At 45.0% G+C, this 144,179-nt stretch overlaps 3 protein-coding genes and 2 pseudogenes across 6 annotated transcripts; all 5 read right to left on the bottom strand.

Annotated features, from left to right (window-relative positions):
- Positions 1–3,750: 3,750 nt before the first annotated feature.
- Positions 3,751–19,797, bottom strand: CALML3 (calmodulin like 3). Its single transcript, XM_061640326.1, has 4 exons — positions 19,289–19,797; positions 15,073–15,229; positions 8,714–8,742; positions 3,751–4,748 (listed from the first exon to the last, which is right to left on the bottom strand). Exons 1-4 carry the CDS (start codon positions 19,734–19,736, stop codon positions 4,150–4,152), a joined length of 1,233 nt encoding a protein of 410 aa, XP_061496310.1. The 5' UTR covers positions 19,737–19,797; the 3' UTR covers positions 3,751–4,149.
- On the bottom strand, positions 10,562–15,773 carry LOC133390119 (calmodulin-like). Of its 2 annotated transcripts, none has more exons than XM_061638045.1 (2): positions 15,044–15,773; positions 10,562–10,874 (listed from the first exon to the last, which is right to left on the bottom strand). In XM_061638045.1, exon 1 carries the CDS (start codon positions 15,318–15,320, stop codon positions 15,069–15,071), a length of 252 nt encoding a protein of 83 aa, XP_061494029.1. In that variant the 5' UTR covers positions 15,321–15,773; the 3' UTR covers positions 10,562–10,874; positions 15,044–15,068. The 2 variants fall into 2 exon arrangements, with proteins under 2 accessions (XP_061494029.1, XP_061494028.1); XM_061638044.1 differs by having other exon boundaries at positions 10,562–10,877; positions 15,044–15,760.
- A 1,805-nt stretch (positions 19,798–21,602) lies between the features above and the next one.
- On the bottom strand, positions 21,603–21,721 carry LOC133363571 (5S ribosomal RNA; annotated as a pseudogene).
- Positions 21,722–42,790: 21,069 nt separating this feature from the next.
- NET1 (neuroepithelial cell transforming 1) lies at positions 42,791–135,793 on the bottom strand. Of its 3 annotated transcripts, XM_061638042.1 has the most exons (12): positions 135,488–135,793; positions 90,143–90,209; positions 87,161–87,220; positions 55,272–55,379; positions 53,735–53,902; positions 52,444–52,506; positions 51,608–51,704; positions 51,021–51,097; positions 50,014–50,271; positions 48,807–48,977; positions 46,830–47,016; positions 42,791–44,867 (listed from the first exon to the last, which is right to left on the bottom strand). In XM_061638042.1, exons 1-12 carry the CDS (start codon positions 135,700–135,702, stop codon positions 44,458–44,460), a joined length of 1,881 nt encoding a protein of 626 aa, XP_061494026.1. In that variant the 5' UTR covers positions 135,703–135,793; the 3' UTR covers positions 42,791–44,457. The 3 variants fall into 3 exon arrangements, with proteins under 3 accessions (XP_061494026.1, XP_061494027.1, XP_061494025.1); XM_061638043.1 differs by lacking the exons at positions 87,161–87,220; positions 90,143–90,209; positions 135,488–135,793 and adding an exon at positions 71,518–71,623; XM_061638041.1 differs by lacking the exons at positions 87,161–87,220; positions 90,143–90,209; positions 135,488–135,793 and adding an exon at positions 61,889–62,536.
- On the bottom strand, positions 102,689–105,847 carry LOC133390798 (ubiquitin-fold modifier 1-like; annotated as a pseudogene).
- Positions 135,794–144,179: the final 8,386 nt, after the last annotated feature.

Raw genomic sequence — 144,179 nt, 5'->3', positions numbered from 1 at the left:
GAAGACTTTGTGCCTCCAAGAGGTCTTCTGTATCTTTAAAAGTTGTGCAAGAGGAAGGGAGAATTCCACCTTGTTGTTTTTCCCATTACAGGGTTGCAAGAACACCTGCACTTGGCTGACTTTCTCTTCTCCTAAAGATACAGGATCAGTCTTAGGCCCTGAACCTGGCAACCCTCTGTGGCCCTGGGCAAACTGCTCTTGGTTTCTCTCTCTGCCTAACCTGCCTTGCAGGATTGTTGCAAGGATAAATGAAATGACCTTGGAGCTCCTTGAAAGGCAAGGGTGAAGAAATCCATTATGTGAAACAAACAGGATTGGTTGTTGCAGATTCTACTCTTACTGTACTAAATAATTGAGAGGGTCTTAATAGAAAACAACATCCCCAGCGCTGTTGACTGCAGTTTTTTTCAGGGGGGGAGTCAGTGAACAAGATGCATTCAAGGGGCTCCTCTCTCTGATTTGCCCCGCCGCTTCCTTGTCCCTATTGCTGCTGTCCTTGCAGTTGTTCTGCATTTCTGGTTCCAATCTGCCCTAGAAGGAGATGGTGGTGCAAGGGGAAGCTCCAGCCCTTCTTTTTATGTCCATGACCCACTTGGAGAGGGCAATGAACAGGTGGCTACAGTAAGGAGGCGAGAAGCAGCGGAGTCGGGGCCTTTGAGGGAAGTGACAGTGGGTCCCTTGCCAGGGCACAGGGCCCTGGCCTGTGCCCAACAATGCCAACCCTTAATGCTGGCTTTGAGTGTCACTAGTGTTCTCCTGTGGTCGAGCATTTCAAGAGACGTCAGCCAGGTCAGATGGTCTTCTAACTGATGATCCCCTGTTAAGCTTCCAAGGAACTTCAGGGATCCTAGAAGCAGAGTTTGGAAAGCCACCGTTTTAAAGGGATTTTAATTCTTCTGGTTTAGTCATTTCCCACCAATCATTGGTGGGTCAGGAGCCAGAATTGGCAATCTTTATTCTCATCAGCATTTTCAATGTATCCAAAAAACCGCTGTGTGACGCATTCAGTCTTTTATTCCCTTTCTTCCTTTAGCAAGCAAAATGAATGTTTCTATCTGATGCTGTCAGAGAGTTCAGGACAGACCACAAAAGACAAACCCCGACTGGCGAGGATGCGTCTATAAATAGCGCAGCTGTTCCATTGTATTTCATCTGAATCTATGACACCGCTCTTGTTATAGCCACACTGGAACAGATGTTTTGGTTGGCCCGTTCAAACGCTACAGGGCAGAAGTCAGCGGGACTATAGCCATCAAGACGGCTCCTCCACAGTTGACTTTCTTTTGGAGTAGTCCCGTTAATGTCAGAGGGGGACAACTGCAACGTTACAGTCCAACTCCCATTGGGATCAGAGTTTAAGAAAACACTGCACTGTTAATTTCAGGCCACGAGCCAGAACAACCCCAAGGCAGTTGTTCTACTGACTTTACTAGGGCTAACCTGATGCAAATGGGATTGTTGCTGAATGCCTTCTTTATACTAGAAATGAGGAATGGGGAATCGTTTTCAGCCCAGGGGCCACATTCCCTTCTGGGCAACCTTTCAGGGGCCACATGACAGCGGTGGGCGGGGCCAGAGTGGGCAGTGCAGCCAATGTAAACATTACCTTCGTATAGTAGGCTTCTAACACACTTTCTCCGGCCAGGCAAGCGAGAGGCAATGTCAGTGCCCTAAGACAGGGGTTCCCAAACTGTGGCCCGTGGATCACCTGTGGTCCACAAGCTTCATTCAGGTGGTCCGTGGCACGTCTGCTTTAAATAGATTGATTTTCATTGCATTTGGTTGCTTTCGTTTCTTTATTATATTTTGTTGTATTACAACTGAATTCTACAGAATGCAAATTGTAATGTTATAAAATGCAATTTGAGAAATGAGAGGAGCAATCAAAATGCAATGAAAACACCATACAGCACCTAGCACAGTGCACTGCAATTGCAACAGGCAGAGCAATCGTTAAGCGGTCTGCGAAGACACTTGACAATCTCCTAGTGGTCCGTAGGGGGGGGAGTTTGGGAACCACTGGTCTCGGACACATTCCAAGCAGGCAAAACCACTCAAGGAAGCCAGGCTGAGGGAGGGGTTTGCCCTGTGGAGGAGGGGGTGTGACTTGGGGAGAGGTTTGAGGACTAGATGGAGAGGCCTGGGGGGCCGCACTTGGCCCCCAGGCTGAGGCACCCCATCCCTGCGATATATGATGCACGGTAAGGTTTGCCAATGGGTATTGGATTGGACGGCAGAGAGATCCAGGCATTTCCCCCCACTGTTCCCCCCGTTATTGTGACTGTGACCTTAGGCCAGAGAGAGGCAGTAGTCTTTGTAAACCTGAGGGCTGCCTCTGTTCTCTTTATGGCTAACCTACCAGGGGGCTGCATGCCTCCAGTGGGTCAGGCCCAATCAAAAAGTGAGTGGGAGCTGCCCACCGGCACTCTGGCACTCTCATATGACCGCACATCCACACGCATGCACGCACATACACATACACACAGTCATACACACCAGGGGTGGGGGAGAGTATCCGCTAGGTCAGACTTAGTACCGGAGTTTGACTGAATCTGACAGTCCGCTGTCTTTTCTGACCAGCACTGATTTCTTGTGACAGGCTGCAGCTGTAATCGGCATGGCTTCCCCCCCCCCGAATCCCCCTCCAATTTTACGTAATTGTCTTCGTAATTACAATCACTATTATCCATTAACTTCCATGGATTTATATAAGCATTTATGTTAAAAAAAATAAGTAATTTATTTTGCCACCAAAAAAACAGTGGATTGAATTGGCAAGTGCAAAAGCAAGCAGGAGCCCCCCCAAAAAAGGCAGATCAGGATTGAATGACGGGCTATTGGAATACAAGCGGATCGGAACTAGGCAGCGAGCCCCACCCCTAACACACACGCGCCTGCATTGTTACATGTCCACTCCACAGGCAAACACAGAAATGCGTGCATGCTACACATAGCACACGTATCCATTCTTGCCCATAACACACTCATAACATGCACTCATTCATTCATTCTCTCTCTCTCTCTCATACACACGCACACATGCACATGCACGCACATAGAGGCACTCACACACGCACCCTGTGTGGCAGTTAGGCTTGACAATAGATTCCCAGTGAAGCCAATGGGAGGCTGCCCCTCCCAAGCCTGGTTGCTGCATGGAAGGTGCAAAGGGTTACCCCTTCCCTCCCCAACTGTGCTCCCCGCTCCAAAAATGTCCTCATTTGGCAATTAGGCTTGAAAGCACCCTCCCATTGCAGCCTAAGCAGAGGAAGGAGCACCTCTAAGCCTGCTTTTTTCAAACCTGCCCCCTCGTTTCCCCCAAATCAAGAAACTTGGGGGGATACACAGTGGGGTTGGCTAACCTTTGGCCCTTCAGATCTTGCTGGACTGTGACACCCACCGTCCCTGGCCGTTGGCTGGGGCTGATGAGAGCCACAAGTTCCTCATCCCTGATGTAAGGGTTATAAGGGGAGCCCTGCTTAAAGGTCAGGTGCAAAATGACGGTGATTCAGGAGGTAGAGCCAGTGCCCACCTGCAGATTGTCAGCCATCCACAGGGGCAACCTCCATTACAGAAGAACAAATCTGCATCTGAGTTACTACAGACTGGTGATTCTAACACAGAACTCTAAAACTGGTCAGTGGAGCTGCAAGAAAGAAAAACCCACACAAAAAAACCAACAGTTCAAAAGCAACCAAATAATAATATTGATCTTTTACAGGGTAGGAACAATGAGGCCGAGAGAAGCAATTAGTTCAAAGCCACCTATGGCAAAATTTATTTTGTACTTGCTAATGTTAAACTATCAGGTGCCAGGAACCCTCGTTGACCTTCTGCAATTCCCCCAGTAGATCTCAATCTACCTTCTCTCCACCGCCCCTAGACAGGGCTTGCCAACTTCCTCCAGATCATCTTGTAGCGTTTATAGGAATTAAGAATACGGTACGATGCCACAAATCCCTCTGGGGGAGAAAAACAAAGTAATAGCTGGATTTGAACTCCAGAGTCTTTCATCTGACTAATGAATGGTTTTCTCTACCACTTATTATATTTGATCAGCTGCTTAGCCAGCCCACCTCACCCAGGCCATGCAGAGGAGAAGGCACACCCACTAAAAAGCTGGAGACCAGGTATGCAGAAGTGTGACCTTCACTTGTGGGACATGATCCGCAGGAATTCTTCATAGTTCACTTGCCCGTCTCCATCCACGTCAGCCTCCTTGATCATGTCCTCCACCTCTTCGTCCGTCAACTTCTCACCAAGCTTGGTCATGATGTGCCGTAGTTCTGCCGCGCTGACATAACCGTTCCCGTCCTTGTCAAACACCCGGAAGGCTCTCCGGATTTCTTCCTCGCCATCACAGTTCTGGATTTTCCTTGCCATCAAGGATAGAAATTCTGGGAAGTCAACCGTTCCGCTGCCATCAGCATCCAGCTTCGCAATCATTTCCTGTAGCTCAGCTTCCGTTGGGTTCTGTCCAAGAGACCTCATGACGGTCCCTAGTTCTTTGGTGGTGATGGCGCCATCACCATCTTTGTCAAAGAGCAGGAAGGCTTCCTTGTATTCAGCAATCTGCTCTTCTGAGAGATGATCAGCCATGGCTTCCTCTTTGCGTTGAGACCTCTCCGATTCCACTGCGGCTGCCTTGGTGTTCTCTGGTGCAATGAAGAAATGCATCTCTTTCCTTTTTGGAAGTTGCCAAGAAGTACGGGTGTCTCCTCTGGCATTTTGCCCAGGGATGATCCACTCTTTTTAGAAAGGTAACACCCAAGTTGGGCTTCTGTTGGAGCAAACTGAATCATAGGGAGAGAGAACATCCACACCCTTGTCGTTATATAACCCGCCCGGCTCGTTTGGGCAACACTTGAAAGAGGCATGAGTGAAGTGAATGTTTTTCTGGATTTCACATCATGTATTGAAGGAGGGAAAAAATCATGAAATTAAAAGTGAAATTTTATAGGAAGGCTAAGTGTCTGAATGGGACTGTACCCTGTCTCCATTTGGGGACGAAAACATTTTGCAAAATCTTGGAATATATCTTCTGTTTGATAGCAGTTTAACTCTTCCAGCTCCTACCAGAAGAGGCTGGAACTTAGTGAGGCTCCTGCAAATTCTTTGTTAGAAGGTCCTTTCAGAGCAGGCATCCCTTTTATTTTGTATTCATGTTTATTTGTGTTCATGATGGTATCAAGGCTGTTATAAGCAATCCCACTTTCAATACTGTTGGTGCCTGCAAAAGTTTTGGGGTGGATATACTGCTTTGTTTCCAACTGGTGCATGTCCCATAGCTTTCTGCTGAAATCATGCAACTCTTCCTACCAGAAATTTTCATTTTGTCCCACTTTTGTTGTGCTATAGTGTAAGAGTGCCCCTCCGGACGGCAATAATGAAATAACATTGTGGAAGCATCACAATAAAGTGGAATGATTTGTGGACGGTTCACAAATTCACCACTAATGCACTATAATTGCATCAGTGACATGTTGCAGAACATACCTGCAAAAAATCACACACAGCAGTCTGATGGGCTCCAGAGTTCCCTTCGCAGAAGGCCACTTCACCAGATTCCCTGTTGAGCAACAATTGCTATCAAAGCAGTTTAAATCTGCAGATAAACCATCAGCATGCCAAGAAGAGCTCTTGTTCAGCCTTCTCCAACCTGGAGCCCTCCAGAAGTTGGGTTGTCGCTCCAACCATCCTGGACCATTGGCCATGCTGGTTCGGTCTGATGGGGGTTTAGCCCAAAACTTCTGGAGGGCACCACATTGAGGAAGGCTGATCTAGATAACAGGAGAAAGCTTTTCCTTTCCACAGTGGCCAACTGGATGTCTCTGGGAAGCCCACAAGCAGGGCATGAAGACAATAGCTCTCTTGAATTGTGGAGGTACACAGCCTCTGAACCTGGAGGCTCCATTTAGCTGTCTTGAGAAACAGCCAGTGATAAACTTCTCCTCCTTGAATGCTCCTTTAAAGTAATCTAAGCCAAAATTGTAAATAAGGCCACAAACGTTACTGGCCTGCAAAAAGAAAAGAAATTACTACCCTGCTTAAAGGCTAGCAGCTGGTGTTTCCATACTGGTGAGAGGGGAGGAAAACTCACTTCTCTGCAGCCAGCACAGAAATGCAGGCTACTAACTCATAGTAAAAAACAAAAACCTTCTATCAAGCGGACTCGTGGAGAAGGCACAGGGCAATCCGTCCCCCCCTCCACTAGCCCATTGTTTGTGTGCATGTGTGTGCATGCAGGAGTGTAGTCATCCAGGGTCTTGATGGGTTTTAGACCCCTTACCTTTTTTGGAGCAGGGTCCCAACAGGGTCCTTACGTCTCCAGCATCCTACGAGCCAATCAGCATGAAAGGAGAGTGTGTTAGCCACTGAGAAGAGTCCTCTAACATGTTTCCTTGTCCTTTTCTGCTGACTGGAGTGAAATGAGGTGAGTCAGCCACTGAGAAGACTCTTATCAGTAGCTAACACTTTCCCAATTCATGCTGATCGACTCCTACGGACGTCTCCAAGGATCTCATTCTCAACCCAGCAGCAAAAAAGGGGGGAAGGGGTGTGGTTATGACTACAATGAAGGGACCCTGCACTTTTGAATTTGTGACTATGCTGCGTGTGTACAGTGTGCACATGCGGAGAGAGAGAGAGAGAGAGAGAGAGATTCTTGTAATTATAAGTATGTGCGGTGCAGTGGATAGAGTGTTGGACTAGGGCCTAGGAGACAAATTCAAACCCCCACTCAGCCAGGAAGCTTACTATTTGACCTTGGGCCAGTCATTGTTTCTCAGCCTAACCTACCTCACAGGGTTGTGGTGAAGATAAAATGGGGGAGGAGAACCATATATGCCAACCCTGAGCCCCTTGAAGGAAAGATAAGATATAACAGCAACAAATGTTTGTAGCGACAGACTGTGGTATGTAAAGCAAAGGCTTATTTTTAAACAGATGTAGGGCCTTAATAAATTATATTTGGTGATGTATTGCATTTCAATGCAGCAAAAACAAAAATTATCAATACTTGTTTTATACAGTGTTATCTACCTTGAGTCCTTGTGGGCGAGCTAGATTTTAAATCTTCAGCAAGAGACAGTATGGTGTAGCGCTTAGAGGGTTGGTCAGGACCCGGGGGACCAGGATTCAAATCCCTGCTCAGCCATGAAGCGCACTGGGTGGGCTTGGGCCAGTCACTGTCTCTCACCCTAACCTACCTCACAGGATTATTGGGAGGGAGGCAACCATGTCTGTCCACCACCTTGAGCTTCTTAGAGGAAAGGTGGGATATAAATGAAATAAATAAGTATAAGGGAACATCAGGTCTGGGGGCCAAATGTGGCCCTCCTATCCTCACTATCTGGCCCTCAGGACTCTTCTCAGGCCATACCCCTCCCCAACCCTGCTTTTCACCTTCCATGAATGTTTTTGCCTGGCCTGAATGTGTCCCTGAACTCTGATTCAGCCTCTTGCTTGCCAGGGCAGAGAGGGGTGTGTGTGTGTAGAAACTACCCTGCTGAATAAAGGTAAAATTCACATTCGTTGCTCCACCCACTTTTACCTCTGGCCCCGCCCACCTCTGGCATGTGGCCCCCAGAAGGCTGAAAAGGTTCTTCATCCCTGATCAATATGAATGAAATAAATAAAGTGATCCTGCTTGTTCTCTGAATGTAATGCCCGCCTGCCGTTGGACATTTTCTTTGGAAAAGCCAGGCAAAGCTCCCGCAGCTCTCATTTATTTATTTATTAATTAAATTTATTAGTCGCCACTCTGGGCGATGTACAACATAAAAACATACAATTTACATTAGAGCATTAAAAAATCTCAACCAATGATAATAAAACCTAACCTACCCCAAAGGCCCGCCTGAAGAGCCAGGTCTTCAAGGCCCGGCAGGAGCTCATCACAGCGGGGGCGTGACGGAGATAGTTTGGGAGGGAATTCCACAAAGTGGGGGCCACAATGGAAAAAGACCTCTCCCTAGTCCTCACCAGTCTAGCTGTTTTAACTGGTGGGATGGAGAGAAGGTCTTTTGAGGCTGATCTTGTTGATCGTGGCTCTGCCGGCTTTCCTGGTTTGATCATCATTTCTTCTCCTTGCTTCTCTTCTGGGCTCCTGATGTGATCTGCTCTCTTCATTTGTTTTTCACAGGAACCCAAACCCCCAAACCCTTAGCCAAGAATTGTGAGTCATTTTCTTTTCCTTCTTCTGTCTCAGGGGACTTGTCATACTCAGAATTGCTTTGAGATTATTATTTTTTTCACATGCGTCAAGAAGGAATCAGATGGTCTGGTCTTCTGAAAGTGTGGGCCCATCCACACCTAACCTCAAAATCCATGCTTTCCATATTGGCAGCCTCGAGATCCATACATGTTCTGTTTGTGTTCGGATGTATTTTTTAAATCCCGAATTTTCACATCCATATGTGCAGGTGTTAATTTGGGGGGTCTAATTCGCTTCTGCATTAGTCACACCCCTAAGTCCATCCCTTTTTGGTGATTAGTCCAGAACGGTACTTTGCTTTTCCCGCAAGAAGAGTGCAGGTTTGTCGCGTTTTCAATGAAGTCTATTGACTTGTTTTGCATAATATCACAAAATAGCTTTTAAGGGGAAACATTAAAATGATTCATTAAATATTTGATTTTATGTTTGATTGCAAAAGAGAAGTTTTTTTAACAAAAGCAACATGATACAACTATAGAAGCCAGAAGGAAGAAGTACCCCAGTTCACTACTGGAAGTAGGAATGACCTGTAAGAAAGAAGTAGGGTACGTGGACAGAGGCTGAGACTTACCCCTGTGATCTGCCCATAATGCAAAAAAACAACAACAAAAAACCAGGGCAAGACGTCCTCACTCCAGAGATGAGAGCGGTTAATAATTGGGACAGAAAAAATAATCAGGTTGTAGCAGGGTAAAGGAAGTGCTGATTTAACTAGGAGAAAATCCGAAATGGCAGGGAACATCATATGGATGCTGGTGAATTAATGGGCACACAAGGAGGTTGGATTGCAGATTAAAGGGAGATATGGATGGGCCCCAAGATCTTGAAACTCAGGGGTGGATCCTGGGAGCAGCTAAAGTGTGGAAGTGCCCCAGGAGACAGAGCTTGGTGGTGGCAGATCAGGGGTGGCAGCAGGGGAACACCTTGCTGGTGGGCAGCTCAGTTGTAGTGTCCGAACTGGGCTGGAGGCAGTGGTCTGGCATGAGCCATGGGGCAGTTGTCAGGACCAAGGAGTTAGTCAGAATCAAAGTACAACAGACTGTTGTGGCTGGTGCCCTTTGGGACTGGTGGGGCAGAAGGCAGGGAGCCCAAGAGTAGGTGGAGCCAAAGTCACTGACACGCAGAGCCAACTCATTCTGGTTTTGTCCCCATTTTCCTCTCTGCTGAGTTCTACAAGGGGCCACACTGAGACTAAGGAGGAAATTGACAGTCAGGGCCATATCCTGGATGGGTTGCAAGTAGGAAGTCAGGCAGATGGGGGCTAGCTGAGGGCAGACTGAGATCAGTGGGGCAGCACCCCACTTGCCCTAATGGACCAACCTCCCCTGCCTAAGTGCATTCTTAAGGGGGACAGGGCACTGGAGCCCGTCTTAAGGAAGCAACATAAAAAGGCCAGCAGAATGGAGGAGAGCAGCCAGATGTTCCTTTTCAGCCTACAGGAAATAAAATGAACGAAGGGAGGAGGAGGAAGCAGGCAAGGAGAGGGAACAATTGGCACACCCACCTAAAAGCATCAGAGCAAAGCATCTGCAAGCGCTCCAGATAGGGAGTGAAGATGGTTTTTCCTTCCCTTCTCGTATTATCAGAGGATTGGGTTAGTATGGATTTGCAGTGGGAAAACTGTGCGATAGCTTCTGTTTGCTGCTAATATCATGTGAATTAAAAGGACGTATGAGTAGCATCAAACACACAGTAAACCACCGTGTAGATGAGCCCCAAACCCGATAGATTCACCAATCCCTGCTTAGAGTAGGGGTTGGGAATCTTTTTCGGCCAGAGGGTTGCTTTCCCCCATGGGTAAGGATGGGAGAGAAATTCAGTTCAGTTTACATTTAAAGCTGAATCTATCAAATCCACACTTTCTGCAACGACATGAGAATCGAAACAACGGCATCCTTCAACGTCTGCTCTTACCCGAACGTTGTGATGTGGTTCTCCAACCAATAATGTTTGCAAAAATGCATATGTTAGGGGAATGGTGCGTAAAAATGAATATATTCGTGAAAATAATAAAGAATGCCTTATATTAGGAGAAATTGCTTGCAAAAATGCGTACACCAGGAGAAATTCACACTAAAATGCTGAAGAGCTTTCACGAGGATTTAAAAAAATAATCACAAATTGTTGCAGCTATGTAGAGAACTGAATTTATACTGGGAAAAAATGAGAAACAGAGAGAACTAAATTGACAGATCTTTCCATCCCTAGGTGTGACCCAGTGAGAAATTCTACTGCACAAACTCCATTGGAATGAATGGGTGACTTTCCCAGGTGGATTGCACCCAACGATGGGACTGTAAAATGCCCTCCTGCCCATTCCCCTTAAATAAAAGGCACAACCGCAGAAAAGTTCTCATTAATTTATTTTCCCCTAAGGCCCGAGACAGCATCGTCAAAACTCCACGTCAGTGGCGGCTGCTGCAGGTATCATGGGTGTGCCTCCTGCAAAGTTGCTGGGAAGAACCACAGGGAGAATGTTCCTGTACAAGCTCTTCCAGTTCTCAGGTTGCAAGTCAGGCTCTTCGGTGTCCAGAGGGGGAATCCATGTGTGTTATTATGGAAGGGCGGGGGGAGAGCTGGCCTTTGCTTGTGGCAAACCGCAGGGTGCTTCTATGACGTGCTGCAAATTCCAGTCAGCTGGTAAAGCAAATTCTCAACTCTGCTGTGGGGAGGAGGGGGAGAGAAAAGAAATGATAGCATAGGTATGGTGAGAACCATTCATTGACCACCTTTGCGTAAAACAACATAAGAACATATCGTGCTGGATCAGACCAGTGGCCCACCTAGTCCAGCATCTTGTTCTCACAGTGGCCAGTCAGATGCCCACAAGCAGGACCTGAGTGCATGAGCACTCTCCCCTCATTTTCATTCTCTGACTTCGCCTGTGATGATCTGTCACAAGCTTCATTATCATCGCATTCATTTGCTAGAGCAAGGAGGGTCCAGCAACTACCCCGGGGCTCCAGCAGATGATGTCACTCCTGCTCTCAAAAAGTCTCACAGCTGTTTCCCCACTACCCCAGTTGACCACAACCCACTTGGATAAGCAATATCAGTTGAAACTGGTGGCTCCGATGTCAGTGAGACAGTAGAATCCACTCCGGGGTTTAATCTGAGCTTTCAAGGAGCTGTCCAAGGTGCTTTCAACTCCTTGAAAATTCAGACTAAAAGCTGGAGCGGATTCACTGACTTCGGGGCCACCAGTCTTCACTGAGCAATACACTTCAGGGATACTTATGAATCATAGGACGGTATATTACTCTTTTCCCTGATCAACCTTCAGGCCGGTTTTATTCTGGAGCAATGGATTAACTGCAACGACACTTTAAGGACAACCAACCCCCAGATTCCCACCACGTCTTTTCCTTGCCAGGCCTGTACGAAAAGCCCTGTTAACAAAACCAATAAAGTTCCCAACACCCGTGTGGATCCTGAATTACAATGACAAAGGTTCAACAGGCAACACAGCAGGATGGTTTTAAGGATGGCTGAGAGAATGCAAGCCAGTGGTTCCCAACTTCCCCCCACCCTCACGGACTGTTTGAAAATTGCCTAGAAAATTGTTGGACCACTTAATGATTTTTCTGCCTGCTGTAGCAATCATAATTCCACACAATTAAAACTGTAATGCCGTAAGTTACAATATGAGAAATAAAAGCAGCAGTAAAAATATACTTAAAAATCAATAGGAACATCTAGCGCGATGGACGTGCCATCTCCCGTCTTTAGCCACAGGACCACAGACACGCTGCAGAGCACCTGAATGAAGCTGGAAGACTGTGGGTGGTCCACATAACACAGTTTGGGAACCCCTTTCTGAACACTCAGGAGAAGCTCTGCATGAATGCTAAGCATGACGATCGGTGGCGATGGTCGTGATCAGAGCTTGGAAAAGTTACTTTTTTGAACTACAACTCCAATCAGCCCCAGCCAGCATGGCCACTGGATTGGGGAGATGGGAGTTGTAGTTCAAAAAAGGTAACTTTTCCAAGCTCTGGTCGTGATGCTCTGCCCTGCAGAAAGGGCTGCTGCCTCCAACATCCTTTCAGCAGCTGCTGACGGCTCCGATTTTGATTGGAACAGGTGTTGAAGGGAGTGGCTTAACCCTCTCCCTTGGGCCGGTTTCCTGATCTAAATTGCACGAATACAAACCAGCTCCTGTTAAAGGGAGGGATAGTAAAACAGAGATTAACACTGTCAACCGAAATAGTGCAAACTGGACTCGAAAAGGCATGGCAAAATGAAAAGGGCTGATGGCAGTTGTAGTCCAAAGCATCCGGAGGGTGCTGGGTTGGCGAACGCTGCAGTAGAGCCTCCAAAATAGATGTTTGCTCTTTTGGGTTCGGGTTGCCTTCACCTCCTGCTTGTGAGCTTCCTGGAGTAACCTGGTTGACCGCAGCTGGAAACAGGATATAGCCTGAGGGAGGAACTCTGGCTTTATTCCACAGACCTTATGAAGTCCTTTAATTGGACAACACTAGCTGGGAGGTTAAATGTGTCTTGTCATAGTCACTAATGGCAGGAGGTTTTCCCCCCTTCCAATGCAAACAGCAGCTTCAGAGGAGCACGTTTCCATCAGGACTACTGCCCAAAGGGGAAAGGGTTTAACTCCCCACCTGCTATGATCCAAATAATTACAAGCCTGCCTATGGTTATTTTTAAAGTGCATGTTAAACGGAAAGGCACATTTCATATAATGTTTGTTTTGGCCCTTAGTATGTCACCTCATAGCATGGGAACAACAGAACAGGTCAAAGATAACAACACACAGCCCAAACCACCACGTGTGCTGGGGCTTCCTATTCTCTTGCGTGAAAGGAAATGTTCCAGTCAGACTCAGGGATTTAGCACCAGGGGTATAGCTGAGGGATAGCTGAGGGAGGTAACTTGGAGGTGTGTGGCCACCTCTGGGATATCCCCAGCCAAATGGCTGTTGGTGGCTCCATGTCAGTGGGGCAATGGAATCTGCTCCAGGTTTTATGATGAACTTCACACCTTGACCTCCAGCTGGCACTTGCAGACAAGGAAGGGGCTGGCTTGTGCAGCTGTGGCAAGCTGAGCAGGCCCTAGCCAGCTGGGGAGGACTAGCCTCAGAGGGAGGCAATGGGAAACCCCCTCTGAAGACCGCTGACCATGAAAACCCTATTCATAGGGTCGCCATAAGTCGGGATCGATTTAAGGCAGTCTATTTCCATTCACACCTTGAACAGCTCCTTGAAAATTTGGACTAACCCCTTGAGCAGATTCTACTGCCCCACTGACATGGAGCCCCCGGCAACAGCTGCCCCAGCCCTTTTCCTGAATGTTCAGCTTTTGTTAAAATATTAAAGGGAAAATGTGTAAGTAAGCAGGAATCTAACCAACTGCTCAACAATAAGAGGTAAACCAGTTCTCGCCTTCCAGCATTTTTAGCAAATGAGTGCAACGTCACAGGATGACTGACACGCCTATGGCGCATTTTTAAAATGCATTAACGACTTGCTTTGTTGAAATGATTCGGCTACTGGCATTTGGATATTTGTTGTTTTGGATGCCCCCTCCCCATGTATCTGTAGGGCTGCCATGCCCACATACACAATGTCTATCTATGGGCCTACAGAGCACTCCTCTTCTCATAGAAGAAATAAGTTCACATTTATGAACATAAACTCTCAAGACCACAAAGAGCTCTGCACATTTCAGGGCTTCTGGGTTGTTGTCTTAATTTTATCTTTTAGTTGGCCAGTCTAACCTGATATTCTCCCTCCCCCCTCCAAGCTCGTGATGTGTCATCTGAACTGAAATGCAAATGAATAACAGACATTTGTGTTCCTACATGTCTAGCCTTCAGTTTTGCTATTATAATGAAGGTTCCTGAGCAGATGATATCCATTGGATAAAGCTGCAGATAATTCAGAAGGTTAGGGTTGTCTCCCACTAAAGTCTGCTTATAGTAGACCCGCTGAGATTAATGGACCAAAGTTAGTCATATCCATTCATTCAGCAGGTCTACTCTGAGCATGATAAACTTTGGATACATGCATTAGTTTCTGTTGCTTTTGCGACCTGTTCTGTGCCTCCTACGTATCTAGGAATGAAAGGTTGTTTTGACAGCTAAGAAGAAAAGAAAAAGAACAAGAAGGAAGAAGGAGGAAGGAAAATGGAAACACATTTCTGATTATGCCTTTTTGAAACTTCACCAGGCTTTATCCCAGAATTGAAGATGTGGTAGGCATGGGTGAATCTGCCGATTTTTCTCAGTTTCCCATGTTTCTAATCTTAAGTGCAGTCTCCAGGTTTCCACATCAGTTTGTGAATTCTTTTCCCCCCCCAAAAAAGCCCTCATGAAAATTCATCAGCATTTTAGGGTGAACTTCTCTGAATGTACACATTTTTGTATGCGATTTTGCCTAGTATGTATGTGATTTTGCCTTGGATGTTATTTTCACTCATTTTTTAGAGGTTTTCTACGATCAAGCGGTATATAAATTTTGTTAAATAAATACATAAATAAAATAGAACATGCATTTTTATGCACTCTTCTCCTTGTATATGCATATATATATATATATATTACTTGGTTAGAGAACCGAATTGCAAAATTCAGAGAAGTGCGAATTTTAAAGGATGGCTGCGTTTCAGGAAATGCAAATTCAGTAGGTTCACGTTGAAATGTGAACCGAATCAAATTTATCCCCCATCACTAAGATATGGCTACCTGCCCTTGAACACGTTCCCTTTGCCTCCCCCATTTCCCATTCTCCTTTATTCTCTCCCCACTGCCAAACTGAGCTCCTTGTGGCAGGGACCTCTCCTGTGGCTAATTAATGGCATGATATTAATTTGTACCTAGGGTAAAAGGCCTTGGGCGTCTCTACTTCTCCACCATCAGCTTCTCAAACTCCTCGTAGCTGATTTTCCCGTCTCCATCCTCATCGGCGTGCTTGATCATCTGTTCCATCCTCTCGTCCGTGAACTTCTCCCTGAGGTTGATCATCACGTGCTCGAGGGAGCGCAGGACGGTCCCCAGCTCTGCTGTGGTGATAACCCCATCGCCGTCCACATCAAAATGCGAGAAGGTCTCTTTGACCACATTGAGTTCTGCTTCTGTGAATCTGTGAGCCATGTTGCCTCTCTGATGCCTGATGCAACCTCTCTCTCTCTCTCTCTCTCTCTCTCCCTCCTCAAGAATATTACTCTCTCATTATCTCTGCTGAAACAGGAAAATCTAGCATCTGGAAAGGAAGAGATGAAGGAGCAAGCAGCTTCACTCCACACCCTCCATGCAGCTTAAGGCCTGGAGTTGGATCCTACTTGTTTGTGAAGAAACTGGTCGGAGGAAGAACAGCCTTGCCACCATGTAGGACAGGCTCTTGTAGGGTTGCTGCCAGAATCAGAAGCTGCTCCACAATCGACTTTCAGCATCTCTACAACCTCCAGAGCAGACGCCTGGCGGAGCCCTCACCATCGCTGTAACTTTCATTGCATTATCCATCTGGTTTTGTGACATCAGGGCCCCACTCTGAGATGTGCACAGTTGATGTTGTTATTATGTGCAATAAACATACAGTTTATCAAGTCAGGCCAATTGGACCAGTGTTGTCAACACTGGCTGGCAGCAGCTTTTCAGGATTTCCTACACAATCGGCAATATGAAAATATCCACAAATATGGAAATATTCTTGTATATTTTCATATTACGTATCCACAAATATGAATATATACATGTAATGTTCTCCAAAAAAACCAAGCATATAAAAAAGGGCCATGAACAAAAATACTAGAGAACAACCAGTTATAGATCTGGTTTGACCGTTAAGTCTTCTTCAAAGATGTCCCAGTTCATCCTCAGTCCTTGGATAGGTTTTCTAAACAATCCTCTTTGGGCAATGTGTCCAAACAATTCCTCTTGTGCAGCAATGGCTGATAAGAAATCTTTTAGCTGAGCAGTTCTGTTTTTGTTGAGAGGCTGTTCTGCAAGATGAAGACTGGATTTTTGGAGGGGGGGCAAAAATGAGTCATTCACCCTGTCTTCCCAGGGCAAGACAAGAATCCGGGGTTTCATGACAGGACTCTCCTTTCTCCACTGGGAGATGCCAGGGTTTGAACCTGCAACCTTCTGCAGGCAAAACATGTGCTCTACCAACGAACTATGGCCTGTCCCCAAAAGGGCCAAATATTCACCCTCAGTACAGTGATTCTGTTGCAGGTGTATTACGTTATCTCAGCTCCCCAAAGGCACAGTTTTTTTTATTGCTGGGGAAAATTCAGCTCTTTCTCCAATTAGTGCAAGGGTGGGGAACTTTTGACTTTCCAGATTTTGTTGGACTATAACTCCTGTCAGCTCCAGCCAGCACAACCAATAATCCAGGATACTGGAAGCTGCAGCCGAAAAGCATGTGGATGGCCACAAGGTCCCCATTCCTTAACTAGTGTGAACATTGCCGTTGCTGCTCCTTTATACATGGTGTGGTGATGAGATCAGATGGCTCTTTAAAAGGACTGGAAAAATCCATGGATAGACTGGTCTGTCAATAGACCAATGGCCATGTGGAACCTCCGTGCCCTGTTACAGGGTAGAAGGGCGGGATAGAAATAATTTAAATAAATAAATATTCAGAATAGGGATGGATGAGAATTTCTATTCAGTTTGCATTTCAAGCAGAATTTATCAAATTCGCAATTTCTGAAACAATATGAGAACCGAAACACAGCCATCCTTTGAAATTCGCATTTATTAGAATTTTGGGATGCAGTTCGCCAACTAAGCAACATTTAGAAAAATGCATATATTGGGGGAAAGTGCATAAACATGAATATATGAGTGAAAATAACATGCAAGAAGGCATGAAATGATGAGAAACGGCTTGTGGAAATGTGTGCCTTTATCAAAACTGCCTACAAAAATGTGTTTATCTGGAGAAATTCACACTAAAGTGGTGGAGAATTTTCATGAGGATTTTTTTAAAATCTCAGATCTCTGTAGAAATGTAGAGAACTGAGTTTAATATTGGAAAAATGAGAAACTGAGACACAGTCGGATCTTTCCATCCCCAGTGCAGAGGCAGTGTGCCCCTTCGTACCAGATGCTGAAGGAAAACTTTGAGGAAGGGTTGATCCCTTCACATCGTGAGATTCTGGGAGGCAGCTGAGACTTAAGAAGCTGGGCTGCATGGGCCTTTATAAGGATGTCCTTCTTCTGACTGCTGAGTGAAAGGATGATCTCAGCAACTGTTGTGGGCCTGTACCGAACAGCGTCATCGCTAGGCCTGACAAACAACACCGTTTTTCCACCTCTCCGCACCAGTCTGCGACCTTTTACAAGTTCTGATTGTAACGCTAAATTGTGCTATATGCCACTTCACACGTCTGCCCTGCCTTAAGAACATGAGAAGAGGCTGCTGGATCAGGCCAGTGGACCATCTAGCCCAGCATCCTGTTCTTATGGTGCCCCCTACAGATGCCTGTGGGAAGCCCACAAGCAGGACCTGAGTGCAATAGCGCTCTTTAAATAAGTAAGTAAGTAAGTTGGTGAGGACATGGGAAGATAGGGAAGTGCCTTCTACTGAGTCAGGCCATTACTCCATCTTGTTCAGTATTGTCTACACTGACTGGCAGAGGCTCTCCAGGGTTTCATGCAGGAGACACTCCCAGCCCTACCTGGAGATGCCTTTGTGGGTTGAACCTGGGGCCTTCTGCATGCAAAGCAGATGCTCTCCCACTGAGCTAGGGCCCTTCCCCAAAGGAGCAGTACAGGTCTCTCTGTAAAAGCTCTGTGGAAGGCTTGTGTCCCACAGGAGAAGCCTCTCAAATTCACATGTTTGCAGAGAAAGTGGGGTGGTGGTGGTAAACTGCACCTTGTCCCGTTTAATTTATTTAATTTATTTTTATTTATTTATTTTATTTATTAAACTTGTATACCGCCCCATAGCCGAAGCTCTCTGGGCGGTTTACAACAACTAAAAACAAATACAATTTAAAATACATCTTTTAAAAACTATTTAAAACACAATTTAAAACAATATAGAACACATGCTAAAATGCCTGGGAGAAGAGGAAAGTCTTGTCCTGGCGCCGAGAAGATAACAGTGTTGGCGCCAGGCGCACCTCGTCAAATGAATCATTCCATAATTTGGGGCCACCACTGAGAAGGCCCTCTCCCTTGTTGCCATTCTCCGAGCTTCCCTCAGAGTAGGCACCCGGAGGAGGGCCTTTGATCTTGAACGTAGTGTACGGATGGGTTCGTATCGGGAGAGGCATTCCATCAGGTATTGTGGTCCCAAACCGTGTAAGGCTCCATAGGTCAAAACCAGCACCTTGAATCGAGCTTGGAAACATAAAGGCAGCCAGTGCAAGTGGGCCAGAATTGGTTTTATATGTTCGGACCGTCTGGTCCGTTACCAATATGGCCACTGCATTTTGCACAAGCCGCAGCTTTCGAACTGTCCCCAAAGGCAGCCCCACGTAGAGTGCACCGCAGCAATCCAATTTAGAGGTTACCAGAGCATGGACAACTGAAGCCAGGTTATCCCTGTCCAGATAGGGACGTAGTTGGGCCACCAACCAAAGTTGGTAGAAGGCACTCCGTGACACTGAGGCTACCTGAGCCTCAAGTGACAGAGATGATTCTAGGAGAACCCCCAAGCTACGAACCTGCTCCTTCAGGGGGAGTGCAACCCCATCCAGGACAGGTTGGACATCCACCATCCCGTCAGAAGAAGCACCCACTAGCAGCATTGACATATTCCTCGTCTCATCACCACCCCAAGGAGAAAGGTTGTGAGCAAGAACAAGGAAGAGCAAAGGAAAGAAGTAAACAAATACTAAAGGGTGTGAAGCTCCATGTTTCACCCTGCCGGTTAAATATGGAGCTTCACCAATCAGTATAATCGCTGACCGCAACAAATTCTACAGACATAAAATTATATCTGCTCATGTCTCACCTCTTTATTACCCTGGCCTCTCCTCTTCCTCTCTTCCCATTGCTCTCTCCCGGCAAATTTTTGGGATGTAAATGCCTTGAGGTTGGTATCGCAGTTTTTTTTTTCTACTGTAGCATAAAAATTAAAAAATTCTGTTACCTAGAGGGCTGTTACATCTCCATCATCACCCGCACAAACTCTTCATAGTTCACCCTCCCATCTCTGTCCACGTCGGCCTCCTTGATCATCTCGTCCACCTCTTCATCCGTTAGCTTCTCGCCAAGGTTGGTCATGACGTGCCGCAGCTCCGCCGCACTGATGTAACCGTTCCCTTCTTTGTCAAACACCCGGAAGGCTTCTCGGATCTCCTCCTCGCTCTCCGAATCCTTGCTCTGCTTTGCCATCAAGGACAGAAATTCGGCAAAGTCAACCATGCCACTGGCGTTGGTGTCCACCTCGTTGATCATACTCTGCAACTCGGCCTCCGTCGGGTTGTGCCCGAGGGAGCGCATGACAGTGCCCAGCTCTTTGGTGGTGATAGTCCCGTCGCCATCTTTGTCAAAGAGCGAGAAGGCCTCTTTATACTCTGTAAGTTGTTCCTCCGTGAGCCGCTGAGCCATGTTGCCGACTCTGATCCAGCAGCACACGCAGCCTCTCTCTTTGCAAGGTTAAGCACACAGTTGTTATTATCCCTGCCGAAACAGGAAAATCTGGCATGGTTGAGAAGATGAAGGGGCGAGCACCTCCAGTCCACACCCTCTTTCATAGCCTAGGGCATGCCTTTGGATCCTGCTCCTTTGGAAAGAAACCTTTCGGGAGAATTGACTTACCAGGTGTGGCCTGAGCTCTTTGACGGTTGCCAAAGGCAGAAGGCTCTCCCTGATAACATTTCAACATCCCTGATGGTGATGATGATGATGGACTGCCTTCAAGTTGATTCCGACTTATGGCGACCCTATGAATAGGGTTTTCATGGTAAACAGTATTCAGAGGTGTTTTACCATTGCCTCCCTCTGAGGCTGAGAGGCAGTGACTAGCCCAAGGTCACCCAGTGAGTTTCATGGCTGTGTGGGGATTTGAACCCTGGTCTCCCAGGTCGTAGTCCAACACTTTAACCACTACACCACACTGGCTGTGTATTCATCACACTGAATAATAAACAGTCCAAATTCTGTATTTCAGTTGATGAACACTCCAAAATTTATTTTTGTTTCAGTACTTCTTCAGAAATTAGGACAGCAGCCAAGCTTGACTCTCCCAAGAGGCCAGAGCGAAGAAGGTTGAAGTGACCCTGGCAAGATAGGACTGGAGCATGAACCAGGTTTAGCTGAGGGGACAGAGAGGAATGGCAGATTTCTGCCATGTTTTACAGGGAGAAGTGACATGACTTGGCAGCACTGAGTTGGTCAGGAGCAAAGGAGGGAGAAGCATCAAAGGTAAAGCCAAGGCTGCATCCTTAGTTAACAGGTGAAGTTGTTGGCAGACATAGAGAGAGATCCTTTGGGAGGAAAGGTAAATGAATCAGTCTTATGACATCCCTACCGCCCCAGAAACAGGAGGCAGGTGAAGCTGTCACATTTGTAATTTCAATGCATGACATCACTCATGGCTGCTTTTTCTCTTTGTACGTGTAATGTAAGCACATCAACGCATCCAGTGCATTGCTCCCCTGAAATAAATGCACCTTTGATGCTTGTTGGTTGTACATGGTCCTGACATTGTTCTTCAGCATTGCGTTTCTGTTGGCAGTGTGCCACATTTTCTCAGCATTCAAAACAACTGAGAATACAAGGCCCAGGCCCAAATCTATTGAAGGCACACCATAAGAAAATAAGCCCTGTAGCTGTGTCAGGCCAGCGGCCCATCTAGGCCAGCATCCTGTTCTCACAGTGGCCAACCAGACGCCTGAATGGGAAGCCCACAAACAGGACCTGAGCACAAGAGCACTCACCCCTCCTGCAGTTTCCAGCAACTGGTATTCAGAAGCAGTCTGCCTCCAGCTATTTGCCAGAGGCAAAGCATAGCCATCCTGGCTAGTAGCCACTGATAAGAGCTTGGAAAAGTTACTTTTTTGAACTACAACTCCCATCAGCCCAATCCAGTGGCCATGCTGGCTGGGGCTGATTGGAGTTGTAGTTCAAAAAAGTAACTTTTCCAACCCCTGCGGCACTGATAGCCTTAGTTTGTCTAATCTTCTTTTAAAGCCATCCAAGTTGGTGGACATCAGCTGCCCCTTGCAGGAGCAAATAGCCTTGTTGAAGTTAAGTGGGTCTGCGACTGGTCAGTGCCTAGATGGGAGACCGCCTGGGAATCACACGTATGCTGCGTTGGGTTCTATGATGAAAGAAAGGCGAGGTATTTGTTGTTGTTATACACCTTCAAGACGATTATGACTTATGGCGACCCTATGAGTCTTTTTTTGGATATATTCTTAGGGTTTTCATGGTAAGAGGTATTCAGAGGTGGTTTACCATTGCCTTCCTCTAAGCCTACGGCACCCGGTATTCCCAGGCGGTCTCCCATCCAAGTAGTAACCAGGCCTGACTCTGTTTAGCTTCCAAGATCAGACGAGATCGGGGGTGTTCAGGGTAGTATGGCTGTAGAAGGTGAGGTAGAAATGTAAGAAAATATAAATAAATAAATAATATGAGAAGTTTTCCCTCCCATGATGTAGACACAAGTGGGATAAGGACAGTTGTGTACGTCAACAGTATTGCAAGGTGTCAGGCACACAGGCCGGGGCCAAGCCATTCTCATTTTGCTGCCTGAGGAGATGGCGCCCAATTCCTGTTCCACCTACAGAGGAAGACAGGACGGTGGCCATTGACTCTTACTTTGATGCTGGCGATGGGACAACATTCTTCACAGCATCTGAGGCAGCTATTTTGGAGGCGCCTGACGCTGGCGACTGGTGCCCAACAGTAGGTGGAGGAGGAGAGGAGGGTTGGCCTGGAGAGCAAGGCCAACAGTAGGTGGAGCCAACTAAATTCTAGCTTTGTCCGCATCTACAAGGCCAACACTGAAACTGCGGAAGAGGAAGTTGGCCGGCACTGGGAGTGACACTCCCTGGACTGGTTTGCAAACAAGAAGGCAGGTGGGTGGGGGCTGCCTGAGGGCAGGGCAAGGTTGGTGGGACAGTGTCCTATTTGCCCTCATAGACCAACCTCCACTGGGACCAGACACACACAGCCGTGTCCTCCAAAAGGAGGGAATGGAGAGGGGACCTTAAGAGGAACAGCCAGGGCTGCTGCTGCTGCCACCCCCCCATCTGCTACCTGAGGCCATCACCTCACCATGCCTAATGGTAGGGCTAGCACTTCTTTCAGCACCAAAAGGTGTGCTATCCTTAAGCCAGGACTAACTTTGCAACAATAAAAATATTTTTATTTGTAGACCACCGTGAGAGATCCAAAATACGTTGGATATTCAACTTGTTCTCCTGCCTCTTTGCTTCCTGCTTTTTCACATGTGCACACACATACCCTCGACTGTGGTTTCCCCTATTTGCTGCACTTTTTGCTCTAATAACAAACAAAATAGATCCTGCAAACCTGAAGTCTTCCCAGCCCTGCCCTAAGCAACAGCAAGTACATCACTTCCTGTCTCGCACCCTACAGGAAGTGGGAAAAGTGCAAGGCTGCAGCCTCTGTGCTGATTTTTGCCTGGGTGTGCTTGAAACAGACCTCAGTGTGCTGAACTTGGGCTACTTACTGGAAGAAAAACGAAAGGAACAGCTGAACTCGAAAGCGAATGCAAAGTGGAATTGGCAAGGGCAGCATCCTGTTTAGAAGTGAGTCATGTTTGCTCTCGCACAACAGCGAGGAAAGAAGTGAAACTAAACAACCCAAGTCCTGCGTGCATCTTGCTGTGAAATTACACCTGCATTTCTTCCAAGAAGCACCAGTTGCACAGGGAAAGAAAGGCAAATTCTGTCTGTGTTGTTGCTGGAGCAGACAGAGCCTCTGTCTTGCTTTAAAAGAAAACCCTCTGGAGGATTGCAAGCACGGGCTCAGGATCAAAATATACTACTCAGATATTGTGGAACGCTAGAAAATAATAGCATAGAGGAGAGGGAACCCTGCTTGTACCTAAAGGCTTATCTCGAGCTCTTTAGCTATGGAATCTGGTGCAGTGCCCGTCCTGGACTCATTCCAGGAACATGTGAGGTCATGATAAAGCAGAGAGTTCGAAGGCCAGCTCTACCATTGGGCAGAATGAGCACATTGTGGCACGTAGCTACAGGAAGGGTGTGGGAGACAGACACGTATATCACTTGTGTTAAAACCAGGCGGGGAACTTCATTCGCCCTGGGGGCCACATCTCCTTCTGGGCCAGGTCCTGAGGGCCGCATGCCAGTGGAGGGCGGGGTGAGAGGCATAAATGGGTGGAGCAACAAATATACAAAGACACATTTTATTTTTTGTGCATTTTTCTTGTTTCTACACCATTCCCTCTCTTCCATCCAGATAAGCAAGAGGCGTGATCAGAGTTCAATGACACGCTCTAGCCAGGCACAAAAAATCAGAGTAGAAAGCAGGGCTGGTGAGAGGTGTGGTGTGGGGAGAGTTCCAAGGGCCAGGCAGATAGGTCTGGAGGGCCACATTCAGGGCCCAGGCCTCAGGGGCCCAGCCGTGGCCTAGACGGTGACTAGGGTTGCCAGGAGGTCCATGGCCTGAGTCTGATCCTGTATGTTTAGGAGAAGAGAAAGTCAGCCAACTGCAGGTGTTCTTGCAACACCGTAATGAGAAAAACCACAAGGTGGAATTCTCCCTTCCCTCTGCACAACTTTTAAAGATACAGAAGACCTCTTGGAGGCCGGGCCTGGCAACCAAAGGCCTTCTGTATCTTTAAAAGTTGTGCAGGGGGGAGGGAGAATTCCACCTTGTGGTTTTTCTCATTACAGTGTTGCAAGAACACCTGCACTTGGCTGACTTTCTCTTCTCCTAAAGATACAGGATCAGTCTCCGGCGAAGAACGTGGCAACCCTAATGGTGACACTTGGTGCTTGTCTGTTGCCAGGCACAATCCAAAGTGCCGGTTGTTACCCCTCAAAATCTGATGGAAAGGGCCAGCTACCCAATCTCCCAGTCTGCATCTCTCTTGGAACTGCTTTTAAAGATGTTTTTAGGGTTTTTTTAGAGATGTTTTTAATATGATTTTAAAGATGCTTCATTTTAATATACTGTTAAGTATGTTTTTAAAGATGTTTTAGAGTATTTTTAGTGTTTTTGTTTGCCACCCTGGGCTCCTACTAGGAGGGGCGGATATAAATTTAATAAACAAATGATAATAAATATCACATGAGCCTGGCTGAACCCTTTGTTCTTCATCAGAGCCTCCCTGCCAGGTCCCCTTGTAGGGACAGAGCTTTCTCGGTTGTGGTACCCTGCAATATGGGATGCCTTCTCCAGAGAAGCTCTCCTGGAACCATCCCTTGCTAGCCCTTCAAATCCTAGGCATCCCTGATTGTTATATAGCTGGACTTCGGGATGTTTTGATGGCATCTTCTGCAAGAATTTACTGACGATACCCATTTTGTGCTGGCTGTTTTGTAATGTTCTTTCATTGGGTTACATTCAACTAAGTCATACTCAAGAGTAGACCCATTGAAATTAATGTACCTAAGTTATTCGTGCATATTTATTTCAGCGGGTCTCCTCTGAGTAGGACTAGTATTGAATAACTCCCATGGAGTTTGTATTTTTTTCAATCTTTTGTACGTTGTACACTATCCTGGGAGTCTTATACTGAAAGGTATTTTATAAATCTAGCCAATCATTAGCCAAGCACGTCGTGCTATGCATGCAAAATAAATAAATCCTATATTCATTCACTGGCATCACCAGTGAAACCGACAGGAAGGTTGGGGAAAGAGCTTTTCCCTGGGAACCGATGCCCATCAGAGCAGGGAGTGCTAGGATATATGAGCTAGTACAGTGGTTCCCAGCCTTTATGAGCACGGGACCCCATTTATAAGCTGACAATTTTTTGTGACCCCCTTCCCCCAGGGAGGCAGGCTGGCTGCCAGGAAGGAAGGGGGAAAGCAGCCTTTCTTTGCAGGCTTGCTTCTTTTTGCTTCACAAGAAGCCCTCTCCTCATTCTAAGTAAGGGCGTTGTCAGTAGCGGCAGTGCAAGGAGATGGGAATCAGTGATAGTAATCCCCTCTTCTTCCTGGTAGCTCCACCCTCAGCCTCCTTTGGCATCTGCCATGTATTTTATAGGCAGATGCCTGCCCTTAGTGCGCCTGAAAGATGCTCTGGCACTTCAGCAAAAGGCCTCCTCTCTTGTTTGGAGCAAGGGGGAGGTGTCATCTGCAACAGCAGTGGGGAGCAGACAGTGTTGAGGGAGTGAAGACTTTAAAAAAATAATAATAAATAATTCATTTCTTTACTGTTCACGGCCCCCTCTGGATGACTTTGTGGGCCCCCTGGGGGTCTTGGCCCCCAGGTTGGGAACCACTGAGCTAGTGGTTTAGCTCAGAGAAAGTGGCTCCGGTCTCCCTGGGATGGATAGAACTCAGTTTCCTCTAGGATCAGAGCCACGGTGGGTGGTGCCCATTGGGAGTGGTAGGGCAGAAGGCAGGGAGCCCAGCCAAAGGTGTAGCCAGGGCCAATAACAGGTGGAGACGGCTAATTCTAGTTTTCTCTCCATCTTCCTCCCTGCTAAGTTGTACAAGAGGCAACACTGAGGCCACATCCACACCAGACATTTATTCCACTTTAAATTGTCATGGCTTTCCCTGAAGAATCCTGGGAAGTGTAGTTTGTGAAGGGTGCTGAGAGATGCTAGCAGACACCCTATTTCTCTCACAGAGCTACAATCCCCAGAAGAGGGGCTGACTGTTCAACTACAGTGGAGCTCTGTCAGGGGAATTGGAGTCTCGAAGTGTCTCTCAGCACCGGTAACAAACTACACTTCCCAGGATTCTTTCGGGGAAGCCAGGGCTGTTTAATGTGGAATAAATGTCTGGTGTGGATGTGGCCTGATGAAACTAACGAGGAAGAAGCTAATAGGCAGGCCCACCCCCTGGACTGGTTGTAAGAAGACTGGGCAGGTGGGCGGAGGCGGAGGTTGGTGATCACGTGGCCCAATGGACCAGGCTCCACAGCATCACTGTATTAGGCTGTTTTTAACTGGTTTTTAATGTTGTCTTTTTAAATTAATGCGCCCTAGCACCTTTGGATGAAGGGTGGATGATGATGATGATGCCACCTCTTCAGTATCCTTAATAGTATACAAAACAGTGGCAAAAGGGCCCAGAAACATGGGAGGAGATAACAGCAGGAACTACCTCTGAGCATGGGAAAAGCATTTCCCTCACCACAGAGGCCCAGTCTTCACTGAGGACTAGTGTCAGGGCTGAATGTCTTCAAACGTACAGGTAGGGCCTCAAATGTTTGAATTGTCCTCTATCCAAAACTAGTCCCCACACACAGGAAAGATTAGGGAAAGGGCCAGGCTTTTCCTTGACATGCTAGCTTTCTGTGTCCTTGCAGTTTGATGTGGTATTGTCCAGACACATGTTGACCACCTTAGCAAGGATTATGTCTTGAGTAATTGCTACCAACCTCGAGAATTGGACATAAAGGCTATTGAGAGTTCTGGATCCAAGGTAGGCTGGCTTTTGGGATCTACAGGATCTTCTGAGGCCATATTTCCACAGTGACCAGCATGCACCACTCTGAACAGGGTTGCCAACTTTTCAACTAGCCTTTGCACCTCTACTCATAGCAGTGGCTTGGTGTGTGCAGCAACTGGCAAAAGATAACATCTACCTCACACAAATACCACGCCGTAAAATCCTGTGCTGAGCAAACCTCTATGAAAGGCACCCCTACAGAAGCTGGCTTAAAAGATGGCAACTGTCCATCTGAACCTGGGCGATTCTCAGGAAGAACTAACCTGAAACCCTTTACAGCTGTGTACCAGCCTGCTCCAGAGATTTGCTCTGTGTCCACCAGCAGCCCTAGGTAGAAGTTTCAGAAATGCTGTAGCACACAGGGCCCTTGGCACAAACTTGCTGGAACTTTCCATGTGGTCCAGAGTGTTTCCTCATGATTGTGTAATGAAGAGGTGGAGGGCTAGGAAGCAAATGTTATGAGGTTGTTTTGGTTTCCATTGGATATTCCTGGCTACCTCTTCCCCCCTTGTAATAGAACAGCTTGCTTGTTTTTTGAAAACAGAAGGCTGAAGCCATCTGATAGCAAAGAAGTGGGGGAACAGTCGCAAACTGACTGCCAAGGCCCCCTGGGGCCCAGCATGTCTAATTTGAGAGAGGAACGTCACAGCAATCTAGAATCATGTTTTCACTCTAATTTAAGAGTCTTCTGATGGATGGATGGATGGATGGGATGGATGGATGGATTGTTTCAAGAACAACACAGTTAATGAGAAATAATATGTCTCCTTTAGAGAAATTACAGCTCGAGTTGAGAGCCAGGATAGACATGACAAGGGAGCTTTGACATCTCCTCCCCACTCCCCCCCAAAAGCAGCTGTACTGGAACCCCGATTTGGATTGGTGCTTAAGGGTTGATCTAAATGCCCCCCAATGCGTTAGAATCATACAATAGTAGAGTTGGAAGGGGGCTATAAGGCCATCAAGTCCAACCCCCTGCTCAGTGCAGGAATCCAACTTCAAGCATCCCCGACAGGTGGCTGTCCAGTTGCCACTTGAATGCCTCCAGTGTTGGACAGCCCACCACCTCCCTAGGTCATTGGTTCCATTGTCTTACTGCTCCAACAGTTAAGAAGTTTTTCCTGATGTTCAGTCGAAATCTGGCTTCCTGCAACTTGAGCCCATTTTTCTGTGTCCTGCACTATGGGACGATTGAGAAGAGATCCTGGCTCTCCTCTGTGTGGCAACTTCTTAAGTGCTTGAAGAGTGCTATCATATCTCTCCTCAGTCTTCTCTTCTCAAGGCTAAATGTGCCCAGTTCTTTCAGTCTGTCCTCACAGGGCTTTGTTTCCAGTCCCCTCATCATCCTCATTGCCCTCCTCTGAACCCATTCCAGTTTGTATGCATCCTTCTTAAAGTGCGGTGACCAGAACTGGATGCAGTACTCGAGATGAGGCCTGACCATTACTGAATAGAGGGGAAATTAATACTTCATGCGATTTGGAAACTATACTTCTGTTAATACAACCTAAAATAGCATTTGCTTTTTTTGCAGTCACATTGCACTGTTGCCTCTTATTCAGCTTGTGATCAACAACAATCCCAAGATCCTTCTCATAGTAGTATTGCTGAGCCAAGTATCCACCATCTTATGACTATGCATTTGGTTTCTTTTTCCAAGGTGTAAAGGTTTGCACGTATCCCTGTTAAATTTCATTCTGTTGTTTTCAGCCCAGTGATCCAGCCTATCAAGATTACTGTGACTCCAGCTCCCATCAGCCTCAGCCAGTGTGGCCAATGGTTGCGGATAAGAGTAGAAGGATTTGTCAATTTTGATCTCCTCCATTTCTCATTTTTCCAATCTTAAATTTTAGTGTTTTTTTAAAAAAATCTCATGACAATTCTTCATTATTTTAGTGCAAATTCCTCCTAATACATTTTTTATTTACCAACCCTGAGGAATTCCCTCCCCTTAAATATTAGATAGGTGCCATCTCTGTTATCTTTTCGGCGCCTATTGAAGACCTTCCTCTTTCAATAAGCCTTTTAAGTAGAGACCTTTTCCCAGTCTGCGCCTGTGTTGGAATTGCTTTTTAATATGTTTTTAAACCTTAAAAAAACCCCGATATGTTTTTAAGCTTTTTTAAAGATGTCTTGAAAGCTTTTTTAAAGAATGTTTTTAAATATGTTTTGTTTTAAAGTATTTTAAAGTCTGTTTTTGTGATGTTTTAAAGTGTTTTTAGTGCTTGCTTGCCGCCCTGGGCTCCTGCTGGGAGGAAAGGTGGGATATAAATCAAATAATTAATAAATAATAAATAAAATAAATAAAAAATTTTCAAGCAATTTCCCCAAATATAACGCATTTTTGTATGTTATTTTCACTAATAAATTCATTTTTATGCTTGGTTTCCACTAATATATACATCTTTTGTAATCTTCCTTTGGTTGGAGAAATGCAAAATTCGGAGAAGTGCAAATTTTGAAGGATGTCTGTCTTTTGGTTCTCATATTATTTTGGAAAGTGCAAATTTAATAGATTCAGCTTTAAAAGTGAACAATAGAATTTGCCCTCCATCCCTAGGCTAGACTATTAATTAATTATTTAATTTATGCATCCATCTAACCTAGGATTGCCTGTAGGGCCTCAACCAGATAAAAATCTTTCTCCATCACCTGACGGGGACAGAATCTGGGACCTTCTTCAGGCAAAGCCAGTCTCCTGTCTCATTTTAAGCTAGGGATGGGAAAGAAATTCAATTCACTTTACATTTCAAGACAAATCTATTAAATTCGCACTTTACGAAACAATATGAGCACTGAAACGCAGTCATCTCTTGAAATTCGCAACTGTTCGAATTTTGCAATGCAGTTCACTAACCAAAAAATGTTTGCAAAAATGTGCATGCTAAGGGAAAATGAGCATAAAAGTGAATATAGGAGTGAAAATAACATATAAAATATATTATTTGATCAGAAATTGCTTGCAAAAATGTCAAGTTAGTCAAAACTACCTACAAAAATGTGTTTATTAGGAGAATTTTCATGATGAAACTGAGGTGATCATACTTTGGAAACATCATGAGAAGACAGGATTCACTAGAAAAGACAATAATGCTGGGAAAAACAGAAGGGAGTAGAAAAAGAGGAAGGCCAAACAAGAGATGGGTTGATTCCAGAAAGGAAGCCACAGACTTGAACTTACAAGATCCGAACTGGGTGGTTTGTGACAGATGCTGTTGGAGGTCGCTGATTCATAGGGTCGCCATTAGTCGTAATCGACTTGAAGGCACAACAACAACAACAACAACAACATCACAATTTGCTGCAGAAATGTGGAGAGTAGAATCTAAGATTGGAAAAATTAGAAATTAAGAGGGCCAAAGCTGACAGATCTTTCCATCCCTAGTTTAAGCTGACTTCAGTGCCCTTGAAAAGCAGAAGGGTAGAGCGTAAGCTTGAAATCATCCTAATATCCTGAGCCAAGGCAACCCCAGTGTTGCATCCAGAAAAAACCAACCTTCTTTTGGTGGGGGGGGGGGTGAATTGTACAAATAATACATATGCTGTTGGAATTGTTACATATTTATTTTGCTGTCCTATCTACGGTGAGAGTCAGTGTGCTGAAGCATTGTCTGTGGCTACTGAAGTTTCTAATGGTGTCCCACCCCTTGACATCACACTTTACCGCCCATACTTTTCACACTTCTCTCCGTAGAAGCTAGACACTTGGATCCTTTCAAGTTCAGTTTATTAAAAACATAAAAGTAAACCTTCCTTTTTTAGAATACGCTGTTTGGGGCCTTCATTTTCTTCCTGCCTTGTGTCCTGGACTTAGAATAAAGACCAGCTTTGCCATGCAAGAGCTTTTCATTTCCTCCACTTCATACAGGCCGCACATTCCAAATGTGGTAGTTCATCTGCAAAAGGCTCAAGATGGAGGAAGCTCTGATCTGTATCAGGGAACGACAAAAGCACCTGGCGCCCTCCTGGCTGGTGCTGAATGTCAGACACCCGGAAAGAATGTGTTACACTATCCCTCCGTATGTGGGGATCCTCTTGATGGGATCTCTGCCAAAGCTGCTCAATTAACATAAAGGGGGGGGGAGAAATAGAACTAATTCGAATGGTTGTTTGTTGTCACAGGATCTCGTCGGCTTTACGAGAACCAAATGGGCTCCTTCTAACCGCAAATGGCTTTTGGCGAGACTTTCCTGGCTGTCTTCCCCTTGATGTAATGCAATGCAAGCTGTCCGTTTCCAACCAAATTAGGGTAGACAACATGGTGCCCTCCAGATGGTGTTGGACTCCAGCTGCCATTAGCGCCAGCCAGCTTGGCCAATGGTCATGGGACAATAGGAGGGTACCACATTGGCTACCCTGATCCAGATTAACAAGGAGGCTTCTTGGCTTGTCTTTAACACATGGCCTCCTAGCAGGGCTGCTGCATTGCTTATCAGACACGCACCCCAGCGTCAGCGGTTGGCCTTGTCAGGCACCAGTCCAGGCCCCTGTATTTATTTATTTATTTATTTAATCTGTATCCTGCCCTTCCTCCTAAAGAAGCCCAAGGTAGCAAAGACCAAAATGTTATAACAATACAACTTAAAATAAAACAAAACATATTTAAAAACCATTTAAAAACATTTAAATGCAATTTTTTAAAAATCTAAAAACGTGAACCAGCCCATGGCTAGCCAGCAACAAGAGACACTGGGTGGTATTGAAACAGGTAAACAAACAGGTCCATGCATACACAGCCTATATCCTACTCTGAGTAAACCCATAAATAGACACACCAGTTTAGGATTAATTCCAGTGGGCCTACTCTGAGTAGGACATAGGCTGTGTATACACTGACCTGTTTGTAGTAAAAAAATGTAGTTTTTCTCAATCCGGAATGCAGGCGTGTCTCTAACAGAGGGCCAGGTGGGGCACTGGCTGGGGCCCCAGGAGCTCAGAGGGGCCCTTCACTGGCCCCAACCCAAGGGGGAAAGACGGGAAAGAAGGCAAGCGAGTGTGCAGTAAAAGGGAGGCCTGGAGGACCGCATTCAGTGTGGACAAATGTGTTCACATCCTGTGCATAGAGTGGACATGTGTCCTAGAGGGGACAGTCGTCTAATTCAGGAGTTCCCATACTGCGGTCTGCGAGATTCGTTCAGGTGGTTTGAGGCATATCTGCATTAAATAAGAAATGAAAGAAGCAATAAAAACACAATTAAAACCATGCAGTGTGTAGCACAGCACATTACAATTGCTAAAACAGGCAGAAAAATCATTTAGTGCATCTCTCTCTACCTATAAATTAGCATATGCAAATATATATGCAAATCTGGATATTTTTTTTATGCAGTTCCTCTTTTGGGGCAGTATATAAAGTGGCCATACCCCCCCACTGTGCATAATCGGTTTATGGAATCAACCGTCCCAAGATACATGTGACGATGATCCCTAGCCTAGATGGCTTAGTAACAACAACAATAATAATCAAATTTTGGAGGACATATCTATTAATGGCTATTAGCAGCTGTGTTATGTCTTCCATAGGCAAACAAAGAAACAAATCCTCGCACATTAAAAAATTAGCATGTCAAGGAGGAGGCTAGGCCTGATCTCTTCTCCCTGACACACTAGTTTTCTACATGGAGGGACTGTTTTTGTGAGAAACCATCACTTGCTGTAGTACAGCCTACAGGAACATTTGACAACATGATGCCTCCCAGATGTTGCTAGACTCGAGCTCCCATCACCTCTGGCCATTGACCATGCTGGCTGAGGCTGATGGGAGTGGAGTTCTGCAACATCCGCAGGGCACCACATTCCTTGCCTATCCCTGGCCTAGAGAGAAAGACACCCTGAGAATGAACCACACAGCAGCAACAATATTCCTAAAAAAAACCCCACACCTGCCCATCCACCTCTATAGAAAAAATAAGCAAGTCACCAACTATTGCAGCAATCTGAGATTGTGCAAGATGGCTTTGTAGAGTGCATGTCTAATCAGGAGCGTGTGGGGCTCTGTTCCCCCCTTGATCCTCCTCCTGCTTTGTATTGCCTATCGCTTGTTTGAAATGGTTACGAAACAGCTCCTTGGCCGCAGCCCAGGGAAGCAGAGAAGGAGGGCGAGGTAGAGAGAGAGCAGCAAATGCCATCAAAGAACCATACATCCTCTGCAACGTCTGATAGCAAAGTGGGGTGAGGGTGTTGCATGTGCCAACTTCATGCAAGAAACAGAGAACAGCAAACAAACTGTGAAGAAAGCCAAAGCAGCCTGGCTGGAACAGGGACGGAAACTTCTCATCTATAAGGTTCACTTGGTAAAGATAGAGGGGTGGGGTTTCAGTCGCTGGGCAGTCGGGTGCCCAGTGCAAAAAGCGCAAATTTCATTGAAGCGTGTGTGTTGGGGGCAGACATTCCGTGCTACACTGGTAGCTTCCTGGGAGAGCATTTGCTTTGTGTCCTGAAGAGCCCAAGTTCAATCCCCAGCATCTCCAGGACCCCTGTCTGAAATCTCTGGAGAGTCACTGCCAAGCAGTGTAAAAAATATTGAGCTGGATGAAGCCCCTGCACTGGGGATTAGCCTGCCACTCCTGCTCTATGTAAAGCAACATCCACAAAAGCCCCACTGAAAAGAATGGGAGCTTTACCAGAAATTGCAAGTTTGCGCCCCTGGCAGTCAGATCTCCCTGTCTTCTGCTCTGCCTCCCTCAATCAATGGCGCCCAAAATCTCTTACCTCACATTGCCTCATGCTAGGGCCTGCCTCTGCCTGTTGTGTCCCTCCAAGGTTCCTCAAGCATACAGGCCTTCCTTCTGTACAGACCCTTCCCCTGTCAAAGTGACATTTTGTGGTCACTTGTGCTCATTTATATCATTTGCCTATATTATATCAATAATCCTCGCCAGGGCCGGCCCCAGGCATGCCAGAGCCCTTGGGCACCAGCCTGACCCTGGCCCCGGCACCTGCTGGCACACTCCACCTACCTTACCCTTGAAGTGAAGGCTCAGCTGTGCGTGCATGCCTGCCATCAACATAGATGGCAGCAGGGGCATCAGCCCCTTAGGGAAGCCTCGGCCGCCATCTTGGTTCATGGCAGGCATGTGCCCGTAGTGAGGCCAGCATTTACTTCAAGGGAAAGGTAGGTGGGGCATGCAGGCAGGCGTCACGGGCCTGTGCAGTAGTAGGGAGGTGTCTGGGAGCTCCCTCTCTACGTTCCGTGGCAGGGTCAGGAGCTGATGCTGCTGCAGATTGCAGAAGAGAATGCTACCCACTCACCCTAAGGAGAGGCCCTTCAGGGGCCCCTCCGGCCCAGGGACCCTCAGCCAGAGCCCGACTTGGCCACCCTTTGGCGCCGGCCCTGACCTTTGCAACAGTAATCAGAACATGAGAAGTGCCCATCTAGTCCAGCATCTGCTCTCACAGTGGCCAACTAGATAACCATGAGGAGCCAGCAAGAAGGGCCTGAGCGCAAGAGCACTCTCCCCTCCTGTGGTTTCCAGCAACTGGTGTTCAGAGGCTTACTGTCTCCCTCTAACAATGGAGGCAGAACATAGCCATCAACGCTAGTAGCCACTGACAGCCTTATCAATGAATTTGATTAATTCCCTTTTAAAGCCATCCAAGTTGGTGGCCATCACTGCCTCTTGTGGGAGTGAGTTCCATAGTTTAACTATGCGCTGTGTGAAGAAGTACTTTCTTTTGTCTGTCCAGAATCTTCCAACATTCAGCTTCATTGGATATCCCAGACTTCTAGTATTATGAGACTGAGGAAAAAACGGTTTGCTGTGTACATTCTCCACACCTTGCATAATCTTGTACCACTGAAGGGCTGGCTTCCCTGATGCCCCAGATGGCGGCTGAGAGATGGCAGTTTAGCTAATGAGTTGTCTCAGGTTAGCTAGTGAGTTTCTGGGTGTGGCAATATTTGACTAAGCATTCCTTAGTCGATGCTCTTAAGCAGCAACGACCAAAGTGCAGGCAAGGAAAACAGGCTGGTTCAGTAATTAATTGTGGGCTAGTCAACTAATTAGTTGCAGCTACAGATCAGGTGCTTAAATTAGCCACATGATTAATTACCATACAAATAAATTATGTCTAGAACATCGCACAACTGGTATGTAACTGGCACATGATGTAATTGCAGTGATGGTAGACAAACAATGCCAGGGCCAGATATTTGGGGTCCTGGGATGGAAGACCCTGGGCTGGCATTTCAGTGCAGTTTTTGTATTCGTGATAGGCTGGAAGGGGGAAGCGCTTATTTACCAACAAGGGTTAACTCTTAGCAGTGCTTCAGGACTGAGTATGGGACTGCAGTTGAGCTCAGATGCACTTTAAAATTAAATGAAAACACTTTAAATGTAATTATTAATATACAGCACTTGAGTACTGCACATTCAACAAAGTTCTCTGGGTGGTTTACAAAATGATGAAAAAAAGACAGTCACGTCACACCAAAGCACTTCTTAAAACCATGTAAAACCGCTTAGAGGTGTGGGTTTTTTTACAGTCAAGTGGTAGATAAATGCTGTTAAATTTAACTAAAATTAATAAACTGAAATAAGAACACAGGATTGCATCCAACATTAGGCAATGTACACATCAGAGTGTTCATGTGCATGTGGGTTGGACAGATCCAGTTTTTCCCTGTATGCTTTCTGCATGTTTGCCCACACATGGGCACTTTCAGTTGAATTCTGGCCCCATCTGGACTATACAGTTGAAGCAGTATCATGCCACTTTAAACAGCCATGACTTCCACCCTGTAGCCAGGGTGGGGCAAATGGGTGCACTAGCACCCCAAGCTGTGCTTTACCTCCCCCTCTCTGGATTTTTTTTTTAAAAATGTCTTTTAATTTGTGACATGACAGACAATGACAGCCTGTTTTAAGAACAGGAGCAATGTAAGGATAGCTCTGAAAAAAATCAGTTAATAAGGCAGAGTGAGTGTATGACCAAAGCCTCGTCTGAAAGAGCCCCCCAAACTCTGCTCGCTCAACACTTTCCCTGCTTGAGGGTGGATTCTTCATGATCACAATCACCCTATAATTACTTACTTAAGTGATTCTGAAAAAAACAACCTGCATAATAATATGACCTTTGAAGAGTTAAATATTAGAACTTTCCTTTGCTCTGCTTTTCAGTTTCAGTTTCAGTTGGGTTCTCTACCCAGCCAGCAATAAAGAAGTATGTTTGTTTGCCTGCAGTAAGAAGTTTGTTTATTCTCCAGTTATTACGATGAGTAGAGCAGGATTGGGTGCTTATTGCTAAAGGGCTAAATAAAGAGATAAATTGAAGTGATCTGGAAAAAATGGCCACCCTAAGTTACTCTTTACTCTTTTAAAGCACTCACACTCACACTCACTATACTTAAAATCATAGTGGCTATTTTCTTCTTCTTTTGAATCCTTGATGGCAAAGGATGAAAACAGCCTTAGAGGAATAAAAACCCTGCTGTGCTCACTACAGCACTGTGTAGTAATTCAGGCCTATTTTCTGATTTTCCAAATATGTGCAATTCAGCATGAGACCTTTTCAGGGTTTCTGGGCAGAAAAAATTTGTTTTCCACAATTAGTTTCCGATTGCTTAGTTAGTTATATAGTTTTCCCTTGATTCTCCAACAAGAAGGAAAATCTAAAGGTCTGAACAAGACTAGAAGCGGGGACCCTCAAGGAGGAGTTAAGATCTTTTGGTATCCCCTTGTTCACTGTATCCTTAACACCCTTTTTTAATGAAAAAATATGCCAGTCATTTAATTCCTGATGTTGATACTAAAATTTCTGTTAACTTGACCTTCACATAGCCCATTATGTAAGAACACACTCTCTGCATGGAGGAGGAGTGAAGGGGAAGGTCACTGCTTTTCCTTTCCCCAGGCCTGGCCCTCACAATCTCTCTGCCAGTGGGGGGGGGTAGATTGGCTGGTGCTACATGTCTCCTCCCCCAAAACACCCTACGTAGAAATGTAGCTGCCCCATCTTACAAGGAAGGCTAGCTACAGGGCTGCATGGCTTCCCCCAAATAATCCTGGGAACTGTAGTTTGTGAAGGGTGCTGTGTGTTGTTACAAGACTCCCTATACTCCTCACAGAACTACAGCTCCCAGAGTTCCTTGGGAAGAGGGATTGACTGCTATTCCAGTCTGGGAACTGTAGCTCTGTGAAAGGAACAGGGGCTGAAGCACCTTGGACAGCTCCTTGAAAGAGCAGACTAAAACCTGGAGCGGATTCCACTGCCCCACTGACTGTGGGCATGTGCTGGCAGCCAATTGATGACAATGATATATGTTCTCATATATACTTGACTTGCACAAACCAGTGGGTTAATTTTTTTAAAACCATGGGGTGTATCCTGACTGGCCTCACCAGTAGCCCTCTGGGGAGAGCCTCCTCAATGAAAGTAGAGGGTGTGATGATAGATTGCACCCAGCAAAACATCATTGCACATGTAAAAAAATAAATCATCTGCTCAAGACACTTCGGTATGTCCACAGTTGGGTAACATGCAATTTAATGTTGGATTTCCTCCCCCCTCATTATCCACAGTTCAGAAAAATCCTAATTAAGGGGGGGAGTGCAGGTTACCACTTGGACGAGGACAGAGTGGTGTGGATGATGCGAAAAACATGCACACTTAGGGTGCAGCAAATCCCATTATTGTTATTATTATTATTATTAGTAGTAGTAGTAGTAGTAGTAGTAGTAGTAGTAATAATAATAATAATATTTCAATTTATTAGTCGTTTGCTACCTGAAGGTCTTCAAGTGACTTACAAGATAACTAAAAGCCAAAATAATATATCATGCATAAGACAAAAGAAAAATATAATTAAATAATAACCACCCCCCATACAGCCACTGGAAGCTTGGGCAGCACACTAATACAACTGCTTCAAACTGCTGTGTGTACAGAGCCTCCTACTTTGAGGAGACCCTATGAAATGAATAGGCATGGGGAATGTAAGTCCCCTGATCCGCTTGCAGCTATGAAGGCAAGCAAATGCTTCCCCACCTCCACCCCCGCGGTCAAAGGAAAGTTGGCCTGGCCATAGCATGCCTCACTCACGCCTTCCACACTCCCCTGCCCCTTCGCTGCATACAAAGCAGATTGAGCCACAGCCCTTCCCATATGGGGACATAGAAAGCTGCCATGTACTGAGTCAGACATTGGTCCATCCAGCTCAGGGCTGTCTACACTGACTGGCAGCGACTCTCCAAGGCACCAAGGAGGGTCTCTCGCAGTCCTAGCTGGAGATGCCAGGGACTGAATCTTACCCTCTGCATGCAAAGTAGGTACTCTATATACTTAGCTGTAGCCCAGGTGAGGGGTTGCTCTTATTGTTAAATATACTTTTCAGAAAACAACACCAAAAACAGTTGATGGCATGTGCACGTTTTAGTAGGGAGCTTTTAGAGGAGCGGAGAGAACATCCAGCCCTGAATCCAGAATTCAGCTCCGCTTAATAAATGGGAGGAGAGACAGTGTGGTGTAGTGGTTAAGGTGCTGGGCTATGACCTGGGAGGCCAGGGTTTGATTCCCCACACAGCCATGAACCTCGCTGGGTGACCTTGGGCCAGTCACTGCCTCTCAGCCTCAGAGGGAGGCAATGGTAAACCCCTCTGAATACCGCTTACCATGAAATCCCTATTCAAAGGGTCGCCATAAGTCGGGATCGACATGAAGGCAGCCCATTTCCATTTCAATAATTGGGAGAGGCGAATGCTTGCTGGGCTTTTAACATCCAGCCTGGGATTTTCCCCAGAGCCGAGTTTGGTTATGGAGAACGGCTGCATAGCTTGAAGAACTCACGAGGCGCTAGTGGACTCCGTGGCCACTTTGCACAGTGTCTGAACGTCTGATGTGTAGCTCAACAGCTGAAAACAATTAGGCTTCAATTGTTACCCCCCCTTGTTTTATTTTAATTTTTTTTACAACATGTTTCTGCGCCAGATGTTTTCCAAAAGCACATCACGCACAGCGAGACAAGGAACCCAGACATTGCTTTGAACAGAGCATGCCAATGACAATTTGGGCAGAAGGAATTATTGCATGAGTTCTTGCTCAAAGGGCGCTTTCAAACAGAAACGAAAGCCTCTTGAAGTTCAGCCTAACATAAGAGGCTGGGAAGCATGGCTGGGGCTGGAGGGACAATTCCAGTTTTCTCCCATGTTTCTCCAATGTTAAATTTGGTTATTATTATTATTATTATTTTATTATTTATTACATTTGTATACTGCCCCATAGCCGAAGCTCTCTGGGCAGTTTACAACAATAAAAAACATTAAAAACAAATCTACAAATTTAAAACACTTAAATTTTTTTTTTTAAAAAACATGGCTATTTTATGGCTATGGGTGCACATCATGCAGGCTATACCTGGATGTGTGTGTGGCTGCGCACTCTTGACAACCCTGAAGAACAGGGGCTGAAGCCCTCCCTCCATCATTTGTCATCATTTAAGATGTCGAGTGTTCATTTGCTGGCACTGGAAGGCAGGCACACACCAGTCTCACAGCCACCAAAGGAAAACCTTGCAGACCAGAGTGAAGAGGGCCGGTGATCATCGGTAGTTGCTTCCTCCCCCCCCCCCCCATGTTATGTAGCCAGTTCTTTGTTTTATCTATTCACTGGACTAGCTGAAGGTGGATCAGGTTGCTACTGTGGTGCCTTGGGTGAAATGGACTATGTGAAGGACAGCTATAGAGCAGTATTTCCCAGAGGAGAAAAGGAAGTGGCATCTAGGAGGCTGCTTCTTTGAATACTGAATAAGAGAGGAGAGCGACAAAGGGGTATTGTGGTTCTCCACATTTCTGCTGCAATTTGCAAATTTTCTTTTAAAACAATCCTCATGAAAATTCTTCAATATTTTTGTGCTGAATAAACACATTTTTGAATACACTTTTGACTAATGTACGCATCTTTGTAAACAATTTCTCCCAATATAATACATTTTTGTATGTTATTTTCATGAGTATATTCATCTGCATGCACACATAGATGCACAATCTATGGATTTTTGTAAACATTGTTTGGAGAGCTGAATAGCAAAATGTGAATTTTGACGGATGGCTGTGTTCCGCTCTCATGTCGTTTTGGGAAGTGCAAATTTAATAAATTTAGTTTTGAATGTGAACTGAATCTAATTTCTTGCCATCCCTACTGGGAAGTGAGGAAGTCTTGAGGTGTGCATGTGTGTGCATGCATGCATGCATGCACGCATGCACACACACAGAGAGAGAGAGAGAGAGAGAGAGAGAGAGAGAGAGAGAGAGAGAGAGAATTTCACAGCACAGGAGTCCTGCTGTTGCATTTGGTGTATGGCATCTGAACTAGCAAAGGCATCTTAGTCTGGGGGGTTGAATAGGGTGGCTCTGTTATCCATTGAAGACCCTTTTTTGCCAAGTGGGGATTCTTACCCCATTCTGCATCTGCGTTGGATTTGAAATTGTTTTTATTGTTAATCACTTTAAGATGTTTCATGAGAAGTGCTTCATGAATGAAATCAATCAATCAATCACACTACAAATGGTACCCAAAATCAGCTGCCTCACCCTACCAAACAGTAGGTCAGCCAAAATCATTGCGGTACAGCTTGTGAACTTGCTTGCGGATGACCAGGCATGCACAAATACCCCCACATTGCCATCAGATTTTGCCTGGGCCCCTGCTAGGAGGAAAGGTGGGATATCAAACAAGCAAGCAAGCAAGCAATGTGGAGCTTCCTCTCTGGGGAAAAATCTGAAGAAAACAAACAAAAAACAGTTCTCATAAAACCTGGTTCTGTGCTGAATTCTGTCCCAAGAACAGTTTAAGAGTAGTATATATAGATTTCTGATTTGGTGTGGATGCATGGAAAAAATCCTCACCCATGTGAGCAGATACTGAAGAGGATTGGCTGCTCATACAAATTGTATGGCCCTCGTGGACAGTTACCACACACCAAGTGATGGTTGTATCCACCTGTAGAACTGCTTCTCAGAGATGAAACAAATAATTTGTCTATGGTAGCCTCAGGCAAGAAGTAAAAACAGACCTTACATTTAAAGCCAGCGGTAGGAAACCTCTTTCAGCCCAAGAGCCACATTCCATCAAGGGCATTCTCACTGGCAAGAACTTATCACAACTTTTGTCACACACATTTTGGCATACATGGAACAGAAGCCTAAATCTGGGCTGTGGTTCACCAAGACCAGGCATGGGAAACCTGTAGTCTTCCAGATGTTGCTAGACTATAAACTCTCATCATGCCTAACCGCTGCCATGCTGGCTAAGGTGGCCTGATGAGATGGGAGTCTAACATCTGGAAGGCCAGACTCCATTCCTTACCTAGTCCTAACATTTGTAATTCACCTGTGCAGCTTACCAACCCTTTAACAATTCCCACAGCTGAGTAAATGGCAACTACTTGCACAGCTAACAAGTGAAGTAGGGTCACAGCTAGTCAGGTGTGAGGTGGGCTTCTATTTAGAGGTAGAACACCTCAAGGTTCTAGTTCTGGTGTACAAAGCCCTATACAGCTCAGGACCAGGATACCTGAAAGGCCATCTTCCCCCTTATATACTCAGTCTATCACTGCGCTCTGCAGGTGAGAGCCTCCTGCAGATACCATCTTATCAGAAGGTTCATTCTGTACAATATAGGAAATGGACCTTTAGTGTGGCGGCACCGACCCTGTGGAATTCCCTCCCTTTGAATATTAGGCAGAAACCATCTCTGCTATCTTTTCGGCACCTTTTGAAGACTTTCCTTTCAACAAGCCTTTTAGGATGAGACCTATCCCAGTCTGCGTCTGTGTTAGAATTGCTCAATATGCTTTTTAATAATGTTTTTAACCTTTTTAAAGTTGTTTTTTAATTTTTTTTAGCGGTTTTGTTTTAATGTATTTTAAGATGTTTTTATGATGTTTTAAAGTGTTTTTAGCGCTTTGTTTGCCGCCCTGGGCTCCTGCTGGGAGGAAGGGCGGGATACAAATTAAATAATAAACAAATATTGGGTCAGTGAGCTGAGAGGAAGAGAACTGCGTATAGGCTTGTAAATCTAGAGAGGTTTTCCTGGCTGCCACTATAAATCCCACCTCTCCCATTCCAAGGACTGCAGAAGTATGCCAAAGGCAGGATTCCCCGTTGCCCTCTTCACGCCCACTGGCTCCCTGTCAAGTACTTCCCTATGTTATGAGGCAGACTTCATGTCACAAGTTTCAAGTGAAAGGCATAAAAACCTTTTAGGAAAATATGAAAAATAACAGTGTTGGCCAGAGTGTATGTGCAATTCCAGGTTTTTAAAAAAATTATTACGGTAGTACTAATAAGATAGTGCCATAGTTCAACAATAGAGCACATGGTTTGCATGCAGAATTTACTCCCCAACATCTCCAGGTAGGACTGGAATGGCCCGGCTGCAAGCCTGAAAAGCTGCTGCCAATAAGTGTCAGTTTGACTCTGTGCAAGGCAGCCTGCTACGTTCCTATGAATGTACATCTACCTTGACTACCGGTAGCAAAGCATCACTGCCACATTATATGGGCTTTGCTGAGGGGATATTAATTTGCAACAAGCTTATCTAGACTTTTTAACTATACTTGGAGATTCTTTGCGCCAAAACTACTTAGTTGAACCTTACAGATATGGGTCCACAAAAGGGCAAGAGGCTCAGTCAAACTAGAGACCAATAACCCAACCTGTTGTAATGAAATACGCTTTACAAGGTTGGTTCTCAGTTGATGTGTTCTCAAAGCCCTGTGCTGGAACTCACAGGTCAAGTGCGCTGTTGCTTTACTTGTTTATTGTAAAAATACAGGGTGAAAACCCAGAAGGAAAAAGGACAGTCCATGGAGAGCAAAATCATGCCCCAGAGTCATTGAAATGAATGACAAGTGTACAGTACTCCAACAGGTCTTGGGTAGGAGATGCTCGCAACACATAGCAACCCAGGGATCTGAACCACAGCTGTATTCAAAGTTAAAAGATGCCGGAGATATTTCTTGGGTTGACTTTGAGAGCTGGGACCGAAGTGCCGGGTAAACTTATCCACCCATGCCTCACAGGAAAGAAGGAACACAAGAAAAGATGCAGGAAGAGTTTTAATTGTACATCACGCTCAACACTGTACAATTTTTTTTTTACAGAGAACCACTGTGCTTTGGTTGTTTATTATTTACATTTGCTTCCAGAATTTCATCCCCATTATTGACTCTGGCCAGATGGTTCTTCTGCACCAGAGACTCCCCACCAGCTCTGCAAAAAAAAAAAAAAAAAAAAACCTTGCAGAATTCCCCTTTCTCTTCGGCTAATTTTTGGTAGTGCTTCAGGTGTGTTATTAGAACATAATAGTTGCTTCCTGCTAATTTGCATTACATTAAGGTAAACTGCCCTCCTTCCTTGAAATTAAGCCCTTAAAAATCATAATCGCAAGACTTCAGGTTTCCTTTTTTCTCATTAACACACTCCAGCACCACCTCCTACCATCTTACAACATACACTGTGCCTTCCTTTCCTTCTAACTGCAAGCATCCTTGATGCCTCCCAAAAAGCCCTCATTCCCTTGCGCTCATATTGTAGTATAACGTCCTCTTTGCCTAAACCTTCTGCGACATCCCCTAAACCTTCCAAGTTCACTGCAATTCTCTTTCAGTAGTTTCAGACCACACAAGCCACTCTACAGGCTTGCTGTAAGGCTACATCAAAACAGACTTCAGATCTTCCCTCCCCTTAAGATTGCCTAACTCACTGGCCATTTGGGTTCTCCTGTACCTTTTAAAGGGAGGACAGAAGTCTGATTATTCAGCACCTTTTCTCTGGAGTAGAGCTATTTTAAAGGCACAGGCATCACAAATGAGTGGGGCAGGGAGTTGGAACCCTGTCTCCCATTTTCCCAATGACTCCAGAAGGCATGGCTTTGTTTCACCTTAAGATCTGAATTGACTTTTAAATATGCATAACATACAGACATGCTCAAACACACACCTCATCAAGTACTTAAAAAAAAAGAAAAGATTCAGATGTTGAGAAACACTGAAATCAAAGTACAAAAGTTCTCTACAAATGTATTCAAATAATAATAGTCATAATAAAAAAGATTAAATACCTGGCAGGTCATGTCAACTCACACAAGGAATGTACAACGAACAAAAGTTAAGCACAGAATTCCAGTCAGTAAAAATGGAAACCTGTTGTACTTGGGAGTCTGTCTTCTCAAGACATGTGAGTTGCAGGCCTCAGACCACTTCCCTCTAGAGTAAGTGCTAGGATACTCCAGGTTTGACGATCTAAGGGGTGCTGTGTAAATCAGAATCACATCACAAGCTAAAGAATGCTCAAATTTTAAATAGTGAGCATTTGCAATGTTGAACTGCTGAGGGGAAAAAAAGGCCTTTCTGATAGGCCTGCTCTATATTCTTTGGGAATCGAGCCTCAAAATTTGCAGTTTCTTGGTGACAAATCATGCGATAGTTGAAGCCTGCTCCAAAATGCTCCTCACAGATATAATACTTCCAAAGCATTTGGAGCCTGTTGTGTTGCAACCCAAAAATTCAGAGTCTTTAATTTTCAGAATCAGACTCCAGTACAACAGTGTTTGCTGAAAACCAGTAGCTGCCATCAAGGGGAACAAACAAACAACCGACAAGACGACCACAGGCGTTTATATTCAAAGCCATTCTCACATTCCAGGAAAGAAAATGTACACTTTCTATTTATAAATAAACAGTTGAGAAAGGGCTGCCGGCTCCTTCAGACAAGTGTCTCCTTCCGCTTGCCACTGAGCTGGGCTTTCTCCCTCGTTCGCCTGAGTCCAGAGTGCATCCTGCAGGGCTTGGCGTTCTTGGCCGCCTCTTCCACCACGTCCACCACAGAGCCGCACGCCAAGGTGTTCTCGTCCAGCTCCAGGTGGAGACTGCCAGCCACAGAGGACTGCCTCCTCTGAAGTTTGGTGCTGGACACAGAGGGATTGTTCTCCTCCACCTCCTCGCTGAGCTCTGGCAGCTCTTTGAGCTCGGAAGGCGTGACGCTCGGCTGGTAGGGCCCAACAGCTGCCCGGATGCAGTTGAACCACTGCTGCTTGTGGAAGATGTCGTTGGCCTGCAGCGTGTGGGACTGTCCTGGGGCGGGGTCTCGGAAACGGACTCGGAAGATGTTCTTAGCTAGGAAGGGGGAAAGCAAGAGGAAGACCCTCGTCAGAATGCTGGCACGAAACATGACAGATGGATTTGTACCCGTTAGCAGTCTCCTAAAGAACAACATCCAGGGAAATGTCCAGACTCAACCCTAACTATTTTCCTATAGTGTGATCAAGCTGTTCCAGGCAGGCGGCCTCTTACACCAGTAACTTCTGAACATAAGAACATAAGAAGAGCCTGCTGGATCAGGCCAGTGGCCCATCTAGTCCAGCATCCTGTTCTCACAGTGGCCAACCAGGTGCCTGGGGGAAGCCCGCAAGCAGGACCCGAGTGCAAGAACACTCTCCCCTCCTGAGGCTTCCGGCAACTGGTTTTCAGAAGCATGCTGCCTCTGACTAGGGTGGCAGAGCACAGCCATCATGGCTAGTAGCCATTGATAGCCCTGTCCTCCATGAATTTGTCTAATCTTCTTTTAAAGCCGTCCAAGCTGGTGGCCATTACTGCATCTTGTGGGAGCAAATTCCATAGTTTAACTCTGCGCTGAGTAAAGAAGTACTTCCTTTTGTCTGTCCTGAATCTTCCAACATTCAGCTTCTTTGAATGTCCACGAGTTCTAGTATTATGAGAGAGGGAGAAGAACTTTTCTCTATCCACTTTCTCAATGCCATGCATAATTTTATACACTTCTATCATGTCTCCTCTGACCCGCCTTTTCTCTAAACTAAAAAGCCCCAAATGCTGCAACCTTTCCTCGTAAGGGAGTCGCTCCATCCCCTTGATCATTCTGGTTGCCCTCTTCTGAACCTTTTCCAACTCTATCATATCCTTTTTGAGATGAGGCGACCAGAACTGTACACAGTATTCCAAATGCGGCCGCACCATAGATTTATACAATGGCATTATGATATCGGCTGTTTTATTTTCAATACCTTTCCTAATTATCCCTAGCATGGAATTTGCCTTTTTCACAGCTGCCGCACACTGGGTCGACATCTTCATCGTGCTGTCCACTACAACCCCGAGGTCTCTCTCCTGGTCGGTCACCGCCAGTTCAGACCCCATGAGCGTATATGTGAAATTAAGATTTTTTGCTCCAATATGCATAATTTTACCCAGGAACCTGCCTCTGTCTGTATGTGTACTGTTATATATAAAAAACACGCATGTGATGTCCTACCTCGGTCCTCTTCCCCTTTAATGAAAAAAGACTAGTGACTATTGGCCAGATAGAATGACTCTGCGTCTTCCCAAAGGTTAGCTTGCAGCAGGGGTGGGGATCCTGGGGGCCAAATGTGGCCCTCCAGGCCTCTGTAGCTGACCCTCAGGACCCTCCCTGAACACACCCCTCGCCTGCCTGAAATGCTTTTGCTGGGCTGTGATAATGCGTCTTTGTGGCCTGGATGGAGGATAGAGGCGTGTGCAGAAGCCTCTTGCATTTTTGCATGGCTGGAATGTAGCCTACTGGACAGAGGTGAAGAGTCACATCTGTTGCTCCGCCCAGTTTTGCCTCTAGCCCTGCCCACCACTGGTTTCCAGAAGGTTGCCCATACGGGAATGCAGTCTTTGGGCTGCAAAACGGCCCTCCGCCCCTGGAATACAGACAGAAGAAGCTGCCTGGCATCTGGTCAGGCGATTCCTCCCTTTAGCCCACCCCTGGCTTACGTGCCAGCTGCAGGACAGACAGCGCACCACTTAAAACAAAAACAACCCCCCCACACACACATGGATGGGTTTGGACATGCAGAAACCCACGCCAAGATCTGAAATCTCTTCTCGTCAACTCAGCCACATTCACTGTCAGGAGCTTCCCCAAGGAGCTTCAAGCCTGACAGGAAAGAAGTCTTCTGAAGAACTGACCAATGGTCATGGAGCTCGTACAGCTATGCTTATTCCTGGTCCAACCTAAGACCCACCGATTTCCATTGAAGCAAGAACAGTTGCATACAAGCCAGCCTGCTGAAGAGCGAGGGTCTATTTGCTTCATACCTTTGTCAGAATTGCCAAACGCCCCTCGAAAGGATCCTCCCATTTTCACATCGCCATCTTGCAAGTCCTCCAGCACCAGGTCCTGGACAGGGATCGGCTGCCGGTACACTTGGAAAGAGTGACGCTCATTTCGTGTCACAGGCCGCGTCAGAACCAAAATATCTTGGAAAAGGAAGACGTAGAGTTTCTAAGGGAAGAATAAAACGCTTTGGGTGAACACCTCAGTCTAAATCTTTGATCCAAACCAAGTATATATGCTACAGGCGGAATGGTTACATGCCACTTAGGACGGAACGCAACAGCTCCTTGCCACCCACAATCACTGGCCCAGTTCCAAGAAAGAACTCAGAACCCAAGACCCTAACAGCACCAGAGCGGGAACTAGTGGCAGAGCACTGGCTTTGCATACTTAAGGTCCCGTGCTCAATCCCCAATAGCATCTCCAGTTAAAAGGATCCACATGGCTGGAAAGAGCTGCCCAAGACTCTGCAGAGCAGAGTCAGAGGAAATGCTGGCCTAAAGCGGATCAGCACCATGGCTCAGAATAAGGCAGCTTTACTTAAGGCTGCTGTCGGGAACCTTTGGCCCTTCAGATATTGCTGAAGTACAACTCCCATCATACCTGCCCGTTGGCCGTGCTTGCTGGGGCTAGTGGAAACGTAGTTCAGCAACATCTGGAGGGCCAAATTTTCCCCACTCCTGATATGAGGCAACCTCTGCTCTCTGCAAAGAGTTCCATATTCCTAACAAAGCCAGCTTCAGTGCACACTGGAACAACGCACAAATTGCACCATCTAAAATAATTTGTGTATTTGTTTTAATGTTTTTAGTTACTGTAAACCGCCCAGAGAGCTTCGGCTAAAGGGCACTATACAAGTACAATCAATCAATCAAATAGGACCATTTCCCCCCACCCCTCAAGGCACAACTGCCACAACGGGATTCCTGCATCCAGATACCAATCGGGGGGGGGGGGGTATGAGAAATGAATAGCAGCTACAAATTTATTTTCCTGCAGCATACTCCAAAAGCCTGGAGAATGTAATTTACAGGGAAGCCAACATATGCTCCATGTGCATTTCTACTGGCCTTCCAACATGTCAATCATTTACTGGAGGAAAATCAGGAGAGCGTGCTATCCAAGTCATTCCTCAGATGCTACAAAAGCAAAGCTGAAAATAAATATTACCTCTCAATTTTTTTCATAGGTAGACAACCTGCAGGCCTGATAATGCTAGAGGAGCAGTATTGCTAGAGCGCTAATGATGCAAGTCTGCAAGCTTTTCTGTCTAGCTTCAATAGCCAGAGAGACACGAGATAGTTTTGACTACAAAATCTATGACAAGATGTTTTGCTTATAGCTGGGAGGAAGGCCAAGAAAGCCCTTCAGGTTCCAGCTTCTATTTTTGAGAAGCTGCACTGGCCAAGCTTTAACAGAGCCATGTCAGACGTCCAACTGTCATCAGTTTTCTTCATGCACGGAAGATTACATGTCTGGAAGGATTTGAGGGATGCATTAGATCACTGGGACCGTTGCTTGGGAAACACTTTTTGACCTCACAGCAAAATGCACACTGTGCTTCCTATGGTAATTTTATGCTAATTATTTCACAAAGATCTGGGACCTGGCCAGACGCCAGACCTGCTTTCTATCTTGAAGTGCAGTCTGGTGCCTCTTAATGGGTTCCTTAGCACCTCAACCAATACCTGGTACCAAGGGCTGGAAAGGGGTGGAAATGGAACTCTACTTCTGACACCGCAAGATATGCCTCTCTTAAAGAAAAGAACAAAGTGAGAAACAAGAGTAGCCAGCCCTTGACCCTCACTTCTAGTGACACACTTCCACCATAGCTGGAATGCTCTTGTCCTATTAATTTAAAGTTGTTCTGTTTTGCTTTGCTATTCCTTGACAGCACTTGGTTCCAGGATGGAAGCCCTTGCATCACCGTGCCTGCCTCTATCGAGATGGATACTTACATGGCCATTCTTATTCTTCAGCTCCCCGTGGCAAAGCAAGACTCTGCTAGCTTCAATTCGCGGGTCTCTCTGCTTCTCATCGAGGTACTCCAGCTTATCGATATAGTACTGACATTCAGATTCCCCTTTCTTCAAGTTGATGTCGGACAGGACTCCTTGGATTATGGAGATCTATAAGCAAAGGGTCCACCAATTAATGCTGCTCAACAACTGAAGTCAGGCTGTAGGCACAGAACTCAACACAGGTGATAGCTTGAACAGATGCAAGGAAGAGGCCACTACTTGACTAAATGCCACAGTAAAAGATTGAAATTTAGCATTGCAGTGATCAAATTAAGCAGGACTGACCGAGACACTTTGATGTCAGGAGCTGAAGCTCCATCTGGCATGCCACTCCCTTCCACTCACACACAAGGCCGTTTTCTTACAAGACATCACTGAAAGGAGCAGAAGCCCTGCAAGACCATGTGCTTGCACAGACAGCGCTAACTCCTTTCAATGGGATTTCTGCAGGAGAACGACCTACCAGCTGGACCCCCATGGATCAGACCTGCCTGCTTCTTCCTTTGCTTGAAAATGGAAATGGACTGCCTTCAAGTCGATCTCGACTTATGGCTATCCTATGAATGAGGTTTTCATGGTAAGCGGTCTTCAGAGGGGTTTTCCCATTGCCTCCCTCTGAGGCTAGTCCTCCCCAGCTGGCTAGGGCCTGCTCAGCTTGCCACAGCTGCACAAGCCAGCCCCTTCCTTGTCCGTAACTGCCAGCTGGGAGGCAACTGGTCTCCTTGGGACTATGCAGCTTGCCCACGGCTGCACAGGTGGCAGGGCACGTAACCCCTGAGCCACCCACTGTGGGGGTGATCTTTAGCTGGCCCTTGACGCCCAGGAGACACGAGCAGGGATTTGAACTCACAGACTCTGGACTCCCAGCCAGGCTCTCCTCCCCACTGTGCTATACCAGCTGTCTGGTTCCTTTGCTTACATGCCTGGTATAAGCTGGTCAAATTTAACACCATTAAAAAAAACCAACATGGCAATTCTGTGTAGTACTTCCAATTAATCTGATCCATCACTCAACAAATTGTATCTACATTTGTGATTGATTTTCACAGGGAAAAATATAATTCATAGGGTTGGACTGCTGGTTTTAAAAAGGAATTTTGCTGATCTCTTAGAAGCTCAGTGCAAAGAATATACAGTCACTTACGGCTTCTTCCAGAATCTGAACATCAGGATGATCGATGGGTGTATGCCTCAGGATTTCTTTCAGAAGCAGAGGGTACTTGACCAGACGACTCCGAGGAATATCCAGAAAGCTCCAGAGGTCCAACTTGCGGCTGAAAGGAGATTCAAGGCAACGCTGGAGGAAGTCCTGGACTCTACGGTCTTGTTTTTTCTGGTCCAGAAGGGCTTTAGCTGCCAACTGGTTACTGCAATAGGCCTTGTATGCATTTAGTCCCGGTAGCTAGAAAGACGATGACACTGCGTATGTTAAACTGCTGCTTCAGAACTGCTGCCCCCTCCCCTTGAACGAGTCAGGCAATTTGCTCTTTCCTTAACAGTGTGCTTTACAGTATTACGTATGAATTTGAGGAATTGCAATTATGCAACTCTCACTTCGTGAAAACAGCAGGGGAAGAAGAAGGCAAGCAAGGTGCACATTCTGTGTCTAATTCCTCTTGAGTTTATGGCTGCCTTTTCATGAAGAGAAGCCAGTCTAGCCTCATGTTCAAAGATTTCTAAAGTGCATGGTATGTACAGATGTAAAGAGAGGACTTGTGAACTCCATCATCTCACTGAAAAAAAACAGCTTTTCAGTTTGGTGTGTGAATATAGTTTTCCCATCTCTTTCCACACATTTGCATTCACACATCCATCTCTGTTGCTTAGTGTTTATATTGCTTATCTCATGTCTCCAGTTCTCATATTGTAGATGAATGACTGAGACTGAGAGGAGGCCACTAGTGCGAGATGCAACCCTCAGATGTTAATTTGAGATCAGCAGCAGGGGGAGAGTGATGGAAAGTCACAATTTAACTAAACAAGTAACTTAACAGTTTTAGGCCAGAAAAGTTCACCATGCAAATGAAACTCAGAGCAACGCACATCAGCTCAACTTTCAGAGCTCATGGCTTTCTAGCTAAAGTTCCCTTGAATCCTTGATAGCTGATCTCCCGTAAGAAACAGGCAGAGAGGCAGCCAGGGGTTACTCACCCATTTCACAAGAATGGGTCCAATTTGCTCCACTGTCCCATCTGGCCTTGTTGCTTCTCCCAACCTTGCCAGAAAGTCTGTAAAAGACAAAAAAGGGTATTGGCACCAGGACACTCGTCTCAAACAAATTAACAAACAAATTAATCTACATTTCACACAGTAACTAATGCTGCTTTGGAGTGCTGGAGGACGGCCTTCAGTCTGTGTAGCTCGGAGAATGCCTCCTCCCATATGTCTTTACAACTGTCTGCAGGGGCAGCTCTCTCCACATCAAAGATGAGGACTGCGCTATGGGTGCTCAGGTTAAGGAATGCTATTTTATTGCCAGGTAAAAACCTGGCTCTCTCACAAAACGTTTAACAGGCAGCTCTGCGCTGTTTTCACTGGTTGGATAGCTTTCTGCATGGAATTTTATATGAGTATTTTACTGTAGAAGTGTTATGGCTTTAACGTTTTATAAGTCAATTTTGACTTGTTTTGTAAGCCACTTTGTTCCGTCTCAGTGGCAGAGAATGTGGCTTATTACTGTTTAAATGAACAACAGACCTGAACATCAGTCTTTTTTGGGGGGCTGGGGAGAAGCTTACCTTCATGCAAAGGGATATAGGAATCCAAGTCCCCGAAGATGTGAGTGAGCTCTTCCTCAGACATAATAGACAGCTTCAACATAGGGTCATGGTAAGCCTGCCAAAAAAGGATGGGAAAGTTGGCAAAAAATAGTGTAATGTGGCACGGGGGGGGGGGGGCAAAGAGAGATGGCAATAGGGCCATAGTTCACTGGTAAAGCATATGCTTTGCATGCAAATGGCCCAAAGTTTCATCTCCAGCACTGATCCTCCAAGGAAGCCTGCGAAAGATGCAAATCCTGGAGAGCCGTGGCCAGACAGCGGAGAAAGGGTGAGCTAGAGGGATCAAAGGTCTCACTCAGTATAAAGGCAGCTTCTTATGTGATTTTGCCCCCAGCAGGACTGCAGTCTCAAGGTCCTCAAAGCAACTGCTGTGGCAAGAGTTCCCAAAGCATCTGGAGTTTGTGCTGCAGGATCACTGCCCGTGAAAAAAGGCAGGCACACTGGCTGGCTGTCAGGAAGGGAAAGGAGGACGGGCCTACTGCTCAGTTCTTTTCTCTTACACTTTCTCCCCTCCCAAATGATAAAGACTGCAGGACCATGTTAATAATCTCACTGAAAAACAGTGATCAAAGGAGCTCCCAGCACAGCTATTCATTCAGGGAATGCATTTAACCAGCAACCGTTCAGGGAGCAGGCCACGTTTGCTCCTCTCCAGAACGCCTGTGGTCCAATCCAGTATAACCACTACAGAATGGTTTTAGAAGGGCATTTAACTGTTGCGAAGTAGGGGCCCCTAACACAATATATTGACTTGCAATGTGACTGATACAAAGAAAGTAGGCAAAGACACCAACCTTTCTGGCAAGCTTCAGGTCCTCAATCAAATCCTGTTCACCCCGCAACATTTCATATATCGCCTGCAAAACAAAACATGGGGGAAATATCAGAACTGCCTCCATATCATTGCCCTAGAAATCTCAACTGAAGTTAAAGGTGTCCACACTGTACCATTTCGAACTTCTTGACATTTTGGCTACTTTTTAACAGGCTATTCCACTGACCAGTTACGCTGAAGCAGCAGCAAAGCAGCAGCCAATCCAAGCCCCACCAGTATCAGTCCACACCTTTCAGATCAAGAAGCCAGTTGCACTGCAGCCCAAGAGGAGGGAGGCTCAACCGCTTGAGTTATATCCTCCCAACTTTGGGCTTGCAGGCCAAAACGGAAGGGAACGGCTTGAATCGTTGCTGAGAAAAGTAAACTCCCTTGTCACGAAAGGAGGTTTTGAAGCTGGGACATCAAGCCAAATTAAACACTGAGGCCTTTCTATTGGGACTTACGTTCTACTTCAGTGTGAAGTGTTGAACTCACTCAGAGGGCTGAACTTTGGCCCTTTTTATCGCATTCGCCGCTTAAGTCACTGGTATTAACACATAACTTTTGTTAAGATCACAAGCTACACACGTCATAAACTGGTGTTTGTGCATTTAGAATTTTTGTTTGAATTTGAAGTATATTATCTCCCATACTGAGCCTTTGGCCCAGGAAGACAACAATAAACCAGATCTGTCAACATTTAGAGGGGCATTTTTTAAATTTTTTTTAAGGAATATAGCAGGACAGAAGCACTGCCTTATGAAGACCAGAGCAGTTCTTCATAACATCGCTATCTTCTACAGACCGAACAATTAAGACCACCTCTTCCTCCCACCCTCTCTCACAAAGTTGTATCATGGAAATCCAAAATCAGAGTATAGACCACATATGCAATTTTCTTGTTGTGCATGAAGTTGCCCAACTTGCTTGCTTTATTCTAGGCACCAAACTAGTGCCTTCTGCAAAACTGGGGATACACTGACTGAGAAATTGGGGGGGGGGAGAGAGAGGGAGAGAGAAAGAAGGAGAAACGGTATAATTGTGGGATTGGAAACATTACTGCTGCTTCTTGAACACTGGGTGCTCCTCCTTACATTGCCCACATGTCTTCAAACTGAGCCTCCAAAACCATGAGGTCTCTCTCTCTCTATTGCTTTTTTTCTCTCAAACAAAAGCCAAGATGCTCCAGGAATCCAAATCCAAACAGTCCCGTCTGTCTGCCAAGCAACCATTTCGGGCTTGCCATTGGCATTGCCCAAGTGGCAGCCTACCTCTTGGCGCTTGATCTCTTTGGTGCTCAGCATCTCTTTCATGTTGACATCCAACGTCTCAGACCAAAGCACGCTGTTCCGTCTTTTGGGTGGTGTTGGGGCAGCAGAACGGCTGCAAGGCTTCTGGGCGCTACCTGGAGATCTGCTGTCACCGCGAAGAGAGAATGACTGCCGGGGGGGGGGGAATAGTTTGCATTCAGTCATGAACATTAGCAACTTTAATGTATTTTAACAAACACTGTACAGAAAAACAGCTGCTATGCATTTTATGCTAACCAGGGAGGCTGCATGGCAGAGTTATCTTGTGTGTGGGCATAAAACAACTTCCTGAATTCCTGGTCAATGCATCAGCTGCACTGGCCTCTCAAAGAATGCCTGTCATAATAATATTCTTAAAAATCAGGCCTATATAATCTGTGTAAACCCACTCGTCCAAGCCAAATGCAGGCCACTGGAATGCAAGAAGCCTCCTCATTTTGCTGTTTGCTGGGGACTTGACAAAGAGGCGAGTTGTCAAGTACCTGACAGGCCACAATACATCAGAAGTGAATTACAAATTGTGCAGGCCTGCGTTAAGACATCTCACTCTTAGTACTTTCAGTGGAGCCTTGAGAGATCTAATTTGCAGATGTCTTCTTTTTGTTAAACTCTCCCCCTCCCGGCACTAGAGTTTGAACTGCTGAAGAGAGTTAGGGTTAATTTTAAAACTGGCTGCAGAGTCTGGTTGCAAGTACATAAATAGTGTAATTCTACCTCTCCCAGCTCTGGTGACATTAACAGGCCTTGTGAGCTGTGTTCTTTTCTGGCTTGAAACAGCACTAGCATCCAGAGTGAGCCCTGGCAGTATTTACACAGTTGGGGTGGATGGTATATCTTGTTTGACAGGCTTTTCTGATGTCACGTTTCTATTATGAACAGCCGGGCAAACTCAAGACTTCAGCACATGCTACAGTATGTCACACACAGACATCAAGTGTTGGCACAGGAGGCAACCAGAAGTCCCCCCCCCACGCCTCGGTTTAGGGGTTGCTCCTTACAAAATTTCACAAAATATTCACAAAACCACCCAAGGGGGAAAGAAAATTCTGCATCCAAGATCATGCAAATTCCATTTGTTCCAATGACTTTTTTTTTAGGTTTGTGCAGAAATGTGGACTAAGGCCGTTGGAACACAGAATCCCAAGTACTGCTCAGCAGCTTCATGGAGAAAAAGCAATGCGAAATCCAAGTTCTGCAGCTGTAAGAACTGAGCAAGTGTTCTTATCCTTTTTGTGTGTGTGGTGGCTTCCAGACTGTAACTAGAGGATGCAGATTAAGAAGCCATCCATACTCTTACCATCCCTTTCAGTTTTTCCTTCTACATCCATGAGGATGAGAAACTTTTTTTTAAAAAGGAGGGAAAGTTAAGACTCGCAGTTTTGCAGAAGCCATCAGATTCTGGCTTAGAAGTAATCTCCACAGGAGGATCATGGATAATTCTAACTCCATAGCCTCTCCCATTGGCAACATCAGACCATAGGCTTATCTCCCCTCTTACCTGTATTGTCTGTCCGAATCGTCGCACTGCACCATTTCGTACAGGAGAAATCAGGTTTGCCAAGGAGGTGACCCGAGCCAGAGGTCGGATGCGCTTATTACTAGGCTCCTGCAAATAGATTTGAGAAGAAGTTGTACTGATGGTTTACTCAAGACTTAGCACATTCGACAGTGTCCAGACTGCTTTGGGGGAGGGAGAAGAACAGCACAGAGTAGTGCAACATCAAGGCACCTGGCTCCAAAGCACACAAGCCTTTCAAAAGGCAAATATTTTGTTTAAGCAGTAAGGTTATAATCAAGTTACAAACAAATTGCTCAAGTTTACAAGACGCAGGGATAACAAAGTCCACTGTAGTTAGGGCAAACAATGATGCTTTTAGGGCCTGTTCGCTGTGCCCGTCTCCCTAGAAAAATGAGGAATGGGCTTTTCTCCGATTCTGCCCTTAAGATTACACTGGATGTTTAAATAAAATCCACCATAACTGTTTTAAGTATCTTAACAAATGGCAAAAGACATACCGTTACAGCAAAGTACACAAAGAAAAGAAGAGACCAGCTAACTAGTGAGAGGTGCGGGAGAAGGAAGAGAGCCTCTGCCCTGGAAGAAGATTCCATTTTGTTAGGAGCTTGTTCACACAGACACAGAGGGAGAGAAATTCATGCAATTATGTAGTCACTGGCTGCCTGTGTATCACTATGGAAGTGTTGCTACTACTGTCCAGGAGGCAAAGAGCAGAATGGGGGTCATATCCTTGTCTTCCTCTGCCTCTGAAGAAGGCAATAAAATGAAATGGAAACAGACTGCCTTCAAGTCGATTCCGACTTATGGCGACCCTACAAATAGGCTTTTCATGGTAAGCGGTATTCAGAGGGGGTTTACCATTGCCTTCCTCTGAGGCTCAGAGGCAGTGACTGGCCCAAGGTCACCCAGTGAGCTTCATGGCTGTGTGGGAATTCGAACCCTGGTCTCCCAGGTCATAGTCCAACACTCTAACCACTACACCACACTGGCTCTCTGCAGAAGACAATAATGGCTGCAGTATTCCCATGACGCAATTGTGTGTGTGTGCGAGTGAGTGCGTGCGTGCGAGAGAGAGATGTTCAGAGCCCTTTATTAAAGAGATGTGGACTGGTCAAAAGCCTCAACAATACATAGCTGAAGGCTGTGTCATTGCTAAGGCTGACTTACAAGAGATAATGTCTTAAACTACCATACCATTAACTGCACTTTACAGTTGCAATGCAGGGATTTCCCATCTCTTGAGAATATCATCTTGTTCTCTCTTTCATCTAAACTTCCCTCCAATACTTTTGATTTCGTTGTCAGCTCCACTGAGCCCAGTTTCCCTTCCCCCTTTAGATTACAAACCCTGTTGGGCTGAGCCCTGTTGCTCTGCTAGCTTCTGGTGAACACAGAGCCCACTAAAAGGTGTACATTGCCAGTAATGTTTGTGGCCGCCAGCTACACTTTTATTTTCAGTGGAGAACTGACAGCATGCTGATTCTTGTGTTGGTCTGTCAGATTTCACAAGAAATCAGAACAGCCTGTTCTACTTCACACTAGCACAGAATCAAGCACATTTGATGCTTTCACTCAAGAAGATTTCCCCCTAGAGAACCCAAAAAGGTGGAAAAGGAAAAGTACTGCAAGAGGTGGGACTAACTTCGTTCACAGCTCCTGGGTGCACAGATAGCCAAGACTGCTGGGGTTGGGTGGGGGGATTGCTTCTGTGTAGTAAAGAGGAAATAGGAAGACCAAAAAAGGAGAAAGACCAAGTCAGTCAGATTTTATTGTCATGCCCAGGAGTGCAATTCAGAAATAGCTCTGCTGGAGTCAGGCAGGCAAGCACAGCCCCAAAGAGCAACAATGCTTTGCTGTCCCATTAAGATGCCAATGAACCCTAAGGAATGATGTCATGAATTCCAGAAACGCGGGGGTGGCAGTGGAGTATCTACTTCCAAGGTGAAGGAAGGAACACTCACATGTCAAGAAGCAATTTTGCAAGAGGAAAACGCCTATTAGTACTTTCTTAGTTTTATACAGAACCTTTTTTGTGGGTGTGGAGGACACTACCAAAGGTTTTTATATGTGAAATTGTTCTATATATGTTGTATTGTTGATAGTTTTAATGTTAAATTGCTTTGAGATGTTTCAGAGGAAGCAACTCAAGAAATCAAATAAAGGTTTGCCATGTAATGCCCATGGATGCATGCAATACTCATTTTATATTGATCAATAATTTGCTGTATTACCAAAACTTGAGACAGATAACCATGTTACCCATTTCCTTTGTTCTTATAATTAAAGCTGCAAAGATCACTTTTGCTTCCATTTCAGATATTGGAGGCTAGTGAATTCAATTCACTCAAGATGCAGGATTTCAACTAGAGCCTAAAGATCAGTTCCTCTTGCAATGACAGCAACGCTGGCCCAGAGAACAGCAGGCTAGATTTAGGTCTGGGAGTACTCAATTTGAGTCTCACCCCTGCCATTCTATAGCCTTGGACAGGTCACTCTCCCTCAGTCCTCAGCATGTAAAATGGGTGCAAGAGAGTCCCAACTGAAAGGGATACCACAAAGGTAATAAGAACTACTGTATTAATGATTGGAGAGCCAGTGTGGTGTAGTGGTTACGGTGCTGGACTACAAGCTGAGAGACCAGGGTTCGAATCCCCACACAGCCTTGAAGCTCACTGGGTGACCTTGGGCCAGCCACTGCCTCTCAGCCTCAGAGGAAGGTAATGGTAAACCCCTCTGAATGTCACTAACCATGAAAATCCTATTCATAGAGTCGCCATGTCGGAATCGACTTGAAGGCAGTTCACTTCCATTAATGATTGAGATTGATTATACATGGACTTAAGCTTGCAAAAAAAGAAGGTGCACATATGTACCCGTTAGCTCAATGTGGCAGGTATTATGGTAGTAGTTTTTATTTTGTGAATCATGTTGTGGCACTGATAAGGCAGACTATACATCAATTAAAAAAATAAGCAAGACGTGATAAAACACAACAACCATGAGAATGAATTTTTAAAGGTGGCTTCTATGCTCTCAGGAAAACCTCTGTAGGCATTACAATGCATTCCATAGCTGAAAATGTCAACACAGCTATGTGTGTTGAACTCAGTAGCCTTGGACAGGTCACTCTCCCTCAGTCCTCAGCATGTAAAATGGGTGCAAGACAGTCCTAACTGTGTGTTGCAGTATTGTTAAATAGGATGGAAGAGGAGGGCACTGAGAAACTGGATCCCTGCAGAGGCAAGGCTAAAAAATGATCTGGCAGTTCCTTTCCTTAAGGGCCTATATTAGAATACCATGCTATGTACACACCAGTAAGCATTCATAAATGCCTGGGCAACACAGATGTGCACTGTCAACGTGACATACACAACCCCCCCCCACACACACACATGTGCCAAGGCTGGCAAAACATTCCTTTTTAACCAAGCATATTCCTTCTACACACACACACCCCAAACGGTTTATAAGTTGCCACTTAACAACTTGGCAAATTCATTCCAAAATAGGCAGACGTTACACAGAAACAACACTGGCTTTTTTCATATTGGGAGGGGGGAGAGGAAACCCCCCCCCCAGCTCCCCTAATTTTCCTCTAGACTAAGAAAAGGAACAAAACACGTTTTAGACAATTATTGCTCATCTTTTCTCCCACATGGATCCATTCGCAGCAGCCTTGGTGTGAACAGACACCTCGCAGACTGCACACATTTTGGAGTCCACTGTTCTTACACCAAAACAGTTCTGCGAGTATTTCTAAATTGTGTTTTGAGCAACATATTCGTTGTTTCTGCTGGGAGATGGGAATGTGAGCTTTGAGTTTCAGAGTTGCAGCAATAGTGATCAGCGTGACTGAACTAGTTTTTCAAGTTGTGTATTTCAGAGAGAGAACCTTGCCAGCTGTCAGTTGGAAAAGAACTTTCACACCTCAGTAAGAAGCCAGCCAAGAAGAAAAGAGTATAAATCATTTTTCCAGAGGCTTCTGTTGCTCCAGAGAATAAATCAGACATGTCCAAATGAGACCTCTGAAGTGAACCTAAAGTTGTTTCCTAAGCAAGCAAGTACAAAGGCTAAGGACACCTGGGTAATGGAGATTCTCAGCTGAGGAGAGGAACAGCCCAGAGAAACAGGTTTCATACCAGTTTGTTGGCAGAAAAAGTTGCTACTTGACAACCCCATTTAGTTCTAAGTGGACCAAACCCTGATCCCACAATATGCTTCTGTTTGTGGTTAGATATCCCTTGGAATATACACTTCTCCAAAAGTGCTCACGTTACTTAAGGCAGTAGTTTCTTACCACCATTTTGTTGTATCCACAAGTCAAACCCTAAAGGGTTGCCAAGATTTGGGCAACAAAGCTGCCCATCATCTGAATCCAACAGAAAAACCAGAAGATTTCTTGGGAAGCCAAAACTTTTCTCTGTCACAAACCTAACACATGAATTAGCCATTAAATACTATAAAAATACTGGTGAATGGGTAAAGAGTCTCTACTCCTCAAAACAGCTACTCTAGTTTATGAAGTCCCTTTCACCATGTCACGATGTTAATTGTAAGAGTTGATATATACATTTCTAATAGCGTGTCTGTTTAGCAAGAAAAGCAAGAACCCTGGATTTCCACTAATACTCACTTTAGGAAAGTTATGGCAGGACCCCAAATTGACAACAATGAATTAAGACAACAAATGGCTAAGAGACACACACCCTTATATCCCTAGTCCAGCCATCTCAGGTAGCACATCGGAGTTAGGTACAAGACTTATGACCTGTTAGGACTGGCGGTACTGAACTTTTGGGCTGACTGATAGCATAAACAGGTCTCTTCCTATGTCCTCCTAACTTAAGGATAAAGCCTCTTGTACAAAGAACATCCAAACAGAAATATAAAGGAGAGCTTACTGGGAAATATATTGAAGTTTGCTTTCAGCTGGCTTATGTCACCTCCTCAGCGTCTAAAAATCTTTGTGTGTATCGTGCCAAACTCTAAACTTTAAGAGTTCTACCTTATTAAAGCAGAACTACTGAATCATAAAAGAAACCAAAAATGCTTCCGGAGAGGATGTCTTATGACACAAGTAGTCGCTCATGGGAGTTTTGACTTTTGAGTTCCCATGACTCCCACCAACCTACCAGAAGACACCCCAAGGCATGCATTTCAGCAGGATTAATGTGCTTTCATTATGTCTCATATCATTACACACAATAATCCTGCAGGAATGCCACGAAGACCAATTTACTCAACAATAAGGGAAATGCCATGAATACGTACCCATAGAGCATACACTTTGAGTATGCATTTTCATGGGATCAAGCTCCAGATAATTAGCCCTACTACCAGACAATGAAACAACTCAGTTGTGTCTGCTTACCCCACTGCATCATCATACCCCACTGCATTTATTGCACAGGGGTATTTATGACTATCGGCTTGCTGGGTAAGCAGTATTGAGCCAAATACACACACAAGATGGGGAAAGTGGGCGAACTTAACGTTGAAGAGGAATAAGCCATACTAAACTCAGCTGTGTGTGGAGGGGGATGAAATACTACTAACAGCTCAATTGCTTCAGGTTCCTTAAATTGTAAACGGATGGGGGGGGGAGGATTGATTGATTGAATTTATTACGGTCATAGGCCAGCCAAAGGGGGGGGGAGGAAGAAAGGGAAAAAAAAACCCTTTTCCAGCTACAATGTAACTATTGGAGGTCTCCGATTCATAGGATCGCCATAAGTCGTGATTGACTTAAAGGCACATAACAAAAAAACTTTTTCCCACAATGGCAAGCAGAAGCTAATTCTACAGAATATTTAAAATGAAACTGCTTAGAAGAGCATGCAACTTTCCACTCCCAATCCTACCGCTCTCTTCACCAGTATATAATATTAGATAACAAGAACCATATATTAGGACTATAAATTCCTGGCTCCTCAATATCACTGCTCTAAGTGGTTCCCTCTTTCTAAGAACAAAAAAGGAGGCGAAGTCCAGACTGAGACAAGCACCCAGAGGGTTTCAACACTCCTGAACATCTTCCTTTCACAGGAAGGGCATGAGACGCACACTTGGCACAGTATTAGAGCCTTCCAACCTGCCTGCTGCAATTACACGTTTCCTTAGTACAGCCCAGCTGTAAGAGAAGCTTTTCCTGGTAAGTCATGCCAAACTAGCAGCTTCAAATGATGTTTACAAGACACCAAAAAAGAGTAATACGACTGAATTGCCTGTCTCTACTCATTACCTCTACCCTTGCACCTTAGCCAACAGGCCACAATCCAGGAACTTGGTGGGTTTTCACTTTCTTGCCCTTCTCTATCAATACGTTAATCATATTTACCTAGAAGGCGACCCCCCGCCGGACTTGCACGCTTGCTTCCCAGGGCAAACAGACTTCATTTTAGTCAAACAAAACCAAGTGCCACTCGGATCACTTCTTCAGCCTCCTACACGTGCAGCGCAATCCTCTGTAAGGCTTACTCAGAAATAAGCCTCACTATGCTAAAATGGGCTTGCTGCTTAGTTGGCGCTCTGAGCACCTAAGTAGAGCCACGCCACTTCTTCTCCTTCTCAATGAATGCTTCTTGCACACCTCTTACCTCTTGTTCCCTGAACGACTGGTTCTGTGCATCTATCACCCGAATAGTCCTCTTAATGGGGAGCAGCCCCCCAGCGTCATCGTGAGCCACCATATCCCCTCCTCTTTCCCAAGGCTTCTTCGTGGCTTGTGCTGTCTTTAATCCGCTCGCTGCGATACCGCTAGAGAACCGGCTACTTAGCCGCGACCTGCCCTTTGTCGCGATCGGAGCCCTGCCGGGGCCGCAGGAATGCCATGCCGCTTCCAGGTGACTCACGCCGACTCGCTCTGAGCAAACCACGCCGGGACCGGGGCTCCAAGAGGCAGGGGGTGGGGCTCCCGGGCAGACTGGTGGGCGTGACTTCCTTGGCACCCGGGAGCCATTGGCTAGCCCGTGGCCACCTGACACGCCCACCCGCTTCAGGTTCCACATGGCAGGCGAGAGTGCCCGTGTGGCCCAAGCCCGCGTTAGGTGTTATGCTTGCAGTCGTGACACGAAGTAGCCCATCCATTCGGTGGACGCGCACTCATGGCAAACGACTAAGAGGAGCGAGAGAGATGGAGCCTTCGCATGCACACACATCCCCCCCGTTCAGACGTTTGCACGATACAGGCGGACGCCCAGAGGAGGGGCAGCTCAGCGCGGCCCCGCTTCCCCTCAACTGTAACGCCTGAAGAGGATTCTACGCACCCACACATGGGGGGGGGCGCGGAGAAACTCAGCAAGAATCCTGAGATCAGTCTTTGCAAAACCACCTCCATCCCGCCCTTGCTAAAATTGGTGCCTCTTAAGAGGCAAACGGAGGCTGCAACCCTTACCGCGTATACTCAAAACTAAATCCTATTGAATTCAGTGAGCCTTACTCGAAAGAAAGTGGGGTTGTGTGCAACCTAACAGGCCAAACAAATGCACGGGATTGTGGCCGTGCGTGCTTTCTCAGAAGTTCCACCGACTTTAGAGGTGCTTTACTCCCAAACTAGGATTCATAGCAATCCTACGAACTGTGCACATACTTAGGAGAAGCTAAGCCCCGCAGACACCGCTGGAATTTCCGCGTAAACACGCATACAATCGGGTCGCACGGCGGCAATCTTACGCACATTTACTTTGGAGTAAGTCACAAAGAACCCCAACAGAACTTAGTTCCGTGTAAGGAAGCACAGGATCGGTTTACACGCCAGCAAAAAAAGTATGCACGTATTTGGAAGTGAGCCCTACCGATGGCTGTGGGATTTACTTCCGAACAAGGCTCAGGTCAAAGATTTATTGCTGACCGGATTAGACGTCTCAAGTAAGTAAACAAGCGTTGTGGCACTTTAAGGGAGGGGGAGGCGGAACAAGCTCCTTTAATTGCACTTTGCAAGAGAAATTTTTGCAGGCGTCAGGTTTCTCGGCACGGCGTGATAAGCGACACCTGCTAACATAACTGCTTTACACAACGGTTTGCATCCCTTGCACCGGGTAGTCTTTTGCCGCGTAGCTGGTATAGAACAGCTGTTATCAGAAGAATCGTTTGGTTCAGGCGGCGGGGTGGGGGTACTGGACCTCTGCAGCATCCCTATAAAAATGGGCTTTAATTTACTAAATATGTAGGTATTTATAAGAATGCAACAAGGAGCCCCACAAATAGTGCTAATTCCAAAGCTACTGCAGTTGAAGCCCAACCCTCAAACAGTTTAAAGGAAATTTAAAGCGCAATAACAACTCTATGTCCAGAGGGGATCCTGGAAATTACAGGCCAGTTAGCTTAACTTCTGTCCCTGGAAAACTGGTAGAAAGTATTATTAAAGCTAGATTAACTAAGCACATAGAAGAACAAGCCTTGCTGAAGCAGAGCCAGCATGGCTTCTGCAAGGGAAAGTCCTGTCTCAGTAACCTATTAGAATTCTTTGAGAGTGTCAACAAGCATATAGATAGAGGTGATCCAGTGGACATAGTGTACTTAGACTTTCAAAAAGCGTTTGACAAGGTACCTCACCAAAGACTTCTGAGGAAGCTTAGCAGTCATGGAATAAGAGGGGAGGTCCTCTTGTGGATAAGGAATTGGTTAAGAAGCAGAAAGCAGAGAGTAGGAATAAACGGACAGTTCTCCCAATGGAGGGCTGTAGAAAGTGGAGTCCCTCAAGGATCGGTATTGGGACCTGTACTTTTCAACTTGTTCATTAATGACCTAGAATTAGGAGTGAGCAGTGAAGTGGCCAAGTTTGCTGATGACACTAAATTGTTCAGGGTTGTTAAAACAAAAAGGGATTGTGAAGAGCTCCAAAAAGATCTCTCCAAACTGAGTGAATGGGCGGAAAAATGGCAAATGCAATTCAATATGAACAAGTGTAAAATTATGCATATTGGAGCAAAAAATCTGAATTTCACATATACGCTCATGGGGTCTGAACTGGCGGTGACCGACCAGGAGACCTCGGGGTTGTAGTGGACAGCACGATAAAAATGTCGACCCAGTGTGCGGCAGCTGTGAAAAAGGCAAATTCCATGCTAGCGATAATTAGGAAAGGTATTGAAAATAAAACAGCCGATATCATAATGCCATTGTATAAATCTATGGTGCGGCCGCATTTGGAATACTGTGTGCAGTTCTGGTCGCCTCATCTCAAAAAGGATATTATAGAGTTGGAAAAGGTTCAGAAGAGGGCAACCAGAATGATCAAGGGGATGGAGCGACTCCCTTATGAGGAAAGGTTGCATTTGGGGCTTTTAGTTTAGAGAAAAGGCGGGTCAGAGGAGACATGATAGAAGTGTATAAAATTATGCATGGCATTGAGAAAATGGATAGAGAAAAGTTCTTCTCCCTCTCTCATAATACTAGAACTCGTGGACATTCAAAGAAGCTGAATGTTGGAAGATTCAGGACAGACAAAAGGAAGTACTTCTTTACTCAGCGCATAGTTAAACTATGGAATTTGCTCCCACAAGATGCAGTAATGGCCACCAGCTTGGATGGCTTTAAAAGAAGATTAGACAAATTCATGGAGGACAGGGCTATCAATGGCTACTAGCCATGATGGCTGTGCTCTGCCACCCTAGTCAGAGGCAGCATGCTTCTGAAAACCAGTTGCCGGAAGCCTCAGGAGGGGAGAGTGTTCTTGCACTCGGGTCCTGCTTGCGGGCTTCCCCCAGGCACCTGGTTGGCCACTGTGAGAACAGGATGCTGGACTAGATGGGCCCTGGCCTGATCCAGCAGGCTCTTCTTATGTTCTTCCCTCTGAGTTAGGGTTGCCAGGTTCAGGGCCTGAGGCTGATCCTGTATCTTTAGGAGAAGAGAAAGTCAGCCAAGTGCAGGTGTTCTTGCAACACTGTAATGGGAAAAAACACAAGGTGGAATTCTCTCTTCCCCCTGCACAACTTTTAAAGATATAGAAGACCTCTTGGTTGCCACGCCCAGCCTCCACAGGGTCTCCTGTATCTTTAAAAATTGTGCAGGAGGAAAGGAGAATTTCACCTTGTGGTTGTTCTCATTACAGAGTTGCAAGAACACCTGCACTTGGCTGACTTTCTCTTCTCCTAAAGATACAGGATCAGTCTCAGGCCCTGAACCTGGGAACCCTACTCTGAGCAGGTATGCACAACAAGGGTAACACTTTCATTCCCTTCTGGACAGTCTTCCGAGGGCCACATGCCTGTGTTGGCCCAGAAGCAAGAGCAGGCATGGCAACTATTGCAGGATTACCTTTGTCCGGCAGACTAGTTTACACACACACACACACCCCTTCCTCCTCCAGGCAAGACACAGAATCAGAGTTCAAGGACACAGGCAAACCTCAAGATGTAAAGCAAGGCCAGTGAGGATGGGGAGAGTCTAAGGGCCAGACAAAGAGGCCTGGAGGGCCGGATTTAGCCCCTGGGCCAGAGGTCCTCCACCGCTGATGTATAGGACTGGGCTGAAAGATCATCTAAAGACAACAAGGCTTCTTCCTGTACCTTTCATTGTCAAATCCAAGTGGGAATTTCAGCAGGGGAATCTTTTTTCACTCCTGCAGGGGCAGCTGCAAAAAACCCCACCATTACACATTAGGCCAATTACCTAACTTTCCGAACCGGGCTGCTATGGGGAGGGAATGCTATGGGTGCTTCTGCTTCAACCGCCATGGAGGAAGGGTGAGGTACAAATGTGATGGACAGAACAAAGTTAATATTGTTTGCTGCTGCTAACAGTGCAGTCCTGTTCAGAAACACTGAGCTAAATGTAGCCTGCTCCCTGGTAAGTAAGTGGTTATTTCAGCTTGCGAGGGTGCAGAGCAGGACTGGGGGATCTTTTTGGTTCCTTATGCTATCTTAGCCTTGTGGAGCCACCCATCTGACAAAACAACAACATCAGGTGATAGGGTGCTCTGAAGACCCCATGGTGGGACTTCAGAAGCACCACACTGGATTTGCAAAGAGCCCTGTGTGGTGCTTCAGAGCACCTGAGTTTTTGGCTTTATTGCCTATCATGTGATGGGCAGTAGAATTGGGGCCTGCTTTCCCTTGCACAATGCATTATGGTACAAGGGTTCCCAAACTGTGGTCTGCAAGCTGCATTTATTAAATATTTTATTTATTAAATTAAATATTCATATTGGTTTTAAATTGTATTTTTATCGCTGTTTTAACCGGTAGGACTAGGTCTAATGGTTTTAAGTTGCGGAGCGTAGATTCAGATTGGACATTAGAAGGGGCTTCTTGACAGTAAGGGCAGTTCGGCAATGGAACCGACTGCCTAGGGAGGTGGTGGGATCCCCTTCGCTGGATGTCTTCAAGCAGAGGCTGGACAGCTATCTGCGGGAGATGCTCTAGCTGTGGGTTTCCTGCTGTGAGCAGGGGGTTGGACTCGATGGCCTACAAGGCCCCTTCCAACTCTAGGATTCTGTTTCTTACATTTTAGTTTATGATGTTACAATCTTGAGTTCTATGGAATGCAAAATTGTGATAAAATATAACAAACGCAACAATACAAATGCAATTTGAAATCACACAGCAACTAGTACAGCGCATCACAATTGCTACGATAGGCAGAGAAATCATTAAGTGGTCCACCAAGACCCTCAGTAATTTTCACGTGTTTGGGGGGGGGCAGAGTTTGGGAACCACTGCTATAGAGAATTATACTCCAATCCTCAGTTTGTTTGATTCAATAGATCTTGGCCCATCTCCAAGGTACCAGAGGAATTGCACCCCTCCAGGTCTTTTAAAAATGACGTGAAACCCCCTCCATATCTCAACAGGACTTCTAATCTAATAAAGATCCTCGGGGCTCACAATATTCAGTAGCCCGCACCTGTACATGGTGACGCAGAAGGAAATCCCACAAAGTTCTAAGGGATTTATTCCCACATGTATGCATTAGATTGCAATCTTAAAATATGCTTATTTGTGTATTATGGACCTTGTCCTTTGCTGATAGAAACTTTGGCTGTTTTCTCAAAACTAGATAACATTAATTTGTTTCAGATTAAATCAGCCTCCTTAGGTGTTCAAATATTCAAGTGTGCCAAGATTTGCAAAACCCACATGGAACGAGAGAGGGCAAAGGCAAATTAAAGTGTTAAACAAGATCTCTTGCAGTACAGCAGTTACATGCTACATTGTCTCTGAAGAGCTTAATGAAACTGGAGCACCTAATTAATAAATCCTGCATTCAGCCTTCTTTGTTCTCAAAGCAGCATAGCTATCAGGCCATCAGACTGAAGAGTTAACATTCTCTATTTTATTTTCTGCTGTAAGGGTTGAAAACGCTTGCAAGAGTCTAAACCTCAAGCTAGTCCAACACAAGAAATAGATTCAGCTCTAGTGGAGACGGTGCTAAATATCACAGCCATTCTGTGCAGATTCCCACATTCCAGGCCCTTTAGCACACGTTGCTCCCTCGACAATATGATCCAACTCAAAACATTTTGCTGATTTAAGACCTGTGATTCTTGAAATGCAGCCCAGGATCCCTTGAAGATATGTGGAGGGTGGTGATGCACGTATCTCAAGATCACACAGGGCTGTGTGTGATCCAGGGCTGGACCCCAACACCCTCGGTAACATTAAAAGGGAACCTGAAGAGGGGCAAATTTCAAATGGCTGTGCAGCTGGGCTGGTCTTGGGCTGAAGGAAGCGAACTCAAACCATCTACATGACAGTATGCATCCGAAAACCAGTTGCCGGAAGCCTCAGGAGGGGAGAGTGTTCTTGCACTCGGGTCCTGCTTGCGGGCTTCCCCCAGGAACCTGGTTGGCCACTGTGAGAACAGGATGCTGGACTAGATGGGCCACTGGCCTGATCCAGCAGGCTCTTCTTATGTTCTTATGACTGGCTTCCTCTGGCAAACATTTATTATGATATTACTAAACATGTCCCAAGGCGGGTTATAATTTAAATTTCAGTATTAAAAACAGTTAAAACAAATTACAAGTCACAGGAGTAGGATTGGTGCTGAAAACACATGTCTCAAGTGTCAAAGGCCAGGGTAAAGAGGTGTGTCTTCACCATTTGCAAAAAACTGTAGTGTAGGTGCCAAATGCACCTGTGTGGGGAGGGAGTTCCACATCTTAGGGGCTGCCAGAGATAATGCCCTCTCCCGAGCCCCATCCCCTAAACTTGAGGGCAGCAGAATCACCAAGAGCACCTGCTCATCTTCACCAGACAAGGTCTGTAGTGAAGGAGGTGGCCTCTCAAATACTGAGGCCTAAGTCGTTCAGGTCTTTAATTACTAGTGTAAGGACCTTGAATTGGGTCTGCAACTGAACTGGCAATCAATGCAGGTGTTTTAGAATGAAGGTTATATGAGTTCTGAAGGTAACCCCATCCAGTAATCTGTCTGCAGTGTGTTTTGGACCAGTTGACATTTTCAAGTTACCCTAAAGGACAGACCCATGTAGAGCACATTGCAATAATTCAGTCTGGAAGTTACTAGAGCATCCGAGGCGGAAATGTTGTTTCTATACATATAGGACACCTCCTGAATTTTCAGGTGGGCACCAGAGAGTTCACATAAGAAACTGCTTATGTGAAAGAGCCCTCTGTGACTCTTGTTCAGGGAAGTCAACATGACTGCATGAGCGCTGTTTTAGCTTTTGAGTTAAGCAGAATGAGGAGTTCTGCTTAATGAGGCATGCTGGCTTCTTCCTCCTACCTACACCCAAAGAAGTTGGTGCTCTAGAACAGCCTTCCCCAACCTGCTGCCTCCGGATGTTTTGGACTGCAGCTCCCATTCCAGCCAGCGTGGCCAAAACAGCCAGAGGGCACCAGGCTGGAGAAGGCGGCTCTAGAATGCATTACTCTACCCATTTTGCATCTCATGATCACACAAGCATTGCTATAACAACAACTAATCTGCTTTCTGGTATTGGACGTCCCCTCCTGTGCATTCAGCTCCTAATAAAATCCATGTCAAACAGGGATGAATAACCTGCCCTATGTTTAGATATTTTAAAAAGATGATGGGAGGAAAAGGTTCTAGCGAAACTGAGAAGGGTGGGGCAGGGGAAACACCCTGGGCATTGACCTAGGCTCTTTTAATTAAGGAAGGTGCTCAAATTTTGGCCATTCCCAAAGTAATGAGACGAAATAAGTTGAGCCCTCCAGAGCTGTAAATAAAGCCACATTAAAGCTTACTTAAAAGGGACAGGGGAGGGGAATAGCAAAGAGTTGGGGTTGTAGACAAAACAAGAAACCCCTGATGCAAGCACAGAAATACAGACTTCCCTTGCTTCTCAGGGATTTTTTTTTACACAGAAGCTTGATTAGACTTGGCAGCCCACCCCTATGCATAACTTGCTCAGAACTAAATTTCACTGAATTTGGGTGGGAAGGAACTGTGTCTTGGTGGCAGGGCGCACAGGAAGCCGCCTTATACCACATTGGTCCCTCTAGCCCAGCGTTGGCATCAGCTCTCCAGGACTTCAGAAGGGGAATCTCTCTCCCAACTCTCTCTGGAGACGCTGGGGATTGGACTTGGGGCCTTCTGTGTGCAAGGCAGATGTTCTCTCGCTGAGCTGTGGCCCTTTCCCAATGTAACAAAGGAAAGTGGCTAGCATCTGAAACCGGAAATGTGAGGGGGAGAAACCAAGATGCTAGAAAAATACGTTTTATTTGTGACCCAAACCCGACGCGTTTCAGCCTTGTATATTTAGGCTTTCATCAGGGGCTGTAAGTGAAAAGGCAGGGACAAATTTCACTCAATGAACATATAAAATCACATCTATCTATAAAACATCTTTTCACTTACAGTAAAGGCTGATGTACAATATCTTCCAATGAGCACAACTGCTTTCACCAGTTGTATTGGTGAATTTCACATTTGTATTGGTGAAAGCAGTTGTGCTCAGTGGAAGATATTGTACATCAGCCTTTACTGTAAGTGAAAAGATGTTTTATAGATAGATGTGATTTTATATGTTCATTGAGTGAAATTTGTCCCTGCCTTTTCACTTACAGCCCCTGATGAAAGCCTAAATATACAAGGCTGAAACGCGTCGGGTTTGGGTCACGAATAAAACGTATTTTTCTAGCATCTTGGTTTCTCCCCCTCACATTTCCTTTCCCAATGCAGTCAAAAGGATTTCAGTGAACACGGATGAGGAGGAGCTCTGCTTGAGCCCTTGGGGAACCAATGCCAGTTGGAGTAGATGGGACCCTACAGCTGGGTCTTCTCAGGCTGCTCCTGCTTCACCACAGCAGAAGAGGTGAGGCGGTACGTTTGAGACAAAGGACAGTGGGAGATGCCTCTACCAGCATCACACACTAAGTATGCAAAAAAAAAAAAAACCAACACCAGCAGAGTGCGTGGTCTGCAGTACAGATCCCGTTATTTAGTTTTGTAGGGGCATGCAGTCAGTACACAGTTTTGCACCTAGAGAGATATATAATCCGTTCAGTTCTTTTTTCATTTTCCGCTTTGCCAACCCCTCTGAGCCTGCTGCACACACTCAGTCTAATTGCTTTGAAAAAGAGAGCTACTTGAGATTGTTTGTATAGCTGCAAAGTGTTAGGGGCCATAAAACCATCTCAGTCTTCTTCTCAATTCTTACAAGGAGAACAAGGGGCAGATGAGTGGCAGAGCTTTCATAAATGGCACAGGGTCTCACAGGAGCTGCCTCTCTCTCTCTCTCTCTCAGGGGGTTCCACTGGATTTAAGGTCATGTGACTTTTCTTGACCTTGGGAAGCTAGATTAAAGGTAGTGAAAACTCCAGTTTCTATTATAAAAGTTTGCCAGCACATCCATTTTCTTGAGTTTATTTCATTTTATTTTAACTTTTAATCTCTGCCATTCTGGCTTAGAGCAGGTATCCTTCAGAAAAGACATTACCTAAAGAATAAGGTTCTCTTTTCCCCTTCAGGCTCAGACTTGCCACATGGCGACAAAACAATAAGCTATGGTTGAAGCCTGACATCCTCCCATCACATCAGAAAGAAGGGGAGGAGGGAGTGTATGAGACTGAGATTCTCAGCTGTTCATTCTTTTAACAATTTACTGTGGCTTGTCACTGTGCCTAAACTGAACCTATCCTCTAGTTAATGGATTCTCTGCCCACCCCCCACCAGTTGCAGGAATCCAAAAGGATATGTCACATTTGAGCCTTTTTCTAGGGTATAAAAAAGAGGAATTTTTCTTTCCCTGTCTCAAAATATTTGTCATTTTTTAAAAGAGCACATTACTTTAAAAACTCACTTCAAAGGACCAGGTAGACATCTCCAAGGAGCTGTTCTAATGGCATTGGTTCTTCAGATGCTGAAGAAATTATAAAGTTTTCCCTTCAGCCAAATCATCTTCGGGTAGGCAAGAGATTTAATACATCCAGATGTGTACAGAAGCTGCTCTCAACACAGCTAACCTCCCAGGAGAGTCCCAAAGAACTTAATAATACAAATGTGGTTAACAAGAGGACACAGCTACTAGCAGAAGAGCAGTTCCATTGAGTCACATGGGAACTTGTCATTAAGTAATTAGTGTTAATTACTTAACATGAGGATCTGAGATTCTGCATCTAAAGCATACTTGACAATGAATTACATAAGCTTGCGCGCATTTTGTGGATGTGTTCTTGTTATAAATAGCCTTTGCAGGGAAGTCGACCTGCTGCAGCTATCCTTCCTGGTCTGGGAATCGCATGTGGTTGCCAGCTTTCACCTACCCAAATACTTCAAGCTTGTACATAAGAAGAAACTGGCGCCCGATCAATGATAGTTGAACATGCAAAGGAGCCTTAATCTATTATGATGCAATCTTTTATCCCAGGAAGTTTTCAAGGCCCTGAAGAGTCATCTGTACCCTGTAAAGTGCCTTGGGAGTGAACAGCAGGTGATGCCTTTATGCTGCAAGGTACACACACACAGGCAAGTGTAAATAAGTGGATGTGATGATTCTCTACAAAGGCATTTATTAAACTAACTGCATATGGACAATCTTCCGCTCTGAGCAGAAAGAGGCCCATATAAGCATGCCAGGAAGAAAACAGGTCTGTTGGTCTTATTTGGCTGAGGCTCCAAAGTGCAGTTATTACATTTATATCTACCGCTTCTCCGGGGAGTTCATAGAGTGGCATGCATGTTCTCCCCACCTCCAGTTCTCCTCAGCCCAACCTACTCCGTAAGCTTATTGTGAGTACCTCAAGGTCACTTAGTAAGTTCCACAGACAAGTAGGGTTTGCACCCTGCATCTCCCCAGACCTAATCACTAGTTAAACCACTGGATCACTTCGGCTCTCGTTTACCTGGATCAGAGGATTAATAACTACGTGGAAGATAACCAAGTCAACAAATGCTCATGTTAGGACATTACAGCCCTTCAGCATGTTCTAAACATCTCTTTGCCTCTCACCACTTCCTGCCCCAAATATCTGGAAATACAAAAACACAGCTAACTCTTAAAGGTGGATTCAAAAATCCACATTATAAAAGACCCATGCATAGCTGGGTCCAGAATGCATGGAGAGCACAAGCCAGCAAGGCCACATTTTGGTAGCTTGCCGAACTAGCACATCTACATGGTGGCCAAGTTCTATGAGGTCCTCTACAAATATTAACTTTTATTCCTAATTCTTATTTCTGTAACTTGCCTTGTGGCTTGATCCTAAAAGGTGGAAAAAATATTGTTTAATTAAAATAGTGAGTGTCTTTAAAGTGGGGTGGGGGGAGAGGTAATGTGAACACACCTTACAATGGAAGTCAGAGGTTTAGCTTACACATGCAGCAGAATGAGTGGGAATGAAATGGAAGAATGGGCTATACCACTTCAAGCTGCAACTAGAGGAACCATGCTTTTTACTGCATCCCTGTATTTTTTTTAAAAAAAACAACCTGAAAGTGGAGAGCCAGAAACTTCCTCTCCAAGATGCAACTTTTTTCTTGCAAGTAAAATTGTGGGTTTAAAAAAAATTAAAAATGAGGCAGCTCCTGCAATCAGAACTGATACATTATACTACCTCAGAATTCTATCACTTTATTCTGTTTTTTAGCCTATAAAATATGCCAAAGTTTTATTTTATTGTTTTATTATTTATTTATTTATTATTTGATTTATATCCCGCCCTTCCTCCCAGCATGAGCCCAGGGTGGCAAACAAAAGCACTAAAAACTTTAAAACACATTAAAACGAAACATCTTTAAAAACATTTCTTAAAAAAAGCTTTCAAAATATCATCTAAAATTAAAAACATTTTAAAAAAGAAGGTTTAAGAACATATTAAGCTGAGAGCGATGAAACAATATAGGAGACTGCTTGAGAGCAGATGGAGATTTATTTATTTATTTATTTATTTATTTGATTTAATTTATATACCGCCCTAAGCCCGAAGGCTCTCTGGGCGGTGTACATAAAAGGTAAAAGCAGGCACAATATATAAATACAATAAATATAATAACTCAAAAAAACAAAAACACACAAACAATACGAGAACCAAACAACATCCAGAATAGAACATAGTAATAAAATACTGTAAAAATACACTTTAAAATGCCTGGGAGTATAAAAACGTTTTCACCTGGCGCCGAAAAGATAGCAGCGTCGGCGCCAGGCGCACCTCATCGGGGACACTATTCCACAGTTCGGGAGCCACAACCGAAAAGGCCCTATTTCTAGTCACCATCCTCCGAGCTTCTTGATGGGATGGTACTCGGAGGAGGGCCTTAGATGTTGAGCGCAGTGTCCGGGTAGTTTCATATTGGGAGAGGCGCTCCACCAGGTATTGTGGAGATGAACTCCTGGTGGATGCAATCATACACTGGTGAGTGGTAAGCTGTATTTAGGGGCAGTGAGGGCAGCAAAAAACCCCAATACTATCAAATCATCACTCTCCTGCCCAGCGGAGCTCTTCAGAATTGTCCAGGGGCTATTACATGCTGGCCCCAAGGACATGGTAGAACCATCTGAGGCCCACTGTAATGAATTTGCTAGGCACTGCCAGGATAAAATCTTTAGCATCCGCCAGGACAGACTCCAGTGTTATAGCAGGTGAATCAAGCGAGGTATCCAGAGCACAGCCTTGTCCTGATTTCTTGGATGAGTTTCAGTTGGTGCAGCTTCAGGACATTGACAAGGTGCTTGGACAGGTTTGTGCAACCACTTTTGTACTGGATCCTTGCCCTCCTTGGCTAATAAAAGCTAGCAGAGATGGAACAGCCAGCTGGGCCAGGGAAGTGATTATGCTTCTCTGCGAGAGGGAGTGGTCCCTGACCGCCTGAAAGAGGCAGTAGTGAGACCACTCCTGAAGAGACCCTCCCTGGACCCAGAAAATCTTAATAACTATAGGCTGGTGGCAAATGTTCCATTCCTGGGCAAGGTCCTTGAACAAGTGGTTGCAGGCCAGCTCCAGATACTCTTGGATGAGACCGAATTATCTGGATCCATTTCAGTCGGGTTTCAGACCTGGTTTTGGCACGGAAATAGCCTTGGCTGCCCTATATGATGACCTCTGTCGGGAGACAGACGGGGAGTGTGACTCTGTTGATTCTCTTTGATCTCTAGGTGGCTTTTGATACCATCAACCATGGTATCCTTCTGGGACAACTGGCTGAGTTGGGGGTGGGAGGGACTGCATGGCAGTGGTTGTGCTCCTACTTGACGGGTTGGCTCTGGACGGTGGTGCTTGGGGAACATAGCTCGGTCCCGTGGATTCTCCAGTATGGGGTTCCACAGGGGTCAGTTCTGTCCCCCATGCTGTTCAACATCGACATGAAAATGTTGGGTGCGGTCATCCAGAGTTTTGGAGTGCGTTGCCATCAATACGCTGATGACACTCAGTGCTATTTCTCCTTCTCATCCTCTTCAGGTGAGGCTGTCAATTTGCTGAACCGGTGCCTGGCTGCGACAATGGACTGGATGAGGGCTAATAAACTGAGGTTCAATCCAGACAAGACTGAAATGCTGTTAGTGGGTGGTTCATCTGACTGGATGGTGGATGTCCAACCTGTCCTGGATAGACGTGCACTCCATCTCTGTTACTTGAGGCTCAGGTAGCCTTGGTGGCACGGAGTGCCTTCTACCAACTCCAGTTGGTGGCCCAGCTACGCCCCTTCAGTTGTCCATGCTATGGTAACCTCCAAGTTAGATTAATGCAATGCGCTCTACGTGGGGCTGCCTTTGAAGACGCTTCGGAAACTGCAGCTTGTGCAAAATGCAACAGTCAGATTGGTAACAGGGACCAGACAGTTCGAACAATACAAAACTGATTCTGGCCCGCTTGCATTGGCTGCTTGTATGTTTCCAACCCCGATTCAAGGTGCTGGTTTTAACCTAGGAGGCCTTACACGGCTTGGGACCACAATACCTGATGGAACGCCTCTCCCGACATGAACCCACCCGTACACTACAATCAACATCAAAGGTCCTCCTCTGGGTGCCTACGAGGGAAGCTTGGAGGATGGCCACAAGGGAGAGGGCCTTCTCAGTGGTGGCCTCCAAAGTATGGAATGATCTTTTTGATAAGGTGTGCCTGGCGCCAACACAGTTATCTTTTCGGCGCCAGGTCAAGACTTTCCTCTTCTCCCAGACATTTTTTTAACAGTATTTGAATAGTACGTTTTTAACTTGCCTATCAGTTTTTATGGGTTTTAATTTGGTATGGTTTTAAACTTATATACTTGTTTTTAACGTTTTAATTGTAAACCACCCAAGAGCTTCGGCTATGAGGCCATATATAAATGCAATAAACAAACAAACGGCTCTAGCCGTCGTCCAGCCTGTTTCATTGCCCTTACTTAGCTCACTGGTGTACTAAGGTGCAAACAGGGCTCCACAATGCCGGAGAGGGAGCTTGGGAGCAACCGTGTCAACAGCCCAACGTGCCTTGCTGTTCCACATCGTGACAAGGGCTTCACAGGGTCACCTGCTCTATCTACTGGGGACTCCCCCAGGGCATTCAGGAATCCTGTGGTGGGTTCCATTAGTCTATCTTCTATTTTAAATAGAAGTTTTAAGAATTTACATTTCCTTTTAGTAGGATTTGGGAAACCATAGCTAGTTTAATTGACTGACTTGTGCAAAGGTGTCACCTACCAAATGCTATGACCAGAATACACATAAAACGAGAAAATTACCGCTCGCTTTAGCTCCCGGGGAAAATGCACAGCTTGGTTTGCATATGTTCTAATAGAGGAAGTCAGCCCATATAGCCTGCTTGGTCACATTGCTTCTTGGCTACAGCCTGCTTTTAACATTCCTGCAAGAGATATTTATGTCACTGTCAAAAATGTAAAGCCATGTTCTTGTAAGTGGGCAAAGGTGTTTGCTTGGCTTTTCTAGTATATACATGCAGTCTGGAGTACAGCATTTTATTAGGCTGATGGGATGTCTCTGCAGGTAAGATGGACTAAATAAACAGAAAGCTCAACCACAGTGGTGCAGCACAGACGTGTCATTTCTATCATTCATTCCCCCACTGAAAATTCAGCATTTGAGACCTTCACTGGTACCATTCAAATATCAACATGCAAGACGGATGAAAGTACAGAAAACTGAATAAAGCCTTTTTTTTTTTACATTCTGCCTATGTTAATAGAAGAGCTTTGTAATAAGCTCCTGATGTAAAAACAAGCCAAGATTTACAGCAGAGGGAGAAAAAAAAAGCCATCACTACATTCTTTATTTAAGCTTCTATGCTAACCACAAGTTCATGATTACTTGGGTGGTCCAGTTCGCAGCTTATCCTAAATGCCAATTTTTAATCATTTATCTTTCATGGCTGGCCAAGACAAATGAATGCGTTTGGGCTGCCGTACCTAACAAGGGCTACTCCAATTGTGGACTATGAAAGTGGCATCCAACACAGGAAAGGATGCTACCTTTCACAGGACCAGCAGAGTCTATTTGGAATAAGAATTACATTCATGCTTTTCAAAAGTTCATATAGGCTCACCTCATGAAAGGTTTGTTTACTCCCTAAGGATTAATCTGGTATATGTTACTAAAGTTTTATAAAGCAGCAATCTTGAGTCCTCTTCATAAAGAGCTCAGCTTGATCGAACAGAACATCCATCTAGTCCCACATCCCATAATGGACAACCTGAAATCTGCAGAAAACTTAAGCTCAGGGCTTGAAGGAAATGGCCCTCTGCTGTAAGTTGTCTCCAGTATGATGTTTGGATGCACTGCCTCTTGAACATGGAGGTCCCATTTAGCCATAATGACTAAAGCCACTGATAGCCCTATTGTCCATAAATTTGTTTAAACCCCTTTTAAAGCCATCAAAGTCTTGGACCAGCAAATCCTGTAAGTTGATGTGCTGTACTAGCTATTCTGTCAGCCCTAAATCTACATCCCCTCAATTTATCTGAATGGCCCCAAGTTCTAATACTATGGACAGTTTTGGGGGGGGGGCATAACCCACTTTCTCCACAGCATGCACACTTTTAATACAGTTCATGTCTCCCCTTATGTCGCCTTTTTTCTCAAGCAGCAGCATGGTCCCAATTTGGCGTATGAGAAGTTTTGCCAAAACCCACAACCACCTGCCATCATATGTAATGTTAGGTGTGGGGCAGGTAAATACATGACCACAAAAGAACAATCGGAAGCTTAAAGCAAGCTGCTGATTCTTCCTTTGCAAGTGGGTTTCCCTAACAGCGCCAGCCAGCTGACAGGCGCTGAAAGGAAATCGCACTAGGGTCCGCTGCTCTAGTGAGTTCCCTGATGTTGCCAAAGGGGCTCATTTTGAAGCAGTTTACATTCAAACAGCTTCTCCCGTGGAGGAAAAAAGCTGTTTTAGAAAGTGGTTTGAAACAGAACTAACCCCTCTGAAGGAGTTCTTCCAGCACCAACCAGCTGGCCAGATCCACACCCCTGTTCTAGAGTAAAAAGTCAAACCCTTTAGCCTTTTTGCAATAATGGTGCTCCAGCCCTTCCAGGGCAGAGTGAAGCTTCTACTCTGTTGCTTGTGTAACTTGCGAGAGCATTTTCTGGGTATATATTCTTGGTCTCCAGTGCAACTCCCTTCCCCCTTTACAGTAAAACGATTCTATTTTTTGTACTTTTTTAGTTGTTAGGAATACTTTCACATGTTCACTGAATGCACAGGGACAGGGGAGGAAACTGAGACTGTTCCTTGTTCCTGGTCCCAACCTATGTGCATTCATTCAAAAAGTCTGAACACAGCCTAATATTCAAACTTGTGATGAATGGTCCGAAGCATGGACAGCAAGTGCAGTCTCAATTTCCCCCAACTTCACTAAATAGGTGAAAAAGACTATTCATTTGTACTATATGGGTGCCAAAGCTTCAGCTCAGTTATACAGCCCAAGAGAGAACAGCTTCTCTAAGGACACTTAGAGCGTTTGTGCCAGAGACAAGATTCAAACTAAGGACTTCCTAATTTAGCCTTCCCCAACTTAGGAGTACCAAAAATATCTGGAGGCCATTAACTCCCATCATCCCCAGCCAGCCTGGCTAACGATGATGGGACTTGTAGTCCACAACATCTGGAGGGTATCAGGTTGCAGAAGACTGTCCTAATTCATAGACTCTGGGCAATGTCTTGTGAGCTTTTGGAATACTGTGCACAGTTCTAGTCATACCATCTCCAGAAAGGTACAGCTGGAAAAGATGCAGAAGAAGTGCAGTCAAAATTTTCAAGGGGATGGAGCACCTTCCCTGTGAGGAAAGGGTAAGACTTAGGGTTTCACTTTAGTTTAGCAAAGACGCAACTAGGAAGTGCAAGACAGAGGTTTATAAAACTATGCATGGTATGGAAAAAGTGGTTAGAGAAGATTTTCTCCTTCTCAGAATGCTAGAACTTGGGCCATCCAATAAAACTGATTGGCAGAAGATCCAGGACGGCCAGAAGAAAACACTTCTTCACTCAATGTATAATTAGTTTATGGCAATGGCTACTGGCACAGCTAATTCTAATAGAAGATTAGAGGATTCATAAGGGAGATCTATCAGTTATTAGCCATGCTAGCTAAATGAACTTCCATGTTCAGAGGCAATATCTTCACATAACAGCAAACACAACTCTGAGCGCAGTTGTTTACGTAGTTTGCTATGTTTAGTGTACATGTGGGCTTTTAAAAAGACTTATTTTCTTGGCACAGAATCCCTATTTCTTTCTCAAAACAAAGTTCTCCCAGTACTCTTGCCAGGTCTTCAAGGAACTAGACCACAGACAAGTCTGGAGATTACTAATGATAACTTCATCATGCCCTCTGCAAGCTAAAATGTTCCCTCTCCACTCACCATTGGATACTGAGCCAATCATAACCTTGTTGCTAACAAACACTGGATCCACACCTTATGAACAAACATACACCCCTTAGGGTTCACCTGTCATGAATCACTAGTTTGCAATTTGTATAACAGCAGAGTTTAGTATTGTAGTACAGCATTCACAATGAAGACTTTGTCTAAGGACAAGCCATAGGGTTGCTAACAAGTGCTGTTCCGCTTAACTCTTGACATCCATCAAAGAACTGGAGGAAGTATAGTTTGTTTTATGACAGTGCTCAGTTTTGTCAAGATAGGCTGCAGGACCTCAGAGGTAGTTTTACTGTGGCATAAGAGCAGCAGGCCTCCTGCTTCAGCAGGTATACGGAGTCGACTGAAAATGCAGTGGGAAGATACACAGTACATGCATTGATGTACAACATTTTTAAAGATCCTTGCCAGCTTCACATAACTACATTTTCTAAGAGAAAGCTAAGCATCCAAATTGTTTTTATGTTTAGAGTGCAGCTGTATCACAGCTACGATTAGAAAATGTGGCAGGCAACTGAAGTATTTCAAATGGCATGGACTTGGATCCCCACAAATTGGGGAAGGGTTCGCCAAGCACTTATCTAATAATAATAATAATAATAATAATAATTTAATTTGTGGGTCGCCTATCTGGCCAATGGCCACTCTAGGCGACGTACAATTTAACAACAATACATTACATCATAATAAAATACATCACAAAATACAATATAACAATAAAACAATAAAACAGTTCCAGTACAGAGTAGTAGGCTATTGGTCGTAAAAATTTAACCCTCCCCGTAAGTCCCAAAGGCCTGTCTGAAGAGCCAGGTCTTCAAAGCTTGGCGGAATACATTCAGGGAAGGGGCATGTCGAAGGTCATACGGGAGGGAGTTCCAGAGAGTGGGGGCCGCCACTGAAAATGCCCTCTCTCTTGTCCCCGCCAACCTAGCTGTTTTAGTTGGCGGGATTGAGAGAAGGTCCTGTGTGGCTGATCTTGTTGGGCGGCATGGTTGGTGGCGCTGGAGGTGCTCCATCAGATAAACTGGGCCGAGACCGTATAGGGATTTAAAGGTTAATACCAACACCTTGAATTGGGCCCGGAAAATAACTGGGAGCCAGTGTAGGTCGAACAACACTGGGGTGATGTGTTCCCGGCGGCGACAGTTTGTAAGTAGTCGAGCCGCAGCATTTTGTATAAGTTGTAATTTCCGGACCGTTTTCAAGGGTAACCCCACGTAGAGCGCATTACAGTAATCCAACCGAGAGGTGACCACGGCATGTACCACCAGTGGGAGCTGATGAGCAGGAAGGTAGGGCTGCAGTCTACGAATGAGGTGTAATTGATACCAAGCTGCCCGGCTCACTGCCGAAATCTGAGCCTCCATGGACAGCTTGGAATCAAGAACAACCCCAAGGCTGCGGACCTGGTCCTTCAGGGGCAATTTCACCCCGTCGAACACCAGGTCAACATCTTCCAGCCTTCCCTTGTCTTCCACGAGTAGCACCTCAGTCTTATCAGGATTCAACCTCAGCCTGTTCCTTCCCATCCATCCACTCACGGATTCCAGGCACTTGGACATGGTCTCCACAGCAGACTCTGGTGAAGATTTAAACGAGAGAGAGAGCTGAGTGCCATCCGCATATTGGTGACACTGCAGCCCAAATCTCCTGATGATTGTCCCCAGCGGCTTCATATAGATATTAAATAGCATGGGAGAGAGGATAGAGCCCTGTGGCACACCACAATTGAGAGGCCAAGGGTCTGAAACCTCCTCCCCCAATGCTACCTGTTGATGCCTGTCGGAAAGAAAGGAATGGAACCACCGTAGTACAGTGCCTCCTATTCCCGATTCCTCCAGGCGATGTAAAAGGATACTGTGGTCAACAGTATCAAAAGCCGCTGAGAGATCGAGGAGGACAAGAAAGGTGAATTCTCCCCTATCTAATGCCCTCCTCATATCATCAACCAGAGCGACCAATGCTGTTTCAGTTCCATGTCCAGTCCTGAAACCCGATTGGTATGGATCCAAATAATCCGTTTCATCCAAGTGTGTCGACAACTGATTAGCCACCACTCGCTCAATCATCTTGCCCAGGAATGGTAGATTCCTGGATATCTAGAAGGTTCTCTCATGAAAGCAGGAGAAAATTAGGTGACAGTCTGTATATTCTCAATTTTAATCATAATTTTAAAAGAGGTTATAAAACCTTAAGTAAAGGATGACAATAAAAACATAGCCAATCCTTTACAATTTCAAGACTAGGGTCTGCATTGAATATGATTTACCACCTTTATAAATCTGAGGACACAGAAGAATTCACAATTCCATAAGAAGTTCAAAACTTCCAAAGACAACTGAAGTGCAGGATACTGAAGAGCAATACAAGTGTTATTACTGACTAGGCCTGGGTTATGTATTAGGAACAGTCCAGGTGGAGCATGGATTAAGGTAAGAACTGCACAGGAAGCAGCCTGTCTATAATAGTAGTGCATTCAAGAGGGTGAAGGATCATCATGGGTGACCTAGCAAGCCCCACTGATTGTCAGGCCTTTTTACAATCCTACAATGGTGTCAGCAAGACAAACTTGAACTACTGAAAACTAAGATCTAACCTTCCACCTTGCTAGCTTTGAATGTTAAAAAGCCATGAACATTCAAAGGCAAATGCCTTTTAGACAAGATCTTTGCAGTAATTTGTACTAGCTGCACAGGAGGTAAATATGGAACGAAGTATGCTGTGAGGGGTATGAGCCGTATGTGATTGAAAACTGCTGCATTTTTGCAGGACTACAGGTTCCCTACCCCTGAATTAGATGGACAAGACAGCAATGCTGAAAAGTCAGAGACTAGCAACAATTAGACAAGACAGAGGAGCATAAATTAAGAAGCAGATGAGAATGTGCTGGTTCAGGAAAGGCTTTGTTGCCTTCAGAGGGATTCAGGATGCCTGAAGGAGGCAGCAGTAAGGCCATTCCTGAAGAAGCCTTCCTTGGATTCAGAAGATCCTGGTGATTTTAGACCAATAGCAAATGCCCCCTTTCTGGGCAAGAGTTCTTAAGAGGATGATTGCCAACCAGATCCAGGTACTCTTGGAGAAGACAGATTTTCAAGTTCCATTTCCATTGGGATCCAGGCCTGGTTTTGGTACAGAAACTGCCTTGGCTGCCCTGCATGGCAACCTGTGTTGGGAGACAGATGGGGAACTGTGACTCTGTTGATCCTCCTGATCTTTCAGCAGCTTTTGATACCATCAACCATGGTATCCTTCTAGGGCGACTGTCTGAGTTGGGTACAGGGGACACACATTGTGGTAGTTCTGCTCCTACTTGGATGGCCAGCTCCAGAAGGTGGCTCTTAGGGAGCACTGCTCAACTCCATGGGTTCTCCCATGTGGTGTCCCACAGGGGTCGGTTCTGTCCCCCATGTTGTTTAACATCTACATGAAACTGCTGAGTGGGGTCATATGGAGTATGTTGTCACCAGTATGCTGATGACGCGCAACTCTCTTTTTCATCTTCTGCAGGTGAGGCAGTGGATGTGCTGAATCAATGTTTGGTTGAGATAACAGACTGGATGAGAGCCAATAAACTGAAGCTTAATCCAGACAAGACTGAGATGATGTTAGCGAGTGGTTCCTCGACAGGCTGAGTGGTGTGTGGCCTCCTCTGAAGGAGCAGGTTTGTAGCTCGGGGGTTCTCATGGATGCATTGCTGGCACTTGAGGCACAGATGGTCTTGGTGCCAGAGTGCCTTCCATCAGCTTAGACTGGGGGGCCCAACCACGACCCTGTCTGGACAGGGATAACCTGGCTACAATAATCAATGCTCTCAAAGTTGGATTATTGCAATGCACTTCATACAGGGCTGCCTTTAAAAACAGTTCAGAATCAATTAGGGCAGAATGTGGCTGCCCAACTGATTATGAGGCGAACAGAGCATATAACACCAATTCTGTTCCAGTTACACTGGCTGCCTATACGCTTCTAAGCCCAATTCAAAGTGCTGGGTTTGACCTACAGATCTCTTTATGGCTCAGGACCCAAATTCTGGAACACCTCTCCTCATATGAACCTATCTGCACCCTCAGAACTTCTTTTGAGGCCTTTCTCCAGGTCCCCCCTCTGAGGGAGGTTCGGAAGGTGATGACAAGGGAAAGGCCTTCTCAGTTGTGGCTCCCATCTGCTGAATGCACTTCCTGGTGAGGGCCACCACTGCCATCTTTTTGGTGCCAGGTAAAGACTTATCTTTTTTCCCAGGCTTTTGATAGACCAAGATGATACTATTTGTTATTAGTGTCCTGCCAAATCTTCCTGTGGGTGTGTGGGGGTGGTTGTTGTTTTATTGTGATACTTTTATTGAACGATAGAACTTCTGTTGAAAATCCAAATAAATATAAGTCACTTGGAGACCTTCAGATAACATGTCTTACAAATAACAACAACAATAATGAGGAGAAGGAGAAGGGTTTGACAGAGAGAGATGGAAGATTTCTTTACTTATAGACACCACCACCCCCGTCATAAAATCTCAGGGTGGGAGACAAAATTTACAAATAAATGAAATATAAAATATCATTAAAACATACAAAATAATCATAAAAATGACTGGCTCATCTTGAAAAAGTTTAAACAACTGAATAGGTCTTTCATCATAAAAAAAAGCTTTCAAGAGATTCTGAACACTAGGAGTGAGGATGCCTGATGAATCTCTGCCAGAGTATTCTACAGCCTGGGACCAGCGACACTACATGTGCAATTTCTGGTTGAAGCCAATTGGGTTCTGAAACACAGGAGACAACTGATAGCACTCCTCCGGACAATCTGAGTGATCAAGCTGGGATATAAGGGCTCAGGCAGTCCTTAAGGTATCCTTGACACCATTTATTCAGGGCTTTAGATATTAATAAAAGAACCTTGATACTAGCCTGGTAGCATATGGGCGGCCAGTGGAGGTGTTCTGGCACCGATGTCACTTTTAGAGAGCACCAGAGCAGCAACTATGCAGCAGCAATAAGCGGAGCTTGGAAAAGTTACTTTTTTGAACTACAACTCCCATCAGCCCCAGCCAGCATGGCCACTCGATTAGGCTGATGGGAGTTGTAGTTCAAAAAAGGAATGTTTCCAAGCTCTGGCAATAGGCGAAGGAGGTAAAAGTGGCAGATTACTAGCCACCTGAGATGAGGTATGTATCTCTTTCAGGGGTTATTTCTGGATACTTGTATATTTACTAATCTGATCCTATGCCTCAGTTCTTCCAAAGTCTGGGAGGCCCGAGGAACAGAGAGATTTGAGCAATACAATATGAAGCACACAATCACTGAAGAGAACAACAACTATACTGTTCCAGTTCTCTTTGCTAGTCACTTGTTCTGCATTGAAGGAACCTACATGTGAACCCTAGTTAAAAAAAAAAGTGACAGCTTTTCCCAGGTCAGTGAATCCACTTTAGAGAAATAATAAAAATGAAGCTGATAAAAAGGCCAAATAACAGAATCATTAATGGACAACGGAGACAATGATTGGGGATCAACCTCCCATAAATCATAATTAACATGCATATATAAAGGAGCTGTAACACCTTTTTGGCTTCCAGAGATAACACTTCCCAGAATAAATATTTCTCCCTCCCATCCCTGAGATTCCTACTGCAATGATCTCTTCAGAGAAGCAACAGCAAAAGGGACATCATATTCTAGTTCTTTTAAGGTCAGAGGTTTTGTCCCTGACCTGGATATCTCTCAAGAAGCCAAATACTCAACAAACCCCAATCTCATAGTATTTACCTTAGTTACATTGCCCAGGAAAAGATAAACTTACATACAGGAAAAGTACTGCATATACTCTGAAGACCAGTTTGCTTTGCCCTGCAAGCACGTACACTTAAGGGGCAGTGTACTACAAAGGTCATTACCTTTCACCATTGTTACATTTTTGCTTTTATTCCCCCGCCTCCCCCCAAAAGGCTAGATTCTACGGGAAGATGATCCAAATCAAGGATGTTATGCCTTTTCATAGATTTCTTGGTTTGTACAGTGCTTTATTCGTACGATGGTTCTAATCTAAGAACACAAGCATCAAGTTAACAGAAATCTTACACACACCTATATATGGACTAGGAACATCAAAGCCATGGATCCGAAGGAATCCAGATATAGAAACTTTGTTTTTCTGCAGTACTGCACATACAGAGTTTCATACAGCACCTTGCATGCATGCTTAGAAGAAGAGACATTTGGCCCTGCAGAGATGTTTCTTTTATTTATATAATGTTCAAGTTACTTTTCCATTTTGTGCTCAGGATGATATGCAACACACATTTTAAATTGCCGGTATATATCTTAAAATATTCTTACATTAGAATTTCAAAACCATTAAAAGGAAGCAGTATTGAACAGCACAATCTTAAAATATGTTTTCCATTTGCCAGAAAAACATACAGTGGGAGAAGCCTGGTGGGCCTTCCTAGGGAAGGATTATTCTACAGCAGGAATAGCCAACGTGGTGCCCTCCAGATATTAGAATGTAACTCCCATCAGTTCCACCAGCATGACCAATGGTCAGAGCTGATGTAAATTGTAGTCCAACATCATTTGGAGGACACCATATTAGCTACCCCTATTCTACAGCATGGATGCCATAAAGAATGCTTAATGAGGGATCCCCTAAGGAGGTAGATGATTTGCAGTCTGTGCAAGAAAAATAGGGAGGAAATGTTAGGCAATGAGAAATGCATAGTGGAGATGGATAGGGAAAGGGTAGAGTGGAAAATAGTTGGATGTCATATGGATGTCTGTTGACAAAACTGTTAGCTGTGGAAAGAACACAAAGGATTGTTCAGAAAAACTGGCCCTTTTATAACATTTTTCTAGAAGAATAAGCAAAACCATGCATAGGGAATCTTATCTCTTACTATATATATATATTGAAGGGAAACCAGGTTTATGGTATAGTTTCTTGTGTCTTGCAATTTAATAAATAAATAAAAGATGTTTAGTTGTAAAATGTGTTTTAAAATATTTTAAAGTCTGTTTTTATGATGTTTTAGAGTATTTTTAGTGTTTTTGTTTGCCACCCTGGGCTCCTGCTGGGAGGAAGGGCGGGATATAAATGTAATTAATTAATTAATTAACGTAAGTTGAAATTGCATGATAAAAAACGAAGTAGCAACTTTTTAGGCCTCATGGTCAGGGACCGGTTTGGAAATATACAAAAGTCTTCAAGTGGTAAAACCTCTGGATATGTAGTAAGAGCTCTGGGTGATATCCAATGTTCATCATACTAAGGGCAGACCCACTGAAATCAATGGACTTGCCCTTACTTTTCAACTATGACAACGTAGTTAAATATCACCCTCTGTGGTTTAGAGGCCTCATTACCAGAATAACTTTAGATTCTTTCCGATGTTAGATTTGCCAGCATGGTGGGTGAGGGGGCCTTGGGAAAGTTGCAATTACTCAGTCTCCATTTACCATCAACTAAACGGGAACAGTAATATCCTCTCAACTACACTGAATAGTTGGTCAAGAGCAGAAGGGAAACAATATTGCCCACCACAAGCCTTCAGGATAGGGTGGGCCAGAAGCCTGAATGAATGCAACAGCTTTACTTATCAGTACCATCATGGCAAAAATGCTTTAATTACCTTAAGATCGAAGCTACAAATACTGACAACATCATCATCTCTTTCTCTCCGCTTCCTCTTCTGTAAGGAAAGAAAACACAAATCATTTCAGTTAATGTGCCTGGCTCTGAAATCCTTGAAAGGAACCTGCTTTCCCAAGTATGACGTGCCCCAAAGCCGCCTTCCTTTTTACAACTATGATGTAAACAAGCTGGAGGAATTTCATTCTGGCAATTAACGTCATTTGACTTGACATACAAGCAATTCACTTAGAAGTTATTGCCTTCATTGTGCTCCTATGAGAAAAAGATTGAAATGAAAACAAGGAAAATCTAAAAGGAAGGAGAGAGCAACATGCATTAATGCCGCCATCAACACCTGGAATTCTTCCAAGAACTTACTTAATGAAACAAGATATCTGTTCTGATTCCCAAGTTCTCAGTTATGTTTAACATTACAAAAGAACAATGCTATGAGGGCTGTAAGCACCTTCCGCTTCTAGGTTCTGCACGTCAAAACAATCTTGTAATAACCTCCTTACCTGTTCACCTCTGGAAGTGGCAAGTAAGATTTGCCCCCAGGTGACCAGGCAAATCCCTCCTTGCCACAAGGACAGAGCCATGTGTCCCACCATCAGAGAACTGTCTTGCGTTTATGTAAGGCCATGCTATGGTAGCAGCGCATATGGAACTTAAACATATTACAGCCATGTGTGGAGGTCTCTGTAGCACAGCCCTCTTTTAATACAAAACAGTGTTATTGTGTTTTCATGTACAGTTCTATCACCACAACTCAGGAGTGTGCTACGGAGGCTACACGTGGCACTGTCTTTCTCCCTGCCAGAGTAATGCTATGGAGAACACGTGTGAGTCTCTCTCTCATGGTGGGAGGGAACAGGAGTGAAGCATGCAGGGAATAAGCAGAGGAGGACTCAGGCCAAGTGGAACAAGTTGAGAGATAGCCCTTCCCCACCAAGTGATTTTCTGAAAAAAATACTTTAGAATTTATGACTTTTATGCTAATATACAACATGGAAAAGAGTGCTTTTGCATCCCAAAGTATTTCATACCTATTAGATATCTGCAAATTATTCACAGGAATAATTTGCAAGTTAACTTTACATACCTGGGGGCAGGACGTTATAAGAATTAGACAACTCCACTGTTTTCGTTATAATAATCATGCACTGTAGACTGTGCTTTTTGCTCAGAATATATAGTTTCTGCAATGCAACTTTATTCCCTCCTCATAGCCAAGCTATAGGCTACAGTCACTTCCAACTCAGACTCTAAAGGAAGTCCAAAGGTTTGTTTTTAAGACTGGCTAGACTAGTTTTAATAGGTCTTGCCTTGGCTGGGCCCTTCATTGTTCCCCGCCCAGTTGCGATTCATACAAACAGCTGACATTTGACAGCAAATCCAGCTGTTTTACATCTGCTAAATCAGATGCAGACTCTTAAGGAAACCAACTGCATTTGAATGGCTCAGAGAAACAAAGGACTATCCAGATGATCTGTTCTTCTCAGACTGAATGACACTTTTAAACCCTCCTGAGATCAGTTCAAAGGGAAAACTACTTCTGAGAGAGGCACTAGACTGAAAAAGCAGGAAGATGGCAATATGTGTTCAGCACCTTAAAAAGATGGAACTTTTAGAGGAAGAAAAAGCCATCTTTCTAAAATGGGTGTTCAAGGATTGTGTCAGTTAATAAGCTACATCATATTTGTAAGGAGAGAAAGCTTCTAGGGGGAGATGAGCTTCTTTTCATTTCTATGCCAAATGTTATTATAAAATCACCTTTATATCATGCCCTTCCTCCAAGGAACTCAAGATAGTGCACATATCACACCCCATTTTATCCTCACAACTCTGAGGTACTTATTTATTTATTAAATTTGTACCCTGTCATTCTTCCTAGAAGGAGCCCAGGGTGACAAACAAAAACACTCCAAAACATCTTAAAAACAAAAGACATTAAAACATATTACAACAAAGCATCTTTAAGAACATCTTTTTTTAAAAAAAGTTTTAACATTGTGCGGAACGGACTTCCTGATAAGATGGTGTCTGCAGGAGGCCCTTACCTGCAAAGTGTAGTGATCGACTGGTTATATAAGGGGTAAGACGATCTTTCAGGTATTCTAGTCCCAAACTGCATAGGGCTTTGTACACTGAAACCAGAGCTAATGGGTGGCCAGTACAATTCTTTCAGCAGTGGGATAACATGTTGGTGATAACCTGCCTCAGTGAGCAATCTCACCGCCGCATTTTGCATCAGCTGCAGCTTCCAGACCAACCTCAAGGGTAGCTCCACATAGAGCGCATTAGAGTAATCCAGCCTGGAGGTTACCAGTACATGGACAACATTGGTCAGGCTATCCCAGTCCAGAAACGGCCACAGCTGTCTTACCAGCCAGAGCTGGTAAAAGGCACTCCTAGCCACGGAGGTTACCTCTAGCAACAAAGATGGATCCAGGAGCACCCCCAGACTACAAACCTGCTCTTTCAGAGGAGTGAGAGCAGCTACGACTCATGTTCCTTCTGTAAGGAAATGAGGACACAATGGAGATATACCTTTGGAGACTGGAAATCTTCTATTTTTACTGAACATCAATACTGAAATTTTTGGATGCCAACATCTTTTGAACACTGTCTGCAGATACCATATAAGTTGCATTGACTTCTGCAGGTCTTGTTTAAACCCTACATGACCCTAAACAGGCTGAGTTACTCTGTTACAGTAGGCAGAAAGAAGAAATTAATGGCGGCAGGCACTGTTCTAGCACATGGAAATACTCTGCTGCACAACATGCAAGCCTGGCAAGCAAGATCAGGTACATTGCTGGTTCCTGAATGGTAGTGAAAGCTGGTTTGAACACCACAACGCAGAAAGACTGCAGTTGTCTATCCAAGCAAAGAACAAACTTTTAGTTGAGATAGGAAAAACATGACCTGCTTGTTTGTTCATGATTTGAACAGTTAATACACCATTTACTTTACTCACCAGCGTAAAATCCCACTGTGGCCCAGGAGTTAGAAATGTGAATGAGCTTCCTCGCCGCAGAGAGTACCTGTGGACAGAAAAAGTTTTCCTGTTTATGACAGCACTAACCAGGAGTGCAAGTTAAGAAAACCTTGATGCTATAGATAGATAGTAGTTCACATTAACTATGTTTTCAAGTAATAACTAATGGTCATGCTAGTGCTATCATGGAACCTTTCCAGATGATATAAGCAAAACACATTTGTTCTTCATACAGTAGGGCCCTGCTTTTCGGCATTCTGCTAATACAGCACCAGCGGGGCGATCAGCGGTAGCGCTGTACAGCTGATTGCGCCGGAGCAGCAGAAGGCTTTGGGCTATGTCCCACTTTCCGGCGATTTTTGCTTTCCGGCAGGGGTCTGGAACGTAACCCGCCGTATGAGTGGGGCCCTACTGTATAGTAAAGAGTGCTAGCCTCAGCCTGATGCACAGTGTGATACTTTCTCCCAATGAAATGGCACAGTATCACTGCTGTGGGTGAAAGTGAGGAGGGGCTTTCTACTGATTTCATTTTAAAAAGAGGACGATGCTCACTCCAGAGCTGGAGCACAGAGTCTGCAATGATGGAAACATTTGGCCAAATAGCTGAACCCTGCTGGCAGGGATAACCAAGTAGGTAGGTTTTGTGGCATTTCCTACCTACCATTTTCTCTCTCAAACTCACTCTTTTTTTTAAGGCTTTATGGTCAAAGTGAGGGAGGGAGGTTACATTTGTTACCATGTATGTTATTTGCTCTAAGCATGTCATGGGCCCTGTGGAGAGTTCCTGGAGTGATCAGGAGGAGGAGGAGGAGGAGGAGGAGAGAGACTGGGATCCTGGGGAGGGACCCAGTGGGCTGCAGCGGGAGGGGGCTGAAACAGGGAAAAGCTTCAGCAGTTTAGATGGTGACAGCTCCACCCCCTTACAACTAATGAAAAGCTGTCTGACAATGAGCCAACCCCTGTCCCTCCTCTCAGCTCTCCCTTTCCACCAGAGGTGCTGCTTGTGCCTTCTCTCGAGGAGAAATTGGAGCCCAAACAGAGGTGATGTCTGAGGAAGATCTTGATGAAGTGCTGCCACCACCAAGGGCACACTGGCAGATGCACTGGCACACAAATAGTGGCAGCTTTTCAACTTGTTTGTAGGAATGCTCACTTGCTCACACAGTCCCATTCAGAGAAACCTTCCCCATGCAAATAGAGGGAGCCCACCCCAAGGCTACTTAAAGGGTTTCAAGGAGTGTGTCTAACTATTGCAACAATGTCTTAGCTTGAGTAGTCATGCCTAGTTATGCTGTGTAGAGATGCAGACTTCTGTATAACCCGTACACTGATCCATGAAACGCTCTAAGCTGAGATTTCACATTAAACATAACAGAGAACAACATACCAGTTTGTGGTATGAATCCAGTGGGGTCGGCCAGGCCAACCAATAGCACCTAACATTTTAAACCTGCACAGATTTTGTTTTTGGAGACATTTTATCCAGGGACAAAGTATCACAATCCAAGTGTTGGGAAGATGTGATCCTCTGCGCAGTGGCTTGGGACAGGATCATCTTAACATGCACCAAACTGAGGTGGCTGCTGGGAATCCATATGGCTTCCCTCAAAGTAGCACTTCTCTCTAGCAAAACCTGTCATTGCTTCAAATTTATTTTGGTAATACTGAAAGGGGAGACCCATCATCAACTCCCCATTCAACCACGAAAGCTTATCTTGGCCCTGTCACCATCTTTCCATGATGATGAAATTTTAAAAGGGGTAGGCCTAGAAGTAGGCATTGTGAGAGCAGGGGCACAGGATATAAATTCAGAAGAGCAAAATTACCACAGGCCAAACCACAAGTGCCAAAGACACTTGAAGAGAGACACTGCTTACAAGTGCCTGTACACTAATGCTAGAAGCCTCCGAACCAAGATGGGAGAACTGGAGTGCTTGGTCTTAGAGGAGAGCATTGATATAGTGAGCATAACCGAGACCTGGTGGAATGGAGAAAACCAGTGGGATACGGTTATCCCTGGATATAAACTATATCGGAAGGACAGGGAAGGACATATTGGTGGCGGAGTCGCTCTATACGTGAAAGAAGGCATTGAATCCAGCAAGCTCGAAACCCCAAAAGAGGCGGACTCCTCCACAGAATCGTTGTGGGTGGTGATACCATGCCCCAGGAGGGACTTAATACTGGGAACGATCTATCGTCCCCCTGATCAAAATGCTCAGGGAGACCTTGAGATGAGATATGAAATTGAGGAAGCATCCAAACTAGGAAATGTGGTAGTAATGGGTGACTTCAACTACCCAGACATAGACTGGCCACATATGTGTTCCAGTCATGACAAAGAAGCAAAATTTCTAGATATTCTAAATGACTATTCCCTAGATCAGTTGGTCATGAAACCGACCAGAGGGACGGCAACCCTGGACTTAATCCACAGCGGGGACCGGGACCTGGTGCGAGATGTAAGTGTTGTTGAACCGATTGGGAGCAGTGACCATAGTGCTATTAAATTAAACATACATGTAACTGGCCAATTGCCAAGAAAATCCAACACGGTCACATTTGACTTCAAAAGAGGAAACTTCACAAAAATGAGGGGATTGGTAAAAAGAAAGCTGAAAAACAAAGTCCAGAGGGTCACATCACTCGAAAATGCTTGGAAGTTGTTTAAAAACACTGTATTAGAAGCTCAACTGGAGTGCATACTGCAGATCAGAAAAGGTACCGCCAGGGCCAAGAAGATGCCAGCATGGTTAACGAGCAAAGTCAAGGAAGCTCTTAGAGGCAAAAAGTCTTCCTTCAGAAAATGGAAGTCTTGTCCGAATGAAGAAAATAAAAAAGAACACAAATCTGGCAAAAGAAATGCAAGAAGACAATAAGGGATGCTAAAAAAGAATCTGAGGAGCACATTGCTAAGAACATAAAAACCAACAACCAAGAATTCTATAAATACATTCAAAGCAGGAGACCATCTAGGGAGGCGATTGGACCCTTGGATGATAAGGGAGTCAAAGGTGTACTAAAGAACGATAAGGAGATTGCAGAGAAGCTAAATGAATTCTTTGCATCTGTCTTCACAGTGGAAGATATAGGGCAGATCCCTGAACCTGAACTAACATTTGCAGGAAGGGATTCTGAGGAACTGAGACAAATAGTGGTAACGAGAGAGGAAGTTCTAGGCTTAATGGACAATATAAAAACTGACAAATCACCAGGCCCGGATGGCATCCACCCGAGAGTTCTCAAAGAACTCAAATGTGAAATTGCTGATCTGCTAACTAAAATATGTAACTTGTCCCTTGGGTCCTCCTCCGTGCCTGAGGACTGGAAAATGGCAAATGTAACGCCAATCTTCAAAAAGGGATCCAGAGGGGATCCCGGAAATTACAGGCCAGTTAGCTTAACTTCTGTCCCTGGAAAACTGGTAGAAAGTATTATTAAAGCTAGATTAACCAAGCACATAGAAGAACAAGCCTTGCTGAAGCAGAGCCAGCATGGCTTCTGCAAGGGAAAGTCCTGTCTCAGTAACCTACTAGAATTCTTTGAGAGTGTCAACAAGCATATAGATAGAGGTGATCCAGTGGACATAGTATACTTAGACTTTCAAAAAGCATTTGACAAGGTACCTCACCAAAGACTTCTGAGGAAGCTTAGCAGTCATGGAATAAGAGGAGAGGTCCTCTTGTGGATAAGGAATTGGTTAAGAAGCAGAAAGCAGAGAGTAGGAATAAATGGACAGTTCTCCCAATGGAGAGCTGTAGAAAGTGGAGTCCCTCAAGGATCGGTATTGGGACCTGTACTTTTCAATTTGTTCATTAATGACCTAGAATTAGGAGTGAGCAGTGAAGTGGCCAAGTTTGCTGACGACACTAAATTGTTCAGGGTTGTTAAAACAAAAAGGGATTGCGAAGAGCTCCAAAAAGACTTCTCCAAACTGAGTGAATGGGCGGAAAAATGGCAAATGCAATTCAATATAAACAAGTGTAAAATTATGCATATTGGAGCAAAAAATCTGAATTTCACATATACGCTCATGGGGTCTGAACTGGCGATGACCGACCAGGAGAAAGACCTCGGGGTTGTAGTGGACAGCACAATGAAAATGTCGACCCAGTGTGCGGCAGCTGTGAAAAAGGCAAATTCCATGTTAGCGATAATTAGGAAAGGTATTGAAAATAAAACAGCCGATATCATAATGCCGTTGTATAAATCTATGGTGCGGCCCCATTTGGAATACTGTGTACAGTTCTGGTCGCCTCACCTCAAAAAGGATATTATAGAGTTGGAAAAGGTTCAGAAGAGGCCAACCAGAATGATTGTCATGGCCCCGTCAGAGGACGCATCAGACGAGGATGACTCGGGAGTAACAGCAGCAGACCCAGAAGCAGCAGACCCAGAAGGAGAAATGGAGGAAACTCCTGAGAACCCAGCTCCTTCTCCCCCTCAGCTGCAGAGCACCCCAGACACAGCTGAAGCCCTTCAGCCAGACGCAGACAGTGAACAGGATACTCCCCCTTCACCTGCAGAACATAGACAACAGAAGGTCAGGCAGAAGAGGGGCAGGCCTGTCCACTTAAGGCCAAAACGCTGATGGCTCACACCTGCTGACAAACCTGCTCCTTAAAAGTCAAACCTTGGCTTCAGCTTGTTGCTGACTACAACGTCAGGCGTGACCACTGTGTGTCTTCCTATTCCCTGAACCTTGACTTGGACTGATCTCTTGGCAAACTAGACCCGGACCTTCACTGACGTCTCTTCTGGATTTCTGGCTTGGCACATAAGCTTTGAACGGCCTCTGCCCTTATCTTGCTTCCTCCTTGCTAGCCTGGCAGATTTATAGCCAAGCTGCCGGCTGAGGACTTACGGCCTGGCAATTACCAAGGAATCTCCAGCCCTGCCTGCACCCCTACCGACACTGCTGTCTCAGTGAAGAGCTGACAATGATCAAGGGGATGGAGCGACTCCCTTACGAGGAAAGGTTGCAGCATTTGGGGCTTTTTAGTTTAGAGAAAAGGCGGGTCAGAGGAGACATGATAGAAGTGTATAAAATTATGCATGGCATTGAGAAAGTGGATAGAGAAAAGTTCTTCTCCCTCTCTCATAATACTAGAACTCGTGGACATTCAAAGAAGCTGAATGTTGGAAGATTCAGGACAGACAAAAGGAAGTACTTCTTTACTCAGCGCAGAGTTAAACTATGGGATTTGCTCCCACAAGATGCAGTAATGGCCACCAGCTTGGATGACTTTAAAAGAAGATTAGACAAATTCATGGAGGACAGGGCTATCAATGGCTACTAGCCATGATGGCTGTGCTGTGCCACCCTAGTCAGAGGCAGCATGCTTCTGAAAACCAGTTGCCGGAAGCCTCAGGAGGGGAGAGTGTTCTTGCACTCGGGTCCTGCTTGCGGGCTTCCCCCAGGCACCTGGTTGGCCACTGTGAGAACAGAATGCTGGACTAGATGGGCCATTGGCCTGATCCAGCAGGCTCTTCTTATGTTCAGCCTAACCTACCTCACAGGGTTGCATGAAAATCAAATGGGAGGCGGGAAGAGACCTATGAATGCCTCCTTGAGGGTTGGAAAGTGGAACCAAGTTACAACTGCATTTCTTGAATAGTGCCTATTTTTGCAGGTGTTCTAGGAGTTAATGTCAAAATGGAATAGCAGCAGCACAATCCAGTTCAATCACCTGGAACGGTTTACTTATCAGCCAGTGCCACCAAAATGGCTCTTTACTGCTTCGGGCTATTAGTGCCCAATCTGCAATCTGTGACAAAACTGAAGCCCACTACAAGGCCCCCACGAGTAATTCTAGGCTAATAACTGAGAGAATGCTCCATTCCTAACCTCTTCCATTCCAGCGCCAGTGCTTAGTTTCTAAAATCAGATCTTACTCTGCTCAGGTCTGCCTGCACTCTTGCTCTCATAATACCAGGATAGCCCTTTCTGGATTTCTAGTGCAAGGAAAAATAATTTTTTTTCTTATTTCTTTGCATGCACTAGCATGAGTACGGGTTTCAGGGCTTGTAACCCCGACTTTATGTACTACATGAATTTCTACAAGGGGACAAATGAAAGGAAATACACATTTCTTTTCTTTTTGTGCTTCTGAACACCTACCACGTGTCATTTATTTCCAGGGAAATTTTAGATTCTGAAGAAGCCATATATTTCTGACAAATATTCCAACTGTGATATCTCAATATTTCAACGCCCAATTCAGCCTTATCTAGGATGAACCAGTGCCAAAGAGTACTTCATACATTACCACAGTTGTGTGACATACACCTTTTTATGATGTTAAATAAACTGCCTTAAGTCATTCTCAAGAACTAGGACAGACTTAAGCAAATATGTCCCCTTCCAAGTTACTAATAGCTTTGTGGCAAAGGCCTTTTCATTTACTTTGGACATAATGGCCTTTATCCAAAGTTCAGTTTTCAATTTCTCAAAACAGTAGTAGTATTTAATGGCCGGTGACAACACCTGATTTGATCAAATGGAATTTTGTACATGAAGCTCCAATGACTTGCAGGCTAAAATGTTTCCACTAAAATGTCTTAGTTAGTTAATATGGGGGGGGGATCCTTATGAATACTCTAAATTATATTATCTGAAGTATAACTTCCAAGATCCTGCCATTTACTGTTCATCACTGCTGTGCTGAAGGAACTTGGAACACATACCTTTTCTACATAAGTTACACAGAAGACATGCAAGAACCTGTGCAGGTACAATCTTTAAAAATTGGGAAGAGAACTCATGAGCAAGTGATCCACAAGGAATACGAAGAGGATTCTAAGAAGACAAAAACGTCTAAAAAGCACAGTACACTGGTGTTGCTGCTTCTATGTAAGAGACGGTCTTTCTCATAACCATCATTGCAGTAAGATGGTGGTTGCTGAGTGTGGCTTTCTTCTGGCTAAAAATGCTGGGTAGAATTCAGACAGCCAGGGCTTTGTTCTGCCTCTATGTATTTATTGATGCTCAGAGCTCTTTGGCACTAAAGGGCAAGCCATTTGTGTATGCTGGAAACTCTTAAATATTTACTCAAGACTGAACAATGGCACTCCTTCCTCCAGCAAATAGTTGCAATCACCTTGGGATTTGATAGGAGGCCTCTGAACCTCTCCATCTGTCTATATCAATATGCTAATTAGTCAGTTGCCCTCCCTGTTGTTGGACAAACGACCCACTGAGTGCAATGGGTTTGCTCCCAGGTAAGCGTGTATAGGATTATAGTCATAGCCAACTTTCTTATCCTTGGCAACCAACTCGGTTGGCTTTGCAGTTAGATACCAAGGCTGACTACACAGGGCACCTGCACTGTCACTAGTCCAAAGATTTTTCTGTCTGAGCATTTGGGATTCCTGTTTCATGGTTACAGTTTTGCACAATACAAGAGAGTCCCTTAGATGGACAATGGTCACTGTTGCCACACACCCATCCTGCCCCTATTACACTTGCGTCTAACTCACACAAGGCCTTATGTACTGCTGTACCCACACCTTCACAGAGTTACTGCATCTGTGCCGCATTGTGGGTGTCTTGTTCCACAGCCACACCTTGTACAAGCAAGGCCTCTTGCTCCTGACCCTATCCACATTTTCTCTCACCAAGCAGACCATGGGTAGGTAGCGTAACACAGCGAATCCTGTCACTGGCAAACCCATCATGAGGAAGCAGCGCATACCAACTACTTGGATAGTACAGAACAGGATATTCTCCTGTTGAGGTTGGATGGTGCCTTTGCTTTGTAAGCAGCCAGAAGTCTGGCCAGAATGTCTCAATGTTTATGCCATCTGGTTCTTTTTCTAATGTCTGCTTTGCCTCTCCAAAGATGCTTTGACAGCAAGTTCCTTTCGGCTGCCTGGCTGGAAGCTCGGCTTGTTTGTTTAACCTTCCCCACCCTCTCCCCTTCCAGAATTAATCTGCACCAAGGGAGGTAAACTGAAGCAGGAAAAACAAGAGAGCTCAGCTTCAGCCAAATATACTGGACCCTTGTGGTAGGTTTCCTGTTCTGCCTGCTTAAAGCAAAGTTTGCTACCCATTCCAACTATATCTATATCTTGTCAATCTATTGTTATGGAGGAAGCATGCTGGGAACATCAAACAGGATAATAAGCTTGGATTCATCCCAAAAGACAGATAAGAGGACTCTTTTGAAGGCCCAGCTCATGCAACTCAACTGAATTACAGGGAGGCAATTTAGCCACCAAAGGTCCAAATGTAACAATAACTGAACTCTGAGCTAATTAAAACATTATCAGTTAATCAGTCATCTTTAATAAATGTGCATACTACTTAAAGCCTAAATATAAATGCCTTACAACTCAACAAAACAAAAGTTAAGTCCCTCACAGCCAGAAAGGCTCTCTTTATAATATTTTCTTCATTCCCTGTTTGCACATACATAGGAGGCTGCCTTACGCAGAGTTGGACCATTGGTCCATTTAGCCTGAACAACGCAGTCTGAATAACTAGCACTGTTAGACAAAAGAGGTGTATACTCTCCTTAGACAGCACTACATCTTCAAGTCCAACTTCTTCAAGCCGCAGCAATTACTGCAAGTCTCAAAAGTTTCCATCAGTATTTTAGCTGTTCTCTTTGAGAATTTGCCCAGAGGGTTTAATCTGGCAGCCCTGTTAACCTTAAAACACCCTTCAATATCCAAAATAAATTGGGCAGCAATTTTCTATTTCCTTCCTCTCTGGCTTCTAACCTGCTTTGCCTTTCCAGTTTTAACACACTGCTCTACTCAGTTATAGTAAAGGCATTTTGGATAATGCATTTGCAGGCAGCTAGATCATGCAACTGACAATTTTATATTAGGGCACGTAACAGCTGTAAACAGGGCAGAAACGGAGTAAGCACTTTTTCCTTCCAGGTGTTTATGGTCAAGAACTTAGCAACATGAGATGTTGCAGTGCCGGACTGAATTGGCCAACAGTAGTGGGCCTACCTCGATGACAGTGTCCAAACTGCGTTCCAGGGAACCATGGCAGTTTATCAGGTGTTCCTCGCATCAGAAGCAGCTGTGCTCCCTGATGAAGCCCACCACTCCCCATCTTTCCTTGCAGTGCATATCTTCGGGAGAGTACTGGGTGTGTTCAGGGGGAGTGTACTCTCCCTACCTGCAGGACAAGAATGAAGTACCCCACAGGCCTGATCAATGTCCTGCATTGAAGAGACAGTATGTCCAAAACATGCTCTACAACTATATCTGTCTGAAAAGAGTTTATTTCAAGGAAGAAAGCTAGAACAATGGCATTCAAAGAGTGCAACTAATGCTATTGTGATTCCACTCCTGCTTGCTCCAACAAGCAACAGGCACTGTAGATCAGCTGAGACAGGCTAGCGGTGCCTTTTACTGCTACAGAGCTGTTAAAGCAACAATCTCTTTGGGTTGTGACCCCAAGAGTCTTCCCTGTGTAGCACCTAGCATACTGTTGGTCCTTCAATAGCCGAGATAAGGTTGGCAATGGGGTTTTTGCAGCCCCGTACATTTGTATCCAGTTTACATCTTTTAAGACTGCAATTCTAAACATGCTTACTGGGACATAAGCTGCACTGCACACAGCAGGACTTACTTTTAAATACACAACATATACAGGGTTGTACTGTTGTCCTTTTGAAGAGTACTGTAAAGTCTCTTAAATGCTTAGGAGTGGGAAGGGTAGAAGTCTCAAGTCTAAAGGGAAGCTCTGCCTTCTGGTAGTTTTATAGAACCCACTCCCAAAACATCCTGGCAGAGTTACTGCTTGGCAATTTGCAACTCTGGATCAATTAGAAATTCTAGTAGCTGCTTCCAATTTCCAGCCATGAAAGTTATACCACTGGCTGGAAAAGGTTAAAAAGCAATCAGCTGGGGGCAGGGAGGAGGTGGGAGCGTGTGCAAAACAAAACCTGATCACTAAACCAAGTGGGTGGGACACAGACCGCTACTGCTGATTTCAGGACTTCTTGTACTTTTCAGACAGTCTGCAATAGCCATTACTTTGTTCTTTTTATATCCTTTTGGTGCTTCTGGAGGAAGCCACCCTAGGCACCTCAGACAGGTCTCAGCAACACATGTGCTTTTTTCCTTTTAAATAGTGAAGATTGCAGTCCTAAACACACACACTTTGGAATGTGTAAGTGTCATGGACACAGTGATGTCTACTTCCAATATAACATGCATAGGATGAGACTGTACATTTGCTCCCATCCAACATCTTTGTCCTTCTCCCTGAAAAGGCTAAGCAACACTGTTGAGTTGGTCAGAGAAAATTAACAAAGTGTCATTATTCCCAAATAATTTGTAAGATGGATCACTATGCAGTAGTGATTTGACATCCTTCCTACATCTTCATGGCAGCATGCATGCATCGACCCCAAATTCACCATTTAAATCCTCCACTATCTCCCAACAGCACACTTCCTATACTGGCGAAGAACCTTCCTTTCACGTTGTCTCCGGATTTTCCTCCCCACATGGGACTTCTGGTCCAAGCCAAACTGCCAAGCAACCTTTAATGTGTACACACTTAAGCGTGTCTGCAAAGGAAATTAATTTTGGACAATATTCCAAGCTCACAGAGAGTCACTCACTTGGACAGCCGTGTAGAATACAAACAACCTTCATGTAGGAAAGCTTGCATATGCTCTCTCACACACAATACACACAATTTTTTAATATAGCTATGCGTGGATAGGCTGGCTTGTAACTTGTGGCTTTATTTGTGAACTGCCCAGAGAGCTTCGGCTATGGGGCAGTATATAAATGTAATAAATAAATAAATAAATTTGCAGAGCTGCAGTGTTATGGTCCTTTACCCAATTCTTAGACAACTGCTCCCTCAGGGCTTCAAAACTGCAAGCAGCACACTTGCTTGGGGATACAATACCTGTTTCATTGGCTTAGGGTTGTCACAGTGCCAGAGTCCAACATACTATTTCAAACCACAAAATGTACTTGGAAATATATTCTGGGAAAAGCATTATGACAATATGACCCCTGCAAGACTCACAGAGCAGACCTCCTATGTTGTAGGATATAGAGGATCCACAGACATTTGCGGGTACCCAAAGCTTTAGAGCATCAAGAGATGGCCACTGAAATATACTCGGAGGTGATGTCAAGTGCACTTCTCCTACTTCAACCACAGTGCAGAGCATAATCATATTTCGAGAACCATCACTTTTTTCTGTTTTACATAATATATTTATTTAATTTGTATACCACTTGATACTTCAAAAGAAGCCTCTAAGCAGTTTACAGTATTATTAAGAATTCACAAAAACAATACAAAATTGCACATTTTAAAAGATCTTCTTAAACATCAATATAAACTAAAACAACTAACATATCTTCAGCTTCAGCTGGTAAGACAGCTGCAGCCGTTTGTGGACCGAGATAGCCTTACCACTGTTGTTCATCCACTGGTAACCTCCAGGCTGGATTACTGTAATGCGCTCTATGTGGAGCTGCCCTTGAAGTTGGTCTAGAAGCTGCAGCTGATGAAAAATGCGACAGCGAGACTGCTCACTGGGGCAGAGTATCACCAACATGTCACCCTGCTGCTGAAAAAATTGCACTGGCTGCCCATGTGCTACCGGACCAAGTTCAAGGTTCTAGTTTTGGTGTACAAAGCCTTATACAGCTCGGGACCAGGATACCTGAAAGACCGTCTTATCCCTTATATACCCAGTCGATCACTGCGCTCTGCAGGTGAGGGCCTCCTGCAGACACCATCTTATCAGGAGGTTCGTTCTGCACAATATAGGAAACGGACCTTTAGTGTGGCGGCACCTACCCTGTGGAACTCCCTCCCTTTGAATATTAGGCAGGCGCCATCTCTGCTATCTTTTCAGCGCCTTTTGAAGACTTTCCTCTATCAACAAGCCTTTTAAGTTGAGACCTATCCCAGTCTGCGTCTGTGTTAGAATTGCTTGTTAATATGTTTTTTTTAAATAATGCTTTTAGCCCTTTTTTAAAAGATGTTTTTAAAGCTTTTTTAAAAAAATGTTTTTAACATTTTGTTTTAATGTATTTTAAGGTCTGTTTTTATGATGTTTTAAAGTGCAAGTCTGTGCAAGAAAAACAGGGAGGAAAACTTAGGCAATGAGAAATGCATGGTGCAGATGGATAGGGAAAGGGTAGAGTGGAAAATAGTTGGATGTCATACGGATGTCTGTTGACAAAACTGTTAGCTGTGGAAAGAACACAAAGGATTGTTCAGAAAAACTGGCCCTTTTATAACATTTTTCTAGAAGAATAAGCAAAACCATGCATAGGGAATCTTATCTCTTACTATATATATATATTGAAGGGAAACCAGGTTTATGGTATAGCTTCTTGTGTCTTGCAATTTAATAAATAAATAAAAGATGTTTAGTTGTAAAATGTGTTTTAAAATATTTTAAAGTCTGTTTTTATGATGTTTTAGAGTATTTTTATTGTTTTTGTTTGCCACCCTGGGCTCCTGCTGGGAGGAAGGGCGGGATATAAATCAAATAATAAATAAATATCTAGTTGTAAGTGTCAACATTTCCCAACACGATCTCTGGAAATAAGCTGTAATTTCCAAACCATGGTTCAGGAAGACGTTTCCAGTGGTCTGTACAGGGTTTATCCCTATTCCATCATTATAATGGCACTTGCTGCTGCAGGGACTTTGAATTCTTCTGCAGCAGCTTCAAGACAGCCATGAAAAGTGTACTTTAAGGCACACTTAATACTTTGCAAGGCAACCCCAGGTCTGAGGTGAGTGTGACCTTGAAGGTGATCTTGGCCGCCTTCTCGTCTCAGGCAGCTCCTGTCACTCCCACTTCCTTTTTTTTTTTTAATCATTAATTTTATTCAAATTTTCCAAAACAAAACAAAACAAAACAAAAAACAAATTAAACAATAAAATAAAATGTTGACTTCCGATTTGTCGCAGATCAGTTATAGGTCTATGATATATAACAAACCTGTCTCTTAATATATTACAAAATCACTTTCCTCCAGTAGTTATCTTAATTAATCATCAAATCTCATTAACATCACTTTATTCTTTCCGCAAAAAGTCAAAGAGAGGTTTCCACTCCTTGAGAAATATATCCCTCGATTTTTCTTCAAATAAACATGTCAATTAATCCATCTCGTCAAGTCTACTAGGACCAATAATTTCAATAGCCATTTTTCCATTATCAGTGTTAATTCCATCTTCCAACTTCCATCCTTGCACCCATAATAATCTTGCTGTCATAGTCATATAGTAAGAGTCTGATGGGAATTTCCTTCATCACAAATATTTCATTGCCATCAATTCTGAATGTGTTGCTGAAATATTGTTGTAAAGTCATATCTCTGTTCCTCTTTTTTACGAAATGCACTAGCACATCTCTTGAGAGTTTTTCCATTGTCACATATCTGGAATTAATTCTATAAATTTTCTCTATTTCAAGTTCCATCAGATCATTCCAGTCCAGAAATTCCATCAAAACATTGATAGCTTTATCTCTGATATCTTCATCAATTTCTCCAGGGACAACGCCAAATTCCAAACAGTAATCTTTATCTCCAGGATCCACAAACTCCAAATATTTTTCCAGTTCCACACTTGATAAATCTGTTCCAATCTCCAGGACTTGCATCCTCCCTTCAATTTTTGCCATAAAGTCCAAATCTTTTTCCAATTCCACATTTGATATATCTGATCCAATCTCCAGAATTTGCTCCTTCCCTTTAATTTCTTTTTCATATTCTATTGCTTGTCCATCTGCTTCTTTTCTCATATAATCCTTTATTTCTTTCAACTCCTGTTTCACTTTACCAAATTCAGTTGCCATCTCTTGTCTACTCTGTCCCAGTTCTTGTTTCGTTATCTTAATCTCATCCATTATCTTCTGAAACATATCCAGAGGGGAAAACCCTTCCAGGGGTACATCCAGGGTCTCTGCCACTTCTTTGATTGTCATTCTTAAAGCCGAAAAAAAAACCCTTCAAATTTCCAATATAGCCACAATTCCCAAGCAAAGAGTAATTTGCTTCTTTTTCCAGCAATAAGGGAGTTAATATTCCAGGCCGGTTGACATCTGGCCAGCACAGTTCTTATCTCCCGCACGTCCAAGAATGCAAAACAAATTTGGTTCACAGCACCGAACAATTAGTAACATACACGAACAGCAGATTCATCTAAAGAAAGTAGTCCAAGAAAAAGTAGTCCCAGACATATATCAATCAAATAATCATCTAAATCAGATTTTCTCTTCGGATAAGTTGCCCCTCATCCGTTTTAATCTTTATAGTTTCCAAATTCAGGCCTGCTTTTTGCCATAAAAAATAAGATAAGCTTTTTAAATTTTCTTTCCTCCTCCTTAATTCCTTGTATAAAAGAGAGAAGTGTAACTCACCCAGGTATCTTAATTGCTGATTCTAAAACAAATCTCTTTTACTGTAGTAATTTAAGACAAATGATAAGATTAGACAGAAGAAAGCTCGCCCATTGTGGATCGTTTAAAAGAAAAAACGTCTCGCTTTTTTTCAGCCCAGCTTGCTGGAAGTCCTAACTCCGTCCTCGGCTGCTAGGTATGCCTTCCTTTCCCAGGAGATTCCTGATCAATTCCAGCCACCGACAGCCCAACGAAGTTTCTGTGGATAATCTATTCGGTTCACCCTTGCCTGGGAGAACATTTACACCAGTCAAAGTTCCCTTTTGACTGATTTTAAACTGAAAAAAGCTTTCTCTGAGACAGAGCTCTCTCAGAGGCAGCCACAGGCGGAGCAATCTTCCGGGAAGTCCCTGTCACTCCCACTTCCTGAACTACGCACCACATGGAAGCCGAAGAGGAACTTCTCAGTGCAGCAAGAGTCTTCAAGTCAAACTATGAGTAGCTAATGTTACTTCCTAGCAATTGCAGTAGGGCGAAACTGCGATGACACTCTAGACGGGGGAATCCTGGTCTAGAAGGAACATTGGGTTGTATTCAGCTAATTTTTACTCAGAGGAGACCCTCTGAAATTAATGGACTTAAGTTAATCATGACCATTCATTTCAATAGGCCTACTATGAGTAAACATTAGTTGACTATGACCCCTAGCATATTGTAGCATAACCTTTGATAGGCAATTACCTACCAGATGTAGGGTGGCATAGATTGCTGTACAGTAGGGCCCCACTTTTCGGCGTTCCGCTAATATGGTGGCGCCAGCGAGGCGATCAGCTGTAGCGGTGGGAGCTTCAGCTGTAGCGGTGGGAGCTCGCGCGCTCCAGCTGATCAGTAGGGCCCCACTTTCCAGCAGTTTTTGCTTTTCGGCAGGGGGCTGGAACATAACCTGCCGCATCAGTGGGGCCCCACTGTATAGGGCAGCCCATGCCACAGTATACCAGGTAGACTCCAAGGTCTCATGGCACCCTTTTGCTATCAAGGTTTATTTATTTATTTATTATTTGATTTATATCCCACCCCTCCTCCCAGCAGGAGTTCAATACTTCCTGCACACCCACAGCATCCTGCTAGAACTGAAAATTTCTCAGCCACGTCTGCTGAAGGTCTGACATCAAACAACCTAGACATTTGGTGGCAAAGAGGTGCGGCTCCTTCTGCACATGGCACAGCTCGCTTTCCTCGGTATGGTTCAGTGCACCTTCTGCCTCTGGGACTTTTCCTACAACTCCACAGGGCAGACCCACATCTGCTGCAATCGGACAATCATGGTTCCACGACAAGCGTAGCCACCAGAAAGGGAGGGAGGGGAAAGAACAAGGCCCTGTCCTTTACCCCTGCCTAGCCCAACTATTAGTTGGTTTCTTCCCTTTTGGACTCTACACAGACAGAAAGAGTCCCTATCAATGGACTGTTTAGAAAGTTATTCACCCTTGCATTCCTAGATTGATTCTCTTTCCCTTTCCCCTTCCCTCCTCCTGTGTCATGTTCTGTACAAAAATTAGAAACACATGCCCTACTCCCAGGCTTACATTATGAGAGGTACAGCGCCTAGCTCTTTCAGGCCAAATACTACTACTATACATGTACATGTCATATTCACCTGTACATTTACATTATCTTAGGTGTACAAATGTGCAACGGTATTGTAGGAGGCACTAGTCATGGAAGACAGAGATTCCTGCCAGAGCTGGTCAAGGGGAAGATAGAACATCAGGGGCAAAATGAGGGACACAGCCAGGCACAAGGTCCACAGGACTTCAAGAGTTCCTAGCAGAGACTAATGAAATCCACAGCATTCCTGAATGCCCTGCAGGGGTTCCCAGTAGATACAGCAGGTGACCCTGTTGAAGCCCTTGTCTGTGGCACGTCGGGCTCATGACACAGTTGACCCCGAGCGCCCTCTCTGGCATTGTGGAGCCCGGTTTGCACCTTGGTACACCAGTGAACTAAGGGCAATGAACAGGCTGGACAACGGCTACAGCGCAAGTGGCGAAAGACGTGCTATGAGGCTGACTGGGCACAAGTAAAACATCATAACCATGCCTACTGTGTGGTGATGAGGGCAGCGAACAAGGCCCACTTCTCTGCCTCCATCGCATCCTCAAGTGGCCATCCAGTGGAGCTTTTCCGTATTGTCAGGGGCCTTTTGACATCAACTCCAGGAAATTGTCAGGCCCAGGATGTGACTCAGGAACCAGACCAACGGCTGTAGTTAATTCGTGTTTTATTAGGGTAATGTCCAAACAAAGACTGCGTTTTCTCATGAAGCAATACAGGGATACAGGTCCTGCGGCATTGGGAGAAAGTTGACAGAGCAAGGAACTTCTTCCCGCCTGTTCTTTAAGAAGGGGCCAAACGGGCGCGCAATCTTTCGCTCCTCCTTAACTGCCCCTCAGGTACTGCCCGCCTTACCCCCCTTCTCTCCTGTCTTTTCAGCTGTCTGCGTGTGCGCGGTGAGGGGGGAAGCATCACCCCCTCCTCTTCTGAAGTTTCCGATTCCAGGATGGGGGATAGGGGAGGGGCTGATGGTAAACTGCCTCCCCGCTTTTCGGCTGTGAGCAGCCCTCCCTCTTTCCCCTCTTGTTCTGAGCCTGAAAGAGGGGGAGGCGTGAGAATGTCCAGGGAGGGCTCAGGCTCCCCGTTGCTAAGCGACCTTATCACTGGCAGTTCCTCTGTTTCGTCTTCGCTCCAAAGGGGGGAAGTTCCTCCCCCTTCCCTCTGCCATCCATCCGAATACTCTTCTCCCAACTCTCCGGGATCCAGCTCCCCGGGATTGGGACCCCAGCTCTGCCTTCCGACACCATCCCCCCTCCCAGGCTGTGCCCCCCTCCCCTTGTCTGGCTTGGGATGGTGGGGAAAACGTTGATGGAAAAGTTTTACCAATTCTGGAGCATGCACATCAGCTGCATCTTCCCATGATCTGTCAGCCACCCCATAGCCTTTCCAGTGAATCAAGTACTGCAGCTTGTGGCGTCTGATCCTGGAATCTAAGATCTCCTCAACTTCAAACTCAAGCTGCTCATTTACCAGGAGTGGAGCTCCGGGAGGTTCCTCCGGCCGTAACTCACTGGGAGGGGCGGCTTTCATTAAGAGGGATCGATGGAACACAGGATGTATTTTAAACGTGTCAGGCAGCTTCAGTCGGTACGCCACGGGATTGATTTGAGTTTCTATTTCGAAAGGACCCACCCTCTTGTCTTGTAATTTTCTACATTTGCCCGGCATCTGGAGGAAGCGGGTGGACAGCCATACCTGGTCTCCCGGTTGAAGGGGGGGGCCCTCCTTCCTGTGCAGGTCAGCAACTCGCTTGTACTCCGTTTTGGCTTCGTTTAACTGCTGTTTCAGTGTCTGTTGTGCCGCTTGCAATTCCTTAAGGAAGTTCTCAGCTGCCGGTACCAGCATTCCTTCTGAGCTGCTTGGAAAGACTTTAGGATGGAATCCATAATTAGCGAAGAACGGGGTTTGTTGAGTGCTGGAGTGCAGAGAATTGTTGTAGGCGAACTCTGCAAAATGCAAATATGATACCCAGTCAGTCTGTTGATAGGACACATAACTTCGTAAATATCTTTCCAAAACGGCATTCAAGCGTTCCGTCTGCCCATTTGTCTGGGGGTGATGGGCGGAGGAGAGTTTTAATTCCGTCTGCAACTGTTTCCACATTGCTCTCCAAAATTTGGCTGTGAACTGAGTTCCTCGGTCTGAGACTACGCTGTTTGGCAATCCATGCAGCCGGTAGACTTCTTTTATGAATAACTTGGCCGTTTCTTTAGCCTCTAAGGCCCCTGCACAAGGAAGAAAGTGTGCCATTTTGGTAAGTAGATCCACCACTACTAAGATGGCTGTCATTCCTTGGGACTTGGGTAGATCAGTTATAAAATCCATGGAGAGGTCCTTCCAGGGTTCGTGTGGGACAGGCAACGGTTGTAACAGTCCTGCTGGTGTCCCTGTTTGTGTTTTTGTCCGCAGACAGACAGAGCAGGACTTTACATAACTCTCAATATCCCGACGCATTTTAGGCCACCAGAAGTCCTTGGCCACGTTCTGAATGGTCTTGTAAATCCCAAAGTGTCCCGCTGTGATGGAATCATGACACTGGCGTAGGATTCTGAGCCTTAATTCCCCTTCTGGCACATATCTGGCGGTTTTGAACCATAACAGTCCATTTCTCCAGTGAAAGGTTACTTCTGAGTCTTGACCTTGTCCCGTCTCCTGCTGATATTTTAGCATGTCTGCATCTTCTTGTTGTGCCTTTTTGAGTTCCTCTTCCCATGAAGGCTGGCATACTCCCAACGTTAATTTCTCTGGCGGGATTACGTACTGAGGCTGGTCCTCGGATTCACTTTCTTTGTATTGTGGCTGTCTGGATAAGGCATCCGCTCTCTGGTTTTTGGCTTGGGCATGGTAAGTAATCTGGAAGTTAAACCTGGTGAAGAACTGGGACCATCTTATCTGTCTCTGGTTCAGCTTTCTGGCTGTTTGGAGGCTTTCAAGATTCTTGTGGTCGGAGCGCACTTCAATTCGATGAGAGGTCCCCTCTAGGTATTGTCTCCAGTTTTCAAAAGAGTCCTTGATGGCCAGCAGCTCCTTCTCCCAAACTGTGTAGTTCTTCTCTGCAGGCTTTAACTTCCGAGAGAAGTATGCACAGGGGTGCAGCTCCTTCCCTTCTTGGTCTAATTGTAGCAGGACCCCCCCGATGGCAAAATCTGAAGCATCTGCTTCCACTACGAAAGGGCGGTTCAGATCAGCAAAGCGCAGAATGGGCTCAGTAGCAAACCTTCTCTTCAGCTCCTCAAAGGCCTCGGTGGCGTTCTCTGTCCATTGAAACTTCTTCTTCCCCCTTAAACAGTCAGTCAGAGGAGCTGTTAATTTGGAAAACCCTGGAATGAACTTTCTGTAATAATTGGCAAACCCCAAAAACCGTTGTACATCCTTTTTGGTGACAGGTTGGCCCCAGTCCAATATGCAGCTTACTTTCCCTGGGTCCATCTCCACGCCTTCCGCTGAGATTCGATATCCAAGGAAGTCTAGAGACTTGAGGTCAAATCCACATTTCTCTAATTTAGCATACAGGTGATTTTCTCTCAGTCTCTTCAACACCGTCTTCACATGCTGGTCGTGGTCTTCCTGGTTCTTTGAGAACACCAGGATATCATCTAAGTAACAGATTACAAACGTGTCCAACAAGTCTCTAAACACGTCGTTCATTAATTTTTGAAAAATTCCTGGACTTCCACAAAGCCCGAACAGCATGACCAGGTATTCATACTGTCCGTAAGCGGTCAAGAATCCTGTTTTCCATTCATCTCCCTCCTTCATTCTGATCAGATTGTACGCTCCTCTCAAATCCAACTTCGTGAAGATTTTTGCAGAGCGCAGTCGGTCTAGCAACTCTGAGATCAGGGGCAGCGGGTAGCTGTTGGGGATGGTGATCTGGTTCAATGCGCGATAGTCGTTACAGGGTCTGAGTTCCCCCCCCCTTCTTTTTCACAAACAATAGTGGCGCTCCAGCAGGGGATTGTGAGGGGCGTATGAATCCTCGCCTCAGGTTTTTATCCAGGAATTCCTTCAGGGCCTCCCTCTCATTCTCTGTGAGAGAGTAGATTCTCCCTGATGGGATGCTGGCTCCTGGCACTAGGTCAATCCCACAGTCGTAAGGGCGGTGGGGGGGTAAAGTCTCTGCCTCTTTTTCATCAAACACATCTTTGAATTCTTCATACTTTGGCGGCAGGGTCACTTGCTCGATCTCTTGCACTGCCCCCGCTAAGGTGTTCTTGATTCCTTCAGGTTGACAGTTCTCCTGGCAATACTGTGAGGTGAACCACACCACCGCCTCCTTCCAACTTATTTTGGGTTCATGCTTTGCTAGCCAGGGCATTCCCAGAATCACCTCAAAGTTCGAGAGATCTGACACGTATAGCGAAATGAACTCTTCGTGCCCAGGGATTTGAAGTTTCACTTCCTCCGTGGCTTGTGTCACCCCTCCTGACTTCAGGGGTCTCCCATCGATAGTCTCCACAGCTAGGGGAGCGTCCAGTTTCCACCGGGAAATTCCATGACGCTTGACTAACTTTGCATCAATAAAATTTGTGGAGGCTCCACTGTCAATTAAGGCAGTGGAATTAAACACCACTCCTCTGGAAGTTGTAATCCGAATAGGCAAGACCAACACCCCCTTTGAGGGAGGTTGGATCGTTGGGGGGCCTTTATACAACGCTGCCCCCAGTCCACCGGCCTGCACGTGGACTGGGTGTTCTAGTTTCCCGACGGCTCGGCTTTCCCCCCTTTCAGTCCACAGTCTCTGGCCACATGGCCCGGCTTTGAACAATAAAAGCATAAACGTTCCCGGCGTCGTCTTTCCTTTTCTTCTTCCGACAGTCTTGGCCTAGCCCCTCCCTGTCCCTCAGTTGCATTACCTGCCATCCCTGCAGTGGGAAGGGTCTTGTTGCGGGATGCCGAGGCTGAGTATCTCAGGACCTCCTGCTTCCTTTCCAGGCGCCTTCCTTCCATCCGGTGATCTATCTGTAGGCATAGCCGGATGAGCCCTGGTAGGTCAGCGGGGGGGGAGGTCCTGGCCAACTCATCCAGGATTTCAGCATTTAATCCACTCCGGTACATAAACATCAGGGCGGCGTCATTGTAACCAGTTTCCTAGGACAGAATTTTAAAAGCGTTAGTGTACTCGGAAACAGTCCCTTTAGCTTGCTTTAGAGCGCCTAGTTGCCGCGCTACTGTTTCAGCCCTTTGCGGGTCTTGAAACATCTCGGTCATCTCCTGTATAAATCCTCTGTACCTTCCTAAGACAGTATCCTTTCTCACGAGATACGGAGTCACCCATTTTGCAGCTTCTCCCTCCAGGAGGCTAATCACGAAAGCTACTTTAGCCCCATCGTCTGGAAATTCCGTGTGCCTGACATCCAGATATAACTCACATTGAGCCACGAAGGTTGCCAACTGATCACTTTGTCCCGCGTATTTTGGGGGCAATCCAATGGGAACCTTTACTACGGCAGCTGGAGGGGCTGTTCGCATCTGGTCTATCGTGGCCTTCAAGGTTTGATTATCCGTCTTCAGCGCCTTGACTGCTGCTAGCAGGGCTTGAACATCCGTCTGCAAATCAGCTACCTTAGTCCTCAAGAGTTCCACTTCTTCCGTCTCAGAAGTGGGGTTCGTCCCCCCCGCTGCTCCCTTTGACATCTTGTCCCAGTCAAGTGAAGAGAGCGTTGAGGGTGATTTAGGTGGCTCTGTCAAGCTGTCAGGCCCAGGATGTGACTCAGGAACCAGACCAACGGCTGTAGTTAATTCGTGTTTTATTAGGGTAATGTCCAAACAAAGACTGCGTTTTCTCATGAAGCAATACAGGGATACAGGTCCTGCGGCATTGGGAGAAAGTTGACAGAGCAAGGGACTTCTTCCCGCCTGTTCTTTAAGAAGGGGCCAAACGGGCGCGCAATCTTTCGCTCCTCCTTAACTGCCCCTCAGGTACTGCCCGACTTCCCCCCCTTCTCTCCTGTCTTTTCAGCTGTCTGCGTGTGCGCGGTGAGGGGGGAAGCATCACCCCCTCCTCTTCTGAAGTTTCCGATTCCAGGATGGGGGATAGGGGAGGGGCTGATGGTAAACTGCCTCCCCGCTTTTCGGCTGTGAGCAGCCCTCCCTCTTTCCCCTCTTGCTCTGAGCCTGAAAGAGGGGGAGGCGTGAGAATGTCCAGGGAGGGCTCAGGCTCCCCGTTGCTAAGCGACCTTATCACTGGCAGTTCCTCTGTTTCGTCTTCGCTCCAAAGGGGGGAAGTTCCTCCCCCTTCCCTCTGCCATCCATCCGAATACTCTTCTCCCAACTCTCCGGGATCCAGCTCCCCGGGATTGGGACCCCAGCTCTGCCTTCCAACAGAAATGGAGTTTTAGACCCTTTGGAGGCCCGCTGTGACTTGTTTCCAAGGCACTTTGAGGGTAAAGATGCTCGCCTCTGTAGCAGTCATGATGCCCCATCCACATCTACTGTAGTCCCCAGTGATGTGTCCAGTGCAACACCTGCTGCAACTTCTGGGGAATGGTTTCAGTTGCTGTGGCCTGATTGAGAGGGGGGTGGCGCAGCAATTGCAAGTACTCTTGGAAGAAACAGATTATCTTGACCCATTCCAGTCTGGGTTCAGGCCTGGTTATGAGACTGAATCAGCCTTGGTCTCCCTGATGGATGCCCTGATGAAAGACGACCCTGATGAAAAACAGAGGGAGTGTGACCCTGTTATTCTTACTTGATCTCTCGGCAGCTTTTGATACCATTGACCATGGTATCCTTCTGGGCCAACACAGTGAGATGGGTGTTGGCAGCACTGTTTTACAGTGGTTCCGATCCTATCTCCAGGGTCGTTTTCAGAGAATAGCATTGGGTGATTGTTTTTTGGACCCCTGGCAGTAGTGCTGTGGGGTGTCGCAGGATACCATCTTATCCCCATGTTGTTTAACATTTATATGAAGCCTTTGGGAGCAGTCATCAGGAGATTTGGGGTGAGGTGTCAGCAGTACGTTGATGATACCCAGCTCTATTTCTCTGTAACATCTGAATCAGGAGAGGCTGTGCAAGCCGTGGACCACTGCCTGGACTCGGTGGTGGGCTGGATGAGGGCCAATAAACTGAGTCTGAATCCTACCAAGACGGAGACACCGTGGGTCAGTGGTTCCCAAGTTTGGATAACTGGTCAGTCGCCTGCTTTGGATGGGGTCATACTCCCTCTGAAAGAGCAGGGCCGCAGCCTGAGGGTGCTCCTGGATCCTTCCTTGTTGCTAGAGGTCCAAATGACCTCAGTGTCTAGGAGTGTCTTTTACCAGCTTCGGCTGGTAAGACAGCTGCGGCTGTTTCTGGACCAGGATAGCCTGACCACTGTTGTCCATGTACTGGTAACCTCCAGGCTGGATTACTGCAATGTGCTCTATGTGGGACTACCCTTGAGGTTGGTTCCAAAGCTGCAGCTGGTGCAACATGCAGTGGCACGACTGCTCACTGGGGCAGAGTATTGTCAACATGTCTCCGCGCTGCTGAAAGAATTGCACTGGCTGCCCATTTGCTACTGGGCCAATTTCAAGGTTCTAGTTTTGGTGTACAAAGCCCTACACAGCTTGGGACCAGGATACCTGAAAAACCGTCTTATCCTTATATACCCAGTCGATCACTGCACTCTGCAGGTGAGGGCCTCCTGCAGATACCATTCTATCAGGAGGTCAGTTCTGCACAATATAGGAAACGAACCTTTACTGTAGTGGCACCTTCCCTTTGGAATTCCTTCCCTTAAATATTCGACAGCTGCCATCTCTGTTATCTTTTCAGTGCCTGCTGAAGATCTTCCTCTTTCAACAAGCCTTATAAGCAGAGACTTTATCCCAGTCTGCATCTGTGTTGGAATTGCTTTTTAATATGTTTTCAAAGCTGCTTCTTCTTCTTTTTTTTTTACAAAAACATCTTTCAAAAGCTTAAAAAAATTTTTTTAAAGATATTTGGTTTTAATATATTTTTAATTATTTTTTGTTTGAATATATTGAGTCTAGACCAAGAGGCTAGACACCTAGCAGGGTCACTCAAAGCTGAGACATCAGACTAAGATGCATCCAGACTCTGAGGAAGGCAATGGTAAACCACCTCTGAATACCTTTCACCATGAAAAACCTATGAATAGAGTATCCAAAATGCAACATGACAACAGATGCTATTGGAGGTCACTGATTCATAGGGTCACCATAAGTCGTAATCAGCTTGAAGGCACATAACACTAAAAGTGTTTTTAGTACTTTTGTTTGTTGCCCTGGCCTCCTAGTGGGAGAAAGGATGGGATAAAAATCAAATAAATAAATAAATAGCAGAGGCAGGCAGACAACATCTAACAACTTCCAGAACAGAAATGAGTCCCTATGCAGATGAGCAGACCCTCAAGCCCCACACCCTCAATGAAGGATACATCTCTTAAAGAAGCTGTACTTGGCTTGGAGTCTAGCATTCTTCCACTATTTGTGTTAATAAGGAAGCCTTGCTGGCATCTCAGGCAAGAAAGGACAGGTAAGCATGAGGTCTCTAGCCAATTCTTACAAGGCTTGGATTGGCCACATGGGTGTTCTTCTGTACCGGAAACCCTTGTCTGCTCATCCTCAGATGAGGCTTCAGATCCCACAAGAGCCTGTGAGCTTTCTGACCTAACATTCACCAGGGTTTGTGCCCAAACAACTACTTGGATCCATAGATGCAGCAGTATCCTTCTCAGAATATATCTGGTCAACTCATGGAGGCCATGCCTAAAGTAATACACAGTCAGGAAGTGAGAAGCCACTCCAAACTTCAACTCCCTCCCCTTTTGCTTTCTGCTACTGCAGTCCTTGTTCAAGTTTAGAATTCTTTACAGGACACCATTTTCTATATAGAACACACCAGATTTGCAGAGGCACAGCTCACCACTTGAACAATAATACATCTAAACTAGAGGGTGGGGGGAGAAACTGTACAACATTGTGTCCTTCCCCCTCTGCAGAAGATAGGGAAACAAACCAGAGCTTGGAGAAATATCACATACTCTGAAGCCTACATCAAATCTCTCTAAGGGTCCAAAATATTACTGCCTGTGCTCCTAATTATCCCCATTTTACAAACAGGGAAACAAGCAGAGATTGCAACGTGCAGTAAATGCAAAGGGGAAGAGCCATGGCTCAGTGGTAGAGCATCTGCCTTTCATTTAGAAGGTCCCACGTTTAGTAACTGGCATCTCCAGGTTGGGCTGGAAAAGAACCCTGTCTGAAATCCTCAAGAGCTGCTGCAAGTCAGTGTAGACAATACTGAGCTAGCTGGACCAATGGCCCGACTCAATATAACTCCCTTTGTTCCCAAGGCCATCTAGTGAGTCCACAGCAAAGCTCATCACAAGACCTCACAGGTCCAAGTCCAACATGCACACTATTGGTGCTGGCTTATCAGTCAAGACATATTATCTCTAGCCTCCAGTTCTAAGAACAAGTCAGCAAGCAAACCTGGGCACACAAATGAAAAATGAAGACAGCTTGTACCAACAAAACCCAGACCTAGCACTAAGCAGCTGTTACAGCCTCTGCAATAAATAGGCTTAATATGTGGCCAACGTTCAAGATAAAAAGTGAACTCTAATTCCAAAGCAGAACAGCAACGAGAGGCGTTCTGATGGGAAAGTGCAGATTGTGCTGTACTCATTTCAGTGGTAAGACGCACCACTGCGTCTTACCAGGTTGTTTCTACGTGGGACATGGCACAATCTATTGCTTCTTGCCACCATCCACCAGCCCTTCGGGATTTGATCTACCTCTTTTAAGTATGCTCTCCAGCACACCAAACGAATTCCAGACTAAGAGCATGTTTCTGGTTAGCAGGCAAGAGGCCCGCTCCAAAACTAGCTGAACTTGATGTACATTTTTTTCCCTACTGAAGTCCCTACCTCTTGTGGGAATCATGCCCAACTAAAATCAACAGAAGTCACAACATGAGATTTGTCACAAAATACATTTCCCATGATTAAGACACTGTTTTCCTTTTACTACTTATTATAGACTATCACTTTATTTATAAGTATTCCTTTCATTCCAAGCAATATTTGCAATGAATAGCAGTAAGATTTTGGTCCTGTCTTCAGTTAGGGGGAGCGAATAGGGGGATAGATACAGAGAAGATCATGCATTCTCAACCATAAGCAAGTTTCCATCCTTTTACACATTTGTAAATGAATCCATGCACAAGTCCTTTGTAGACACTTAAGTTATGGAATGTTCACAAACATTTTAACTGATGAGATTGAAGCTGTCCATCAAAAGGAAACTCACAAACAGTTCAGATATTACAAGGAAAGCAAAAGATCGGTTTGACTGGGGAAAGCCTCACATAGGGTCTAAAAATGGTAAGAGCTCATGGCAAATGGGTGGGAGAGAGATAGGGATACCGAGAGCATGGAAATAGAGTGGGAAGGGTCTAGACTCCAAATTAATTAAAGAAGAGTGTACGGGTAGGCAACAGGTTGAGGTGCATGGGCTTAAAAGATGTCTTGGTTGCAGGAAGTAGATGTCTGAAAGAAAGAGAAGGAAAGAGAAGCTGGCCAAGCCTTTAAATATGCTATAGGCAAGAGTGGAATAACAAGGAAAGCGCAATTGAGGGCTAGGGAGAACAGAAAGGGGTTTTGGAGGGAGGGAGACATTTCAGATAATTCAACTAACAAGCAGCATTTTTGCTTTAGAGGCTAGCAGAATTTGTGGGCCAGGGGCTGAAAATAATTAATTTCATGAGACGTTTTCAGATACGAGTTGGGCAGGTATGAAAAGCAATAACAGGAAAAAAATGTCGGGCATTTAGGAGATAAGAGGAGAAGACGCACAGAGAAAAAGAAGTCCTGTAGAAAGGCTGAGGCAGCAGAAGCAGGCAGCTTGGCGAATGCGCAGGAAACACCCTTGGGCTGGGTGTCTAGGAGTAACTCCTGTGTCATTTAAGCAAACCTCGTTGTTGTTTTTTAAAAAAGCAGACCTCTGGAGCGTGGGTGGCCAAGCTCTGTTCATGGATCTTTCATTTTGAACCTCTATGGGTTATGCTGAATTAAAGGCCTACACTGCTCATAAAGAATAGAACAGCCATATCTGTGTTTACTTGGTAGCTGCCTTTCTAGTCCTTAAGACATCTCCACCCTCTCTCTCACCAATATCTGGGTAGCTGGCAAGTCGCTAGTGACATGAAGCCTGTTGTAAGCCCACAAATGTGTATCTGCACAAGGATTTGTGGTCAGATGTGCTGAACTGCCTATCAAATTTCAAGCCAACCTTTTTTTTATGGAGCGATAAAAACACCAAATGTTCAGCATCTAATTTCTCACCTTGCCCACCCACAAGTCTTTTCTCATACCTGGTATTTGGCCACTAGTTTTTGTGCAGGTTCTCTCTTCAGCCGTTGAAAGGTTGTGCCACAATTAATTTTTACAAAACAGCCATACTGGGCTTATGTAGAGACTGCAGTGCCAAACTACAGCTTATGGCATAAGAGACAATGGAAAACTCAAAGGCCTGAGACAATCCAGTTACAAGATCTGTGTGGAATGATAGGTTTCATTTGCCTGTTTGAAGATAAACATTTGAAAAGAAGCAGCCGAAGTGGAAGATGATGGAGTCCTGGGTTATATTCACAACAGCTCATTTTGAAAATGTATAGCATGAGGAGCTGGTAACAGGCTGCCTTATTCCAGTTCCCATCACAATTGCCCCATATTAGTATCATGTGAAAAAGTAATACTAATTAAAGAGGTGCTAACCTCCTGCAATGTCTTGTGTCCCTCTTCTGGAACACTGCCTAGGATCACCAACTTTTCATATGGCTTCTGCTGCTGTGCACTGTTAGTAGGCCCCCATAGCCTAGAAGCACAACTAATGTCAATGAGGAATCGGGCCTTCAGGGTAGCGGCTGCAATTTTATGGAACTTCCAGTAGAAATCAGGCAGGTCCCATCTTTGCTGAGATTCAGATACCTGGTTAAAATAGTTTTATTCCATGAAGACTTTGAAGGCATGAATACTCCTCTGATGTTTAATTTAGGTTTTAAATTGTGTATATTATATGCTTGTATATATATAGTAAGCCAGTTTGGGACCCCGGTGGTAAAAAGTAGGGTATACATTTTTAAAATAAAATATAATAAGCCTTTCACTGTAGGTTGATGCGAAGCACGTAGCAGATGATAACATTTGCCTCCTTGCCATGAAAAACTCCACCTGCTACTTTCTGTGTATCAACCTCCTGGTCAGACACACAGCTCCAGAGGATGGCTGAAAGGCTAGTAACTGTGCTGCCATCGTCCCACCCCTCTGGCTTCATTATCTCTCTTTAAAATTTTAAGAGTGGCTTTGAGGCATATCCACCCTTTCACCACTGCTAGCTTGTTACAGGAATACCCCGCTATACGGACCTTCACTTTATGGACACTCGCGAGTATGGACATATTTACAGTAGCACCATTCCCGTTTACGTACGCTCGCTGCGCAAGAACGGACACTTAACAGCATGATGCTACCGCCCGATCAGTTTCCAACTACAAACTTTTTCTTAAAATAAGGCCTACTGTGTTTATTTTAGTTATGAATGCGTTATTTACATCAGTTATGCCCATATATGACGATCGCAGTGCAGTATATGCATCGATGAGTGAAAAAAGGTAGTGCTTCACTTTAAGTACATTTTCGGTTTACGTACTCGCTCTGGACACATTGCGTACGTTAATGCGGGGTATCCCTGTACACAAATGCTATTTTAGCCTGCATTAACAGAAGTATATTTTCTAAATGGTGTGAAGTGTTAGTTCTCCTCTGTTTGGCACTGGTTAGACTTCATCTTGAGTACTGCATCCAGTTCTGGACACCACACTTTAAGGAGGACGCAGACAAACTGGAACAGGTTCAGAGAAGGGCAACGAGGATGATCAGGGAGCTGGAAACAAATCCTATGAGGAGAGACTGAAAGAACTGGCCATGTTTAGCCTGGAGAAGAGAAGACTGAGGGGAGATATGATTGCACTGTTCAAGTACTTGAAAGGTTGCCACACAGAGGGGGGCCACAATCTCTTCTTCATCGTCCCAGAGTGCAGGACACTGAATAATGAACTCATTTACCATGAAGCCAGATTTCAACTGAACATCAGGGTAAACTTCCTAACTGTTACAGCAGTATGACACTGGAACCAATCGCCTAGGAAGGTGGTGGGCTTTCCAACAATGGAGGCCCTGAAGAGACAGGTGGACAGCCACCTGTCAGGGATGCTTTAAGTTGGATTTCTGCATTGAGCAGGGAGTTGGACTCCATGTCCTTACAGGACTCTATGATTCTTTGACATTGTTTCAAAGCAAGAATGTTTTCCCATCATCTTCTTCATTACTAAAAGTCTGATCTTTTGAGGAAGCGGGTTTGTTACACAAGACCTCCCATTCAACTCTAATCGTGAAACCTGGATTTGCCGGTATGGAATTGAATCACACCCGACACTAGCAACAATCTGGAAGCACCCCAACTGATGAGAGGTACCCATCATCCTGTTGCACAAGGAGGACCACTTCCATTCATTGGTCCTGAACTTACTGCCACTCATTTATTTTAGATCTGTGGTCCCCAAACCTTTTCCCACCATGGACCACTTGAAATCGGCTGAGGGTCTTGGCAGGCCATTTAATGATTTTTCTGTAACAGTTGTAATGTGCTGGGCTAGATGTCATATGAGCTTTTAATTGTGTTGTTACAGACATGCAAGGTACATCCATAGTAAAAGTTATAGAAAAGAAATGGTGTTACAGCTGCTGAATGAGGATAGCAAAATGATAACAGATAACAAAGAAAAGGCAGAAGTGCTCAATTCCTACTTTGGCTCAGTCTTCTCCCAAAGGAGGGTCCATGACCCTCCTGAGAAACGTGAAGTACAAGTTGAAGGGGAAGGATTGCAGCTTGAGACTGATAGACAAACGGTCAAGGAATACCTAATTACTTTGAACGAGTTCAAATCTCCAGGGCATGAAAAACTGCATCCTAGAGTATTGAAGGAAGTGGCTGAAGAACTCTTGGAACCACTGTCTATTATCTTTGCAGAATTGTGGAAGATGGGTGAAGTGCTGGATGACCGGAGGAGGGCTAATGTTGTCCCTATCTTCAAAAAGGGCAAAAAGGAGGAACTGGGGAACTACAAACCAGTCAGCCTGACATCAATCCTGGGAAAATATTGGAGCAGATTACAAAGCGATTAGTCTGTAAGCACCTTCAAAACAATGCAGTGATTACTAGAAGTCAACATGGATTTGTCAAGAACAAATCCTGACAGACTAATCGTATCTCATTTTTTGATCGGTTAATCGTATCTCATTTTTTGATCGGTTAATCTGCCTGGTAGACTGTGGGAATGCTGCAGTCACAATATGTCTTGATTTCAGCAAAGCTTTTGACAAAGTGTCCCACGATATTCTGATTAGCGAGCTAGCTAAATGTGGGCTGGATGGAACAACTATCAGGTAGATCCAGTTGGCTACAGAATCATACTCAAAGAGCGCTTGTCAATGGTTACTTCTCAAAGTGGAGGGAGGTAATGAGCAGGATGCTGCAGGGCTTGATCCTGGGCCCCGATCTCTTCAACATTTTTAACAATGAATGAGGAGGTACAGGGAAATCTCATCAAATTTGCAGATGATACAGAATTGGTGTAGATAATACCCTGGAAGACGGAAAATTCAAAGGGATCTCGATAGGCTGGAGCATTGGGCTGAAAACAACAGAATGAAATTCAACAGAGATAAATGCAAAGTTCTACACCTAGGAAAATGAAACCAAATGCAAAATTATAAGATAGGGGTTACTTGGCTTGGCAATACTACATGCGAGAAGAATCTTGGAATTGTTGTTGATCATAAGTTGAATATAAGCCAACAGTGCGATGTGGTTGCAAAATACAGGAATACCCCGCTATACGGACCTTCACTTTATGGACACTTGCGAATACGGACATATTTACAGTAGCACCATTCCCGTTTACGTACGCTCGCTGCGCAAGAACGGACACTTAACAGCATGACGGCACCGCCCGATCAGTTTCCAACTACAAACTTTTTCTTAAAATAAGGCCTACTGTGTTTATTTTAGTTATGAATGCATTATTTACATCTGTTTTGCCCGTATATGACGATCGCAGTGCAGTATATGCATCGATGAGTGAAAAAAGGTAGTGCTTCACTTTAAGTACATTTTCAGTTTACGTACTTGCTCTGGACCCATTGCGTATGTTAATGCAGGGTATTCCTGTAATTTTGTCTAAGAGGGAAAGGTTAACTTCTGAACTAGCACAACCCTGACTACATCACAGTCTATCCTTCTATACCCCTTTTCATACCACATCTAAGTCTCTGAAGAAAGTATACATATACAGGTATAACTGTGCTGTGCTTGTTTTGTTATTTAGAATTAAGTATCTTAGTGGCATATCAAAGTATTTACATTTTTCTTATTTATGGGGGGGGGGGTTAACCTGCAAGTCAACATTGATTCAAGTCAATGTTATACCATATTTATTTTCATATCCACATATATATTGGATGTTGCATTGTACCCATTTATGGACTGTGGTGGCCTTTGGCTTAGCCAAAAGAAAAATGTTTACATGCATGTGTATCATATTAATTAATAAGAACCAGAGAAAAGGAAATGTTTGCATAGGAAATGATGTGAGAAATAGTACAAAGGTGATAAGTGACAAACTGCAATGAATATACACAACAAAGGATTCTGGTGCAGGCATTCTTCAGATAGGAGAATGGGGAGGGGAAAGGGTCAACTCTTTTTTATGATGCTTGGCAGACCTCCAGTTTTTAGTTAATTTGCAGCCTGGCTGTGGAACTACTGGCCTACAGGCCTAATTAAGCCAGGCACAGGTCCCAATTTGGCCCATAAAGTTGTTTTCCCCAAACCACGTCCACTTGCCGCACACGTGACATCAGTGTGAGGCAGGTAGAAACACAGCTACCAATGCACAATCATTAGCCTTAAAGTCTGCTCCCCATTGTGCATTAGCAAGGGAGGCTGCCGCAATCAGCCTCACTACTGAGTTTCCATGGGGAACTCGGCAGGGCAAGGAGAACTCCAGTGGACTTGAAGGCACCACCTGTTAGCCCAGCCTTTCCCAACCAGTGTGCCTCCAGATGTTGTTGGACCACAACTCCCATCTTTCCTAACCATTGGCAATGCTGGCTGAGGCTGATGGGAGTTGTGGTCCAACAACATCTGGAGGCACACTGGTTGAAAAAGGCTGTGTTAGCCGAATGGCAATGATTGGCTGCACAACTGAGTTCCCTGTACAGAACTCCATTGCGCAGCCAATCCCTGCAGAAAGCAGGCTTAGAGTCACCCCCTATCAGCAGCTGATACATGGTAACTTCAAGTCTCGCTTGGCTTTCTTTTGTAGCGCAGCTTGCCACACTGCAAAGTAAAAATTGGTTAACCCCACCTGTCAAAGTTGCCCACTGGGGTTTGAGGAACTAAGGATCCAGCTTGTTGGTTAGAACCAGTTCCCCTGATCTACACAAAGAGGCGCATTGTGCTCTAACCATGCAGCAAAAGTGCATTTCCACATAAACACCAATGGTACGCTGGCTATCCAAGAGAACAAAACTTCCTGTTTCCACTGCGTTCAGTGCAAGGACAAGATGAACCTGCTTCACCGATGTGCAGGAATGCTGCTCAATAGGCCAGTTGTGAAGGAGCTGTTTTCTACACACTTGATGTGCAGAGTGCCTTCTAAAACACTTTGGGGGTAGAGAGAAGGAAGGGGGACAGTTATTTCCATATGAACAAAATACAGAGAAAGATTCTGTATGTTTCCAATGCACCAAGAATGCCAGGTACTCCTACCTCAGAAAACTCAGTTTTATTCAGCTAATAATCTAGTTAAACATAACCATAGCATAGCCATCCGCACAGTACATTTCATGCTACCAGCAAACCTAGTAAAATAACAGGCCCCAACAATAGTTTGTTGTGAGGGTGAACAACACAACTATTCTGAGGCTACCATATGCACCCTTACCTGAAAACAATCTTCTCTCAACACACTGGGATTTACTTGCCGGCAACTATATGCTATACAAACTTTCTGTTCTGAAACTGATGCCAAAATATTGCTGCAATGCAACATGAGATTCAGGGTGAAGTTTCAAGAATTCCTTCTGATTCATATGTTACACAACTTTTACTTTAGGGGTGGAGCTGGGGAGGGAAGAGTTCACACACCTTTTCATTCAAAGAGGGAAATGGTCTGTGATCCTGAAGGAAAAATATTTTACAGCCAAGCACAGAACAACCTTTGCAAACATCCACATTGTTCTAGCTACTGAAGATTGAAAGACTTTCCATTCAGAACAGATCTGATGTTTTCCACAGCTCTGTCCAAAAGCAGCTCCATACAAGGACCAAGTTGGTCAAAATGTGAAAACAGCTTCATTTGTGCCACCTTGTGCTCATGCTTTTATATAGCACGTTAAGATACATGTTGGAGTAAAGTTTAGGGGCATTCCCTTTAAGCCCTGGAAAGATTTATGTAGTGAAAAGACATGCAATATAAAATTATGTGTGAAAGCAGTTAATTCTAAAGCTAGGAACTAAATGATGAGTGAGTGAGTGAGTGGGGGGGGGGGACAGCAACAAAAAAGACACTGTTTATGATTCAGATAGCTTGTCCCCATGTAATGAATAGGTGGGCTTTTCAAGCAATGCCAAGCTTTTGGGGTGTTTTAAGAGGGCAGAATCCCAATGGGGAGCATTGCAAGATCAGCATCAATGTCAAGGGAAATCCACCCAGATCCTAGCAGTTGGGGTGAAATCTGATCCTCCATTTGATATTCTGACATTTTCCCTCATGGTTGCTCTTCATTTCCTGCCTGCATCACCAGTCACAGGTGTGTGTGTGCTAGGTGCCTTCAAGTTGATTATGACCTATGTCGACCCTATGAATCAGCGACCCCCAATAGCATCAGTTGTAAATCACCCTGTTCAGATCACAGGTAAACCAATGGCAGATTTATGAGGGAAGAGGGTTGTGGAGCTTTGTTCATTTCACTTGCCCTTACACTCACAAAGCTTTTTCTTTCACTTTCTAGCCTCCATCCCCACCCCATTGAAATGGAAATGGACTGCCTTTGAGTTGATCCCAATGGCGACCCTACGAAGAGGGTTTTCATGGTAAGCAGTATTCAGAGAGGGGGTTTACCATTGCCTTCCTCTGAGGCTGAGAGGCAGTGACTGGCCCAAGGGCACCCAGTGAGCTTCATGGCTGTGTGGGGATTCGAACCCTGGTCTCCCAGGTCATAGTCCAGCAGTCTAACCACTACGCCACACTGTTGTAGTGTGTATATAATATAACCCACTCCATTCTACACACGCAAAACCATTCTATGCCTGTGCTTCGTTGTAATATTGTATCCCATACAGGTGAAGCAGGAGAAACTGAAAGAGAAAACCTTGATATAGTATACAGAGATTAGGAATACAAGAAGATGCCTTATGCCATGTCAGACACTTGATCCACCTAGCTCAGTACTGACTCTACACTGACTGGCAGTGGCTCTCCACTCTCCTTCCCCCAACTATCTGTTTACTTTCCCATTTGTATAAGTTTTTGTGTACTGAGGCAGGGAGCATTCAACCTCAAAAACACCAAACCTGAAATAAAGTTTTGTCGTACTCACAATTATAACAAAACTGCTACTGCTAGATGGGGGGGAAAGAGGAGAAATTTTCCTTTTTCGATATACAAATAGGTGTGAACACAACTGTTTGTTCACAATAATATCTCTTGTGGATGATCTGAATGTATTCCCTCTCAACTAGTATTTCTAGCAGGGCAGAACTGCAGCTTCTCGGCACTCAAATCACAGCTAGCATTACTGGGAAATTCTGTTCGCTCTTTGAAGGAGGAAGCATGAAGGAACACACGCAAGCATGTGTGCCCAGGAGTCAGGTCTATTCTATAATATCAGAAGACATAAACTGTTATCTCAAATCTTTTGCTCATAATAACTGCATGCCTTTTTAGTACAAGAGAGCCAGTGTGGTGTAGTGGTTAAGGTGCTGGACTACGACCTAGGAGACCAGGGTTCAAATCCCCACGCAGGCATGAAGCTCACTGGGTGACCTTGGGCCAGTCACTGCCTCTCAGCCTCAGAGAAAGGCAATGGTAAACCCCCTCTGAATAGCGCTTACCACGAAAACCCCATTCACAGGGTCACCATAAGCCGGAATCGACTTGAAGGCAGTCCATTTCCTTTTTCTTTTTTTTAGTACATCTCACATTTTGCTTGCCAAGGGATGGGGAATCTGTGGTGCTCCATATGTTGCTGGACTCCCACTCCAACGAGTCTTAGCCAGAATGGCTAATGGACAAGGATGATGGGAGCTGGAGTCCTACAACTTCTAGAAAGCCACAAGTTCTCCACCCATGTCCTAGGGGTTCAGCACCCAATTGCACTTTGTTTTCCAATCCAGACTTCACAATCCATGGATGCTTTACCTTGCTTACATTGTAAACTGCAGGAGGGGCTGCCTCCATTAAATCTAGTTCTTAACAGTTGCCTGGTCTCTGAAGCGCTCTATAATTATCACCATCTTCTACTGACATCTAGTGGACGAGCTGACTTATTACAGTCAACATGCAATAGCTAAACTAGAACTATCATGTGTTTCAAGAGTTGTTTTTAAATAGATTCTTACAGGATTGGTTAAACCCAACCTCTGTAGCATGGGTCTGTCTGTCAGGACTCATTTCCTGGGTCTAACAAGAGTAACTCGCACCCAAGCTTTTCCTGTTCAGTCCTTCTGAACATAAGCAGAGATCCAGGAAACAACACAAGGGCAAACCTATAAAAATGTGTGAAAGTCATTTTCACACAAAGCAGGTTAGCAAACTTGGATTGCTCCAAAAGCAGCTGACAGCACAGAAAACCTGTTTTGTCACTTTCTTCCACCCTGTAATAAGCTTTGCTATAAAATGGATGAGTAATTTTAATACCCTTCTAGAAGCATACAAAAAGCAGACACGAGCACTGCAACCCACAAAAACCAATTAAAAATTCATTTAAAATAACTTTTATTTAGAACACAAGAGCCTGCTGGATCAGTCCAGTGGCCCATCTAGTCCAGCATACTGTTCTCAGAGTGGCCAACCAGGTGCCTGGGGGAAGCCCACAAGCAACAGCATTCTCCACTCCTGTGGGTTTCCAGCAACTGTTATTCAGAAGCATATTGCCTTAGACTATGGAGGCACAGGATAGCCACCACTGCTAGATCGGATCGCTCGCTGGATCGTCACCTTGTAGTGGTGAGTGGGCTTGCGTGTTCCAATGGAACCCTATGAGCAATGCCGTCGGGAGTCATGTACTCCCAGCAGCATCACCCATGGCGGTAAGGTCAAGGGAGAGGAACCAGACGAACAATCCAAGAAAGTCCTCAATGGCAGAACAGGCGGATTATCTAGATCCATTTCAGTCGGGCTTCAGGCCTGGATATGGGACTGAAACAGCCTTGGTAGATGATATGAGGAGAGCGTTGGATAGGGGTGAGTGCACCTTCCTCATCCTCCTGGATCTCTCAGCGGCTTTTGATACCATTGACCACAGTATCCTTCTGGATCGCCTGGAACTGTTAGGCATAGGGGGTACTGTATTGCAGTAGTCCCGTTCCTTCCTCTCTGATAGGCACCAAAGAGTAGCATTGGGGGATGAGGTTTCAGACCCTTGGCCTCTCACTTGTGGGGTGCCACAGGGCTCCATCCTCTCCCGGATGATATTTAACATCTATATAAAGCCGCTGGGGACTATCATCAGGAGATCTGGGCTGCCGTGTCACCAATATGCAGATGACACGCAGCTCTATCTCTCATTTAAATATTCACAGAAGTTTGCTGTAGAAACCCTATCCAAGTGCCTGGAATCGGTGAGTGGCTGGATGGGAAGAAACAAGCTGAAGCTGAAACCTGACAAAACCGAGGTACTGTTCGTGGGAGACAAGGGGAGGTTAGGGGATTTAGACCTGGTGCTCAATGGGGTACAATTGCCCCTGAAAGACCAGGTCCATAGCCTCGGGGTCATTCTTGACTCCCAACTAGTCACAGTTTCGGCTGTGAGTAGGGCAGCGCTGTATGAACTCCATCTGATACGGAGGCTACGCCCCTACCTTCCCAATCATCTGCTCCCATCGGTGGTACATGCCCTGGTCTCCTCTCACCTAGACTACTGTAATGCGCTCTACATGGGGCTACCCTTGAAAACGGTCCGGAAGCTGTAACTGGTACAGAACGCGGCAGCATGCCTGATTAAAGGCAGCCGCCAGCGAGATCATATCACTCCAGTGCTAAAAGAGTTTCACTGGTTACCAGTTGCTTACCGGGCCCAATTCAAGGTGTTGGTTTTGACCTTTAAATCCCTACAGTAGGGCCCCGCTTATACGGCGGGTTAGGAACCAGTCCCCCGCCGTAAAGCGGAACCCATTGACTATAATAGGTCGCGTCACACGAAAATGCTGCGAAAATGCTGCAAAATCAGCTTTAAAATGGGGAATTTCCCCTAATTGAAAGCCGCTGCATCAGTGGAACGCCGTAAAGCGGGGCCCTACTGTATAGTTTCGGCCCAGTCTATCTAAAGGAACGCCTCCAGCATCATCAGCTATGCCACCCAACAAGATCAGCCTCAAAAGACCTTCTCTCTATCCCATCAGTCAAAACAGCCAAACTGGTGAGGACTAGAGAGAGGGCTTTTTCAATTGTGGCCCCCATCCTCCTCCTCCATCCCAAATGGTCTCAGCCATGCCCCTTCTATGATGAGCTTCCGCCGGGCCTTGAAGACCTGGCTCTTCAGGCAGGCTTTTGGGATGGGTTAGATTTTATCTTCATTGTTCTTAGATTTTTAATGCCTACGTACTGTATGCCTATGTTGTACGTCGCCCAGAGTGGCTGGACAGCCAGCTAGATAGGCAACTAATAAATTCAATAAATAAATAAATAAATAAATAAATAAATAAATAAATAAATAAATAAATAAATAAATAAATAAGGATAACAATGTGTATGTTATAATGGCTCTGAAGGCGGATGAAGGCTGCAGCAGATAAAGGGCTTCCAATTGTCATGGTACCCATGCCATTGGATCAAAGCCTTTTTCTGTCAAGATTGTATGTTGATTGTCGTGCTCCGATCTTCCCACATAAAACAAATTCACGCACAGGCGTCTTCCATAACAAAAGCCATGGCAATTGGCAAATGGCAACGGGGGCAGGACTGTGAAATCCAGAAGCCCCTAGTCATGGTCTGGTACATCGGCGGTGGATACAGATTCAGACGGATCCATTGTTAAAGACTATATTTTGGAAGACAATCTTAGTCACGAGTGATCGCCAAGAATAGTCTTATCCTCCATGAATTTGTCTAATCCTGTTTTAAAGCCATCCAAGTTGGTGACCATCACTGCGTCTTACGGGAGCGAATTCCATAATTTAACCATGCACTGCGTGAAGGACTCTCATTTGTCCCTCCTGAACCTTCCGACATTCAGTTAATTGAATGTATTGTTCACGAGTTCCAGTGTTATGACAAAGGGAGAAAAAACATTCTCTATCCACTTTCTCCATGCCTTGCATAATTTTACACGCTTCTGTCATGTCACCTCTGACTTGCCTTTTCTCTAAACTAAAAAGCCCCAAATGTTGCAACCTTTCCTCATAGGGAAGTCGCTCCATCCCCTTTATTATTTTGTTTGCTCTTTTTTAAACTTTTTCCAGCTCTACAATATCTTTTTGAGGTGAGGTGATCAGAACTGTACACAGTATTCCAAATGTGGCCGCAACATAGATTTATATAATGGCAGTTTTATTTTCAGTATCTTTCCTAATGATCCCTATCATGGAATTTGCCTTTTTCACAGCTGTCACACACTGGGTTGACATCTTCATCAAGCTATCCGCTACAACCCCAAAGTCTCATTCCTGGTCCATCACCACCAGTTCAGACCCCATGAGAGTATATTCGAAATTATGGTTTTTTTTGTTCCAGTATGTATAACTTTACACTTGTTTACAATGAATTGCATTTACCATTTTGCTGCCCATTCACTCAGCCTGGAGAGGTCCTTTTGGAGCACTCTGCAATCTCTCATTCAACCCTGAACCATTTAGTATTATCAGCAAACTGAGAAAGAGGCTTAAAATGCCTCAGTCTACTTCCAACCCTTGCTGGAGCCAGTTGGTCACTTGGACCTCTCTCCATGGTATGGCAACCTTGCTGTGGTTTCCAGCACTGGACCAAAACACAACAGTTTGACCTTGTATGGCTCAGGAAAACTTTGCCTACTTGAAAGAAGCATATTGCTGCTGAATTTTAATGGAAGAGTTACAAGGAAAGGCTGCTAGAAAGCTTTCTAGCAGAGTCAGGAAAACGTTGCATGTCCAAGGCCTCATCTATCCACGGAGCAGAATTATGTGGTCAAGGTCTGAAGCAGTAGAATGGACTGCAGGTGGAGGAATCAAATTCTGAATACAACCAGGGCTTAAAAAAAACACAAAAAGCTAACTTCCCACTGCAAGCAGACAACTAGCATAACAGAAGGAAGCAGAATGGGTTAGAATTTTTCTCTTTGTGTACACTTATTTAAAACACAGAACAGGAGGAAAGGAAGAGATTTTATGCAGCAGTACAGGAAGAAATTGATCACACACCAAAGCAGGATGCTCTGATAATCATGGGGGACTGGAATGCAAAAGTAGGGAACAGAGAAGAACTAGAAATTGTGGGGAAATGGGGCTTAGGAGATAGAAATGAAGCAGGGGAAAGACTTATTGAATTCTGTGAAGCCAATAATTTATTTCTTGCAAACCCATTGTTTGAGCAACCGAAAAGATGACTGTACACGTGGACATCATGAAATGGTAAATATAGGAATCAAATTGATTATATAATTGGAAGCAGTAGATGGAGAAGTTCCATACTTTCTGCGAAAACAAGACCAGGAGCAGACTGTGGTACAGATCATGAACTGGTAATATCGAAAATCATAGCAAAGCTAAAGAAGAAGAACAAAGCAATCATAATGCCAAAATACAATTTAAATAACATCCCAGAAGAACATAAAGACTGAATAAGGAACAGATTTGAGGCTTTAAACTTAGTTGACAGAACCAGAAGAACTATGGAGTGAAGTCAGAGACATTATCAGGTAAGAATGCAAAAAGACAATACCTCTAGTTTAAAAGTGAGACAGACCTCAGTGGATGACTGAAGAAACTCCACAGACTGGAAGGATTCAATTATACAGCCACAAGAGTGGCTGTATGCTATAGCCAGCATGGATTTTTCGCATTCCACAATGTTACATTGAAAATACCTCCATGCCATTCTGATCCTTCCCATAAACTCATTCCAAAACATAACCTTACAAAACTTTCAGCCGTGAACTCAGAAACGCTTGCTTAACAACCCTCTAAATTTTCACGGTGATACACAAAACAGTCACAGAGAATCGAGAGTTCAAAGTGTAAAAGAAGAGGGGGGAAAACAGACCCCTTTTGGACTTTTTTCTGTCAGAGCTCTCTGTTGAAATTCATTAAAATTCAGCCATATTCACAGAGTACCGGTAATCCTATTACTGACCTTGTCCAATACACTGACCTTCATCTTCTGCAGTTTAAAAGTTTTTAAAAATGCCTCGCTGATTTTTAATTAATTTAAGAAATTTAGCTTTGAACTCAGTGATGTCAGGCATGCTCAGTATGAACCAAATGTCAGTGTTCTAAAAGCCAGACACAGCTGCTGGGCTTGCCTAATCAGGGGGCCAAACCCAGGCCAGGCCTTTATTTCACTTAGACAGTCAGGGCTTCCCCCAAAAAAATCCTGGGAAGTGTAGTTTCCGAACAGTGCTGAGAGAAGATTCCTGTTCCCCTGACAGAGCTCCAGTGGCCAGAGTGTTTAACAGTCAGTCACTCTGACTGAAGGTATGTGAGGGGAACAGAGTGCCTCCTAGCAACTCTCAGCACCCTTCACTAACTATACTTCCCAGGATTCTTTGGGGGAAGCCATGACTGTCTAAAGTGAAATAAAGGCCTGGTGTGGATGTGGCCAGGGACAGCTTTGGTTTAAATTTGGGTGGGAGGCTACATGTGCCTGCTGTAGAATAAAAAGTTGGGGGAAACCCTGAAAAGCAATTATACTGTTCCCAATGTTTTCCTTTTGCTTCCCCTCTGCCCAGTGTCCCCCCCCCATCCAATGTACTTCCCTCCCCCGTCCTCCCTCCTCCAGGTCAGTTTCACCTATTCTAAGCATGATTGCACAGGAGTAAATCCCATTGAACTCAAAAAGCATGCAAATGACCAAACCTGCCCTGCCCTCCCCTCCTCCTCCCTCCTATCCCCTCCCTTCCCTCCTCCGCCTCTTCCTCCCCCATGGTCACTTTTACCTATCCTAGGATAGGACCTGGGAGACCAGGGTTCGAATCCCCACACAGCCATGAAGCTCACTGGGTGACCTTGGGCCAGTCACTGCCTTTCATATCGCTTACCATGAAAACCCTATTCATAGGGTCACCATAAGTTGGGATCGACTTGAAAGCAGTCAGTTTCATGATTGCATGGGAGTAAATCACAATGAACTCAATAAGCATGCAAATGATAAAAACTGCCCTCCCCCCTCCCATCATCTCCCTTCTGCCCCTTCCAATCCCCTCCTCCCCCTTCCAATCCCCTCCTCCCCCTTCCAATCCCCTCCTCCCCCTCCCTCTCCTTCTACTCCCCTCTCCTACATCCTCCTTCCCTCTACTCTCCCCTCCTTCCCCATGGTCAGTTTTACCTATCCTAAGCATGATTGCATGGGAGTAAATCCCACTGAACTCAATAAACACGCAAATAATCAAACCTCCCCTCCCCATCCCCTGTGGTCAGTTTCGCCTATCCTAAGCATGACTGCAGAAGAGTAATCCCACTGAATTCAATAAACATGCAAATGATCGATCCATTCTCAGCAAACTTGCACAGGATCCCATTTCTTACCTCCCAGATTAAAAAGCAGAGAAATTCACTAATAGGCAAAAAACCTTGCGGTTTAAGAATGTACCTTTAGCCCACAGATATTTCTATCCAACTTTAAAAAGCAGGGAAATTGGGCAGCTATAGTGAATGCACCAGGGGAGCTGGAGACCTGACCTCCTCTCTGAGATATTGTACTGCCCTACAAATTTGCCAAAATGCAAACACAATTTGGGTTAGTCTTTCACAGTCCAATCCACTTCTTGTGTAGCTTGGAAGAATTTGGTAATATGTGCCTCTGAGCATATGGTGAGTGGTGGCAACACCTGCAATCAGTCCAACTAACAGAAACAAGACATGAGCTGTACTGATCTTGTTTTAGCAGGGAGGAAGCAACAATATTGAAACAGTTGTTATAGTTCAGGTAGTCACTTTAAATATGTTTGATTTACTTTGCAATTTTAGTGACATTTCCTATAGTAATCATTTTCTTTTGCTTCTGTTTCTGTGAATATGTGAAGTACAGCAACACTAAAAAAAAGCTCCAAAAACAATTGTGGAATAATGGCACTGACTGCTGCACAATAGTTTCCAATGGACATGTTGAGTGTCTCAGTTTGGACAAGATAAAACAGTGGGAGGTGAAATATATTCTAGCAGAATTCTAGGTGTGTTCTGTGTTTTTAATTGACCATGCCCACCAATTCTTAAGTGGAGTGGTTTAAGCATAGCAGGCTGAAAACATCCACCTTGGGCAGGCCAAGTTTGTTTTTTCCAACAGCTAGAGTAATTGCTTAAGTAGCAACATATTGTAATCCGTCTGATTTTACATCAAACTGCAATTTCAGATTCAACTGTTAATGTGCCCAAAATAAAAATAGAGCATAACCTCCAGTTTGAAACACCAAAGGCTATCTTCACCCTCATGACACTGATCAATAAAAAGGCTTTGAAATTAATAAAAATAAATTTGACACAGATTTCTAGGATGAATAATGAGAGAAATACAATTTTCTAGGTTAGATTCTCTGTAGAAACAGTAGTAACACAGAAAAGAAGCAAAGTAAGAAGAACACAAGCAAACATACAAAAATGTAATTCTCCATCTTTGAAGATGGCAGGTGAGCAGAAGGTCCACTGACCAATTTCTGGTAGATACCTATAGCACTTCCTGGCCCTGGGGATACTTGCCAAGAATTCTGGACTAACTGGACCCTGATCTGATCCAGCAAGGTACTTCTTACATCTTTAAGCAAGAACATCTCTAACAATCACTTCATAAAGAGTAGCTATGCTTTAACCATTATATAGGAAGTTGTTTTCTATACAGAGTAAAGGCAGGTGCCTTTAGCGCACCTGCCTCAGGACTATTGACTCTGTCTAACAGAACCTTGCTACCCTTGGGCTTGTGTTTTTCAAATAGCCTTTCTGTCCCTTCGTAAATTACTTTTTAAAACAGCATGAACCTTTCAAAAGACATTTGATATGGCACAGGGGTCTGCTGTTCAGTTGGAGGTTGGGGAAACACCCAAAACCTCATTCTTCTAGAGAAACTGTTTAGACCTTGGTCAGTGTGCTCTTTCACTGAGCAAAGGCCCTTGGGCATTAATCTGGTACTTGCACTTAATACCAGTTGCGAGGGACTAACACTATTGTTTTAAGTTTTAAATCCCCTTTCTGAACCTCCCAAGGTGTGCATGGGGCAAGGTCTAATTTGAGACAGAATGCAGAACTAGATGGAGCTCTGGTCCAAACCAGCAGAGCTCTTAGGTTCTTTTGTGCGCTTGCTGTTATTTTAAAAGCACACATCAGATGACCACAGGAATTCCACTTCAGGCATACAAACATACATAAGTGTGGAATATACAAAAGGGCCTGACTGATTATGTCGGCCTGTTCTTTGGATTTCTGCCTTACTGGGTCTTGTACTCTACATTAGGATACTGTCACATTTGCTTGGCTTCTCCCCCCTCCCCACCCCATTCATTTTTGTGTATGTGAATGGAAAGGCCACTTCAAATTCCTTTAGATGTTATTATTCGCTCTAATAACACCGCAGTAATACACATAATGCAAATAGGCTGTAGTCTGCTCAACTCTTTAACAGGTGTGGGGGGCTGATGGCTCTCACACATCATCTCCTACCCTCCCTCTCTCTTCAGGCAGAAACCGGGGGACTATTATAACAACTACTGCTACAACTATTATATAATAATAGGCTGTAGTGGGTTCATTCCCTGTAGCAGAGGGGGCACGGGCTGAAAGCTCTCAGGGCTTTATCTCGCCTCCTCCTTCCCTTTTCAGATGGAAAACGGGGGAAGAGATTATTAGTATTAGGCTGAAGTTGGCTTATCCCTGTAACAGGTAGGAAGGGGGTGTGAAATCTCTCAGGGCTTTATCTCATAACTTCCCTCTCTCTTCAGGAAGAAAACGGGGGGGGGGAGATTTAATAATAATAATAATGCTGTAGTGGGTTCATTCCATGTAGCAGAGGGGGCAGGGGTTGAAGGCTCTCAGGGCTTTATCTCATGCCCTCCTTCCCTTTTCAGGTGGAAAACAGGGAGGGGGGGAAATATTATTATTATAAGGCTGAAGTTGGCTCATCCCTGTAACAAGTACGAAGGGGACCTGAAAACTCTCAGGGCTTTATCTCATAACCTCCCTCTCTCTTCAGGAAGAATGCTGGGGGGTATTTAATAATTTGTTGTTGTTGTTGTGTGCATTCAAGTCAATCACGACTTATGGAGACCCTATGAATCAGTGACCTCTGACATGACATCTGTCATGAACCACCCTGTTCAGATCTTGTAAGTTTAATAATAATAATAATAAAGGCTGTAGTGGGTTCATTCCCTGTAGCAGAGGGGGCAGGAGCTGAAGGCGCTCACGGTTTTATCTCCCACCCTTCTTCCCTTTTCAGGTAGAAAATCTCCCTCTCTCTTCAGGTACAAAACGGGGGGGGTAGAAGAAGATAATGATCGGCTGTAGTCATGTCCTGTAACGGGGCGGGAACTGAACGTTCTCAGGGCTTTATCTTGCGCCCTCCTTTCCTTTTCAGGTGGAAAACGGGGGGGGCGGGGATTATTATAATAATAACTATTAGGCTGCAGTCGGTTCATCCCTGTAATGGATGTGGAAGGGGGGGTTAAATGTTCTCACGATTTATCTTGTAATAATAATAATAACAACCTGCAGTCGGCTCATCCCTGTTATTAGGTAGGTGGGTGGGGGGCTTTTCCCGTGCCCTCCCTTTTAGGTAGAGAACTTGGGGGAGGGGGATCACCGGCCCCAGCACTTCAACCCCCAGCTAACCCCCGTGCTAAAATGGGAGGGGGTTCCTGCTCGACCCCGCCGGCACTTACCGCCCACAGGAGGAGGAAGAGAAAGAGGAGGAAGCAGCCGCGGCGGCGGCGGCCTGTCCGGTCCCGGCGGGGCTCTGGCTGAGCGTCGCGGCGTCGCCGCCCCCGCCGTCGCTGCGCCTCCAAGGAGCTTCCCCTGCGGTGCTGGGCCTCCCCCCTTGCCGCCGCCTTCCCTTCCTCCTCAGCGGGGGCTTCTCAGCCAGAGGGCCGCTCTCCATGCCGGGCGAGACCAGACTCGTCTCCTCCGCCGCCACCGCGCTCAGCCCGGGCGAATAATGGTTAATGGCGGCGCCGGCTGCGAGAGAGGGCTCGCGGCTTCGGCGAGCGGTTTGAAAATGGCGGCGGGAGAAGCCGCAGCCAATCAGCGGCGCCGGGCGGTTGCTAGGAGACGACCGGGAAAGAGGCCTAGCTGAGAGGCTTAAGGCCTTCGCTGAGGCACACTTTGGGGGGGGATTATTATTATTTCAAAGGAGTGAGCGAGCGACTGTGTCTGTCTGCCCTGTGGAATGTTAAAGGCACGGGGGTTGTTGTAGCCCAATAAATTATACCCAGAGTAGGCCCACTGAAATGAATGGGCCCACATTTGTCCTGTCCAATTATTTCAGTGGGTCTACTCTTGTTGAGTGTGACTAAAGTTGCATACCACAGGGGGAGAACCGTGTGCCTCACCTGGAACTCCTATGAGGAAAGGTGTGATATGAATGCAGTTGATAAATAAGATGAACAAATTAAGGCAGGGGTTCCTAAACTGTGGTCCATGGACCACCAGTGGTCCACAAGCTTCAATTCAGGTGATACATATGTCCATATTAAATATATTGATTTTTAATTGTATTTCCATAAATTCTTTTACTTCTTATATTGTAGGTTATTGTGCTACAGTTTGAATTTTACAGAATGCAAATTGTAATGCAATATAAGAAAATACCATTTAAAATCATACAGCATCTAGCACAGCACATTGCAAGTGCAACCAACCACAAGCAGCAAAAAAAATTTTTTAAGTGATCCACCAACACCATCAGCAATATTCAAGTGGTTGGGGGGGAGGAGTTTGGGAACCACTTCATTAAGGTCTATCCTAGCAGAAGGTGTCCTAGTTATTGTTATGTGCCTCCAAGTGGACTACGACTTATGGCGACCCTATGAATTGGCGACCTCCAAGAGCATCTGTTATGAACCACCCTGTTCAGATCTTGTAAGTTCAGGTCTGTGGCTTCCTTGATGGAATCAATCCATCTCTTGTTTGGCCTTCCTCTTTTTCTACTCCCTTCTGTTTTCCCCAGCATTATTGTCTTTTCTAATGAATCATGTCTTCTCATTATGCGTCCAAAGTATGATAACCTCAGTTTCATCATTTTAGCTTCTAGTGACAGTTCTGGTTTAATTTGTTCTGACACCCAATTATTTGTCTTTTTCGCAGTCCATGGTATCCGCAAAGCTCTCCTCCAACACCACATTTCAAATGAGTTGATTTTTCTCTTATACACTTTTTTCACTGTCCAACTTTCATATCCATACATAGAGATCGGAAATAGACTAGACTAGCATACATAAGTACATCTGGCTAAGTCAGACCCTCATGGACATGGAGACCAAGTCCTATGAGAAAAGGTTGAGGAAGCTGGATACATTTGCTTAACCTGGAGACAGATAAAGAGTCAATAGCCATCTTCAAACAGGGTTGCTACATCCACAAAGCAGCAAATTTGTGTTCTGTTGCTGCATAGAGCAGGAGGACCCAACTAATGGATTCATATTACAAGAAAATGGACTCAGAACAACAACATCTGGAGGACCAGGGGTCCCCCACTCCTGGTATGGTGCAACTCCCTTATAAGGTTGCAGCATTTGGGGTTTTTTTAGAGAAAAGGTACATAAGAGGTGACATGACAGAAGCATATAAAATGATGCTCAGCATGGAGACAGCGGATAGAGAAAAGTTTTTCCTCCCTCGTAACACTAGAATTTGTGGACATCCGATGAAGCTGAATGCGATGATCCCTGGAGTAGCAGCCCAGACTACTTCTGCATCTTTTACTAGGCAACATGTCTGACCAAAGTTGGAAGGCTCCCATCAGGTACTGCTGCAAATCACTTTCACTGGAGTGAACAGCCTTGGCAAAGAACCACCTGACTCAAGTTTCCTTTCTCCAGAAAAGGGTAACGAGTGGAGGGGGGAAAGCTGTAATTAATGTCATCTGGTGGCAAAGCAGTTTTGACCGGTTTAGTTATTTTAAGTCAAAGTGTGCAGTTTAGAGCCTCAGTCCCAATGCTAATGAGTTTTATGTTTATTGCTTGGCATGCAGATGAGGTCATGGAGCGCCGACAGGACAGTTCTAACTCCCCTCGGAACACGTTTCTGCAAAGAAACTGCATTACAATGCTGTACTCTGTTGACATGTTTTGCTGACTTACCCTCTGTCTTATTGGCCAGGCTGGGTAACATTTCCCATTTACTCACTGTAGATATTTCCATCTGGCCAAGAGTCACAGCTTCAAGTAAACCAAACAGTAATGTTTGGAAACTTTTTGTGTCTATGGCTAATATTTGCCTCTACTGTTGTGGAGTTGTGTGCGGGTTATTACTGGATGCATATTAGGAACACAGGAAGCTGTTTAATACTGAGGCAGCCTGTTGATCCATCTAGCTCAGTACTATTTGCACTGACTGGCAGCCGTTCTCCAGGGTTTCAGGCAGGAGGACATTCCCAGGCTTACCTAGAGATGCTGGGCAATGAGCCTGGGACCACATGCATGCAAAGCAGATGGTCTACCACGAACCTAAACAGCCCTATGGGTGTGTCTAACATAGAATCATAGAATAGTATGGGAGCAGGGAGCACATCACCCCTGTGCTTTATCGACTCCACTGGCTCCCAATTTGTTTCCGGGCCCAATTCAAAGTGCTGGTTCTGACCTTTAAAGCCCTGAATAGCCTTGGACCAATGTACCTGAGGGACCACTTACGCCCATATGTACCTGCCCGGGATTCAAGGTCATCTGCCTTGGGTCTCCTCTGCGTGCCTGGAGTGAAAGATGTTAGACTGACAGGCACGCGGGAGAGGGCCTTTTCTGCTGTGGCCCCCAAGCTTTGGAATACCCTACCCCAAGAAGCCCACTCTGCTTCCCTGATGGTTTTCCGGAGACTTCCAAAAATGATTTTGTTCCGGAGAGCCTTTGGGAGGGACTGAAAGTAGAGCCTGACACTGATTTTATGCCTTTTATGTTTTTACCTCAATAGTCCCTTCAGTTCCACTCCCTATATACGCATATATGTATGTGTGTGTATATGTATATATATTATTTTATGTATTTTAATTGCATTTTATGTATTTTAATGTTTTTGTGATTTTTATTGTGTACAATTTTATTATGTACGTGCTCGATTTTATTGTAAGCCACCCTGAATACCCTATTATAGGGTGGAAGGGTGAGATAGAAATATTTTAAATAAATAAATAGTAGAGTTGGAAGAGTCCAACCCCCTGCTCAATGCAGGAATCCAAATCAAAGCATTCCCGACAGATGGCTGTCCAGCTGCCTCTTGAAATGTCTCCAGTGTCAGAGAGCCCACTACCTCTCTAGGTAATTGGTTCCATTGTTGTATGGCTCTAACAGTTAGGAAGTTTTTCCTGATGTTCAGTCGAAATCTGGCTTCCTACAACTTGACCCATTATTCTGTGTCCTGCACTCTGAGACAATCAAGGAGAGATCTTGGCCCTTCTCTGTGTGACAACCTTTCATGTACTTGAATAGTGCTATCATGTCTAGAAGATACAAACATCATTCTGTGGCAGAATACGTATGTACTGAAAGCATGCAAACATATATACAAGGTTGCCATTGGCCTCCTCTGGAGGAAGTGATCTTGGTAGATTAAGAGCATACGGTAGCTTTTTAAACTAGGGGTGGTGAACCCCCAATCTGCAGGCCAGTTACTGTCCCCAAGCCTTTTAGGGAGAAGCACCTGATTGCTCCAAATCATTGGTGGCCTTATCATCCCCGCTGAGAACAAAATGCAGGACTAGATGGGCCTTTGTTCCAACAGGAACACAGGAAGATGCCTTATACTGAGAAAGTGAATTGGTTTGTGTAGCTACACTGACTGGAAGCAGCTCTCCAGGGTTTCTTGCAGGAGTCCATCCCAGCCCTACCTGTTGATGCTGAGGATTGAACCTGAAGTGTTCTTCATGCGAGGCAGATGCTCTACCACTGAGCAATGGCCCTGCGTCTAATAAGGAATGGGGGAGAAAATCAATTCAGTTCTCATTTAATTTATGAAATTTGCACTTGCCAAAACAATACAAGAATCAAAACACAGCCACCCTTCAGAATTAGCACTTACTTGGATTTTGCAGTGCAGTTTGCCAGACAAGCAAAGTTTACAAAATTGCTGCAGAAATTTAGAGAACTGAATTTAAGTCAGTTCGTTTCTCATTTTTCCAGAGAGAACTGAAAAGAAGAGATCCTTCCATCCCTCAACCTGATCGAACGGGGCTCTTCTTGTGGAACAGTTTCTCCAAATCTGGAACATCCAAGTTCTTTCTGTAGTTCTTTGTTCTTACTTTTAAAGCTCTACACAAATATGAATGACTTTGTCTTACTCCTTGGCACAGCAGCTGGGAGTTTTCAGAATAATTTCCATTCAGAGCCCTGGATATTTGTGATATGTGGGGCATGAAGCTGTAACACTGTTGACACTTCGCACTTCCCTGGATCAAGTCATTTAAGGTTCTTACCTCTGCTTTTGCACGCTGAGCGATGTCATCAATTGATTCTCTTTAAGCTTGTTCAGAGGATGGATACAAGACAGATTGAAAATTTGTAGTAGTATAAAATCTAGGTGGCTGGCTTTGATAGTGTTTTATAACTGTTTTCATAAGCTAGTTTCAGTATGCAACACAGCTCAAGCTACCCAAATGCCTGGGGGCCAACAGCATTTCATCACACTGAAATGAGTTTATCTGAGGACTGGAGGGTGACCCATTAGAGCAAATGGGGTACTATTAGAGCAAATGAAGCACCAACCTCACTCTGCCTTCAACCAGCTTCCACTTGCCTGCCATATTGCTTACAAGCAGAGCTTGGAAAAGTTACTTTTTTGAACTACAACTCCCATCAGCCCCAGCCAGCATGCTGGCTGGGGCTGATGGCAGTTGTAGTTCAAAAAAGTAACTTTTCCAAGCTCTGCTTACAAGTCAGGGAGTGTCTTTGCCTCTCATTTGTTCACGTGCCACTATCCTGCTCTTCACTGTGAGGCTCAACTGGAGTGTAGGACAATATGAAGTTCCAGCTGGGTGCAAAACTCAGGCTGTGCTCTGGGAAACACAAAGCTCTGTAGGTGCAGCCTGGTTGTAAGGACCACCTGTGCTAGAAGATGCTGCTTGCCTTAAATGGGGCCCAGCCTTCAGTTATCTACTGTGATGGAGCCTCAGGTCCTTTTGGATCTTCTGCAGTGGAGGCTTCCAGAACAAGAGGACAGTAGTGCCACGTCCTTGGGCTGGGGAGGAGGCACTAGCCCTGCAGGTTCATCTGGAAGCATGCCATTCCTCTCCGAGTTTGGAGTCCTTGCCTTGGGCACCATCCAACACTCTAATGATCAAGCCACAGTGCCACACCAGGCACCAAACTTGCATTTAAAAAGCCACACAACTCCATTGCCAGCAGCACAGGACACATGCCGTTCTGTTTACATGAAGGATATGGGTGTAGATGGCTAGTGCCAATGCCAGTCAGAGCCTTAGCTTTCTCAGATACAAGATCTGACAATCAGATATTGAGAATGTGTGGTGGTAGGAGGAGATAGGGGATCCCTATCCGAGCTTAGAAAGTGCCATGCAAGGGGTTTTGCATAACAAATCTTTGCAGGTGCTGCTGATCAGCTGATTGGCAATGCCTGTAAGGCTTCTTTTGGCTCAGCTGCATCTTTACCTTACCCACACTTGGTGTCATATATGACATCAGGTGTAGGGCAGGGAGGTGTGGCATGGCCAGAACAGCCTTGCGAGCCAAATGGGGAGTCCAGGGGGTGCTTAATTTTTTGGCCTGTGGGCCGGAGGTTCTGCACAGCTGTCTTAATGTGATCCAGAAGCCCACCTGCCCCAACCCACCCTCCCATTTTAAACAAATGCTTTATACATGAGGCTGCCTTTAAACATGTTCTGGAAACTGCTGCTAGTCCAGAATAGGACTGCAAGAAGATTATTGACTGCCAGAGCTTGGAAAAGTTACTTTTTTAAACTACAACTCCCATCAGCCCCAGCCAACATGGCCCTGGATTGGCCTGATGGGAGTTGTAGTTCAAAAAAGTAACTTTTCGAAGCTCTTGTTTGAGCATATCACACCTGTGCTTTATTGTCTGCAATATTGAAGTTTTAAAGTCCTATGCCGTTTCAGGGCATATTACCTGCAAGAGCACCTTTTCCCATATGTGTAAGTACCCAAACCTTCAGAAGCCCTGTCCCTAGTGCTCCCACTGAATTATGTAAGGTGGGTAACCACTGGGGAGAGGGTCTTTTTGGTAGGGGCATCTCGGTAACAAAACAGCCTTGCAGGGAAGCTCTTCTGGTATCATCTTTGTGGCCTTTTCGATGGCAAGTGAAGACCTTTATTTTCTCACAGGCCTTTTAAATTATTTATACAGAGTTGTATCCAACTATGCTTGACTCAGAGTAGACCTGAAATTAATGAACCTAAGCTAGTTGTGTCCATTAACTTCAATGGGTTTATTCTTAAAACTAGAATTGGATACAGTCCATTGTCTGGATCTCTGTTTTAATTTTGAGGGTGCAGTAATCTTGTGCTTTTTAATTTTAAATGTATTTTTGTAGGGGTTTTTTATGGTTTTATAATAATAAATAAATTTTATTTTTCAGCCGCCTATCTGTCCGGGTTAGGGACACTCTAGGCGACGAGCAACAAGAATAAAAACAATACATATAGATCAACATAATCAAATTTTAAGCTAAAAAACCATTCATTAATTCAGAACATAAATTAATCTGTCCCAATCTTGTAGGCCTGCCTGAACAGCCAGGTCTTCAAGGCTCGGCGATAGCTGGACAGGGAGGGAGCATGTCTGAGATTGAAAGGGAGAGAGTTCCAGAGGGTGGGGGCCACAACAGAGAATGCCCTCTCTCTGGTCCGTACCAGCCTAGCTGTTCTCACCGGTGGGACCGAGAGAAGGTCTTGCGAGGCTGATCTCGTCAGGCGGCACAATCGGTGATTCTGGAGGCGTTCCTTCAGATATACTGGGCCGAAACCGTATAGGGTTTTAAAGGTCAACACCAACACCTTGAATTGGGCCCGGTAGACCACTGGTAGCCAGTGAAGATCTAATAACACTGGGGTAATATGATCCCAGCGACGGCTATGCGTAATCAAGCGTGCCGCCGCGTTCTGTACCAGCTGTAATTTCCGGACCGTTTTCAAGAGTAACCCCACGTAGAGCGCATTGCAGTAGTCTAAGCGAGAGGAGACCAGGGCATGTATCACCTGAGGGTTTTGTTTTGTGTTTAACCAGAGCTTGGAAAAGTTACTTTTTTAAACGACAACTCCCATCAACCCCTGGTAGTTCAAAAAAGTAACTTTTCCAAGCTCTGTGTTTAACTTTATACTTTCTTTTACAAACATATTTATTGTAAGCTGCCTGGATATCTTTATGTGCCATCATGCAAGTATTATAGATGGATAGTTCCCCCCCAGATTCCTATAAAAAAATCACAAATAACAAGGAGTAGGAATGAGTGAGAAATTTAGTTCAGTTCGCATTTTCATGGAAATCTAACTAATTCACACTTCCTGAAACAACATGCCAACGGAAACAAAGGTATCCTTCATAATTCACAATTTTGCAATACAGTTTTCCAAACAAAAATGTGTATATTAGGGGAAGTGTGCATAAAAATGCATTTCTGAGTAAAACTAATATTCAAAAATGCATAATGAAATGAAATGAAATGAATCTTTATTGGTCAGAGCCATAGGCCACCACAATTAAACACATGTAAAAGGAAAATACAAAATACATATTAAAATACAGGTCATATTACAACAAAACACAGTTCGACAACATATAGTAGGGAACATTGCTTGCAAAAATGTGTATGTTACAAAAATGTGTGTTAGAATCCTCATAATTTTGTGAAGACTTTTAAAAATAAATTTGCAAACTGATGCGGAAATGTGTATTGAACTTAAGACTAGAAAAATGAGAAACTAATAATGGACAGATTTGTCCATTCCTATGTCCTGACTCCCACCCAAAATAGGACAGAGACTCTTGTTTGGTAGTAAGGAAGAGATCATTATTGAAGCAAAACAATAGTAGAGACCCAGCAGCATGCAAGGAGTTATAACAGCCCCAAAGCTCTTACTAGGCAACTGGATGTTGAGACTAGCTAGGCAAGAAGGAACCAAAGTTCAAGAGTCCAAGTCAAGACCAGGGCGAGAAGTTCAAGGCTGAATGGGAACCAATGAATTCCCAAGCTCACCCGCCGCGCTTTGAAGGCATGGTGTGCTTGCTGGTGGGATTCCGTGCCTTGCAGGGATGTTGAGCCTGCAGGTGCATACTACCTCTAGGGGGGTGGGTCTGTTCCCTTCTTCAAAAGCACTGCCTTGTCCTGGGACCCTTTCTGATGAGACTCTAGGCTCTGTCCTCCACAGGAGGGTGAGCTGGGACCCTGCCTTTCCA

Source organism: Rhineura floridana, chromosome 8 (genome assembly GCF_030035675.1).
Source record: "Rhineura floridana isolate rRhiFlo1 chromosome 8, rRhiFlo1.hap2, whole genome shotgun sequence".
Taxonomy (NCBI): Eukaryota; Metazoa; Chordata; class Lepidosauria; order Squamata; family Rhineuridae; genus Rhineura; species Rhineura floridana.
The sequence above is the reverse complement of the archived record's forward strand: the minus strand, read 5'-3'. Positions and strand labels throughout refer to the sequence as shown.

Bases quoted from the DNA above. Each gene is read 5' to 3' on its own strand.
- LOC133390119 (XM_061638045.1), bottom strand. From the start codon at position 15,320: ATGGCTCACAGATTCACAGAAGCAGAACTCAATGTGGTCAAAGAGACC.
- CALML3 (XM_061640326.1), bottom strand. From the start codon at position 19,736: ATGGCTCAGCGGCTCACGGAGGAACAACTTACAGAGTATAAAGAGGCC. The intron at 8,743-15,072 runs GTAGAGACGCCC...TCTTTCTTACAG, and splicing joins GAGAAGCTGATGGTGGAGAA to GTCATTCCTACTTCCAGTAG. The intron at 4,749-8,713 runs GTACTTCTTCCT...CTTTCTAAAAAG, and splicing joins ACTTCCAGTAGTGAACTGGG to AGTGGATCATCCCTGGGCAA.
- NET1 (XM_061638041.1), bottom strand. From the start codon at position 62,299: ATGTGGAACCTGAAGCGGGTGGGCGTGTCAGGTGGCCACGGGCTAGCC. The intron at 52,507-53,734 runs GTAGGCTGCCAC...TTTGTTTTGCAG, and splicing joins AAGAGATCAAGCGCCAAGAG to GCGATATATGAAATGTTGCG. The intron at 47,017-48,806 runs GTAAGTATCCAT...TTCTTCCCTTAG, and splicing joins TGAAGAATAAGAATGGCCAT to AAACTCTACGTCTTCCTTTT.